The sequence below is a fragment of the Ostrinia nubilalis genome, chromosome 6, assembly GCF_963855985.1.
Source record: "Ostrinia nubilalis chromosome 6, ilOstNubi1.1, whole genome shotgun sequence".
NCBI lineage: Eukaryota > Metazoa > Arthropoda > Insecta > Lepidoptera > Crambidae > Ostrinia > Ostrinia nubilalis.
This window is the reverse complement of record NC_087093.1, coordinates 12,066,067-12,187,962: the sequence shown is the minus strand read 5'-3', so window position 1 is coordinate 12,187,962 and position 121,896 is coordinate 12,066,067. Positions and strand designations below refer to the sequence as shown.

At 38.5% G+C, this 121,896-nt stretch overlaps 2 protein-coding genes and 1 long non-coding RNA gene across 4 annotated transcripts; 2 read left to right on the top strand and 1 right to left on the bottom strand.

The window, feature by feature from the left end:
- Positions 1 to 19,020: 19,020 nt before the first annotated feature.
- Positions 19,021 to 40,011, bottom strand: LOC135072634 (phenoloxidase-activating enzyme 1-like). 2 transcript variants are annotated; one of them, XM_063966639.1, is made up of 13 exons: positions 39,846 to 40,011; positions 39,179 to 39,390; positions 38,555 to 38,708; positions 36,237 to 36,345; positions 33,928 to 34,109; positions 33,529 to 33,618; positions 32,992 to 33,327; positions 26,850 to 27,055; positions 26,122 to 26,296; positions 25,307 to 25,415; positions 24,163 to 24,350; positions 20,463 to 20,555; positions 19,021 to 19,387 (listed from the first exon to the last, which is right to left on the bottom strand). In XM_063966639.1, exons 1-13 carry the CDS (start codon positions 39,907 to 39,909, stop codon positions 19,074 to 19,076), a joined length of 2,232 nt encoding a protein of 743 aa, XP_063822709.1. In that variant the 5' UTR covers positions 39,910 to 40,011; the 3' UTR covers positions 19,021 to 19,073. The 2 variants fall into 2 exon arrangements, with proteins under 2 accessions (XP_063822709.1, XP_063822710.1); XM_063966640.1 differs by having other exon boundaries at positions 26,862 to 27,055.
- Positions 40,012 to 45,785: 5,774 nt separating this feature from the next.
- Positions 45,786 to 46,664, top strand: LOC135072972 (uncharacterized). The gene is made up of 2 exons (XR_010257550.1): positions 45,786 to 45,929; positions 46,412 to 46,664. It is a non-coding gene; the product is annotated as an uncharacterized LOC135072972 (long non-coding RNA).
- A 30,034-nt stretch (positions 46,665 to 76,698) lies between these two features.
- Positions 76,699 to 83,979, top strand: LOC135072748 (uncharacterized). The gene is made up of 4 exons (XM_063966786.1): positions 76,699 to 76,717; positions 77,057 to 77,068; positions 78,733 to 81,447; positions 81,506 to 83,979. Exons 1-4 carry the CDS (start codon positions 76,699 to 76,701, stop codon positions 83,425 to 83,427), a joined length of 4,668 nt encoding a protein of 1,555 aa, XP_063822856.1. The 3' UTR covers positions 83,428 to 83,979.
- Positions 83,980 to 121,896: the final 37,917 nt, after the last annotated feature.

The window sequence follows — 121,896 nt, the reverse complement described above, 5'->3', positions numbered from 1 at the left end:
AAATTGAAAACGGGCGAATTGAATTGTTGGGGCATTGTTCAATTCAATCTTTTCAGAGATACAGTGGCTTAAACGTGCTCGCAGTTTGTAAAACTTGTTTTATTTTTGTTTTATAAAGCTACTCGTGTTATTAATAATGATAACACTAATGACTTACAGTAGGTACTCAGGGTTATTCATTTTATTGTACAATGTAAGTAGGTATAATCAATTTGCATCAATATTATGTATCAGCAGTTTCTTAGAAGAGAACTTTGTCCGCTAATAAAGTAGTCCACATTACCAATTTTGATAACTAAGCCTAGGCGCAGACCATCGATTTTTCGTCGGCCGATAGTTTAGTCGGGCAGATGATCAGTATGGGCACCCATGTATTTGGCCGATTCTTCATACAAATTAAAATCGGGCTTAACTATCGGCCAACTAAAAATCGGTTGTCTGCGCCTAGTTTTAGTATGACGCGCAGAAAAGATTTTTGACCAACATCCACGTGGGAAAATCCGCAAGTAGTACCTATTAGTTTATCATTAACTAACATGTTATGCGTAAATTCCCAAACAAAATTCTAAACTTCCACATTCATCGAATACGACGAACCTTAATCTAATTAAAATAGTTCTATCGCAAACTGTTATCGACTCAACTCCAAAACACTCTGTCGACAATCTCAACAATGTTGCTGGCCACGATGGCATTACGAGAAATAGAGGCATTCCTGGAACTACATAATACAAGTTGAAAAGAGGAGGCTCGATATAATAACTAGCTAACCAATAAACATAAGTGAACCTAGAATAGCCCGCTCCATCGCCCCTTGGGTGACCTTGAGCCTTCTTATGAGGCCCATAGTAAGCGACCACGTCTCAGATCCGTATATCATCACTGGCAACACGCATTGGTCAAATACTTTCGACTTGAGACCGACTCGAGTGGCGACCACGGGCTGGAAGACGTAGCGTGGGCAGGCCTCCTACTAGGTGGACCGACGATCTGGTAAAGGTCGCGGGAAGAGCCTGGATGCGGGCAGCGCAGGACCGTTCGTTGTGGAAAACCTTGGGGGAGGCCTTTGTCCAGCAGTGGACGTCATTTGGCTGAAAAAGAAAAAGAAAGAAAAGAAGAACCTAGAATGGAGATTAGGGAATCAAAAGCGTCAGAGAGGTAGGCAAATGATATGAAAGGAGGCTTACACAATATTCCTGGTTGACGATAGCTGAAAAGATGAAGAAGTCAATAAATGTGCTACAAAGCTAAAACGTAGAACCTAAATCTGCTATAGGTTTTAGTGATCTGCCATTTGCTGAAATGAGATGATGATGACGATGACGAATGTGCTGTGGTAAAATATGCCCCCGATATTTTAATTTTTAGTTTGAGTCAGAGCATTATATGCTCCCGAAAAATTTTTGCTTATTACGTAGATTTTTTTAAAGACTTAAGCTGGCTGTTTCCTAACCAGTACCTATATATTTTACCTACTACTAGATAGTGTTTTTTAATGTTATCTAAAACTCCATCTTGGTAAATCTCACTGTGTTTTACCGCCACTGTGATACTCTCACCATTAGATGCTTACTTTATTCGCCATCTTAACACGACGATGGACATTTCCGATCGGAATATCACGAGCCCATAAGAATGTTGGTCTGGTCTGCTTATATCATAAATACGGGTAGTTACTATGAAGACAACATAAACTACCATTACAAAGTTACAAATGAACCCGTATTACAGCAAAGTTAAAGATTTTGTGAAATATTACAAACGAAACTAATAAAAAGACTGGTAGTTTTAACTTTAGCTCCTGTGCTCCAGTGGCGGATTTAAGACTGGCTTTGTAGCATAATTATGGTTAAGTTTGATCCGAGTGTTAACTTTTTTGATTGGCACCCGTTTAAAAAGTGTTTTCAGTTGAATGTTATTCATGGCAGTGTTAAATATTGTAAGTAAGATGTTAACAATTTATTTCTCGATATGAAATCTTCGATTTTTTTGTTAAAAGATCCTTGAGTAAGGGCTTTTCAGCGCGATTTTCACACGAGCTAACACACGCGATACAAGTATTTCGCGCTTAGAAAGTTAATTTACCACGACTAGTAGGTACCAAATAGATCTGTAAGCTTGTACTTATTTTTCAAAATTATTATTCAAAATGAGACATTTTTATTTTTTAAATTAGGTTTAGTTTAGGTTAATTAAGTAGTTATCTTTAAATATTATTATTGTATTATTTTATTTTGGCAAATAAAATTGAATTCCAAATGAGACATTTCATTTCAACAAATCTTGTCTCACTCATTACAATTTCAGATTTATAGCAGGTTTGATTTTGACATAAGGCTGCTGGTTTTAAGACCAAATAATTGTGTGATAAATATTATTGAATCACAAATCGCAACCAATCAAGGGCAAAGTTTTCTTGGGATTAATTCGAGTTTTGGGCATACTTCAGTCTGTTGTCTCAAACTTTCAATTTCAAGTCCACTTTGCAACAGTCTATTCTGCTCTACCCATTAATCTGACATAACAATTTTAAGCTCAAACTTAGATTGTGCTTGGAAAGTTAACGTCGTGATATTAAAGACCTAAAATCCGTTTAGGGGATGTTGGGGGAAAATAAATCAGACCCGGCGACGGCGGTTCGTCGAACCCGCTGGAACAATTGTGACGATGTAAATTTAATCGGGGGAGTCTAGGCTTTTGGGAAGAACGCCTATAAGTGAGATCAACTTAAAGTTGAAACTGAACGTTGTGTGCCTAATTGAGGTGGGATTATTAATTTCCCAAAGCAGTTAGTGCTTTGTTTCAAGCCTAAGATACAAAATAAAGAAAACCGAAATAAAATCTAGCACATAATACTTGTGACTCATCATAAGTTACGAGCTTTTTTTAAATACACGAGTTATTTATTTATAGAATTTCCTCTGAAAATAAGATCCACGCAGGGGAGAAAACTGCTGCCTACCCATGTTACATTTTTTTACCTGAGTGTACCCTTAAATAGTTGTGTTATTAATATTTTATTAATAGAATTTCCTCTGAAAATCAGTTTCACCGCAGCTGCGCAGGGGAGAAACATGCTGCTTACGTCGCTATTATTTTATTCGAGTGTACACCATATTATTAAAAAACAGGTAAGTATTTATAAAGCACCTACTTTGTGAATGTAAGCTCACAAAGCTAGTTATGTGATTTGGTCGAACTTTCCATTCAATTCAAAATGACCAATTTTTAAAAGAACCAACTGGATCTAAGAAACTTCAAGACAAATCTTTCCAATACTCACCCGGGTCCTTACTTTTAACATCTTGAGTCCTTTCGAACAAGTTACAGGGATTCACAACCGTTTGTCAGCCGAAGTGGTCGCGAACTTCTAGTACTTTTCTATTTTGTGCCTCTAGTTACCAACTTTTAGTACGTGCCCTTCACGCGTGAAGTGGCTACTTTCTTTTTAGTCTGCGAATTTCGGGTGATTTAGTTGCGGTGTTTTTGGAAGGGTTAACTTGGCATTTGAGAGGTTATTGCCCAGCTAATGACTGGAGTCATAGTCTAGGAGAATTACGGGTAAAAAACGAGCTGACGCGTTAGCTAGAGATTTTAATACCTACTTTTTGATTTTGAATACTTTGCCATTAAAAAGCGGAGTCGGAGAGCAGCGTCTACTTGAGATTAGGTATGACAGCCTTAATGAGCTAGTGGTTAAAGAATCGTCTCTTAAGATCTGTAGGTCCTGGTTTCAGTCCCCAGGCGAACTACACTTCAAAAATCAGTTTGATGTACGTACGGACTACCGTACATTAAACAAAACATTGGTAATCTCAAACAGCTGTAACACAGATTGTCATTATAAAACCGATCATGATAGACGTGTTAAAAAATGAAGTCTAAATAAGATGTAAGCCACCAAAAACACAAAACCATGTTAAATCCGAAATTTTCCAGCATGATGCAGCCAATAACGGGAGGTAACGGATGAGATCTGAGCCAATATTTGCATGCGGGATCAGCTCCGTGTGTCACCGTGGGTATTCTTCAAACCGTAAAACTTGGCAAGGTGGAAGCGATTTTCAGTGGTGGGGTTCTCACAAAAAGGAATCGTTTTGCAATATATGTACCTATTGACTTATACGGGGAGGCCTTTGTCCAGCAGTGGACGTCATTTCGATGTAACAACAAAAATATTTTAAAAGAAAGATACATTTATTGGCGATTTTTCTGATTGACAGCTAACATTTTAAGCTCCAGTTATTAATGTTACATCGAAATAGGATTTTTTTTGTGTGAAAAGCTTACGTGTTGGTACTTTACGAAATTTGTCAAAATGATTCTTCAAAAAATTGGCGACCCTTTTAAGTCTTAAAAAACACAACTTATATTTTCACTTCTTTAAAGTATGTCTTTTCCATAAGGCTTAGAAAGCATACAAAGCGTGAAAACATATTTTAAAAGCGCCACATTTTTAATGTATCAGCTTTTTAAATGATTTGGCCAACTTCGACGTCGTTATATTCTGGCACATTTTAAAATTGATGTGCAAAAAGCTGTAATACGTTTCGGCTTTCATTTAGTTGGATACGAATTCTGAAAGGGTCGGGTTTTCCATTTATACACGAGCCTCTAAGTTGAAAGCCTGCAAGCGCAGACGAGGTCTACATAGGATTTTGTACGGGAAAGAGCTATTTGCCGAAATTGGCTACAAACTGACTCTGGTGTTAGTAACCAGACCCCAGTGAAATATGAAGGAAACATCCTTAAGTTGTGATAATATATTAAAAAATAAGATTCAGGATGACAATTGACCAGAATTTGTGGTCAGTATACTGAGCACAAGTGACAGGCAGACCAGACAATACATTATTGGTACTTACAAAATTAGTACAGTCCCTACATATTACAAAGATGAAATATTACAGTGTATAAGGAACTTACTTATCTGTTAGATTACGACTTTTGACTACATAGGTCTCAAATAGTATGAGACCTATTTAATTGTATGATAGCTTTTTAAGAAATTGTATCACGAACCTGTGAAACTGACATTTTAAGGGTATTTAATTTTACGGTGATGACTAAGTAGGTACAATCTACTAACAATCCAAGGTTAGCTGTTTGAGAATGCCACATGGCATTAAGTTCGCCTTTTTGTACCGCTTTTTTGTGTGTGGATAAAGTTTTTAAATAAATAAACTAATGTTACCTATGTAGGTACCTCAGATCATATTTCCATTTCTATGATCTGAGGTAGGTACCCTATTGCCCTCAGTTTTGTAAAAACATTCTCAATAATATTGAAATTGTATTCAACACAATTTTATTTTTGTTGAATATATTTTATACGAGTAATCTAATGTATTAGGATTTACCCGAACCCTAGCCTTATCCAAATCACAATTCTAAGGAAATTCAATTTGTACACCTTTTGAGCTTTAAAAGCATTTCTATGTTACAAAATACAAAAAAGATAAAAATGTAAAAATACTTAGTTATTTGTATTTTTTAGCTCATTTAATTTTTACAGCATTGTTTATTTTTTTAGTTTGCAGGTAAAAAAGGTTAATGATCTCTGTAATTTAATAATCATTATTAGATTTTTTATCTAATTTAATAGAGGCTCTTTCTAATAAGTAATAAGTCACGTTGTATAGTCAGATCAAATGATTCTTTTAAAAAGCCTTATCTAATATAAAATCAAGAAAAGTAACTTTATAATCAATGCTAAGGCTTTATTTTAATTCCACGACATTTAGCCTACGTTATTACAGTTGACAGCACATCGTGCTTTACAGTTTGTTGCAAAATAGTTCCTATTGCAACTGCATAAGACGCCACAGTCACACATACCCTTAGTTTTATTGCATTTACTTAGTTTGTGAACTTTGAAAGTGTTAATCTAAATTTTAATTTTAGTATTACTAATTTATGCAGCTCTACATTTTTTTTTAATTATGAGATTAAATATTTTGTAAATTAATAAAACTGTTTAAATCTGCTTCCAAAATTAGCTCCTAGACCGCTATTATATTATTATCTGGTTAAGTGATAGCTAGGGTTTAGCGGTCAGCATAGTATCGCCAGGCCTGGCTCACTCCGCGCGGTACATCCGATAATTACCTACAGCGAAGCGCCCCGCCGGCGGGTATTATATCAGTCGAGTGTCACGCGCGGCGCGCGCGCCCGTCAGGACGCTGGCGTGCATTGTAGTACCTAATTATATGATCGAAGTATTATTTAAAAATTGACATAAAGAGAAAGAAATATTGTGCGGCGTTCGGGTGTTTAAATTCGAAAAGAAATCTACCGGATTTATCTTTTTTTTTTCTTCCCAAAGATGCTGAAAGGTATGTTGGCCATGTAGGTAATCAATAATTCTTAGGATAGTATAGGAACCTAACCTACCATGACTACTGCTCAGAATGCGTTCGTTCGTTTCAGCCAAATGACGTCCACTGCTGGACAAAGGCCTCTCCCAAGGTTTTCCATAATGAATGCGTACTTACATACATACGTACCTCATGACATATAAGTAGATTAATTATTTTTTCACTAGACAGCAACCCTAACAGCGTAAGAAGAGTTCAGAGACACGCGATAGAAAGAGACAAAACTTGTAGGTGAATAAAATTGTAGGTACGTAGTGCTGTGCGAGCTGAATTCCACTGTATCGCGTCGCAGCAAGACTCGCATTTATTTAAATCGTCTTGCGGAGTAATCCTTCTGTACCTGTACTATTACTTATTCTGTGGTATCGCCAGAGCCCTTAATCTTTGTAGGGCTTTGAAAGCGATTTTGATACTCAGATAATAGGAATACCCTTTCATTTGATTTTTATGGCTAAGTTTGCGGTCTAAACGTTAGGTATCTATACTTATAATAAATCTGTAGAGAGGTCAATTCTGTACATGAAATATATTTTCAAAATAACTATCAGGGGGTGATTAGTGATCGATACTGATGCCAAAAATGCAATCAGTAAAATTTTTGTCTGTCTGTCTGTCTGTCTGTCTGTCTGTATGTTCCTTATAGAAACAAAAACTACTCGACGGATTTTAACGAAACTTGGTACAATTATTTTTCATACTCCTGGGCAGGTTATAGGATACTTAAGAATGCCCACGGGAACGGGAATTAGCGGGAAAATCCTTTTGTATGAAAAAACTAAACCGCTTAAGTTAGACGCTTGAAATTTGGCTTGCAGGTACCTTAGTAAACTCAAAGCTTAGTTACAACAGGATATTGCAAAATTCCCACGGGAACGGGAGTTAGCTGGAAAAAACATTTGTATGAAAAACTCTAAACCGCGTAATATAGACGCTTGAAATTTGGCATGCAGGTACCTTAGTAAACTTAAAGCTTAGTTACAACAGGATATTGCAAAATTCCCACCGGAACGGGAGTTAGAGGGAAAAAAAATTGTATGAAAAAATCTAAACCGCGTAAGATACATAGATGAAGGGGGTAAAACGGGACCCACGCGTACGAAGTCGCGGGCGGCCGCTAGTTCATAATATAATTTGTTATTGTGAATAGATTTGGTTTCGAGGATGTCGACGATGGCCACTTAGAGTAGGTACAATTTAGCTAGATTTAAATATTATTAATTAAAATGGCTACTTACAAAACTAATTTACTACTCATCTTATTATTATGGATTGAACGCCTAAACTTTTGGTAACCGCAATGATTGACTCACTCACATCGATCGATGAAATAGATTGTATAAGTTGGTAAGGGACATGCAATTTTAATTAATGTTTGTTTACTAAGGAAAATCGAATAAAAGTGTTGTAAATCCTTTCATTTAGTTATTACTTATTTTTTAAATAAAGAGTTGAACATGCGGTAAAAATAACTAGGTAAATTTCAGAATGTGCTAGTAGTCTGGTTCGGATGTAGGTATGTACTTGTTTTATGGACGAGTTTCTAAGAGTGATTTACTTAGCCTGTTTATTTATTAAAACAAAATTATTAAACAAATATGCAGGTAAATGTAGTAAGTACGTTTAAAAAAACACAGTACGATACGTGACTGTCGAAAAAATTATCATCTCTGTTTATTTAAACCCTTATTGCACAAGAGTAGTACATAAAAGTGTATCTAACAGATCATAAGCCTATAATCAACATCGGAGGGTGACCCGGTGACTCACAGCCCTACTGAGGGGAGCGTGACGTCATCTGCTCTATCCCTCCGAGATGACATCATCCCTAAAAAGAGGTCCAGAAGCTTTATCAACTATTTCCTATTTAGAATGGGGTGCGGTACGGATATTGCGAATTACTCACATAATTATTGTGTTAAATACAAAATATCTTAGTTGAAATGGAACGCGAAAGTTTAAATCTTACAAATATCTTGTTTATACAATTACTATCTTTTTTTTTTCTTTTTTTTTTATGTGACAGGAGGCAAACGAGCAGACGGATCACCTGATGGTAAGTGATTACTGTCGCCCATAGACACCCGCAGACCCAGGGGCGTTACAAGTGTGTTGCCGGCCTTTAAGGTGAAGATACGCTCTCCTCTTGAAAGTGAAAGAGAACAATTTTAATTACAAATTGAGATAAGTTATTGTAGCAAGCAAACGCCGAATGCATAAACTGCATCTTCAATATTAAGATTTTTTAGTACCACTTAGTTTCAGTAACTTGATTGTTGAATAATAGAGGGTGTTAGGTAAGGGGGCGTCCATAAATTACGCGAGACAATTTTGGCTATTTTTCAACCCCCCCGCCCCCCTTGGTGAGATTTGGTGAGATTTTGCCTGACCCCCTCCCCCACCCCCTAATCTCACGTGATATTTAAAAAAAATCCGAAATTTAATAGTTTTGGAGTAATTTAACTGAGAAAGTTTTTTTTGTGTGCTTAGTGCGAGTTTGCATTTACCGTTGTTGCTAACGAGTGCATCAAAAAGATCTATAAAGTTAAAGATTTTAGTTCTTGAAAGTATCTGCTAGGGGCGCTGTACAATCATCATACATTTAATGCATGTCATTTTTTACGCGACTGATAAAAAAAAACTTGTTTTATAATTTTCTTAATTTCGTCATTTATTCTGCATTTTAGTATTCACACATGCAGACGGTAGCATTGTTAGTTTTATTTGTTTAGACGGTATAGAATAAAATGTAATTATCATCATAGAAAATATATTTTATTAGGGTCCCGTAGTCCTGACAAGGAACCCTTATAGTTTCGATATGTCTGTCTGTCCGAGGTTTTGCTTGGAAACTATTGGCACTAGACAAAACAGTATAATAAAATTTTGAAAAAACATTTTTTTAGGGTACCTCCCCTACATGTAAAGTGGGGATGAATTTTTTTTCATCTTCTACACCATCGTGTAGGATATCGTTGGATGACTTGGGGGTTTCAAAGACTATTTTTCGATTTAGGGGTCCGTTTGCAAACTATTAAACTTTAAAGTGCCAATTTTTGTTCGAGCAGGGCGTCCCCCCACTCTAAAAACTAGACTGTTGGCTTGAAAAATCTGGAAAAATTCATAATAATACTGCTTTTTATGAACTTTCAAGAAAACTATAACGGTTAGGGTGGGTCAGTTAGTTTAAGAGTAATAGTCATTTAACTCATGTATTATAAAATTTCATACCTAATAAAAATTCCTTGGAAGAAAATATTAAAAGCGACTTTAGATGAAGTTATTGTTTGCTTCTGAAATATATTTTGTTAACGACGGACAACTACGGAACCCTACACTGCGCGTGGCACGACACGCACTTGGCCAATTTTTTTACTTAAGATTTAAACCCAGTTTTCTGGCAAACTCTATTTCTCTATTTCTTGCGGAAAAAATTACGTGATATTTCCTGAGACCCCCCCTCTCCCCCACGTGAGATTTAGTGAGGTTTTTCTTGACCCCCTCCCCCCCCTAAAAGTCTCACGTAATTTATGGACGCCCCCTAAATGGGTATATGAGCCGACACTAGCCCATGTTAACATGGGCATATAAATGGTATGGTGAAGTCAGAAATTTGATATCAGCATTTTATTTTTTTTAATTTTCATACAAAATATTTTTTATGAAATCCGATTTGTATGAAAATTAAAATAATTAAAATGAAGATATCAATTTTCTGACTTCACCATACCATTTATATGACCATGTTAACATGGGCTAGTGTCGGCTCATATACCCATTTACCTAACACCCTGTATAGTAAAATATATTGATTTCAGTAAAAACACGATGTTATATCTACTAAACTAATTAGTAAAGGTGGATGCTTTTGACCTTATGATAATGCTGTTAAATCAATTTTATGACTTAATGATAATAAGACTATTTATTTAGTTAGGTACTTACGTTGTGAAGTTGAACAAGTAGCTAACCAGATTCATAGCAATGACGTCATAATATGACTGTTAATCCCGCAATTTCGGATATAATTTTGACAATTACAATAACAATAACGTAAATTTGATTTTAACAGAAGACTATTTGGACTCAATTGCTTGGACTCACAAACCGTGGTATAAAATGTAAATCGCGAACAATTCCGAGTGGAACATTAATTTCTTGTTTGGATCCCGCATCTCTGCCTTAACCAGAGTTAAATTATTATTGCAATTGTAAACGGTTACGACTGGCGATTAAAACTAACCGCTAAGCAGAGTCAAGTGTGACGAGGACAGCCAGTACACACCAAAAGCTTTGATATTGATCTTAAGTGGTAGGATCGAATTCAATGCGTCACGCATTGATTGATTGATTGTAATTGTTCTAATACGGTGTTAGAATTGAATTCATTTAAAAATATATCTCAGGTTACTTACTTTCTTGCAAATCGAAGATACCCGATGATGATTACCACGCACGCTGCAAGAGGCACTCTTGCTTTCCTCTTGATATACCCAGAAAGTGCACGTGTTTCGATGTACCTACCGCGGCGGCACGGGGCGTCTCGCAAAAACTATATACCGCCAAAACTTATTCTTCTACAGATTATGCATACAATACAACTATTAAATTATCATTTACCCTCAATTACATTTGTTACTATTAATTATTTCGTGATGTCGTTGCAGGTCAACTGTACAAGCAACGCTTTCCTGGCTGTTCTTGCCAGGCTGTGGCACCGCTGAGGAACCCCGAGGCAGAACATTGAAACACGCCTTTATAGCTAATAACAAACAACAATGCAACGTAAACCCACGTTATAATATAGCTTAAAGTCGTAATTCTATTGCTATAACGTAAGCTGATTGCAAACTAAGCGATTTTATTACAGTTTCCACTGTTATGATTTCACGAAGTTCTGTCTATGGATTGTTTGTTTTGTGTGACGAGTATTATACCAAAGCTTGCAAGAGATTCATGTCATAACCGACACTACAATGATCAACTAAGGCTGGATTGCACCATCTTCTGACGTCAAAAGTCTGTCAAACTCCATACAAAAAACACTAGTTATGGTTATATTAGTTACTGTAAAAGTAAGATGATGCAACTCAGCCTAAATATAGTTTAGTAAAATACTTTCGCGTACCTACAATAGATACATAGAGTAGGTACTGTAACTTAGCAGCGAATCTTACGTTGTAGCTAAGTATCCTCGATAAATTATTACCTATTATTTAAGGGGAATATCACTTAGATTCTTTTCCTTTCTTTCTTTTTATCGAACTTTACACGAACAAAGTCGGTGGCAATAGACATGATTACAAAAAATACAATCCTTTGATACATCCACATAGCACCGTATCGAACACACTGAAACCTATCAGGGATTCCCTAAAAGGGCATAAAATGTGTATTTTCCAAATGGATTTTTGAGTGCGCCCAACTTTGATGGGCAAATCTAAGTGTTCCCAACCAGTCAGGAAGGGCGGGTTTAACATTCTTTTTACTTTTATAGTTAGTGTCCATAAAATGGCGTATTTGAATTCCTTTATACGACCCTCTGTTAAAGTCTTCGTTTCCTAACGCCTTTAAATTTTGTAACGCAAAGTTTCCATTAACGAAATTTTGCTAATTTTTTTATGCAGGATTTTTGCAGCTTACTTTTTCGTTTAATTTGCATTTCATGCAGGTAGAATAAGATATAAAAGTTATTTCTGATATCAGAGCAAATTGCAAAAGTTGCTTGATAGTAGTTATATCGAATCAAAAAGTTTTATTGGATTATAGTGAAGCTTCTTTCTTAATTATTTCGAAGAGCATTAGTTTCTTTTTCTTATAATTGTATTTAGTTATTAATAAGATGTCAGGTTTAATGACTAATTACCTCATCAATAATTCGATTAATCTCGTTTTCTATCACCAGGCATAATATAGAATGAATATTTTTTTATATAAAAGAAATTAAACAACGTTAGGTATTTAAATCTGGCTTTTATGTTGCCATACTCTGTATTAGAATATTTGTTGTCTTCTGCTTCTAACAATTACTCCAACATATAAAACAGTCTGCTGACTACATTATTTCTTTAACTGTCCAATAAAGCGAATCTTTATACTGCAAAGGTTTTAGGAATCGATAACTTTCAATATCTTACATAGATGAGGTGACTAAGCTGTCAGTTTTTGTTGGAAAATCTACTACGTGTATTTGTTTTCCGCTTACGTTAGAAATCGTCACAGAGCACCTTAGATTCATCATTAGTTAAAGGCTGACCGACTGCCACTTAGAGTAGGCGCACACCGTTGATTTTTCGTCGGCCGATAGTTTAGTCGGGCTGTTGATCAGTATGGGATGGGAGTGCGCACACTACGCCGATTCGATTTGGCCGATTCTTCATACAATTTGAAATCGGGCACAACTATCAGCCAACTAAAAATCAACGGTGTGCGCCTACTCTTAAGCTTGCATTTTTCGACTACTTATGTTTCGTCGTCGTCGTCGAACAACGACGAAAATCGGTTGATAAAAAAGAACACGTCCGTAAACTGCGTTTAATCACATCCGCCGGTGTTTGATTCTGTAGCCTCGATATGTTTATGAATTTTGAAAAATAATAGTAAAGTCATTTAAAGGAGCTACTTTAGGGTAGTTTAATGCCTAAAAACGGACAGATTAGACGGATGAAGACATGCGACGTTGTTCGACGACGACGACGGTTTGTATACCTGCCATTTCTTGATTTTTTTCCGTTATTGAAGTCCCAAGTTTCGAAGTTTCAATAACTTACTAAAGTACCTACAGCAGTTAGTACATACCTGCATTTGGACTCTTCGTAGAGTTGCTCTAATTTGCCATGCCCTGGAGTTCGATTTCCAGTTCTTACCCGATAGCAATTGATGTTATGTAAATTTTACAGCATCAGCTGCCAAGTTCCATAACTTCCATGCATCGTACACCAACCGTGAGTCCCGGTGAATCTTTCTTCGACTTTACAGCTTGGTCACCCCACCTACCCCAGCTTTTACTATAAGGCTATCTGTCTACAGAATCGCTCCACGAAATGGCCTTATTAATTCCCCTTTATGTCTCTGAAAGCACACACGCCCGTAAACCGATTCTCGTTGAACTTTGTAGCGTTCTTTATGCTGCCATAAAGTAAGTGGTAAACTCAAACCCGAATGTGATGCGTTTTAATTGAAGCACCTGATGCAAGGGTGTGGTGGTGACTTAAATTTATATGGTGTAGTGCAATGTACATGGAAATTCCACTGCCATGGAGTAAAAATAGTAGACAATACTTAGACATGAGTGCTGTAAAAGAAATAAGCGTTTTTGCACACACAAATTATGTAATTTAACTCTATAAACATCATAGTTGGTACTCGTAATATAAAAATGCTCAATTAATGCTAATTAAAATTAACGAATTGGTTCCTCTTTTTTTCTCAATTTAAAAATAGAAGTTAACATTCGATTTTCAAAACACGCTCAGCATGGGAATTTCCAGCCAGTAGGTATGTTTTATTACAAAACGTTTTGAATATTTTTATAGCGTTTTTGCATAATTATTCTGGAGTGTTTTTCAATTTTCCACGGAGTTTTGCAAAAAAGGACCGATGTAAAAACCTACTAAAATATTTTTCGTGTTCTGTGACATGATAGATAACATCTTTTTGGTTACATTTAGTGACTTATTGAAATATAATAAGGTAATTTTGAATTTAAAGTCAATTTATGTTATGATCAGAGAAGGGCTTCGGACGTGTATTTACTGCAGTCTTTGATGTCCGATATTAAATAAACTCGTTTGTTTTGTGACCTTATAAACATGCAATAACCGGTAAGGGTTCGCCTGGAGCAAGGATTCCCGGTGTACGGACGACTGTACATCAAAATAATCAAAGCTGTGACATCATACTACCACTTAATGAGTGTGATTTTGCTTCGATAACAAATTAACTTGATTTGAGTCTAATAATGCAAATCTGTTTTTTTTATTAATCAGGTACAGTCGACAACACATAATTTTTGCAGCATTTTTGTTGCAAAATAGCGTGTATTATAACGAGATAAGACGCCACTGTGTTTAGGTTGGTGCTGTCGTCTGCAGTACCTATGAAGGTTTTTTAAGAATCCTTGAAATAGCTTTTAAGAAACTTTGAACTTTAAGCTTTAACAACGAAAAAACAACATTATGTACTATTATATTCTGTAGTATGAGTCAGTAATAGTTTTAGGCTTTATCAATACCTAAAATATTTAGGTACAGCCTCGAATGCTTAATAAAATGATACCCTATTCCATTAAAAATGTCTCCTCCCCGTCTGTGTTTAGCCTGAACCCTTCCATTTCCAATAACAAGCCCTTTGAAGGCTGTACTGAAGATATTAAATCAAATCATCGACCTTACCTTTTACGTCTCAGACTATAGATGTTTACATTGTTGCCACTCTTTATTTTCAGTTCATAAAATGTCATGCTTAATTTTGTTTCAGCCAAATAACGTCCACTGCTGGACAAAGATTTCCATAACGACCAAAGGCCTCCCCCAAAGATTTCTATAACGACCGGTCCTGCGCTGCCCGCATCCAGGCACTTCCCGCGACCTTCACTAGATCGTTCTTCTTCTTTTCGTGTCGACAACAAACCTACACAGCAGTGTTGCCAACTCGGATTTTGAAAAAGTCGTAGGACAGATTAGAAAATTACGTAGAAATGGTACAATTTCCATATAGAAAATACGTAGATCTACGTACTTTTTTTTCTGAGTGAAATGAAGAGAGTAGGGGTAGGTAAAAGTAATAAAACGACAATTTATATTACCCTAAAAGTAGTAAAAGTACACTTTTATTGTGTATCATTTTCAGACAAATTAAATTTATACATAATTATATTTGTTGGAAAGAAGGAAGGAAGTTGAAAAATATCGAAATACAACAACACCTTCGAAATCTTAGCACAATCTTAGTTCGAAATATTTTTATAGTGTCAGTCGTAGATAGAGAAGTGTCAGTGACATTTACAGGGGGGCGCTGTACAGCATTTTTTCTAGGGGAAATGTCAAAATAACATTAGTTCCGACTTTTGCCACATGCCAAATAACCGTGATCGGAACCATGATCGAACTTTTTCGCGAAAGTAAAGGAAACGATGCCCATTCAGCCTATTTTGCAAATTTGATAGAAAATACGTAGATTCTGGGACTAAAGTTCGTAGGTTTGCAAGGAAGGCATAAAATACGTAGATCTACGTAAAAATACGTAGAGTTGGCAACCCTGCTACACAGTGTCATCCCAAAACTCCGCCACAAGAGTGGCGTTGTCAGTAGCACTCATCAAATCCTGAGTGCAGTCGCTTGGGCACTCAGGGCACGACATCAGGTGCTTCATCGACTGGGGAACAAAACCTAAACTAGATCGTTGGTCTACAATGTCTACATAGTAGGGGGTCTGCCCACACTACGTCTTCCGTCCTGTGGTCGTCACAGAACTTTTCTGCCCCAACGGCCATCAGCTCTACTATCATAAACGATACATAGTGTTATGCTTAAAACAAGCGTGCTCGAGCAGCTCTAAATGAGTATGCAATTGCTCAAGTCCCATGCTTTCGTGCTAGAAATGAGCAAGAGCATCCGTAGAGTATTTGTTAGAAGTAAAGTTTTATAATTATTATAAAAAGAGGTCTTCCTTCCACCATTTCCTGAAAAGAAAAGCGATTAAATGTTTCGTAAATCAACTGATTATTTCTAGACAGCGATTCTCAACAATTTTAACTAATTAAAATTTTATCAAATTAAGTAACTATTACCTATTATTTAGACATGTCAAGGTAAGCACTATTTAACTTTTGTAGGCAGTAGTAAAAAGGTTATAGTCTATTTGTACAGACAAAAGCACAAGAGACTGTTTTTTTGCAAATTAGCACTAAGCACTAACGGCATAAAATATCGCGGTGTTTAGCTTGATGTCTGTATCACAAGAATATACCCTTTTTATACTCGTATTCACCTCAGTACTTTTGAGCATAAACGTTAAAGGTAGGTACGTTTGGAATGCCTATGTTTCAAAATAAATGCCTTGTAACCTATATCTTATTTAGGTACATTTTTTTTATCCACAACGAGGAAGCTCTTGGCCTGTATCTCACCTGATGGTAAGTGACGATTAGGCCGAAGGTGGAAGCGAGCTCCACCCGGAATCCTCCACCACGGAGGAACATCTTGGTGTGAAGTGTTAATTCCGGTGCTGTCCTAAGTTCTTTCATATTTTTTGTGGGTTTTGTTCCCTGGGGGCTACTCTTTCCAATGTTTGGGAACCAGTGTCCAGCGGGCCCGGTAGATGTAGATCATTACCGGTCCATTTGCAGCGCTCAATCCGGTTAAGCACTGACGGTAAATAATGATTGGTACTTCCGATTGCGGTCTGCGGATTCCTATGGAGAGCGAGTGGAAATAAGAATTTAAAATTGATTAATTTATAAGTATTAACTGTTTGTTTACGTATAAATATCAGTGTTGTGGCTTAATTTAATGTTTCGTAGGCTTTGGGAGTCTTTTAAGGGATAAATTGTTTTCTCAAGTTGTGACTTATAAATATTGTGTTTATAGTATGAATAATTGGATGAGTTAAATTGATCTCATAAAAAAACTGTAATTACAGTTTTTTTATGAGACTTACCTGTTATAAAAATCAACTTACCTATTTTTATTCACTGCCAATCACTGCCCATAGTGCCCATTTTCTAAGTCCTAAATTGATATAGTTAATTAAACGCAGTTATGAAGTATCATAAATGATCAATATACACTTATGAAACTAATAATACAACAATAAATTGACTCGGGGGCCTCCAGTAGCTTGCAGAAAAGTAAATAAGTACCTGGCAATAAGAAATTTTATTCTGAATTATAAGCGAACACCCTAATTTGATTCCGTTTGATTTATTCCCATGTCAATAGCCCGGCGACAGTCATTTATATCAATAAAGTGCGAGTCTGAAAAAACCTTTTAGCGAGAACGTATTCCGACGATCCCCAAAATGAATGAGTTCATTACAGTTTGGGAAACTTTGGCTTTGTTAGGAATGATTAGAAAGAACTCGGCGATGTTTGGGTACTTGTTTTGGAGTACGAAAATGAGAGATTGATTGGTTTCGTTATTGGAACTACATGAGGGCAACGTAACAAAGCAGGTTTTTGTGGAAACAAAAAGTACCTACTCAATTAAGTAGGTACTTGAACTTTAGACCTGGCAAAGTCGTTTTAAAATAAGCTTGAATGTCATACAGCAAGAAAGGACGCAAAAAGAACAAGGTGACTTGACTTTTTGGGGGAAAAGTGAAGGAGTTTTGTTTTATTATTGTAATAATGGTGGATTTATTAACCATTAAGTGTTCTCACTGTTCGTGAACGTACATGAGTGTAGACAAATGAAATAAAACAGTGCAACATAAATTTTCAAGTTCTCTCAAGAAGTCCGCGTCAGGTTTCATCTCATCTATCATTACCATTCATTGTTTAATTTTCATCAATTGAATCTTATACACTTGAATTTTATTAAACTTGACACTGGCTATGCTAACCGCACGAAGCCATAAGTGAACAAAAAAAAGAAATGACACAAAAAGAACAAGATTTGCACTCGCATTCACGAGTGCGAAATCCAAATAGTTTTTAATCTGAAAAAACTTATTGGAAATACCAGGAGGTGATAAATCAGATGGAGGCATTGGCAAATAGCAGGGGTGTCACCCACTCAGAGACGGCATAAATAATACTTAGACCATCGATAACCTGCGACAGCCGATCCTGATGCTGAAACATGGCCGATCGTTATCCATATTTCATCATTTGGACACTGCGTTTAGGAGGAATCTATTTTTCTGTTTTTATGCAAATTATGCATAAAATGTTATTCGAACTGCGAAATTTGCTTTTTAGGTTGAAGTCTGGGTAAACTTTGTGTTTTTTAAGTTATTTCTCATGAAGACTCGTTTATCCTATTAAAAATATTTTATGGTGCTAAAATCGCAATTATGAATGTATTCTCGTTACATCTTCTACATCTTTCCGCTGTTCACAACAAAAAAAAAACGATTTTATTGCTTTTAATATACTTTTTAAAAATTTTAATATTAGAACTTCCGCAAAGTAACAACGCCTGATACTATTAATTATATTTAGTATTTAACTAAAGCACTTTTTAAAGTTCTAGTTAAGTCCTTGATATTTCTGCATAGGTAATTATTATTTTACGATTTTAGTCACTGTTATTTTTAGATTGAATTGTTTGCTTCTATTATTATAAGGTGTTATTATGATATGCTTCATAATAAGTCGGGTTTTCCTCCTTTGACGGGAAAATCTAATGAGGTTATATTTCTGTATTTAATGATATCTGCCGTATGTGATTAATTCGAAGAATTTGATCCTTATTACGTGACACTATACCTAATTGAAGTAGGTATTAATATGTATAATGTCTACCTAGGACAATATTTAGTAACGCAAATTCAGTTACATACCTACAACCAAAATCGGCCCAGTCTCCTCTTAGATTTAAAAAAATACATTATTTACTATTTGGGTAACCCTAACAAAAATTTTGACCCAACATGGTTTCATCATTAGTGACATCCTTACCAAGCCTGAAAGAAAACACAGTGTAAATTCCAAAGATTTACTAAAGTTAAAAATTGAGCCTATGATCGAAGTCGTCTTATGAATTAGTGGATCTCATCGTGCTTAGTATCCAGTCTTTGTAGGCGGCTACAGAAGTGTACACTCCTGGCCACCCGTCTCTTCCACAACCGTATCCGAACGAGACAATTCCCACGGACTCCCAGTGACCCTGAGGTGTCCTCACCATGAGAGGACCGCCGGAGTCACCCCTGCAAGCGTCCTTCGCGAAGTTTCCTCCAGCACAAATTTGTTTGTCAATCAGGTTCGCCCCAAGGTTCTTGTATTTGTTGACGCACTCGTTCTTCTCAAATACTGGCAGTTGCAGCTTCAGTTTTACTGGACTGTTTGTACCTGAAAAGGTGCAAGTTTGATAAATACAGGGTGTAAAACGTATCCCGAAGACTGAAACTACGCATTCTGTACACCAAACCAAGTAACATTACAAAAAGGTTATTGGATAGGCTTTTTTACACCTGTTATTGCCTGTAAGTTTAACCGTACAATTTTAGGAAAGGTCAAAATCGAAACCTTTATCTCAATATCTTAAAATCAATTTAACAAATTGAGGATAAAAATCTATTTTTACTCCAATTGTGTTTTTCCTCTGACTCACACAATAATTCGAAATCTCGTTCACGAGGCCATTTAATATTACAATATTGAAATAATACAGACATTTCCTCTTAAATTATTCAAGAGAAAGGAATACCCTTTAAAAACCTGTAGGTATTTGTTTTTACATTCACTTCTTCGTAAGTGTTTAAAGTTTAAACACAAAAAGTCGATACAAAAAAGTTGTACATACTGAATCTACCAATATGTATAATAATTTTCTGGCCTTGGTACTATACAAAATAAGACTTTAATTTTATTGACATTTCAATGTGCTTTATAAATCTAACCATACACACACGTGTTGATAATTAGATCTTATAATAATCGACTTACTCATAACATGACTGACAGATAAGTTGTGATGATTTGTAATTAGCAGAAACTTACTTAAGGAAGATAAACATTAATCGTAATTTCTTAGTATGAATTCTTCAGCCACAATTATCTTTACTACATAAAATAACTTAAAAAAAACGAATTTTCTAAGGTGGGAATCGAACCCACGATCTTAGTTGCTGGGCGTCTCTGCTCTCTGAAGATTTAGTTCGAGATGCTACTTTTAACGCTAAAATGTTAATAAATATCTTTAATATTATAAATTGTTGCGTTTGGTAGTATTCGCAGTATTAAATGTAAGTAGGTACTTAATAATAAATCCTAAGTAAATCTAACATTCCCTACTGCTGCTTCGGAAATTACCATTCCAACACTCCACATATTGATTCCTGTACAACGCACATGATTCCATAATGACCCTGTATAACCCTGTGCAAGTTCACGGAATTCCAAGCGGACGGCGAATCAATATTACCTTGTAAGGTTTTTCCCCAGCCTGCGACGTATACCTCGTAGCCTGGGCTCAGTCGAGTACTCGCGCCTGGTAGACAGATCGGCTTCACATAGTCTGTAAGCAAATAAATCAGTTGAAAACCATGGAAAACTGATCCAGTAATCTATACTTCTATACTAATATTATAAAGCTGAAGAGTTTGTTTGCTTGAACGCGCTAATCTCAGGAACTACTGGTCCAATTTGAAAAATTATGTTGAATAGCCCATTTATCGAGGAAGGTTTTATTTAATACTAGCTTTCCGCCCGCGGCTTCGCCCGCGTGGAATTTTGTCTGTCACAGAAAAACTTTATCGCGCGCGTCCCTGTTTCAAAAACCGGGATAAAAACTATCCTATGTTCTTTCCCGGGACTCAAACTATCTCTATGCCAAATTTCATCAAAATCGGTTGCGAGGTTTAAGCGGGAAAGCGTAACAGACAGACAGACAGACAGAGTTACTTTCGCATTTATAATATTAGTTGGGATCACCCTACACCCAATTGGGGCGGAGTAGTAAAGTAAAAACAGGAAATATTATTCCAACTATTTTAACGCGTACGAAGTCGCGGGCACAGCTAATAAAAAATAAAAAGCTAAAACAGATCTATAAAGAAAAAAATCTGTTTCGCACAAAAAGTTGCTATCGTTCATTCATGTCAGTAAAAGGATGTCCACTGCTGGACAAAGGCCGTCCCCAAGGATTTCCATAACGACCGTGTCTGATTTAACCAAAATGTTTAAAAAAGCTTTTTTTATCTTTGTCATTGATCTCACTTTAAAAGATGTTCATAATAATGAGCTGCCTGATAATTCAGTTTATGATTAACAGTAACCCTGTTTATTACAGCCTCGACTTTAGCGATGCTTCGTAAGTTAGAAGAGCTTTTCTTGCGCCAGCTTTACATTTTTTTCTAAGTAACAGTAGGTATACAATACCAATCACAATTTATTTTGGTTTTGAGTCAGCGTAGTCATGCGTATTCAGTATCATCTCGGCCTTGTTTTTTATTTTAATTTGAAATCAGGGCCAACTAGCATGAGCGTGAATTCTAGGAAAACTATTAGTCTAAAGTCTAAACCATCATATTTATTTGACCTTGATTTTGATTATTTTCACGGTCAATTCTTATTTATAGCAATAACTTGGCAAATATGTATTTTTAAATGTGTTTTATAAAGACGTGAATATTTTTTTGCAGAGTTCGAATCCCTCGAGGAAAAGCAATAAATCATTCCGCATACTACATGTGACTGGGCCATGGCAAACTGCAAGTAGCCATGGAAATGTAAAATACCTATCTAGATGATATCTGCTATACCTATATGGCTATCCATCCTTATATGATATGGCTATTATTAAAAAGACAACATAAGTGGTTAACCTACACATCACTATTTGTTTTCACAGCAATTATTACAATACAATGTCGAGATCTGTTAAATATGTATGCATTTGGTAATAGGTTTTTCCAACTAACACACAAATTAAGTATGTGGTCCCTTTATGTGTGTGCAAATAAATATATGAATGCGGATGCGGGCGGCGCAGGACCGGTCGTTGGGGATATTCACGGGGGAGGCCTTTGTCCAGCAGTGGACGTCATTTGACTGAAATGAAATACATATATGAATATGAATATTATGAATATCATGATAAACATTGTGTCGGCCGTTTGGTGTAGTGGTTCAGAACGGACTACTATGCCGAGAGGTCCCGGGTTCGATTCCCAGCCGGGCAGAAATTGAAATGATGAATTTTTATTTCTGTTACGGGTCTGGGTGTTTTCTATGTATAATATGTATGTATTTACAAAAAAAAGTATTTAAGTATGTTTATATCCGTCGTCTAGTAAGTACTCATAGTACAATCTTTGCTTAGTTTGGGATTAGATGCGCAGTGTAAAATGTCCAAGGATATTTATTTATTGTATCCCGTAGGATTCGAATCTGCTACTGGCATGGTAGGCTCTTAGGTGCGCGAACTACCAAGCCTGTTTGTTGACATTTTGACGAGTAGGTACCTATCATCATTTCCAATAACCTAACCGGTTTTTTAGCTTTGCAACTCTACTTAATACTTGTGTTAATACAGACAAGTTAACACTTACAAGATTAACGCTAAAAAAATAACCTTGGACAAGTCTAAGGAAGGTGACTAACCGGTAACGGTCTGTACTTAGTAGAAATGGCTAAACAATTAACGACAAGTTAGTAGGTATTCCATTTTTCATTGTTTGATTAACTTAAAATAAGTCATGTTGGGTCCTATTTTGGAATAAACATTTACACTCAGTGTAATAATAATAGGCTGGTAGGTAGGTAAATAATAATAAAAAGAATTAAAAAAAATCGTGCATTAACTTGATTCGCGTTTATTTCTGTCCTGTTGAGTACCTAATATTAAGATGGTTCTTTGGTTCTTCGATCCAACTTATACAAAAGTAATACGGCACAAACCGTTTTTTAATTACTATCAATTTAATTTAAATTGCTTTTTAACAATAAAATTTTATTGCTTACTTTTATGACATGTTACTCGTTAAAAAGACTATTAAATTATTTATAATCACACTACTAGTGTTTGTTATTTGAACTCTTGAACTATTTGAAACTAATAATGGAAGAAAACAATAAATGGCTAAAAAATCTTAGTACTACCCAAGGTGACTAAAACACAAAAAAGTGTCACTACGTTGACGTACAGTGTTAATAAATTTATTATCTTTTTTATAATCCTCAGCAAGAGAGTCTTAAAACTGATTTAAGAGAGATGTTATTATTAAAATTGTCGTACCTAGACATTACGTTAAAAATGCAAGCAAAGCTACTGAAAATTTTAATGAAATTTCTTGAAAATTTCAGCTTAATAATGAAACTAAAGAGGTCTTTTTAATAATTTACGTGATTACAAGATATTAGACCATCCAAAGTTTTCACTAAGACATCTGCTTAAAACTTTGCCAATGCAATTGAGGCTAAATCGACGATTTGTTCATTCTCAGAACACTAATAGGTTATTATAATAAGTTTGCAAGAAAAGTTAGTTATTCATGCCGAACAAAAGGGGAATTAATGATAGTGAACCTTGTTACTTGAAAAAAGAGCCTATTTTTGTCCCACTGCAGATAAACAAAGGTTTCAACCAAAACCGTCACTTATCTAAATAAAGATGTAGCATTAAAACCTACAACAAGTGCCTATTTTGACTGAAGTTACTGTGAAAATTTACACTGGAATAAAAATACTTTACCTTATTTTCTAGTCGGAATACGTAATCTGCGATGAAAATACCGTAAATACCTTCATCAGTAGGTACGTAAATTATAAGTTAGGTTTTTTAATGTAACAGGAGGCAAACGAGCAGACGGATCACCAGATGGTAAGTGATTACCGTCGCCCATAGACACCCGCAGTCCCAGGTTACAGGTGCGTTGCCGGCCTTTAAGGTGAAGATACGCTCTCTTCTTGAAAGTTTGCAGGTCGTATCTGTCCGGAAACACCGTAGACGACAGTCCATTCCACTTAGGTATTATGATACATGTGTTTACTGTTTCTGTTTTGTCCCAAAATAGATGTCATGTCCCACATAGGTACCAAATATAAAGTCTCAGAATAAAAATACGTACGTAGAATGTACTAAATAAGTTTAAAACGTGTAAAAATAATAGATAATCACTTACAGGTATATCTGGCCCTTTGAGAAAGGCGAACGAGGCCGATGTCGTCTTTCTTATTTGTGTTTTGGTCGTTGTACCCACGGTTGGGGTATTTTTCTGCGACCGGGATCTCTTGCGGCGGATCTGCGCAGACGCCGTCGCTGCAATCCACCTCGCTCTGTGTGTCGTACTCGCCTAGACGGACGGTGACCCTGATAAAAAAACAAATATATTTTATTCAATTTTGAATTGATTTCACCATCTGTGGTGGTGACACTTTTCTTTTCTTTTTTCAGCCAAATGACGTCCACTGCTGGACAAAGGCCTCCCCCAAGGTTTTCCACAATGAACGGTCCTGAGCTGCCCGCATCCAGGCTCTTCCCGCGACCTTTACCAGATCGTCGGTCCACCTAGTAGGAGGCCTGCCCACGCTACGTCTTCCAGCCCGTGATCGCCACTCGAGAACTTTCCTGCCCCAACGGCCATCGTCTCTACGAGCTATGTGCCCCGCCCACTGCCACTTGATTTTAGCAATTCTGCGAGCTATGTCGGTTACTTTGGTTCTCCTGCGGATCTCCTCATTTCTGATTCGATCACGCAGGGAAACTCCGAGCATAGCCCGCTCCATCGCCCTTTGGGTGACACTTATGAACGTCAAATACAGTAAAAAAAAGGTAGCCCTTAAGGGGCACTTTACATGTCGTCTTATCTTTTGGGCCTACCAGCGCTTCGAGACATTCATATCATAGCGGCGTAAGGGGGGGGGGCAGTGGGGGCGGTCCGCCCCGGGTGCCAAGCATCAGGGGGATTGTCTTGAAGGCGCTGGATTGAGGCCGCTACCAAACGGTCATTATAGAAATAATTTCTTTTGACATAGATTTTACGGGTAAAGGGATTACCAGGTGTAAAATCACATTGATTGTGTAATTGTTCTGCTGCTGCTGCTGACTATAATCAATATTAATTAATATTGTACTATGCTATCAAGCTGATAGTGAAAATAATAAAATGAAATAATTTTGGCAGTCACAAAGTAATTTCTCCAATTTCTGTGTCCTTAAATTAGATCCAAGAACTAGATTGAGAATCTAATTTCTAGACTACAGGTAAAAAGAACAGTGTGTAATCTAACCGTTGAATTTCATCAGAAGTTGTGATAGGTACTTACAGTTTTCCGATTTCTCTTTCCACTGCACCTATGAGGCAGTGAGCAGCTGTAAGCACGTATCGATGGTTGATCAGCACTCCACCACACTGGTAGGTTATTCTTCCAGACTCTAAAACATAAACATAGTACTTAGGAAACTAACAATATTTACTAACTAAAACAAAAATAAATCACTTACAAATATACTCGTACTAGTTGTACAGTTGGCAAATCCATCTATACAAACTAAGTAGAAAGAAGGACTTAAGAGAAAGAAAGAAAGAAAGAAAGAAAATATGTTTTATTTAGTCCAAATATCCTTAGACATTGCTTTGGCTGTAAGTCGCGTGACAGTGTGAATCGACTCTAACATCGTAGATATTAATACTTTCTATCTATAAAAAGAAGCCTCCTCTCCTATAGATTTTAAGTTTGCAGCGCCCAACAGGGTCCTTAATGATCCCCAAATATATGTAACACCTAAATGTACTTAAGGAAGCAATAAACTCATTGAGTATTGATGATCTAAGCATAAATGCCTCCTTGATCTTAATTCGAATGATTTTGTCGCATGTTCTTCCATTTAAGAAACAAACTTTATAGGTCAAACTAAGTCACAAGTCACTACAAATTTTCTCTTTTTCGTCCGTATCGAGCGCATAAGGCGCGCGATCAGTGGCGAACCCAACTAAGTAGAGGGTTGCCCACCGCGGTGTTGAATCAAAGTCTAGCTCACGGCGGCTTACTCTAGTGGGCCATCGAGGTTTCTCTGTTTTAATAAATGGTGATTCTAACTGTTCTAGTATTTGGTAGCTTGGATATGGTTTTCAACTTACTTGTGCGGTATCCTAACAGTGCCATCCAAGGGAACTCGTCCAGTTCGGTGAACTGGCCTCCGTAAATCCTGTCTCCATTGGTGTCGACCCCGCACTCCCCAACGGGTGACGGGTTTGCATCATCAGCGTTAACCCCATCGTCCTGACGATTCGGAGCTGGCGTGGTCGGCACTGGCTATAAGGGGAAACATATTATTGATCTTTATAGAAATGAGCTGGTAGAGTCAGTGCATCTGCATTATCTGCATTTAAAGCAGATCATCTGTCAATCAAAAACAAGGAACTACTACTACAAGAGAAACACATCGGAATATCTTTTTTCTTCTTTAAATAATACCTGTAACTGTTACAACGAAATAAGCTGCCATAAACTTAACTGGATTTGCAGTCATTATGTAGTTTAATCAATCTGCATCAAATCACGTAACGTACCTACTAAAATTACGTAAAAAATATTGTTTTGTGTATGTGATGATAACAAAATTAAATGAGTTACCACTCCTGCTTATCATTAATTATATCTAGCGCAACTAGGGGATGTTGATGCTTATTATCCATCTTCATTTTCTCATCTTTGCCCAGCCTTTGATCATTGTCTTCGATAGTAATTAACCAAGATGACTGCCGATCATCACCTTATTATGTCTTCCACAGCTTGATCTTCTAGGAAAAGATAGGTAAGAAGATTATTAATAGAAGCTTTATAATGTATGTTAGTAAATACTTACTATAACTGGTACCTGCGAATCCTCTTCAGGCAGGGGTCCACAACATACTGCCGGCGTGGTGCGATTTAGGAAACCGCATTGAGACTTTCTCAAAAAGGTTACAACAAAGCTGGGCAGGGGTCGCCTCTCAAATGCACTTAGCAAATCTTGACATTCGTATAGAGAAATGCATTGGCTGGGTTGTCCTAAGGGCGTGGTGCAGCTTTCTGAAACAAAAGAAAAATGTTTGACATTTGTACCCGTTATTTTATATGATTTATCATAGAAAATTTATCTATCTATATCTACAGGGTGTTATGTAAATGGGTATATGAGCCGACACTAGCCCATGTTAACATGGGCATATAAATGGTATGGTGAAGTTAGAAATTTGATATCATCATTTTATTTTTTTAAATTTTGATACAAAATAAATTTTTTAAAATCCGATTTGTATGAAAACTAAAATAATTCAAATGAAGATATCCATTTTCTGACTTCACCATACCATTTATATGCCCATGTTAACATGGGCTAGTGTCGGCTCATATACCCATTTACCTAACACCCTGTATAAGCAAAAGGTTTTTTTCGAAACGAATTCTCAGAAACTACAAGTGCTAGGAGTCTGAAATTTTTGCATGGGGGTTACTTTTGGAACGTAGGTGCTCTCTATGACGGGATTTTACAAAATTCAACCCCTAAGGGTGTAAAACAGGATCCACGCGCACGAAGTCGCGGGCGGTGTCTAGTAAAATATAAAATTATTAAGAACCGTATCGCCGTAGCGTCGAATCATTTAATATTTCACTGATAAGGTATACATTAGTTTAATGTGCGTTGACTGGAAAGATGTTGATATCGATTGTGCTATTTTATAAATATAAACTAGTGAGTAAAATTAATATTTATGAAGTAGGTACCTAATGCAAATGATAACTTTTAGCATTATGGACCAGGATTAATCATTAATCAGAGATACATATATTTCATTTAGCAATGATAACAGGATAGCTAAAACGTTTATAAAACTCCTGAGAGTAATAGATTGTTTACAAACAGTTAGGTACCTAAGTAATCTATTAAATATACATTTTGATGAAACCAAATGATTGTCCTTTTGTTAATGAGAAAAAGTATTAAGAAAGTAAGATAACTAAGATTAAAATTAAATTAAAAGTATATTTTACAATATTACACAACACAAGTTACTACGCAGAGACAGAGAATTCGTTCAAATGGTTACCAAAATAAAACAATGCCATTTACAAAAACACGAAATCAAAATGGTATATTTTTTGGCTTATTCGAATTTGTAAAAACCAATCGGGATTTCCACTTCATGGCGACGACATGTTTATACAGTGTGGTCATCACTAAACGTGTTTTGAGTTAAAATCATTGAAACACTGCATTATTATGTTACTATAGGTCTAAAGGCTGCTATAGATAGATAGAGATAGATAGATAGGTCTAACACTTAAAACTCAGTCGGAGCCTGAGGTATGGAAGCGGCACAAGAGGGTGTTTTAGAGACGTCAAACGTCAGCGAGACTTCAGATATGCTTCAAAGAAGAACGGTCACGCTCCATACAAAAAAAAACCCAGACCCAACAGAAACGAGACATAGGTACCTCAGTTTTTTTGTCATGTCTTAATTAGTTAAATTATATATTTTTTATATTCGAAATCTATGTATAACACCAAAATATTACCCTTTGTTTTTGTTCAGGCGTTATACAAAAACTAATACAAATTGCCTATTTATCACCAAAATCGGTAAATGTATGTACCTAAATGCCTATTACAGCTGCTATGGAATTTATCTAGGTGACCTGGAGATACAGCCGGATTATACAGGGTGGTTATACATATGGAACGATAAGTGATCTCACTCGATTATTTCTAAACTATACAAGATATCGAAAAACTAGTTACTGATTCTGAAAGTGCTTCACGAGCTCTTTCAAATGGTACCAATAACAGGTTACAGATTATGGAAGCTGGTAACATTGAATTTTTGGATTTTGTAACTTCTCGTTTCCACCCTGTATAATCCGGCTGTATCTCCAGGTCACCTAGATACATTCCATAGCAGCTGTAATAGACATTTAAATACATACATTTACCAATATTGATGATAAATAGGCATTTTGTATTAGTTTTTGTATAGCGCCTGAACAAAAACAAAGGATAATATTTTGGTGTTATACATAGATTTCGAATATAAAAAATGTATAATTTAACTAATTAAGACATGACAAAAATATTTTGGTATGTCTCGTTTCTGTCGAGTCTGGGTTTTTTTTGTATGGGGCGTGACCGTTCTTCTTTGTTGCTTTGTTATGTCATAATATTTCAATGTTACTCCTGCCCGTGCCGCTTCTATACCTCAGGCATTGACTGAATTAAACGCTTATAGCTATTAAGTACCTATAGCTATTAAGTAGTTCCACAATTGCAATATTCATACGTCATCGTCGGAAACCTTGTACAAAAAGATGGCGAGGAAAGCATTAGGGCCAAACAAACTTCTAAAGGAGTTCCAAAGAGTTCTCTTGCCATAAATTGCTGACTAGTCGCAATACAGAGTACTGAATATAGCTTTTAATAGTTCTTCAGAGGTCTTCATCATTCGACTTCTAGTGCTATTCTAGTGCTACCTTACATACTATTATATCTTTTCTACTTCGTCTATATCGTATATTATTATTTTCTACTACGTCTGTATACAGGGTGTTAGGTAAATGGGTATATGAGCCGACACTAGCCTATGTTAACATGGGCATATAAATGGTATGGTGAAGTCAGAAATTTGATATCATGATTTTAATTTTTTTAATTTTCATACAAAATAAATTTTATAAATTCCGATTTGTATGAAAATTAAAATAATTAAAATGAAGATATCAATTTTCTGACTTCACCATACCATTTATATGCCCATGTTAACATGTGCTAGTGTCGGCTCATATACCCATTTACCTAACACCCTGTATACATTTAAAATTTATACGCGCACTATTATTATTATTTATGTATGTATATTTTATGCAGTATAGGTTAGTGTCCGTGACTCTCACTCGGCATGGGGCACACTGAAAACCAGCGTCGTGGCTTCCCTCACCGGGGGCCACGGCATATGCTGAGTGGGGTCCCATTGCGATGGGCATCGCTGTGCGACAGGGTGGCACTGCTTAGTTTATTCATTCATTCATTGTATGTTTTATGTCACCTCTGTCTTATTTGCTTTTTTTTTTTCATTTTACCTCTTTTGTCTTTTGTGATGTCCATGGCAATAAATGTTTCTTTCTTTCTTTCTTTCTATTATTATACTATCCAGAATATGACTCTCATAAAGCGATACGATTTAGTTAATGTAATTTTAATTAAAATTCAACGATTCAATTTCAGTTCTTATTTAACTGCTGTTTGTTGTTTCGCATTTAGCCAAATAGTTAACAAAATTATATATTTTATATCAAACAAAATTACTTATCTCCCAAAGACCCAATCTCAATTTATCATCGACTGACTGACTGATTGACTGACATAGTGATCTATCAACGCACAGCCCAAACCACTGGACGGATCGGGCTGAAATTTGGCATGCAGGTAGATGTTATGACGTAGGCATCCGCTAAGAAAGTATTTTACGAAACTCCACCCCTAAGGGGGTAAGACGGGATCGCTAACGCGAACGCTAGTTCAAAATAAAATGTCATTACGACAAAAGATATTACGACTTTTGAAATGGTTTCTCAATGCAATAAGGATAAAGTTAATGTTTTGTACGATAATACTGGATATACAGGTTTTGGCTTTATTAATATACAAGCGTTGTGTTCTTCACTTTTTGAGGCTAATTTGTTTATAAATGTGGCATTTTCCGTTCTTTTGATCATGCGTGTTATGTTGATGATTTTATTTGTATTACAACCGAGAATCGATAGCCTAGATAACCTCTGACGTCACATCTACCGCTGATGATCAATCAGTGATGAATATTGACATTTACAACTCAATAATAACAAGTTTTAATTAAGATAAAGTTCAGGAAATACTGATTGTTTATGAGAACGACGCAACTCAGAGTGTTTTATTTTTCTACTTTGTATTTTCGTGTGAAGTCTTTTTGTATAATTTATCAAAAATAAGAAGACTTAACTAACCTTTTTCTTTATTTTACGACTTATCTTAATTAAACACATTATTTTTTGAATCTGTTGTTCGGATTAACTCGTATGTAATAATTAACTTTAAGACAGGTACTTTTAATATCAACGATAAATGACTTCTTAGTAACAACCGGGTTTAACAAAAATGGTACATGAATTGCCTATTCATTTACATATACGTCCAGTTATTAAGTCAGTAAAAAAACTTACGTGTATGGGTGTACCCAAAAACTAGCGTTAGCACAAAAAACACAGTCCGGCAAAACATTTTACAAAAATAGTATATTATTATAGCGTTCACACATCACACACACACGGGTTAATTTGGATTTTTTCCTGTTTTTTACATAAACACGATCGTTGCGCGCGCGCCGGTTCTACTTACTGGCTCTTGGAGGTCAGCTTCGACATTTAATATGTCTTGTTTTTATGTACCGTCTGCAAAGCACGAGACGATTTTTATTTGGTCATATTCATAGTATACTATAACTAGCGGCCTGCCCCGGCTTTGCACAGGTAGTTGAAGGTATTAACAAAAAAAAATGTAAGCCTATTAGAAAAACGATTAATTGTCCAGTAATTTCGGAGAATACTCAAAACTCAATAGAAACATACAAAAATATAAATATTTCCTCTATACTATAAGTTTAATATTACTTTAAAAAATTATTAAAAAAAGATATTATGAGACTGTACTTGAAAGAGAATAACATACTAACTTTATTTTATTACAACCATAAATTTTTCTTATGATGTAAAAAGTAAAAAATAAATAAAAGGAAAATGATTTTGTTTTGCCTATAGTACAAGATAGACTTGATCATATGACTCAAGGAATTCCCGTGATCTTTTCAAAAAACTTTTGGTTTCTTATAATTATGGTTATTTAATTTGAGAATTCGCTATTCCGGTGTCTATCCCGTCCTATCTACGAGTACCTATATTAATCTAATTTAATAATGGTCAAGACAATAGTGACTCTGTAAGACACTCCGTCTTGAAGAAACAATTTTTCATTATTGTTATTATTTTGCGCTATTTTACCATCTTCTACTGCCGCATCCGTGGTCATTTCATTCATCCGTGGTAATCCGTGGTAAACGTGGTCGCCCCAAGCAAACTTGGCGGCGCACTGTGGCAGACAAGGCGAAGAAGATCGGCAAGACTTGGAGCGAGATCAAACACATAGCTCAAGACCGAACGCGATGGAGGACTGTTGTGGACGCCCTCTGCCCCATCTAGGGGACATAGGACCATAAGTCAAGACTGCCGCATCCAGCTTCCAGCTAGCTGGATGCCTGTTAGCTGGCTGGAGGGCGTTCTACACTAGGGGAGACCGAGGAGAGTGGTAATAGAAGAGAGTTGTGACATTTTCGATTTTTGGAAACCTATTTCTATTATGTATCAGCGTGCTCGCAACAGCGACTTGCACAAAAAGAACGGGCACTGATATGAGTTTAAGTTTAAAAAAATCGACAATGTGACAACTCTCCTCGGTCTACCCTACTTGCCTATTCGTGGTCTTCACCCAAGAACTTGTCGAATTTACAACTATTTTATTATTGTTTCAAACATTTACCTAAAACGTCTTACTTAGTTATGCCCATAAAACAAATCCTTGATCGACCACACGAACGTTGTCCTTTTATAGAAATAGGAACTGGTAATAAAGCATTCAAAAGGTATTTATAGCCACCATAAAATATTGTTCTTAGCGACAAGTGTCACATGGTGTATAGTGATGTGGAAAATTGCGACATTTATACATTTTAATTTTTTGTGATTATTGATGATTGATCAGTATTTTTCTTGACATGCTTGTCTTCCGGGGACGCCCAAGCGTTGCTTTTGGCATCGCGCATCCATTCGAGGAGGTAGCGACTCGAGTTTGCTATCCTTCAAAAGAGTGCACAATGCAGATAAATAACTTCTAACGTTTGATAAATGTGCGACGACCTTATAGTACCTACAGAAAAGTTACTCACCAGGTTCGTCTGAAAATCTGCTTTCGGCTTTCGGACAGAGGTTGGTAGCCTGCATAGTATCGATAATCCAATCATGGTATTTATGTACGGCCGTATACACAGCAGGTCTGCCTTCCACTCCACAGCCAATCCCGTAAGACACTACAGCTATGGCCTGCCATCTCCTGTCAGACCGTTGCCTCATGGCTGGACCCCCAGAGTCCCCTTGGCAAGTGTCAGACAACTTCTTCCCACCCAAGCAAACCTGACCATCGTTCAGAGATGGGAATGTCTTCGCACAGCGTTCGCGGTCTACTACTGGCAGTTTTACTTTAAGTTTGATAAGACTTAATGTGGCTAAAACAAAAGAAAAATGTAAATGTATATAACCTATCTTTGACTACTGCTACTCATAAAATACAATATAAACCTATAGATAAAAATGGAAGAATAAATTTGAAAACTATAGAATTTGATTCCTCTGACGATGTTAAACGATACTTAAAAACGTAATAAGTAAAATTTATATTTGCGTGATAAGAAGATTCGGTTCATTACATTTTTGTGTTTGTCCCCATCCAGCAGCTACAACTTGATCGTCAACATTCCACTGTCCCATTCGATCCAAACAAAGCGGCTGAACGAATTCTGAAAAAAAGTCATTTGTCAAAAGTCGTGTTTAAGGCTGAGTTGCACCACCTAACTTTGACCGTAACTTTAAAGATAACCGGTGTTTTTGTATGAAGTTTGACAGATTTTTGACGTTTGTCAAAGTTAAAGTATGATGGTGCAACTCAGCTTTAGTTTTTTTGTATCATCAACATTTCAGCCATAGGATGTCCACTGCTGAACATAGGCCTTCCCCAGTGATTTCCATAATGGCCTGTTAGCAGCGGGCAGCGGCCTACATTGGACAAGACAAAAAAGTTTAAAATAATGTGAAAAGGTATAACTTACCTGAGTATACTATACGTTTCACGAGCCTTATCAGACCAATATCATGTACGTGTTTAGTGCGGTTGTACTCTGTATGAGGGTGAACGGACAATACTTTGATATCTTGGGGTGGATCTGCACACACGTTTCCTGTACATTCTATGTTTTTACTGATGTCATTCTCACCTAGGCGTACAAAATCCCTGTTGCAAAAATAGAATTATTTTCATGCATCAGGAAGACCAGGGTTTACACAACTTTATGAAATTGTAAAATAATACCAAAGAACACCCGAATACGCTCTGTTCAATTGAAATCTCAGATCATAGAAGGGAAATGTATCGCATGCCGTGCATCTTACTTTAGTGCGACTGTGCCATTCTACATTTGAGAAGTAAGCGATTTAGCGCTGCTGCATGTATTAAATGCAAATATTTAAGTTCGGTTAGACGACAGAACTAATACAGCAACTTTAGTTTTCTTTCCAAAATGGAGCAAGAATTTTGCTTATTACGATAGCTTTTCTATTCTCTAACGCCCGTTTCCCATATTCAATCCTTGTCCAAATCCGGATTTCAAGTCTGTCAAATTGAATTCAGCTTTAGATTAAATATCCACAATATTCGATGCGTTTACGCTATAATATTGTTTAAATCAAGCGCGAAGCTCAAGACCGAACGCGATGGAGGACTGTTGTGGGCGCCCTCTGCCCCATCTAGGGGACATAGGACCTTAAGTCAAGTAAGTCATTGTTTAAAATATAGTCTTATACACAATATAAAAATATCGAAAACCGCAGATATTTTAACCCCAAGGGCTATATTTCACCGGGACACCATGGCGGCGCAACCAGTCGCCGGCTACCAACAAAATGTATGCAGCTTTGCGCAACCAAACGGACACCAGGTGAGTAACTCTCTATAGAGCTGTATACATTTTGTTGGTAGCCGGCGACTGGTTGCGCCGCCATGGTGCCCCGGTGAAATACAGGGTGTTACTTTGCATTCTTGCCATATTTACAGAGGTTACTATATTACTGATACTGAACACAAATCCGTAAAAAAATAATGCCCGAAAAAATTTTTTTTTAATCTTGAGTATTTTATTTTATCGACAATCTGTTAAACACACCACTAATTATCGTAACGCATGCACATCACTTGTTGGCGATGGCGATGGAGACTTTTTTACTTTTTATTGTATTTTTAAATATCTATTGCAATCTATTGTCTTTAAAATGTCTTTTTGACACTTGTAAAAAACTGAGAAATCCATCAATCACAAATCACGTTATAAATAATACAAAAATGTCTGAAGCGTATTCAAACAACGAATAATTTAATCAAAATGGTGCTTGGAGTGTCTGCAAGACGTCTTAGACGAAATGCTTGATGACGTACCCTTAGCGTTACACCAAATGCTCTACTACCAGCAGGATAGTGCTCCCCCACAATAAGGACGTCAAGTGCGCGAATAATACGTTTGGTGAACAGTGGATTGGACGAGGGGTCCAGTAGCTTGGCCACCACGATCCTCGGACCTGACACCAATGGATTTTTGGAGTGACTTGAAACGACTGGTATGCGCAGAAGAGATAAACAGTGTTATACGCGTTACACGAAAGGATTGTTTTAGTGAAACTGTGAGACAAAACGTTTGTGTTGCGAAAACTAAAGCGAAAAACCTACGCTTCGCAGTGCTAGCCTGTGCCTTGATCAGATGATCAGAACGGAGGCCACTTTGAACACTTGCTTCGCAGTATGTAAACTTTGTAAGTAGGAACTTTTTAATAAATAATTAATTGTGAATAAGGTCATTTGATACTTAATTTATTAATTTGTAAAAATATGGTATAAATTAATTAAAACCCTAATAATTATTACGTATTTTTGACGGTCCTAAGCCCGTAAAGTAGAAAGGGAAATCTGAAATCAACTGAAGAGTATTTTAAAATAATTATTATGACTGGATAAAAAGGCTGGTACCCAGAGCCATAAATCAACAGATTAATAAGAACTAGGCCACGCCCACTAGGTTTATTCCACTTGCACCTGTAGAACGTGCGAGACAAAATTGGTTTATTCCAATTTGTACTGAAAAACCAAATTGACTAAAATCTTAGTGTACTTTCTTTATGGGAGTCTCTTGTTTATCTTAAATAATAGGTATTGTTCCCTACTTTTATCTCTGTGAATATGGCAAGAATGCAAAGTAACACGGTGTATAGCCCCAAAAGTTATTGAAATTTGACAGATGACGGATGGATTTGGATTAGGATTGAATATAGAAATCCAGCATATTATAACTCTTGGTGAAATGTAAATACTTACAAAACTTCGTATTTCCTTCTCGCAATGCAATGCGCAGCTGTCAGCACGTATCGCTGGTTTATTATCGATCCTCCGCATAAGTACATCAGTTGATTGGTCGCCTCTAGTTCTTTAGAAAAAAATATAAAAAAAATATGGTACATTTTTTTCTAATTTTTTCCTAAAGTAGTCATGACTATGTCCACATTACGGCGCCCGCTTTTCGTTGAATTTTAGGACACGGTGTATATAAAAGCGAAAGGTCACTGACTGACTGATTCACTCACTCATCACAAAATCACGGAAACTACAAGCAGAGTAAATACAAATAAGTAGGTCATCTTCATAGAAACGCACCGAGCCACAGTGATTCGAGTAGAACAAGCTAGCTGGACAATATTATTTTTTTACTTTAATGGGTTTAATACACGCATTACTTACTTTTTTGTGCAATTTAAGATTAATTAGGCTTGTTATTATAATTATTATAGGTAGGTTTGAAAAAAAAAATTTTTTTAGTAATAAAATATTTATTTCCTAAAATCAAGAGAAACAGACTAAAAAGGAAAGAAGAAACTAACTTAACAGTATAATAATAATTGGTCTTATGATGTATTAGGTGTTAAAGTATGAAATTCCCGTTTTTTATGGAGAATTTAATGAAAATCAATTTTTCGATATAAACATTTTTGCGATTTAAGGAACAAAGAATCTCAGTTTTTTTTAATTTAGTGGGTAGACTGGGACAACATTAATGACTTGCCGAGTTGCTGTGGCCAGCAGACATTTGCGCTGCAGCTTCAGCAGCCAATATCAGTTCTCAAGTACTTCTTGAGGAAATGATGTCTAAAAGTCTTCTTCTTTTCGTCTTTTTGCTGGACTCGTCGAACTCCTTGAGTGGTCGTCCAGGTGTAGAATCTTTCGACGTGGAAGACTGAACTTTATGAACAGAAACATGTAACACTATGGCTTCGGGAATCCACTCAGTTTTGTTTTTCATGAAGCGTTCCCTGTTTTGCCGTATTTCGTCCATTGAAATGAAATTGAAATGCGACTGATGCTATTCTTCAACTCTCTCAGCGAATTTTCGTGATCCCAATACATCACATTTTGAGAATATAAATTAAAAAATCATGCTATTCTGGTCACTTTTCCAATGTTTTAATCATTAATCAAAAAACTTGATTTTTTATTAATCTGAAAAAATAAAATTGTTGTGCAAAAGTGTGCAAACTGAAACTGGTATATTTGAATACTAGAGGGTTACAGCTACAATATATATAAATTCCAGACTGGGGTCAAGTGGGGGCATACAACTTCTAGTCTTCCAAACATAAAATTTTGAGAAAAATATAAAGGTCAACATTTCGCCATACTTTTTAAAACTATGTGCATTATTATGCACCTTATTGTACAGAAAATAAAAAGTTCTTACCCTTATCTTCAAAATCCATCACACAAATATTTGGTCACCATAGTAAAAAATAATGTCAGGTGTTGTCGAAAGTCGAGCAAAATTAGGAATTAAAAATTACACTATCCTCATATCCTCACTTACCATGTTAATTACTCACGACTAGGTAATTAACAAAGTAAAAAATTGTGGAATCCTTAATGTCTGGGATGTTGTTTATCGTTTTTTATAAACGATAATCAGAAATTCAACAATGACTTTTGTCCAGCTAGCTTGTTCTACACGAATCACAGTGCGAGCGCGGTTTGTATGTGAGCGCGCCAATATAGGTGCGTATACGCATACTATGCGTACTCATTTGTATTTACTCTGCTACAAGTGCTAGGAGTCTCAAATTTTGTATGGGGGTTCCTTTTACAACTTAAGAAAACAATGCAAAATAAAAAGGGGGTTGGAAGTTTATATAAAAGTCCACTGTTTGACGTACCCTAGTAATTTTTACCTTTTCATCTCTTGTTGGAACAAATCCTCTAACAGTTGTATAAATATTGATCATCATTATCAGGTCATTCAGTCTCCACTGCTCCTCTCTAATTGAAATAGATGATGATGACGTCACGACGACGCCAACACATCAGACAAATACAAAAACAGCTATAGTCTGGTCTGCGAGCACGTAGAATTTTGTCCAATGACCCCAAGCTACCCACCCTTGCTGTCGCGCTCGCACACTCACTGCGGGCGTCCGTCGCACAGTCGCGACAGCAATATAATTACGCGCGAGCGATAAGGATGGGTAGCTTGGGGTCATTGGACAAAATTCTACGTGCTCACAGAGCGGGCGTATTCTCGTATTAATTCTATATTTAGTATAAAAATATAGAATTAATACGAGAAAACAAGAAAAGTAAGTAAGAGTACATACGGACACTATACCACAGCAAAGCTAGCCAAGGTAATTCCCCGGTTTTTGTTCTTTGTCCCCCATATATTTTATTAGTGAACACGCTAAAATCCAGGCCACATTTATCCTCCGAAGCTAACTTGGAATCTTCCAGGGAATCTGGATCAATATCTTGCTGCAAAAGTAACAAAATGGTTCCGGTCAAGTTAACTGCGCACCTGGCTCCGTGACGTCATATCGGCGTGTAAGGACGGGGCGAACGCGGGGAGGTGTGCAGTTGAAAGCGAGGTACCACAAAATGAGGTACAGTCGCATTCCAGCCAGGTGCGCAGTTAACTTGAGCGAGATGCACCTTAACGTGAACCGCTTGAGAAATACTGTCACTCGTTGGGAAAAAAAAACCCACCAAGTAACACTGTTACTGTTAGGGCATAAATCATCCCAACACACTGTAGCCAGTAACTGTGTGGGAAAAAGAAAAGCATTCCCAATCAGTATTTCAGTAACACTGTTTATCATTGCCATTAATGTATCTTAATCACTTCAAAATGGCTAATTTCCGCTAGCCAATAGAACTGTGTTTCACTTGTTATCCCAAAGAGAAATGTATGCATTGCATTCTATAATGTTAAATCAGTATCATACCAACAAGCGTTCTTTGTTAGACTCGAACTGCTCCTCTGTAGGTAAAGGACCACAGCACACTCTAGGGACTGTCACATCGCACCCGCACTTTGACTGTTTCATGAAATCCAAAGTGCGTTTCTCAACTTGCCCACCAGCTAATGCTTCTGTAAAGTATGAGCAATCTGACACCATTATGCATTTGCCTGGAGTGTCAAGAGGTGTGACACAATCTAAAAAAAAAAAAAATTACAGATTACGGATTTTGTTGAAACTTTACAGTATTATTGTTTGTAACCCAGATTAACATATAGGCTATAATTTATACCGATCTGTCACACTAAATTTCACGCGGGTGAAGCCGCGGGCAAAAGCTATAGTTAGCTTTTGGATATTTATCCACGATCAAAATGAACGAACAAAATGCATAGATTATTTTTTGACCTTCAAGCATCTAAAAAAAGTATAAATACTTAAACGTAGAAATTAATTGGAAGTGGATGAACTTTGTTGCAAGTATTATTAAAAAGTTCATACAATCCTTATTACTAAATCAAGCAAACCATTGATTGAAAAATCGCGTTTTTCTGATATTTAAGTCTCATTTTAACTAATCGTTGACTTAACGGCGACGGCTCATAAAATTGGCCCTAAGTTAAGAGATACAAAATAGTGCTAAAATACTTACCATTGTTTGTGGCTGCTTTGCATGAATAAACAAGTAAAAGTAAATTCAAAGCACTTTTCCACATCTTAGTTGTAGTAATTTCAAAAAATATCCCCAATATTGATAATTAATAAAATAGATATTACAAACACATGTTAATAACACAAACACCTACTCATAAACTGATGCAGATTGTTACTAAATAAACAGCGATGGATTCGTTACACCAATAATTTTGGAAGATATAATAAAAGAAGATGCAGCAGGGAAACTAAAATTAGTATAAAGTGGGATCACGTTGTTTAATTCACTCATTCTTTTCTCACAGCAAGGATACAAGCTCTAATCATTTCAAGTTCTATTTACGGTAAAATAATGACCGTTTTCACCATCAATCCTTAATTTTTAAGTGACCCCTATGATAACAAAATTGCTTTTATGAGTTATATTAAGTTAAACATATATTTTATTTACCACAGGGGGTCACTTGAAAACGGGCAAAAGTCTAAATATGGTCTCTTAAAATTATTCTACGATCGGATGACATCAGTCCATGTATTCGTTATTAATAACTTACGAGAAATTCTTACGCCCGTATTCACAAACGATGCCTGTCTAAGTGAACCAGAAAATGGAAAGCACAGCGTTGAATAGAGCTCTGTGATTGGTTCATGTGTCACCCAGTGCGTTAACACGCACTGTGAGACCTCATAGTAATGTTTGTGAATACGGGCATTATTGTCTATGATCCGATACTTAAATCTGGGTAATCCGTAAGGAGAGGACCTAGTGTTTCTATCTCCGCTGTGAGCTCTGTCTATAAAGGTCATCTTTAAAATATTTATATTCTTATATTCTTTTTGTTCATCATCCTTCCAGTTTCTTTAAATACCTTGTTGTTAAACCAGTTTTTTTTACAAATCAATTTTTTATAGCGTATCAGTTTTGCTTATTGAGATTGTTATCCTCCTTATCTATTATTACCACGGTAATCCACTGCTGGAAGTTATTTATTTAATTATTATAAGTTATAAATAGGCCTTACCCCAAGCAGCACCTCTTCGTAAGACTTCCCTAATTAAGTCGCTGCCAGTTATCTTCAAACGTGTTGTTGATGAAATTGGACATATCCAATTCTTGATGCATTTGACTCTAACAGATGCCAATTGATTGCAGATCATAAAGTCAGATACCAGAGCTGGGATCCCAGTGAGGTCCTTCTGAAACTCGAATAGAAACTATCCATCATTCCAACCATAGGACGTCCACTGCTGAACGTAGGCCTTCCCAATGGTTTCCATAATGACCGGTTGGTAGCAGCCTACATTCAGAGCCTAACATACACTACTTTCAAATATTAATTGATATACGAGTACAACTGATATCGACAAAAGATCGACCGAAATACCTGTTGAAAAATGAATGCCATGTTTTACTGACAGGTGACACAATAATGATAATTTTTAAAGGCGTTATGATACCTCAATTTTCAATAAATTATTTTTATTGGCTAATTTACTACTTGATGACGGCCAACGCTGTCTTTTGATTGACTCCTATCTTCTTTTTTATATTGATGACTACCTATGTTCTTTTTCTTCTGTCGCTAGTGGGGAATCAAATATTCGGATTATTTCAGGACGATCTCAGTTCTTAAAGGCATTTCTAAATGTATCTATCTAGATATCGATTGGTCTTAGTCTGAGAGGTCTCTGAGGTCGAGACTTGGTGCCACTAGTTACTTATTCATGATATCTGCAAGTGCTGTTTATTTTCGGTCGCGTTTGGAACTTCGAAACTTCGTGCTGGTGTTATTAATTGATTTTGACAGCTGCGAATCGAGTACGATGTTTGTAATGAATTTTGGACAGTTAGGTAAGTTTTACACATTGCACGCCAAAATTCGAGAAGATTTTGGGAACAAATATTTTTTTTTATATTCTGGAACAAGTAAAGAAGAAAATGTTAAAATTGTATTTAAATGCTCTTTCATAACCCCGAGAAATGAACGTGAGAACAGGTAAGCAATGCCTGCAACAAGGATTAGCAGAATAATAATCAAATCAGAGGTTTGAAATTAGGAGTAACATTCTTACTGCCTAATGCCGAAATAAATTGAATGCTGCTAACTTTTCGATTTGCCTCTTATGAATATCTAAACTTGGCAATAAACTCATTCCACAACACAGAGGCATTACAATTGAAGAAAAATAAAATCTATTCAGTAGGCTCAGTTTTCTCAACTTTAACTTAAACATGGGGAGACTTTTATGTAACGCAACAAAACGATTGTCTTTGCATCAGGGGACTGATCGGAGAGAACTAGAACATTTTAGTGGCTTTTGTAAATCTATCATAATTTTGCAGCGGGTACGAACTTCACAAAACTGTAGCATCGTCACATTGGATGCGTACTGCGGTCTTCGGTTAGGACAAATGAAGGCAGCACGCACCTGTCAGTTTGTGTTCTTTGCTCGTAGCCGCACTGTCAGATCGCACCAAATAAAATGTGTCGAGACCATTGACTTATTGACTTGAATTTTGTATTTGTTGTGACCGTCATTTCACCGATTAACCGCCTCTGTGGTCTAGTGGTAAGACCACCTACTTCAGACGCAGAGGTCCCGGGTTCGATTCCCAGTGGGGACTGATCTAATTTTTCTGTTATGTTTGGTTCAACAATGTTAACAGTATTGTTGTGTTCTTCCGGCAGTTAATAGGTAAGATAGCCAGTTTCTCTGTGGTTGAGGATTCCGGGTGAAGCTCACTTCGACCTTCGGCCTTATCATCACTTACCATCAGGTGAAATACAGGCTAAAAGCTACCACGTTGTGGTTAAAAAAAATCATAATACGTGTCTTAGAATCAGAACGGGCCTTTTGCATCTACCGCTTATATGGCAACAGGGGGTAATCCCAAAAGTCATAGAAATGCCCCTTCTCACCCGAACAAAGATATTCAATTAAGTCGTATTCGTATCATTTGCATAGGTGACAGAGACAATCAAATAAAGTGGGGCGCTATTCTACTCGCATAATTAAATTACCCGAAGTTAGAAGTGTATTAAGCTAAAAATTATGCGTTTGTTTTGGTGTTTCAGTTTATAAGAGCCGGAAACCTTGCCATTAAATTTTTACAGTGCAGTGAGAATCAGTAAATTGCATGGGATATTTTATTTCATATTTTAAAATTAAAAAATCAGATTTTTCAGACGTCATTAGGTTAATTGCGACTTTTTAAGCTATAGGCATCTGATCATAATTATTTCAGTCACAGGACGTCCACTTCTGAACATACAATGATTTTCAGATTGACCGGTAGGTCGCGGTCTACATCCAGCGCCTTCCTACTACTTTTATGAGGTCGTCTGTCCACCTTTGAGGCTGAGATCAAACATGGAATCATATTTCTTTATTTGTAGTAAAGCAAAACGTTATCAAGGAGAACATTTTCTCTCGTTTCAACGCGTTCGAGGCCCTGCTGCGAACAGTTCAACCAAAACTAAAATGATATACTGTTATTTTTTCCTGTATCGTGCATGGTTACGTATGCCTTGACGGAAACAAACATACTACTCGTATTTAAATCTGTCTGTCGGACTGTCTTTTACGTTTTAGCACCTAAGCGACTGAGCCAATTTTCATTCGTTTTGATATTATGGGTCCTACAAGAAGGAGGTTTATTGGACTAAGTAGAGGTCCTAGAACAACCGGTTTCGATCTATTGTGAGCCCGCTATAGAGTGTGAAGTGCTATTAATAGTCATTATCATCAGTTTGTTCAGTCTCTACTGCAGAAACATGACTCTAGAATTTACTAGAGGCAAATGGACATCGTAAAGGTAGCAGGGAAGCGCTAGCGCGCTACCAATCGATCAACATGGAAAGCATTGGGGGAGGCCTATGTTCAGCAGTGGACGTCCTTTGGCTGAAATGATGATGATGATGATGATGAAATTGAGGTTTTGATCTACTCTCTCCCCATGCCAGACGGAGTTGGTGTATTCGTTGTCCCTGACTCGCCTTCTATGACATTAAAGAATGGTTAAGTCCAAATCTGTTCTTCCAGAACCACAAGGATTGATGTCTGTCATAATCACTAGTTAAATGTGATAAATACTCTCAGTGCGGTAAATTAGAAACCGTATAATTTATTCCAAGGAAAATTTTACATACGATAAAAGAACTACATATCCCAATATTTCATAGAACAAAAGCGAACCTACAAAAAATAATGCTCGCCCATAATTGTGACAAAAGTTGATATAAAAATAGGCGGTAAATCACAACTGTGAATACATTCATTCATTTCCAGTGAGATAACAAATATTTGGAGGGGAAACTTCTATCGGAATCTAAAAATTACGGTAGTTTAAAAGTAGGCAGCATCTACATAAAATAGCAATTGTTTTGTGATATATGGGAACGCTTTGCGCTCACAGTTTGTGTTCACCATGAGATACATTTCTAATTTTATCATGTTGTGGTGAAAACACTCGTAGAGAGTGCCGTTTTGTTTTTGAAGATGGCAAAACTTGTCGCTACGATACTGGTCTTGATCAATGAGCATCTGAATGTGTTAGTTAAGCCTAAGTGAAAAATAAATGAAAGGAATAAGATTTGGGATAATAATAGAAAATTCATCTGTTTCACACAGATAGATAGATACTGGGCGAGTCAAAAAGTAGTTATTAGTGATGCAACCACAAAGTTAACAAAATACGAGTAGGGGTACTGCGTATGGATGCAAACTGTAATAAAATCTGTTTTGTTTCATTTTACATGAATATTGCGTGCTATACGACTGCCAATTGAGTGTTCGTGATGATATAGTCAGTAATGGTCCTCTTAATATAGTGTATCGTGTTCAAATTGACTACATAACAAAGATCCCTATCAGGCCATGTATAAAACATCTGAGGTGACAATCAAACGAGCTAACTCACTTTTAGTTTCATTGGCTAGTGCTTGTTCATGTGCAAGGCAATATTATGAATAATTTCTTTGGACTTTTGATTTGCCTTCACGTTTTAATATCGTTTGAAATATTTTCAGCTGGGGCTGTAAGTTACACGGCTAACTCAAATCTAGGCATTTTTTTCACTTTTGACATTTGACCGCAAACGCTGCACTGCAACGCTACTACCTAGTTTTCAAAAATGTATTTATTATGAAACGATCATGTCCCATTTTATTATCTAGAACATTGGTTTCATCTTTAAATATCCCTGTCTCATGAATTCAAGTCTTCTACCATTTGCGATAAGGGCTACATCAGTAGCTTAATAGTAGTTACAAAGAACATTTTCTTTAAAAAATTCCAAGTGATTTATACCTGATCGAGGCAATTATAGTCTCTCAGCATTAGAAGTTAATATTACAATCATAATTAGATGAATAATCATTTATTTTTCCTTCAGGTCTACTATGCCGTGGAATTCGCGGACTCCATAATCAGTTGCCCAGACTTCGACAATCCAAACATCAAGGCCGACATAGAACTAGGATTGCAGGCTGGAGAAGACGGTACACCAGATACTTTCGGCTTAGATGGAGTCCTCGACCTCATCATAGAACTTGATGACGACCATACTGCAAGTATTTTTTATACTAACCTTAAACACTCTACACACGAAGCTCGCCGACTAAACAAATGATTTCCCTGTTCAGCAGTGGACGTCTTTTGGCTGAAACTTATATTTCTTGAACTCTATCTAAGAATTCAAAGAATGAAAGCCTAAAGGTGTAATAAATCATTTTTCTTCTTAGTCAGGCACTTTTGTCAGAGTGGTCGTGGTTGCGCTGGCGAGGTACACGGTGGGGTGTTCGATGTCATCTCCGAGGGTAGCTCTCCTGGCGATGTGCTTCCATTTCTGACGGTTAAAGGCGTCGCGAGTACACTGAATCACTGAACTAAATCATCCTTAGCATTAACATGCATGATTAATACATTACAGATAGAATTAGAAGTGTGTAAGGAAACAGAAGTAGCATGCGAGCCAATGCTAGCAGCGCAGGTCGGCATGTGCGACAGCATGAAGGATTCTGATGCTCCATGGTTTCCTCTGTTCACGATGATGAATATATCTTCTTGTCCTATACCTGTGGTAAGTGTTGTGCATTAATAAGTCTACAAAAAATTTCAAATTTCATAACACAGACCTCCTTAATAATAAAAAGTTACACCCTAGTTGAACACTGTCTTAAAGTGACATTTCCATATTAAACGTCACTTTAAAACAGGGTTCAATCATGGTGTAACTTTTTATTAATAAGTGGGAGGGTTGGGAACCTGAAAAGAAAATTCTAAGCATTACATAGGTATTATACCTATACCTATTTCCTACCTAAACCGTCTAGCCAGCGTGGGGAGTGTAGGCTTCCTCCATTTGACTCTGGTTAATTAAGAGGGTCGTGCTCCTGCAATGTAGATTAAATGACCTGATGATTATGATGATGATGATATACCTATTTAAATAAATATAATTGTGTGAGTTATCACCTGGAACTGCTAATGATGAAGGTTTTACAACTCCTTTTGATGATATTTTTTATATTATTGTTTTAAGTCTTCAATGTCATGTTTCAGGGCCAATACCCAATCAAAAACCTGCATTTATCAGTGGAACAATTCAAAGGTTGTCTTAGCCGGGACTTCTGTGGATTTTACGCAGCTAAAATCAACATTTTGAAGAAATTGGATGTTGTAGCATGTTACATGGTATATTTGGAAGTTGTTGAAAAACAAGACGATTGACAGAAGATTAAGTTGTATTTATATATTTTGTTTATATTGTATACTTGACGACGGTGATCCTTTATTAAACAATTAAGCTTTAGTATGTGAAATGGTTTTATTCAACTATTCCTTTACAGTAGAATGAAAACAAAAATATAAAAATATGATAATTTGATTACAGTACTTAATTATTATCTCCTGAACGTGTGGATTGAGTGAGCGCTTACAAAAAATCATTTGGGTACAAAATCCTATAAATAAATATTTTACAACTAACTAATTAAACTAAATAATATTATGTACTCGTGTAATGAATGTAGGTAATAATGATGGAGCAAAATATAGATAATTAAGTATATAAATATGAAAATTCATACTTAGGGATTTGTTAATAAACAAAAATAAAGCGTGGGTAAAAGTTTATAAATATGGTACAATTAGTATGCTTTCATATTACCTACGTATTTTCATGTGCAAGACTTCTTTTATTAAAACAGCGAATTTGGTATTACAGCGGTTCACGGTCTGCATACAAATGGTTCCAACTAAAAGATTTGACTTAAGTTTTTGCCATAAATTCTCTTTAAACTTCATAAAGTTATAGAAACATACGTGCGAACTGCACAGGGTCAGCTGTATGCAAATGCAGACTGCATTATAATAATATTTGACTAGACTTTTAATATTAGTTTTTAAGCTAAGATTTATAAGATGAGGGGTTTCGGAATTTAATATCAAATTTTATACGGTAACGAATATTTATTTTACAAAAATAAAATGGCATTTTAAATCACCAAGCGCGCGTAAAGTCAAATCTGTGTAAAAAGTGTATCTAAGAAGTTTTTACACCTTGATATTGCTTCTAGCTCCAAAATCAATGAATTTTCCCGGAAAAATATTTTTTCCAAAAAATTCCAAAAAAAATGTTGTCAAGGGAAACTGTTTTAGATCGCAAAAATACATAAATGAAAATAGAAAACTTTTCGTTCTTTTTCTCCTTTAGGCAACCACATTATTTATTTATTTATTAGTAGGTAGGTACAGTTACAGTACATAGAATGCCACTTATTTATAAAGCCATATTTAAATTGGTATTATTAGGGCTGAATTAATTTAAATTCTAACATTTTTATGACATGCGTTACAAAGCGGGAGCGAATATCACAGTTAGGAATAATGACATAGTTCAAAGAGAACAAATTGCCATGCATATTATTATGAGCAAATATTTTATTCTTGTAATTGAATATTACCTGTACTATTACTTATTCTGTGATATTACTTTAAAAATCACTTCTGTAGAAATGCTTTACACTTGCAGTACCTACCTAGCCTTATATGCTTGAAAAACTTTTATTTTGTTGTAATTTGTGTATTGCCTGTTTATTTATTTTTACATTTAATTAATAAAATAATAATTGATCGTTTTAGGTTCAATTATTTAGTACGATTATGAAATTATAGAACTAGCGAAGTTATACAAAGCCGATGTCTTTTTAAGTGGACGACATTTTTACGAGTACTCGTATGTCGACGTTTTTTATTGCTTAATCTTAGAAACATCGTGTGTTCGTCCGTTACAGCCGAAAGACGTCCATTGCTGGACAAAGGCCTCCACCAAGGATTTCCACAAAGACCGATCCTGCGTCGCTCGCATCCAGGCGCCTACCGCGACCTTCACCAGATCCTCGTTTCACCTAGTGGGAGGCCTGCCCACGCTACGTTTTCTGGTTCGTGGTCGCCACTCAAGAACTTTCCTGCCCCAGCGGCCGTCAGCTCTACGAGCTATGTGCCCTGCCCACTGCCACTTGATTTTAGCGATTCTGCGGGCTATGTCAGTCACTCTGGTTCTCCTACGTAAGAAACATCGTATGTGATTGGTTCTATTTAGGCTGTGGCATAAGTAGGGTCCGCAAAACAATGCCGCTGACGTCTACCTGCATAAAGGAAATGCCTTAATTCCCAAAGATGTTCGCTCGAGCCAGCAAAATTGTTTCAGACTCGCTTTTGGCTTTGTTCATTTCGCTAAGAACTTTGCATGCCTTCATTTAAATTCACGTGTCTTTCGGTTTCTACGGAATGACCGAGAAATCGTTATTGTAATTTTAGGAATTATTCCTTTGATAGCATGAGCTAATGAAAATAATTTCAAAGGAAGGTATCAAAGTACACGCAAATAGATCCATCATTTTGTAAATGATTCTGTGCTGATTATATGGTCAAAAGTGAACGCAGAGTGTTTTTAACAGTCATTGACTCTATCCCCCTTATTACAAAAAGTTAAACTCTAGTTGAACATTTAAGTAGGCTGAGTTGGACCATCTTACTTTAACCGTAACTGTAACAATAACCGGTGCTTTTTGTATGGAGTTTGACAGACATTTAATTTTGACGTTTGTTAAAGTAAGATGGCACAACCCAGCCTTCCTAGGTTTAACTTTTTTGCAACAAGGCCCAGTTTTTATTATAATTCCAAAAGTTTGTTTCATCGCCTAAAAGATGAATACCTAAACGATGCAATAAATAGACGCCACACATCCAAAGGGCCATCCTCAAAAATTCCATCTCGTTAATTGAAACATGAAATCTTTTAGTTGTCCACTTCGGACGAGGGTGGGCAAATAGTCCACCAAATTGAGAAAGCGTGTCCACAGGAGACACTTGAATTTGACGAGAATCAGAACGGCTCTTGAAGAGAACTTAGGGGCGTGAGAATAGGGTTGTAAACTAGTTAAAGTGCCTAGTTTTAGTTTTAGCAATCACTTGGCTGAGAGTGTTTGCTCTGAAAAAGTATGAGGCGTGGGTAAAAACAAAAATTCAAAATTGTTCAAACTGGATCATAAAATTTTATGTGGGAGAGGTAGATTGTTTAGAATAATTATATGTCACTTTGAAACCTAAATCATGTTGATGATAATAATAATCGATATAGTTTAACATTAACACCAATAAATTATGGTGGAAGCTGTCGTCAGCGATATAATTAATTATAATGCAACGCTATGCAGAGCGATAATATGACGCTACGGGATGCGACTAGTATACCTTTAAGTAAGTACCTTTAAGTTAAAATTTGCATCTTCTTGGAAGACAGATTTATCATTTAGGGTAAAATTGTCGTGTCGAGTAACGGCATTTGGCTAGCGATATTTTTTCTCAAAAGTTTGCTATCGTTGCAAAATCTATTTGAAATGAACAACCAGATCCTAAATCTTTTTTTTTTTTTGCCTAACGTACCTACCTACCGTAGCACTCATGAAAACCGCAACCGATAGAAGCGTAACTTGTTTTGGTAAAAAAATGAAATTTTCAGTGCTCTCTACAAATCAGTTTTGGCAGCCCTGTTTGTTTATCGCGCAACTTTGATGTGTGAGCCGCCGCGCGAGCTTGAGTGTTAGTTGATTAAAAATTTGCCAGTATCCGCTTTTATCTTTCAGGTGTTTGGTTTTACAAGGCTTTATTCCTATTTTTTGGCATTTTAATGTTTACTTAATAAGTATCTACATAGGTACTATATTGTATTCTATTTAGCGTCAGTTCCGTCAATGGCTACTGAAAAAAAATAGATTTATGTAAGTTTTGAGAAAAGAGTAGGGACAGAAGGGTTAGTAGTAGTTTCGCACGATTTTCCTTCGCACGAATGTGCGAAACGTCCCCTTTCAATAATAATTTTTTTTAGTAAGCGTTTCGCCCGAATGTATTAAAAGTATTAAAATCGCGTGCGAAACTACTACTAACCCGACAGAGGGACAACATATTTCTATATTGTGCAGCGTTGACGTTGGTGTTAGTTTTATAACAAAGCTATATAATATATAGCCAAAAGTATGAAGACATTTAAATTAGACATACCTATTACAAAACCTAGATTTAGTCCTGAAATTTCAACAACAGTTCACCAATTTAGGTACGAGCTGAAGATAAAATAAAAATGAAAGAACGAAATAGGAGATAGATACAATGATATATGTAATTATGTACACTCTATAAAATACCCTTTCTCCCAACAAAAAAATCCTACAACCGCGATATTGGACATGACACCGGTTATCGAAATACGCGGCCAATATTGGTCCATTAACCCTCAAGGAGGCAGCAAACAGAAGAAGCGATAAAACGGTGAAAAAAGCGCACGCACGTCAAAATGACGATAACTAGAGGCTAGAGGGAGGTGTCGAGTGCCCTCAACCCGCAATAAAGTTGAGGGAATGTGCTAACAACACGCTTTCCGATATCAATATGTGGTTCAAACATCAGATTTGTTAAGGCAAAGAAGTAAGAAACAGGGATGTTATGGATATGAAGTTTCGGTTATGGATACGCTTACGGATATAGGAATAATATTATACCGGTTTCGGTTACGGATATTTTTTTATTTCGGATATTCGAAAGTTTCAGTTACGGTTACGGATATCTGTGCTTTAGAATGCAATTTTCAATAGTTTTCTTACACGATTTATTCTATGCACACTTCACATCGAATAAAAAGCAATAAAAAAAAAAATTGATACTAGATGGCATTATAATGGTAAATCAGGCTGTTATGCCTTTACATATAATGCTATATAAAAAACAATTTAAACTGTCTACATCCGAAACTATCCGAAACTTTTGAATCTGTTACGGTTACGGATATTTTTTTATTTCGGATATCCAAAAGTTTCGGTTACGGTTACGGATATCCATAACATCCCTGGACTAAGAAGGTGGGTTTTTGCCTTTGAAGTATCTCGGTGGTTGCAATGGCCGCAATTAATTTGATCATTATATGGCACTAGAAGTTGCCCTCGGTCTTGCTTATTAAAAATCCCTCATTTCAGCAATTTTATATTGTATCATTATACCAATGTATCCAGGGATAAGTTTCCTGAATTAATTGGTTTTTATTAAACAAAAAAAATAACACGGGATCGCAATTAAAATCAGGTGCGATGTCGGTCAAATAACTGCCTTGTCTTGCATAAAAAAATATACGGCCCAGAGTCTTAATAAAGGCTCTCAAGACTATTCAAAGAAACAGTTTCTGAAATAGCTCTGTAACTCAAAACAGAACAATGCAAAACTATCGTAAACCATACAAACTTAAACTAACAGATACAAACAAACCATAGCCAGACGAAATGACATCAAAATCTAATTTTCACTAACAACATTTTCTTCAAACGACGTGGAACCGACTAATTTGAATGTGCACAATAAAATGTGTCGTTACATTTTATAGATATACAGGGTTGCCTACGAAAAAAGTTAATGGTGCTTAAAGCTGCCCGCTGTCCTGTAATTACGAATTAAAAACTTCGTCCGCCGGACCCCGGTTTTTTCTCATTTATTTGCTTGTGAAGAAGATAATATTGCACCCTAAATCTATCTCTGACCAAAAAAATTTCAACCCTACTCACTCCACTTTGGGTTGAAACTGCAGTGGACGGGATTGCAATTACTTTTAACGTTATCTTCTCATACAGGACACGTTTGTGCTTGTGTCTATTCAAAGCGACAGAAAATTAACATTTACGAGAAAATCCTTTACAATGTAAAAATGTATTGGGCGGTATCAATTAGGTAAATTTGGGAGCACCTATTAAGAGATAATATGAAGTTGTGTGGAGTTCCATTGGACCGAAAATGGAAAGGTCCGTAATTTGAAAAATTAAAGGGCTATCTGGTCCTGTCCATTTGGAGCTGATAAAATGTGTTTTATTTGAAGTATAGTATATTTTTTTTTTGCAGAACAAGGCAGGTATTTGACCGCAATCGCATCTGACCTGATGAGATACCATTAATTTTAAATTAAAAATCCTAATTAAAAAAGGTTAGGCTTAACACCCAACCCTTCTATTTCAAAAAGTATTTTAATTTAACTTTCAGAAAGTGCTGAATCATTCGGATTTGCGTTTTTGGTAAAAATAGCTTTCTATAGCTATAATGCTATACGAGTATGACAGTGAAAATTGTGGCTCAACTTTTTCTTTAAATTGTATACATATTTCTGTTCTATAATAATCTTTCTTGCCAGTTAAGTATTTGGTTGAGGTGACATTGATGTAATTTTAATCCTAGCTACTAATACTTAGTAGCACTTTTTATTTCTTTGTAGCAAGGATTGAATAGTATTTTTTAACGCTCGCAATAACTTTTACGACTTGTTACATTCGCTCCAAATATTTACACTTCGGTGCATTCGCAGAATATTCTTTTCATTTGACAATAAAAAAAACCTCGTGTGGTCGTATAAAACGAATTAGAATAAGCTATAAAATGTCTCTGAGAAGCAGAGATTAGTGGGGGATCATGTTACAGCGTTACAATATTATTTTGTTGTTTTACGACGGGAAAATAATAACATTTACGAGGGTACAATAAAACTTGGGGCAATTGTTCCCACTCCGCTTGGCTCCATTCATAACGTCAGAGAAAGAATCCTTATCAACTTTAATTATAGACGTATAAAAGTAATACGCTATACGTTTTGTAATAACACATTGGTACATCAAAGAAGGGGATTAAAATGAGGTATAAATGTTGCGAAGGGTGGAAATTGAATTAGAGGCAAGTTGTCGGGTAGTGGAAGTAGAAGATTGTTGTTACAGGTGCAGTTTGCTTTTTAAGATGGTTTCAAGCTAGGTATTCTTAATATTAGGGACTTGATTATAATATCAAGATTCTTGTTCTTGAGTAGAGGTGGATCCCGATAAAAGAAGATTGACCGATTTTTTTCAAAATTAAATGATTTACCCATTTGATAACAATGACTAATTACGTTTTGTGCATAAAAGATGCTAAAATTATCTCAAACTATGTCGATTTTTTTAATTTATCACCTTTTCATGTTTTAGATAGGCCTACTTATTAAAGTTAGAATGGTGCAACAAATGTATGTATGAACATACCTTTAAAAAATTAAGATGTTCAAAATAGTTCTGTTAAGCAGAAAGTACAAAGTACAACTACGAGACTAGTTAAAGTCTAGACAAAGCAAGTTGTAAGGTTTACCGATTGCTCGCTCGAGAATCTTCCACAAGTTCTTTAGAGTTTCTAACCTGTAAATACCTGGAGTGGAGTCTCTGAGACCAGGTGTTGAAAAGTCTACGATTTCCTTTTTTTTGTCTAATTTTGGACAAAAAGAATCGTATTTTGAAACATTGACATGATAAATCTTAAACAAATCAAAGTAATATTTTAAAATGTTTAATAAGGCAGAGTAGGATACTGCTTTTGAACTAGAGATCCAAGGAGAGTTGATTTTATGGAGACAGGAGTTCTGATAGTGAAGGTAAGAAAAAATCTATCCACCACCATATCATACGCTTCAACTTTTTTACTTAACCAAACATGAAAACATGCTCATAAACTTTGCAGTTCTAAGAAAAATAAATGTATAAGGGTTATTAAAAATATTTTATTAAGACATGTTTTTTTTAAGTATTAAAAAAAATAATTAGGAATATAGTTTACATATAAAATATAAGTATTAGACGATATTATAAATGCGAAAAATTGTGTGGATGTCTGGATGTTTGTTACTCTTTCACGCAAAAACTACTGAACGGATTTTGATGAAACTGTACAGTATTATTGTTTACAACCCAGAATAACATATAGGCTATAATTTATGACGATCTGTGACAAACTAAATTTCACGCGGGTGAAGCCGCGGGCAAAAGCTACTTCTAAATAAAATAGGGAATTTTGTAGCGGTCTTATAGACCGGATCAACTACTTAGCTCAAACCTCCGGAATTTCCGCCGACCGTTGGAAGGTTGAAAATTTTCTAGCAATTAATTTAATTTTGTTAACAAAGGGAACGCTTAATGGCCGTACAATTAGCGCGGTAGCAGCAATCTTAGCAGCTAAGGCCCAATTCTGATGCTGTAAGGGAAACGGTATTCACTTCTCTTTCATTTTCTAACAAGCTATATAGTTGCTTTTTGTTGGTATGAAACTCCTTTTAATTATGGTCGGAGGAAACTATAGCGAGGTTTAAAGTTTGTGGCGCTGGTCTTAAAGACCATAGAAGTTATTTCTTCAACTGTTTTTTTTGGCGTTTGTATAGAACAACATAATTAATATTATTTTGTATACATTGTACAAATGTGAATATGTAATATTCCTTATTAGTTTTTAAACATTGTAAAGTTCCATATAAATAGGTTCATAAGTGTCTTTAAGACTCTATAACTTTAAAAGTGACAAGTTTTTAAGATAAAAATAGATTATAGCACTAACATTCTTCAATATTGTGTTCTTAAATAGCACTTTCCTCCGATCACCGCCTGTAAAATCGACTTTAATTCAATATCATAAAGGCCCTCGCTCACGACGCGACGCTTTAAAAATAAAAGGCGCCTTATCACGTCGTTCCACCTCAATCGTAATTCGCAAAACAAAGGGTGCATCCAGCTATTCGGGAGATCAATGGCTGCCGTGGGCGCGTATTTGCAGCTTACTGCGCTGTAAATTGTCCGATATCGGTCGCCCACGGCGCGGTGTGCGCGGGCCATTATCCCTGGAAGTATTCTTTGGACGTTTGGATTTATGCTACCTAAAACCATATTTTGCTACATTTTTAGCAATATTGTACTTATCCGATACCTGAGACCGGGGCTATATTTGAACATAATTCAACAATCTGGCAAAATCAGTCTTTTTATCATTTCAGCCAAAGGATATTCACTGCTGGACAAAAGTAAAGATTTTCACAGAAACCAGTTCTACGATGTCAGCATACAGATGCTTCCTGAGACCTTCACCAGATCGTCAGTCCACTGAGTGGGGAGGCTTTCCAACAATGCTTTTTCCGTTCTGCGGTCGCCACTCAAGAACTTTTCTACACCAACAGCCTTTTAATGTAATTTTAAATACACTCCTGAATACCTACTGTAATCCTCCGAACAAAAACAGCTCTATCAGTCTCATTTATTTATGTTTTCAATTAAAACGAGATAGGTATGATGTTAATACCTCATTCAAAAGTGAACTCAGCCATACATCGGATACCTTGATACCTTCGTTAATACTCTGGCGCGAGAGCTTCGATGGCTGACGGATTATCATAGAGCCGATCGGAAAACACTGGCTGGCGCACTTTCCGCGTTTAAATAGGAAAAGTTTTTAATGTTTTTAAATTTCGAACACGGTTTTTGATTTGTTTGATTTTAAATCTGACAGTTAATTTCTTCTTATTCTGTTTAATGGCATCAAAGTTCTTTTAGGTCTATTGATTTTTTCATGGATTATGTAGAGACACAGTTCTGTTCTTAATAAAGTGATATCTCCTTTAAACAACGTAATATATTCAATTAAAAATTAACTATAGTATAAAAACTGTTTGAATGAATAATTGGTTTTAAAAAATATGATTATTATAGCCCTTCTGGTTGTACGTGAGTTAGTACAAACTAAAGTCAAAATCCTAATGTCATACAATTCATACAAAGTGTCAGACTTATAGTCCGATACAGGCGTCCAAATTGAAACTGTTTAACGAAGCTCGGAACAATTTTTATTTTTAGATTCATTCATGTCTGAAAATATGACCTAAAACCTATTAGTAATTCTCCTAACCTGGAACAACTCCTAGTAGTAAAGCTTCGATCAACAATACCAACTTGGTATTGTAGAAGTATGAATGGAACCCGGGACTGACGGAGTCGCAACTTAGTAATCAACGAACCATAAACAATTTAATTTTGAAAACAAAAAACACGAGTAAAAATTTATGTTAAAGAGAAAGTTCAGTTCAAATAAACCGCACTTGGGTTTATTTACGATCCGAGATTGTTATGTCTTAATCTGCAAGTGCTAGTCATTTCTCAAACTTAATACTTCTGAAACAACAGAATTTTAAGCAAAAGTACGAGGGAAGTTATAAAAAATGTTCCCAGCTACTTTCAGACTTTATCCTTGCAAGTTTTAGTCGAATAAAATGGCAACAACAGTAAAGAAACTTCAATTCTTTGATCCTAAGTGTAGTTCGGGAACATCAGCCAGTCTTGTAATTGTTTGTGAAAATGATCTTTGCGACTTTTTCTATAAAGTTGTTTTATTTGACATAGTTTAAAAAGAGCTGTAGCACACTATCTAATAAGAACTTGTATTAGTAAAATTACTTAGTCCGAGTACACAAATCAGTGCCTAATACTATAGCTTATTTACTTAACACTACTTTAAACATGACTGTGATAAATTCATAAGATGAACTTGAAATGATTACTGATATTAAAATGACACAAAGTTCTTGTTTAAAACAGGATTATTTTAGTCCAGAGCATGTCAAACTGTCTTCGAAGAAAATAAAGAAAATAGGTTTACCAAAGCAGATCACATGACAAACCTTTATTAAATATTACACTATTCACTCTAATATATTCAAGTTTACACAGTTTAAACTTTGCCGTAACCACATTCCTAATTCAGTCCCCATTAGCCGTTAGCATCGCGTGTCCCTCTCCCGTCAGTCCCTGTCCTATCTGTTCTATTCCTGCCGTGTCAGTCCGTTGACCCTGGACGGCCACAAACAAAAGTCCACCTGATTAGGCTTCAGTCTGCTTATCAGATTCTACACCTGGATAGAGGTTGTCTGCCTTGGAAATAAAAATATACTTTATCGGACAACGCGTTATTTTACGGCCAGTGTTTGCTTGAAGGGTTTTTATTAGGTTTTTTATTGGGGATTCGAAATTTAAAATGTCCTTTTTATTTTAAGAGGCTTACGCATGAAAGTTTCATTTTTTTTTCAATTTGTGTCATTTCAGTTGAAACTGCCAGTTGGCAGGTGGCTTGTAGATAGGCACTGGCAACATTTTAATCAGCTTTTGCCTTACTTGTGCAAGGGTCTAAATCCATAAGAAATAATGCAATCCGTACAATAATATACAAAAATATTTTTTTTTTCAAGTGGTGAATGAAATATATCACTAACCAACAATACACCCTACCTGACGTGAAATTTCGGTATTAATTAAACACCGCTTTATAACATACTGCAGCAGACACAGAGCTTCACTGAAATCACGGTGCACTCGGCTTTTATAGCCCACGGCCAACGTTGGGCGAATACAGATTGTGTTGGTCGTAAAACGCCAACCTACGGACATTTGCCGTAAACTGATATTACTTCGTCGAGTTGCTGCAGGTTAAGTTAGATGTCAGGTTGAGTGACTTTTTTTGCATGCGATTAGCATCTGTTTGCATGCAAAGGGACTAAAGTGAATGTTTAGTTTAAAATAAGTTAGTTAAATAATAACAGCTTTATTTTGCTTAAGTAAATACTCGCTTCGATGGGTGCCTGGAATAGCCATAGCAGCAGTTTTCCGATTAAGTGATTTTAGTAAACTGCGGGTCTCTATACACCTTTTGAATTTTTTTCAGAATTTTATCTTTGAAACTGCCTGATTTACCAAAAGCACTATGGATATTGAATCGTTATTCCCATTCATCATTTAAAATTTGTTGACCGGAATAATTGTGCCATATACAATGTTAAAACTTTTATTTAAATCTTCTACAAGCAAACGGCTATTAGTTTACTGTATCCTTCAGATCAGCGCACGAGGCTGCACTACACTATTGCTGTTTGATTAATTTCACACTTTTTACCGGAATAAAACCACAATGGACTCTTACGGAACCGACTTTCAATGTATGAAGCGGCAATATGTATTTCTACCTTTTTTAAAGTATATTCTAAGCACTATAACCTTATGCACATTAAATGTTACTCCAGAAAAAATAACGCATCGTTTGATATACAAACCGTTTTGGCACGCCTCGTAGTTTAGAATTATTCAAAATTGACACTAAATCTCTTCTCCTGTAAAATTGTGTTTTGTCGATTGTGGCTTTATTCCCGGCACCCATCGGCTTATATTCTCTTATATTCACCACCACTATGGTGAGATATGAGTTTATGAAATTGTAGTCGCCACTGAAGGATCACTCACAAGCACAACTCTCTCTTAATTATTTGTTTGGAGGATTTTGCCTACACTTCCCAAACTGACCAGACAGGTTGAGGAGGCCTGATGTTTGCAGCAGATTTTTTTTAAAATTTAATCGAGTTTTGAGCGTTGTTTGGCTTAATATCTTAGACTTTTATTCCATGCTGAATAAAGTTACCTTTAAATAGATATAGTTAGATAGTATAGTTGATAGATGGACCGACGATCTGGTAAAGGTCGCGGGAAAAGCCTGGATGCGGGCAGCGCAGGACCGTGCATTGTGGAAAACCTTGGACCTCCTCCAAGGTTTTCCACAATGCACGGTCCTGCGTCCAGCAGTGGACGTCATTTGGCTGAAACGAACGAAAGTTACCTTTATTTCTATTTCCATTTCTATCTTGTCATGTACCGTAAGGCTGAAAATTAATAAAGTTATATCCGACTTTAATTTTCACCCTTTTCCCCATTGCCATTTCACATAAACTTTATTAGAAGGAGCAACATTTAAAGGGCACATGCTAAACTTCTAGGGACCTGATTAGTGTGATTCCATGTGCAAAGATCCGCGAGTGAGAAAAAATCCAAGCACAGTCGACGGCATATGACTATACCTACATTTTCGAAGCAAAATAGCTCTTATCACAACTACACAAGTTGCCAATGTTTACCTTGATGTGTATCCGTATGCGAAGATTATCCGTGAGTTTGAAAAAATCCAAGTACAATCAGTCTTTTGAAAGCGTTTCTGTGTATTTTCGTTGAGCTGCAAACTTTCGCAATACCCCGCTGAAGTTGGGAGAAGTTGGGACTGAGTGGGTATGCGATCATCCTACGCTATGTAAAGGTTAGGGTACACTGGTGACTGTTATTTGTTTAGGAATTTCTTAATGCACAACACAATTAAAAGTGCAAGTATAACACAAGTTTTAATACTTAATTTTAATGTAATAAATAATTGTTAATTGCCTGGCTTGGTGGTTCACTTACCCTCTCTTGACTTGAACACCAAACTACAAAGCGAGTTGAAGGTTCAGATTTTCTAGGTGCAAATGTTAGTGTCATAATCACCATCGAATTTTACTTTGCGTCATAGACTATATCAATATTTCTATCAAACGCAAATGCTTACACCTAAAATCGGAGCGAATTGCATCAAATCCACTCAAATGTGAACTCAGCTTTATTGTCGACTGGTGAAATATGTTGTCACTGCATAAACTTTATGACTTTAGTTTCGTTTCTTAAAATGAGCGAAGTTGCAGTATGAACTCAGTCTGTTGCTCAAATATTAGGAAATGAAGGGTTCATAAATATGTACTTCAAAAATGTTCAAATTGTTAAGAGCAAGGTCGCATCTTAATATTTATAAATTAAAGGTAGCTTGATCAAATGTTTCATACCTACAACACACAGAAATTGCCATTTAAAGGGAACAAATACAAAAATGAAAAATTGTATTTAGGGACTAATTGTCAAAAGCAGTGAATCAGCGGAATCGCAATAATTTTGTGAGTAATGTGATACTTGTGGTGATACTTTATTATCTTTACAAAAGTTAGTTTCTTCGCAAAATTACCCAGTTTAAATAATATTAATGTCAACTTTTCCCAACTGCAATCACATCAGTGCACAATAAAAGTTAAAAGGGTGTCACATTAATTCCACAATTACGTGAATTTATATCGAATCGGATCACGTTACGCAAATTTTATCGATACCAATTCTCAATAGTGCTTTGTAATATCGAGATAAAATACAATCGAATGCAAAGAATATAATTTTTCGATCTCCATAATTCGGCTTATATTTGCCCCTCCATTTGTCTTTGGAGTAGGCCCGCCTACGCGACGGCGTTTTATCTATATTATTAATATAAATTGTTTGTTTGTATGTATTTCTTCCAGTCAATCAAAATGATGATCAAATCAAATGATGCAACCCAGAGTTAGAGTTTACTACTTTAAGAGAATTACGTTTTAGGGAACTAAAATGTTTTTTATACATACTCGTAAACATACTCATGCATGATAAAATGAAATTATAAACGATTTCATATAGGTTAGGCCAATAGTTGGAATCACTGCCAAATTTTCCTCAGCACAAGATTTGAATTTATTTTAAACCATAATCGAGAAATGCCGGAGTATTTTCTTATACCTAGTCGTTATAATTTTGTGTTATTCAACGCGGAACCGTTCGCTATTGAATATTAACGTATCCCTGATTTATAGTGGAGCATTAACTTGGAAAGGGTGCTGCGTAATTTATTCCGGAGTGTGGAGTACAATGGTATTTTATTTTCATTTCGTAAATAGTTATACAAAACTGATGATTTTTTAGCTGGGATGTTTATGGAATACTATCTGATTTACTAAGTAATTTTGTACTAATGCAGCAAACGGTAGCAGCAAATAAGTTTTTAACATTGTGTAAACAAATTATGTTGCTGTAACGGTCTACTCGTATATTGACACTCTGACAAATGACGAAAATGCTTGTTTTAGTTCAGCAACTAGATCATGAATGAATAAACTGAAAGACTTAACAATAAAATTATCAGAAGTGACTGTAACAAAGTCGCTTATTTACAATAGCTCTAAGGGCATTTCTACGGGGACGACCGATCGACCTACTGGGGCGAAAAAAGTACCTTTAAAATTGAAGTACGGACTTGAAAAAAATCACACGTATTTATAGGACTCTTTACTTGATGGAGAGCATATTTAGAAGACCACCAGGTTTTACATCTCGCCTTGAAAAAATCCGAAAGTTCAAAAACGGGCGAAATTTGGCCTAAAATGGAGTGTCCGGTTCCCAGAATTTACTCGTTTTTGCTTCATAACTTTTGAAATAATAACTTCCCCATTATGAAACCCACATTCACAGAACAAGGGATAGTTAATAAAGCTATATAAATGAGTTTCTTTATTGCAAGTCCTTGGGTTTTAATACAGTAACACATTTAAATTTTGTCCGACGTATGTGCCTCAATTCCGTGATTTTTACTTTTGTGCTCCTATATCACTAACAACGCACAATACGAACACCCACGCCTGATTCCCATAAACAAGCAGTTGCACTCGAGTGGTCGAGCAGTATAAAAGAGGGATCAGTCGCTTTGAGGAGCATTTTTCAGAGGTTTGAAATCACTCAGAATTTTTGGTCACTGGTCATTTCTCAAACCGGTGTGCGATATTAATAATGTTCATGAAGTATTTCATGATATTACTGCTGAATTAATTAAGCATTTAACTGATATCTGCCATTACGTTTGGTAGAAATCGTTGTAATTTATAATATTTTCGAGTAATTTGATGAAATGTGATTTTTCCTCAATTCCGTGGATCTCAATTCCGCGGAATATGGGGCATCGAATTGAGAAAACACGTACACCGAATTGATATTAAATGAAAATAGATACTTTTATTGTGCTATAAATTGTTTGTGTAACTTAAAATAATAATGAAATCAATAGAGCATAATAATAGGGTGTCATTGGACCGTATCAGTCATTGGACAGAAGACAATAAAACTAATTTTTTGAGGTTTCATTAAAAAAAATACACTGCTATTGCTATCTTATTAAAATAATTCTTCCAGGTTCTTCAGGACCTTCACCAGATCGTCGGTCTACCTAGTGGGGGCCTGCTCACTGGTGCGTGGTTTCCACTCGACAACTTTTCAGTCCCAACAGACATTATCTGTACGAGCTATGTGCCCCGCCCACTGCTACTTGATTTATGCAATTTTACGGGCTATGCCGGTCACTTTGGTTCTCTTGCCGATATTCACATTTCTGATTCTTATTAGGCTCATAGTAAGCGACCAAGTTTTACATCCATACACCATCACTGGCAACACACACTGGTAGAAGACTTTTGTCTTAAGACGCTGCGGTATTTCAGACGTAATAGCGAAGCTTCCCGATTGATAAAATATAATAATTGTAGAATAATAGAATATTTCTTTATTATTGATTTTGAGTAGAATTTACACAAAACACCTATAGTTATGCAGAGCGTTGTCTCCTGGCACAGGCAATCATACGCCTAAAAGGAGGCTTCGTCTATTAGTATTTATGTAAGCCTTTATAAAGAAATAAAGAATTTTTGAATTTTTGAATTTTTTTTTTTGATGCTTATCTGAGTTGAATTCAGCGATAGACCTCTTTCTCAAAGTTGGACCTAACTATCTCGACTCTTGTCCCAGGTATACACAATTGTCAACAATTCGAGTGTAGTCTCCAACCTTCAGAGGAGTGGGTGCAACACGGACATTTGACATGATTTTTGTCTTGTCCGTGTTCATTTTGAGATCCACTTGTTGAAAGGCTCTACGGAGGCCATGACTCCGATATCATCCCCGATATCGCGACTCCTTGGTCTTCTGTATAATCTGCCGTAGCGTACCTGTGTGTGTACCATAATACTAAAGCCTTTTCGGAAACAAGTTTGTTCGGAAGACTGGAAGTCGTCGAGTCTGCGAGCGAGATGATTCGTAAGGACTCTCGAAAACAGCTTGTAAACACGCCTCATAAGTGAGATGAGTCTATAATGCTATCACCACACTTCTGTGCCATGCCGGAGGCGTTTTTTCTTCGAGAATGACGTAATTGAACTGCTTCTGTAGAGCCTTTAGTACCGGCGAAGCTCAGCTATAATGCCGTAACACCTGGTGCCTTGTTGTATTTCAGCTATTTGAGTGCCATTTTAATCGTGTACAAACTGACGTCCGATATAATATCTTCGGTATAGTGTCAGGTCAATCTAGCTCTTGGGTTTTGCAATATTTGTTTTATGTTTAAGGTTAAGAATAAATAAACAAAGAGTGTGTTATGTATTTATTTGTTTTATTTAAATAAAATTAAAATAATATATAAAAATTAAGAATTTATTGTAGTTCCTTATTAAAAAATTAAACATATTGATTAGGATTTTTGTTTTATTCCATTGGTATTTCAGACACATAAACCTAAAATAAACCATCTAACTAATAGACCAGCAATCAGATATCAAAACGTTTAAAGTATTTATTATATTAATTGTTGAAATACATTAGGTATTTCTTCATAATGTCATCAATTCTAAGTTTGCGGAGCGATTTTTATATTTGGAGATTCATTTCTCAATTCAGTGATTCATTTTCTCAATTCGGTGCTCTCTCAATTCGATGCTTAACATTTCTCATAAACCACTTCACAATATTTAGTGACAATGCTATTTTTACATTCAGAATGGAGTAACATTTATTTTTTTGTATTGAAACTACTTAAAAAACTTAATATAAATTTTAGCACCGAATTGAGAAAAAATACACCGTACAGTAGAAATGCCCCTAAGCGTCTGATGTCATGTTCACCAAGGCTCTGGCAGAGGTATGTGCGTTACTACTTACCTGCGTACATTATACGTTTGTTATCTCACTAACTTAAATAATGATAATGAGATTTTTTTTTAAATCTGTAAGTATGTCGGTAATGTATTTTATATCTTCACTCAATCTTGTCGTGTATTTTCAATGCCGTATAAAGACTATCACGAAAATAAATTACGAACCCAAAAAGAATCCGAGTGGAAACAAATTATACCTCAATTTCGAACCTCCTCGCTGAGTGCGCAAACGCCCGAGATTTCCAATCCCGCATCAATGAGTGTGATTTAAGTGTTTCCCGTATCATTTGTTTCTGGATGCCAATATCGAGTTATATTTTGTCAAATTGCGTCCCTACGCCCCTTTGGACCTCGTACGTGTGTTGCAGTGAGACGTGAGAACTGGTTTTTTGGTAAAATGTCTAGGATCTCTTGTATGCATTTTTTTTAAAGCAGCACTTTTATTTTAAAAATGACCTTGCCTAAAATGGCTTGATTGAAGAACTCTGCAAATGAAGATTATCAATTATTAATACATACCTAACCTTAACCTACCACAACACCGCAAAGTGATTTAAAAAAAATTATATATTTATTTATACCTTTGCACACAAAAGTGATGTACAGTAGCGGACTTAATGCCGGGTTGCATTATCTGCCAGTTAATTATATCAGTTGGAGCTCAGTTTTTTTCAATTAAATAAAAACATTTAGGTGTTAATTAACACCTAATGTTTTTAATTAATACAACTTTTAAATAGTCAAGGTATCAAACACAGGTGTAAATAATACCATGGAAAAGTTGTAAATAAGCCCATAAAGTCAATTTGAGTTGCCACAAATACAATCTTCTTGTAGCAACCCTTAGGTATTTTGAATACAAGAAAAAGTGATCAGATGAAATGCCGAATTTCACGACCTCGCCGCAACACAAGCAAATCGTTTTTAAAGATTGACGTTTATTTGTTTTCAGCTTTAGGCAAAATTGCTCATTCCTTGCCAAGTTTGAGTGCGTATGATTGTTTCTCGTACGTTATGCGACATACTTGGAGTACGTATAGCCGTGGGCGACGAAGAATGAGAGACATTTTTCTTTTATATTTTTAATTCTGTCAGTACCTAAAGGCTTGCTCTGAATGATTTTTATTTACATCGAAAACAAATAGCATTTATTAGTGTTTTGCACGAATGCATGAGTTTATTTAATTAAAAACATATAAAAAGTAAATAATTAACATCTTGGGCAGTACCGAACCTAACAAATTATTTGGTTTATTCTATCTTCATGATCGCCTAGAACAAGTCCACCCATAATTTATATCCTAGATAGATAATGCTATGAACAACGCGTACTGAGTGTACGTAGAGTTGCACAAAGAACCCTGCGTAGAAGAACTGCGTAGAAGACACCGTTTTCAATTAGCGAAAACCCAAATGTTTTATTTTTATTGTAAAGTTGAATTTTTTCCAAGTTTTTAGTATTTAATAACACATTTACATACTTCAAAATTGCATATTCCCCAAAATTTCATTTACAACATTGCAATTTCTCTTAGCTTCGCATGGCAACAAACATCACAAACAAAATTAAATCATACGAATGTTACCTAAATCATATTAAAACAAAGTAAAGCAAATCTACAAACGTTGTAAATTCATTTTTGATTGCGTGCTTACATGAAAAGAACCTCATATCCGGGGTTTTAACAAGCAGAGCTCATGTCGTCGACCATGCAAAACATCATTCATTACGCGCCCGCTGACAATAAATAGATTATGGGGCTAGGGATGTGCATGAAATAGATACATACCTACCATAAAACAACATCATTATTAAAAGAAAAAAAAAACAACTACACTGTAATCACCGAGAGAGTACTTACCTAATATCTCAGATCATAGAAAGAGAATAGATATGAAGTCGCGCGTAACTACAACGAGAACCAGTGTCCCCACATTTCCCCCACCACAGCTCCCACACACACATTCAACTGTGTAAAAACAAAGCGACTGAGAGTCTACGACAACATGTGCAACCGGCTTAAAAGTGCTGTGATTGGCCAGAAGGCGTGCCTTATGGCCAATCAATGGCCGCGTGACGTGACGCAGACTTTGAAAAAAGCAATTAGAGAGAAGAAAGATAAAATGGAGTCGATAAGATATCGATACTTTAAATCCTGGGGGCAAGGCTCGAAATTGGTTTAAAAAATGCTTGTATGAAAACCTTTTTATTATTATACGTTATTATTATGTTCTTTAACGATTTTTGCATAAAGGAGTCAGTTCCATTTTGTATGGACGAAAAACTCAGAATCAATTATTGGGACTAAATGAAGTTACCTTATATTAATTTACCCCAACCAAAGCTCAATGTCGTTATCGATGGAGTATAGAAGTTATAGACTGACAAAGTTTGTATGAAAAGTCATGGGCTTAACCCATGACTTTTAGGTACTTGCGATTTTTACCAGTATTTACAATATTGGTAATATAATTATTATTTACTTTAATAATAATAACAGGATCACTGTAATTATTATTAACTACTATCGCGCATTAACTTTTTAATTATGGCGAAATTCGTACCGCCTATGTTTATCAAAAATAATGCCTATATTAGGCTTTCAACTAGCTCTTATAGTAATTACATAGTTGACAGTTACTAATCCCTTCTACTATTGTTATTGTTTTTGTAAAAACTTAAAAATCGCAAGCAACTCATGATTTTTTCATTCAAAATTAGAAAATAGAAAATAATAATTTACTTCTATTTATCGATAATAGGAAACCGTATTAGAACACGAGCCCTGCACTATGTTACGACCGGCACATGCGGCCGTACTGTGTATTTTCACGCGTCAGTGGATATCGGAAGAAATAAAATACATTGCGCAGTAGTTACGCATGACATAAAGTGGTTGCTAACTAAATCGTCAATGTACAACGTGTTTGAATTTTTATCACCACTAATTTCGATATCGCAGTAAATGTCACGGCACTGAATTCGTTCGTAAAAATGTTTAGTTTTTTTTATTTATAAGCAAAATTGTGCCGGACGGTATGGGGTAGCAACCCTGTGCGGACCCTGAATACCGTACGCCGACACGGCGCGATGCGGGGTGCAGCGCGAGCGGGAGAGCGAGACGAAGGGGGCGGGGAGCGCAGAAATAATAACTCGGTTGTGGTTGAGACTGTGACTGGTTCCTCGGAGCAGTGGCGAGAGCTTGGTGTTGTAGCTTGTTGAGGAGAAAACGCGGAACTGACTGGGTCCGGATGGCACCCCGATATTTATTTACTTTCATTAGAGTGAGAAAACCTAGCTGCCTCTCGCTCTAATGAAACAGCAAATCTATTGCCCTCTCTCTCTAATTTAGACCCCCCCTGGGCGGCAATACCGTATAGAGAGCCTGTTTTTTATCTATTCGGTGACCTATTTTTTAACTATGACCTTGACCTAATTCTTATCGGATTCTAATTAGCTCTTCCACTATTCTTTGGAATCTATGTTATTTATTTTCAGACAAATTACTTCTTACTATTCGGTAGGTAAATAAAGGTACACAGGTACGGGGTTAATTACTAATTAAGCATTTGTACACAAAATAGGGCTCATTTGGCCACACTATTTTACATTAATTGCCTTTATGGCTAATTAAGACTATCATCAATTAAAAGTAAATAACTATAAAGATCTACACATAATTATCTTTCTAATTTACATATTATAAACACGATCTGTCAACTATTACTAGGTGAAATTACCAATTTAAGTATCATACATAAACAAAGGGCTATTAAACTATACATTTTTAACTGTTTTCTAAAATAAACTATACATTTTAACTGTTTTCTAAAATAAACTATAATTTGACTGTTTTCTAAAATAAACTATAATTTATACATCTCCAATATCACATACATCTATTAATTAATTAATTAATTAGAGACTTTACACATTACTAACTGAGAACCAACTAAGAGAAAGTGGACTGTATTACGAAATTATCAAAATTAAAACTATTTACTATTTAACTATATAAACGAAAATAAAAAACGATACAAAATTGAAACAAAACGAAAACTATTTTACAACTATTATGTTTCGGAGGCCGTCCGTCGTGCACATTCTCCCGCCGTGTAGCGCTGGTTGACTCGGCGCTACACCTCACTCGGTGTCACGACGGTCGATGTGGGCAGCACGACGAGCTTCTTGGTGGGGCGGCGCAGGACTCCGGTGCGGGTGGCGACGTCGGCGGCGCGCACGATGCCATCGCGCCCAGGGTAGACTTGGACGACGCGCCCCCGGGGCCACACGTTGCGTGGCAGGTTGGAGTCGGCGATGAGCACGAGGTCGCCGATGTTGAGCGGTGCTCCGCTCCCGTGCGGCTCCCGCCGGTGTTGGAGCTCCGGCAGGTACTCTCGGACCCAGCGGTCCCAGAACTCGTCGGCTAGCCGCTGAGCTCGCCTCCAGTGGTGGCGGCTGGCGACGTCTGCTTCGGTGAACGTCCCCGGCTGTTGGATGCGGCCCGACCCCCCGAGTAGGAAGTGGTTGGGGGTCAAGGCTTCGGCGTCGTCGGGGTCCACTGACACGTGGGTCAGTGGTCTGCTGTTGACTGTGTATTCTGCCTCGCAAAGCAGAGTGGCGAGCGTCTCTTCGTGGGGGTGACGCTCGCGTAGGACGGTACTGAGGGCGTCCTTGACGGACCGGACGAGGCGTTCCCACGCCCCGCCCATGAACGGTGCGCTCGGCGGTATGTAGCGCCATCTGATGAGGTGGTTGGCGGCCTCCTGCCGGCTCGCCTGGAGGGCGGCCCGCTGGAGCTCGACGTCGGCACCACGCAGGTTGGTGCCGTTGTCCGACCAGATCTCTGATGGTTGCCCTCGGCGCGCCATCATGCGGCGCAGCGCGAGGACGGCGGAGTCGGTGGAGAGTGAGGCCGCGACCTCCAGGTGCACGGCCCGGGTGGTGAGGCATGTGAACAGCGCCACATACCGCTTCTGGTGTTGTCGGCCCACGGTGACTGAGAGCGGCCCGAAATAATCGAGGCCGGTGTAGGTGAAGGGCCGCTGATGGTGAGCGAGGCGTCCCGTCGGGTGGTCGCCTGTCGGTGGTACTGCGGCCACCGCACGCCGAATTCTGCACTGCTGACAACTTTTGATCACGCTGCGCACGATGGGACGAGCTCGGATCACCCAGAAGCGTTGTCGGATTTCGTTCAGGACTGTCTCCACGCCGCCATGGTGTAATTTCTGGTGCGTCCATGCCACGTAGAGTTTGGTGTACTGGTGGTTTCCATCCAGCACAATCGGATGCTTCTGTTCTTCTGTGATGTTTTCTGCGGCCGTGATTCTCGATTTCAGCTTAATCACCGGCTCGCACGGATCGAAGGCCAGCGCGAGTGAGCGCAGCCGGCTGTCATTGGACACTGCTTCTGTCTTCTTTAAAGCTTCTAATTCGGCGCCGAACGCTTCCTGCTGCACGGCGCGCACCCACAGCTCCTCCGCCCACACGATGTGCTCGGCGGCCAACGGCGGTATGACGTCTTCTGTAAGGACGGCTCGGCGCGGCGTGGGCGGCGCGGTCGGCTTGGCGACACGGCGCCACGTCGGGTCGGCTTCGGTGTTTCGAGTTGTCCGCTTGTAACTGTTGACGTTGGCGCTCTGCGGGCGCGCCCGGCGCAGCGGGGCACGGAAGCGGTGTATCGCCTGGAGGACTCTCGCCGTGGCGCGTATCAGGCGCAGCCACGACGAGAATCTGTGTGGTGACGGTAATGCATCGGAGACTCTGGGCTCGACGATGCTCGATGCGACGGAGTGGGTCCTCTCTTCTCCGGTTGGGGCCGCCTGTTCTATTTTCTCGGCCGGCCAGCTGTCAGCAGGCTCATACAGGAACTTCGGTCCCGTGAACCACCGATGATGCTGCGTAAAGTTGACCGGCGCTCCTCTGGTGGCGTCGTCAGCCACATTCTGTTGGGTCGGCACCCACCGCCACTCCTTCGCCTGTGTGTCTTCCTCTATTTCTGCCACTCTGTGTGCGACGAAAGGCTTGAAAGAGCGGGGTCCCGCCCTCAGCCACGCGAGTACGGTTTTCGAGTCGCTCCAAAAGACTCTTCTGTCTGCCTTCAGCTGGTATTCGTCGGCGGCGGTGCGGGCCAGGCGGCAGCCCAGCACGGCGGCCTGCAGCTCGAGCCTTGGGATGGACGTCAGCTTGAGGGGCGCCACGCGCGCCCTGGCGGCGGCAAGCGTCACGTGCACTCTACCGTCTTCGTCTTCAGTGCGCCAGTAGACAGCAGCGGCGTAGGCCTTCTCGCTGGCGTCCACGAAGGTGTGCAGCTCGCGTCGGGTCGCCCGGCTGTAGCCAGGGTGACATCTTGGCAGGTTGACGTCTCGGAGCGCGGCCAGCTGCCGCACCCACTCACTCCAGCCCGTCGACAGCGGCGGCGGCAGGCGGACGTCCCAATCGACGCCTACGCGCCACGCCTCTTGTAGCAGCTGTTTCGCTACGATGGTGATGGGGGAGGCGAGGCCCAGCGGGTCGAACAGTGACATCACTGTCCGCAGAGCCTCCCTCTTCGTCGGAGTTTGCCCGCTGTCGACGTCAGGCACCCGGGCGAAGTTGAGATTAAATCCCAAGGTGTCGCAGGTCGGCCTCCAGGTGAGGCCCAGGACCTTCTCTTCGATGTCTTCAAGTGTGACGTCCCGAGTGGCGGCAGCTTCCGCCCGATGGACTTCTAGTATTTCGGATCGATTCGAGGCCCACTTGGCCAAATGAAAATTGGCATCCGCGTGCACTGTGCGCACGTCGGTGCTCACTCTAACTGCTTCTTCAACTGTTTCAAAACTCTGGAGATAATCATCCATGTAGTGATGACGCACGATGGCTTCGGCTGCGTCCGGATGGTCGGCCCGATGACGCTCGGCGTTGTGATTCTTGACAAACAACGCCGTGCACGGTGAGCAGGCTGCTCCGAAGATGACCGACTTCATCCGGTACTCTGTGGGCGGTCCCTCCCGCCGGTGTGAGCGCCACAAGAAGCGCAGCGCATCTCTATCTTTCTCGTGAACTTGTATTCGCAGGAACATCTCTTGTATGTCCGCGGCGACGGCGACGGCGTGCTGGCGAAAGCGCATCAGCACCCCCGGCAGCGACTGCAGGAGGTCCGGACCCGACAGCAGGTGGTCGTTCAGGCACGTACCCTTCGTGCGAGCGGCGGCGTCGAAGACTGGCCTCACCTTCCCGGGCTTGGCTGGATGGAGCACCGGGAAGTGAGGCAGGTACCAGATGCGCCCGGTGGTCGATGGTGCGGTGGCGGCTTCCTCTGCGTATCCTTTTTCTATCAGCTGTGTCATCTGCCGCTCGTACGCCGCCCCGAGCTCCGGCTGCTTGTCCAGCTTGCGCTCTGTGCTGTGTAGGCGCGTCAAGGCCTGGTCGTAATTGTTGGGCAGCTCGGGGTGGTCGGTGGCCCAAAGTAGGCCCGTTTCGTAGCCCGCTGTCGGCAGCTTGATGGTTTCACTCTCCAGGATGCGAAGCGCCCGCTCTTCGGGGTCGGCGCGCGTTTTCTTGGGCGTCACGCCCAACGATTCGATTGCGAAATGCTTCTTGATCATTTCTTCTATTCTATTGTCGCTCTCTTCATTGAGCCTGTATACGTGGTGGACTGTGTGCCCCAGGCTCCGGCTGCTTGAGCCGTGGAGCACCCACCCCAGGGGTGTGCGGGACGCCACCGGTTCTGTTGCGGCGCCACGTCGTACCTCGTTGGCCAGTAGGAGTTCCCAATTGTCCTGCCCGATCAGGATAGTGGGCCGCGCCTCCGCATACCGCACTCGCGTTTCGATATCTTGAAGATGTTGATATTTTGACAAGTCTCGGTCAATGTGCTGGGCCGCCAGTCGTAAGTTCTTGATAGTGCGGCCTCGCAGGGAGTGCTCTTCGTCCTGCCCTCGTAGCACAAGTTTCACTCGTCGCGAGTCGGTACGCGTGACTCGGGCCCCCGCTATAGCTTCTATGCTCAATGGGTCTATGGGTCCTGTAGCGCCCGCGCGCTTAGCCAGGTCTTCGTCTACGAGTGTGACTGTCGAGCCGTCGTCTAATAGTGCGAATGTGTCTATATTGGCCTTGGGGCCCACCACTGTCACTGGTAGAATTTTGAGGAAACTTACGGTTGACTTTCCAGATGAGTTTGCTGCTGTCACTGTTTCACTCCGGCTGGCTGGCACTTCGGGTCTCTTGAAGTGCAGTAATGGGTGGTGGGTCCTCTCACAGCCGTCCTCTCCACACTGACGGTCTTCACACTTATGCCCCCCTCTCCTGGGGTTCAGGCAACGGAAACATAGTCGATCCGCTTTCGCTATGCTCCATCGTTCACTGTTGTTCGCACGCACAAATTTTCTACACTTGTCGGCGCTATGGTTCGGTAAACTGCACACTGGACACTTTTCGCTTCTGTTGTCGCACTTTTCGCTGTCACTCCGACTGTTGTAGGCGCGCTGCGGCCGGTTGCGTGGCGCCGCGCGCTGCTGCTGCTCCTCGGCGCCGCCGACGAGCTCGGGGTCTGCGTACTTCCCGCACGCCTCCGCCTCCCTGGTCACGAAGCGGTGAAGGCGCACGAGGTCCGGCTCCTCTGGCGGCTGGTCCCGGCTGAAGTCGAACCACCGGTACCGCAGCGACGGCGTCAGCTTCTCTGTCACTTGCTTGACCACTTCCGGATTGTACATGTACTGCGGCTGCTGGAGTGCGCGGAGTGTAGCGACGCTGTTTTTTATTCGACTCGCGAACTGTATTATGTCCCGTGGCGCATCTGTAGGCTTCTGTACGTTGCGAAGTCGTTCGATCTCGGCGAGCGCAATCGTCTCCGGTCTGCCGAATCTTGTCTCGAGTTCGCCGATTATTTCCGCCGGGCTAGTGTTTACTATGAGTAAACTGCTAACCGCTTCCTTGGCTTTTCCTTTCAAAGCCCGTCGCAGGCGGGCTGTATTCTCGATTTCTGTGAAGTATCTCTCTGTTTCTTGATAGCCCGCTCTGAAGGCGAGCCAGTCGAGATGCGAGCCCCCGAAGGGCATCAGTTCTCCGATGAATCGCGGCGTGGCCCCATGTGGGCGCGCGGCCTGCGCGATGGCGGCCGCCAGCTCGTTAAGGTCGAATTGTCCCTCGGACCGATGATACCCCGTTGCTGCTGGCGGCGGCTTCGATGACGACGATTGCTTCAACTGTACGCTGTGCGGCGGCGCCACGCCCGATAGCGGCGCGGCGAGCTGCTGTGCGATCGATACGCCGGTCGGCAGCGCGTGTGGCGCGCCGGGTGGCGGCGGTGGTGCGTGTGACACGCCGGGCGGCGGTGCATGTGGCACGCCGGGCGGCGGTGCTACGCCTGTAGACTGTTGCGGTGCACTGAGCGGCGCGGCGGGCGGTGGCGGCGGCACTGTATTCAGCCACTCGGCCACTCGCGCCTGGCCCAGCGATTCACCCGATGCGACCGACTCGCCGTCCTGGCTGTCCTCCTCCAGGACGGCAAGCCTGGCCTCTTCCAGCTCCAGCTTGAGTCTGGCTATCTTCTGTTTGGCGCGCGCGATCCTTCGCGCACGGTCCGATTTCGTCGACGACGCTCTGGCTGCGTCGTCGTGCTGCTGTTGCGACGACGGTGCTGGCGGTGGTGGTGGCGCCTCCGACGGGGAGCCGGGCGGCTCGATATGCCGCACCGGTTCCGGCGCTGACGGCCTCGGGGCCGCCACTGACTGTGACGCGGTCGCGGGAGCGCTCTCCTCAGGGCGCTCCTGTGCCTCGATCGGCTCCGCGGGTCTGCCTCTACTCCGAGTCACCGGCATTTTACTACGCTCCCCTTGCTTCCGGTTATGAAGCCGATGAAATTTCCCACTCGCTTTTGCTGCCGAAGTGTCCAATCCGGCTCCGAATGGACCAATGTGCCGGACGGTATGGGGTAGCAACCCTGTGCGGACCCTGAATACCGTACGCCGACACGGCGCGATGCGGGGTGCAGCGCGAGCGGGAGAGCGAGACGAAGGGGGCGGGGAGCGCAGAAATAATAACTCGGTTGTGGTTGAGACTGTGACTGGTTCCTCGGAGCAGTGGCGAGAGCTTGGTGTTGTAGCTTGTTGAGGAGAAAACGCGGAACTGACTGGGTCCGGATAGCACCCCGATATTTATTTACTTTCATTAGAGTGAGAAAACCTAGCTGCCTCTCGCTCTAATGAAACAGCAAATCTATTGCCCTCTCTCTCTAATTTAGACCCCCCCTGGGCGGCAATACCGTATAGAGAGCCTGTTTTTTATCTATTCGGTGACCTATTTTTTAACTATGACCTTGACCTAATTCTTATCGGATTCTAATTAGCTCTTCCACTATTCTTTGGAATCTATGTTATTTATTTTCAGACAAATTACTTCTTACTATTCGGTAGGTAAATAAAGGTACACAGGTACGGGGTTAATTACTAATTAAGCATTTGTACACAAAATAGGGCTCATTTGGCCACACTATTTTACATTAATTGCCTTTATGGCTAATTAAGACTATCATCAATTAAAAGTAAATAACTATAAAGATCTACACATAATTATCTTTCTAATTTACATATTATAAACACGATCTGTCAACTATTACTAGGTGAAATTACCAATTTAAGTATCATACATAAACAAAGGGCTATTAAACTATACATTTTTAACTGTTTTCTAAAATAAACTATACATTTTAACTGTTTTCTAAAATAAACTATAATTTGACTGTTTTCTAAAATAAACTATAATTTATACATCTCCAATATCACATACATCTATTAATTAATTAATTAATTAGAGACTTTACACATTACTAACTGAGAACCAACTAAGAGAAAGTGGACTGTATTACGAAATTATCAAAATTAAAACTATTTACTATTTAACTATATAAACGAAAATAAAAAACGATACAAAATTGAAACAAAACGAAAACTATTTTACAACTATTATGTTTCGGAGGCCGTCCGTCGTGCACAAAAATACCAATGGATTTGCAATACTTACATGTGGTAAATGACTTCATTGTTCCTGTAGTTCTTCGTTTCACTTATGTTATTGCACGTTACGACGCATTATCCAACAATATCGGAGAACATTTCCTCAGTACGACTGAATCGCGACTAACCTGGCGTCGCGGGCGATGTTCGTTTCTGGGCATATCGCGGAGACACGCGCCACGCCCCCGTTTCACATCTATTCCCTTCTATGATCTGAGCCTAATATATTTTTTTTCTTCTTAGTTACAGCTTTCACTAATAAGCAATGTAAAATAGTTGAAGCAGCAAGAAAGCAAAATAGTTACTTACACATACACATTTTTTTCTGGACTGGACGACATATTTTTTCTAGTCATTTACCTAAGTTACTAATCTGAATTTATTAAATTACAATAATAAAATATTTATGATTTAAATAAAAAAGATTATCTCAATAGCTTTATAAATTACGTTGTTTTTTTTTAAGTTGTTCGCAAGTTGGATGTCGCTAAATTCCGGTACAGTTGAAACGGTAACCGATATTGTTTTTCCTGATTAAACATCCGTTCCGGATACGGCACATCACTACACGTGTCACAAAAAGTGCACAGCGAACAATTTTTTCGTGCCCTCGTTTCTTCCATAACACAATAATCAAAGGAACTCGAGGGGTGAATCAAACGTCTACATATATGCGAGAACCGATAAAGTATGATCCCATTGGGGTCACCTTGGGGTGGCGAATGGGGGTTTCTTAAACTGTCTTAGCGAAACTGATTCGGAGATTCATTTGAATGTGGAATAAGGTTGTCTTTTTTTCGATTTTTTTGAGTTGTTTGTAAATCATTAATAAAAAGAATTCAAAATGTGCATCATTATTTTTTTATTTATTATACTTTTTTAATTGCATCACGTGTAGATACGGCCTTAATAAAAAATATTTTCCTTTAAACTTCCGCGTATAAAATAATTAAATTACCTACTTGTTATTTAAGCTGTTATGAGAGTATCCAAAATATTTGCAAAGCTGAAAAGTTGTGTTAAAAATTCAGAAGCAAAAATCCATTCCAGTCTCGTTTACGTTTTAAAAACAGTCCTGAACGAATTTCCTCTAGCTTAAATTTTCGTAATTACAGTTAATTAGGAAACTTAAGTACGCATATAATGTTCCTACACGTTTAAATAAAATTCGGAAACCATTTCTCTTACTTCAGTCTTACAGTACCATTTTGATAGATGATTAGAATTACTCAGAAGAAGAATTACTATTATGAAATTATTTCTATCATCAAAAAATAATACCTAAAACTAGGCAAAATTGTTTTCAAATCAAAACTGAATAAATAAAAACTACATATAAAAAACTATATTTTATTTGTTATAATGGCAATCCCGCAAACTTGAGCGATTTTATGGCAACATTATTATCTGTTTTTTATTCAAACAAGACGCTTCTGGCACGCGTGATGTGCTTCGTCAACAGAGCGGAACAGGATCGCTCTCGTATCCCCACGCATGATAATTCATAAAAATTTAGGGAACCGCTAAGAAGCAGAAAGAGAAAACAAAAGACGAACTTTTGTTCGAAGTTCGAATTTTTTAATCTGTTGTGACATTAAAAACTTTTTGGTTGACTTCTTGGCGGGAAATTGAAACGTCATGTTTGTTTAGCAATATTTTTTTTTATTTACTAAAACCTGTGTTTAGTCGAAAATCAATAAGAAAATATTATTGGATGGTTATTAACTATTGTGTTCGTGAACGTGCATAAATAATGCAATAAGTATCACTTTATTATCTCAAGAAGTCTGCCAGAGGTTTAAATCGCATTCGAATGCATTATGAAAAGAAAGGTTTGGTTAATGTTTTATGTTATTTATTCTATTGTTTTCAGTGTCCTTCATAATTCCCAATCTAAGGCTCTGTTATTTTATTTAGTTAAAGTCAGACACAAATTCTATACTGAACCTCGTGCGTTTCTCCCTAACTCCACGCGTTCGGCACACACTTCGTCGGTTTAACTGTGAGCTTTAGCGAAAAAGTAATTTTTATATTAAGCCTTTGGGAAAACATAAAAGAGGTCTCGTCTTCGTGGAGAGCTGCATAAATTAGTTTCCCGGGATTGTTTGTTCGCGACTTTTTTATTTCGACGTTAACATTTATGAGTTTCTCAACGCGAATTTTGTTTACAGCTATTCCGAAAGGTATGTGTTATACATCTTTTTTAATTAACGAAGAATCGCGTGGTTTAATTAAGGGGTGGTGATGTTTTATTTTACGGTCATAAGTTTTCATTTTTTAAAACTGATGATTGAAATTTTGAGGTAATATTGTAATTGTTTACTGGCTTAAACTGTTTAAAGGTTGAATTAACTATCTCACGTTTACCAACACTTATTTACAGATCCAGTTGCATTGAAGTGTCATCTACTTCATCTATTGTTGGAGCAACTAATCACAACATTGATTAGGTATGTATGAACAGCTACAGATGATAAGGCTCAATTGGACTGAAAATCAATACAAAAATGAAATTATTTATTTTAAACTTGTCGTACCTACCTACATATTGATCTTAATATTGTTGTTAGCGACGTCAAGAATAGTCAAGATTAATGTTGGCAGCATCATGTAAAATAGTGCAAATTAGCTAATTAATCTGTTTCGTAATTAAGAAAATGAACATGAAATTTTCGCCAAAAAGGCAATACCGTAGCGAAAACCATCAGGCTCTCTCGCTTACTCACTCGGTAGGCCTCTTTCTTGCATTGTCTGATCTCTCACTTCCACAAAATAGCTTCTCTTTCACACTTTTCTGGAAAATCTGGAATGTTCAGGAAAAAATAGAGAAGAAACGAGACGGAAATATCGGACCTCTCGCTTCGAACATTCTAGAGCGCGAGATAGCAATATGTTTTGTCCTTGTCTTGCACGGATGGTCCGTTGCGCGAGGCAATACCGTAAAGAGAGCCGTTTTAGGTTTTTTGTCAATAACTTCGCCAATTTTGGGAATTTTGTGATGAAACTTTTTGTATAATGTAGATAATTTAATTACGCATCTGTAGAAAATAAGGAACCATTGTAAAACTACCTGCCAGTTGGAGAAAATTAGCAAAAACTGTGGATTTCCCGAAGACAGGGATAGCAATAGCATGTGAAAGCGGGACGGAGATAGCCGCTCCCCATAAATACGGAATGGACCGCTCCAGCTGGCATGTATTGTTTTGTTCAGTTCAGAGAACAAGTGCTCCAAGCAACAAGTGATCTGAAGAAGCAAGAACTGAGAAAAGGAAGCGAATAATAAACGCGAGAAGTCTCAGCAAGTGAAATAGTGGTTTTATTCCTGCAAGTAGCACCTACTACGCCTGACATAGTAAGGGCAAGCTCTCAACGGCAGTCATCATCGTCCGGTCAGCGCTCTCGAACACACACAAACGCATACAGTCCACTGCAGTCCACCACATTTTCCTGGTCCTTCGAGCCGGATCACCACATTTTCCTGGTCCTTCGAGCCGGATTACGGGAATAGCGAAGATGCCTGTCACCAGGTCGGAGAAGCTACGAGGTGCCGCCGCCGCGGCTAGCGCCGCCGCCGCAGGGAGAATTACGTCGCCGCCGGTTCATGGAGGAAGTACTCCGACGGAAACCACGGATACTTCATCAACGCTGACCCCGTATCCCGCCGGGGGCGCGTCCTCACCGCGCATCGCCAGGGACCACGCCGCGCCGGCTGTTAGCACCCGGGTTATGGGAGAGCCCGGCGTGCATTTGGGAAGAGGGGAACCAGCACCGCGCTCCTACACAGAGGAGATAACCGCCGACGTCACGAAGCCACACGAAGCACTAAGGGCCCGTATCGCGGAAGCAGAGAAGAGACGTGCCGCCGCCGCCGCCGCCGCCGCCGCCGCAGCCGCCGCCGCCGCCTCCACGCCCACCGCGGCCAATGTTGCCGTCGCCACCGTCGCCGCCGCCAACGCCGCCGCCGCGACTCCCGCGACTACGGTGACCACCGTGCCGACTGTTGAAGGACAGTACGCGCCACCCACGCCGCAAGTGCATGAACAAACGCCGCGACTGTCACGAGTGAATCAAGACACGCGCTCCGTCCGCTCGTCAAGAAGAAGGGCAGAAATAGAGGCCAAATTAAGAGTGGCCCGCCAGGAACTGGAAGTTGCCAAAGCGGAATTGGAGTTGGCCCAATTGGATTCCGACATGGAAGAGGATCCAGAAGAAGTGCAGTACAGGCAAATGCAGGTCAAAAATTGGTTGGACCACTCGAACACCATCGCCGAGAGGGTCCCGCCGGAACTACAACCAATACCGCCGCCGCCGCCCGCCGCGCCGCTGCCGCCGCCGCCACAAGTCCTACCGCTGCCGCCGCCACCGCCGCCGCAAGTGTTGCCGCCGCCGCCGCCGCAGCCGCTACCTACGGAAGGGAGAACAGACATTCAAGAGTTAGCCATGGCCATCACCAAGCTGTCACAGAGGGCAGAGGGTGGCCTCACAAGACAACTGGTCGACCTCCCAAGTTTCAATGGCGCATGTGAAGAATGGCTCGCGTTCAGAAGGTCATATGAAGACACCGCGCGCTCCTTCACGCCGGCACAGAATTTGGCGCGACTACGAAGGTGTCTCCAGGGGCACGCAAGGGAGGCAGTCAAGAGCCTCCTATTCACCGCCGAGAATCCGGAAGAGCTGATGAAGAGCCTGGAGGTCCGGTTCGGCAGACCTGGAGCCATAGCCCTGGCGGAGTTAAAGAAGATGGAAAGGCTGCCAAGGGTCAACGAGTCATCAGGGGAGATCTGCATGTTTGCCAGCCGAGTCCGCAATGCCGTGGCCACCATCAGGGCACTCGGCAAGACAGAATATTTGTGCGCACCAGGGGCCGTGGAGTGTCTTATTGAGAAGATGCCGCCGACCATGAAGTCTCGGTGGCTGATGTACCAACGTGAGCGCCGGGCAGAGGGAAAACCAGCGCTCGAACTCATGTATGACTTCATGGAAGTTGAAGCAGATATTAACAGTGATTACGCTCCCCCGGAAGTGTCCTGGGACCAGAAGAGAAATATGTTCAAGAGGCCGGTTCACCATGTCCAACAAACAGAAGGACGCCGTGAAGAACCAAAGACTGACGCGAAGAAGTGCCCAGAGTGCCGTGAAGACCACTGGCTGTACGAATGTAAGAAATATAAAGAAGCCAGTGTTGAAGATAAGTGGGAAATAGTGAAGAAGGCAAGAATGTGCTTCAAATGCCTGCGCTTCAAGCACTCAAGGAACACGTGTCGGGCACAACCATGCAAGAAGTGCATGAGGTGGCATCACATCAGTCTTCACTCAGAGAAGCCCGCAGCGGCGAAGACTCAAGAGAAGCCCGCCGAAGGAGTTGTATCGTCGGTACACACCACGAGCTGCGGAAAGGCCTACTTGAAGATGACGCCGGTGAACCTCTACGGGCCCAAAGGGACAGCAAAAGTGCTCGCGCTCCTGGACGAAGGGTCCACCGTCACGCTGCTGGACTCATCAGTGGCAAAGAAGATTGGGGCGCAAGGAAAGCCGGAAGCCATCACCATCGAGATGGTCGGGGGGAACGGTATGCAGAAGAGCAACTCCCAGAAAATCAACATGAAGATCAAGGGGGTCCATTGCAGAAATAAGCTCAACATGGAAGCAAGAACTATCGACAACTTGAAGCTGGCGAAACAAGGGGTCGAAGAAAGAATGCTTCAAAAGTGTAAACACTTACAGAAGATCAAGGACAAGCTGGTCTACGACAAGGAAGAACCACAACTACTGATCGGGCAAGATAACTGGGGGCTCATAGTCACACGGATACTACGCAAAGGGAAGGCCTCCGAACCAGTTGCCTCCTTGACCAGCTTGGGATGGGTCTTACACGGATGCGACGCCGGAGGAAGTGTCCCTGTCAAGTTCGTGCACCACAGCAGGTTGATGGAAGACGAAACAGAAGCCCTGGTCCGCCGGCACTTCGAGATAGAGTCGCTCGGGGTGCAAGCACGTCGGCCAAGTAATGACGCCGACAAAAGGGCACTCGACGTCCTAGAGAAGACCACGAAGAGGCTACCAAATGGACGGTTCGAGTCTGGGCTGCTGTGGAAAAGTGAAAGGGAAACTCTACCGAACAACTACCATCAGGCACACCAGCGTCTCATCAACATGGAGAAGAAATTAGACAAGGACCCAGCACTGAAGACTTCGTATGAAGAACAAATAGAAAATCTGCTGAAGAATGGATATGCAGAGAAAGCTCCAGAAACCACGACGCCAGGGAGAACATTCTACTTGCCTCACTTCGCGGTGATGCACCCGATAAAGAAGAAACCGAGGATAGTTCTCGACGCCGCCGCCAAGTTCAACGGGAAGAGCCTCAACGATGCGCTGCTGCCTGGGCCTGACTTATTGCAGTCGCTCTTCGGAGTGCTTCTCAGGTTCCGGGAAGGTCCAGTCGCCGTCGTCGCCGACATCAAGGAAATGTTCCTACGCATCCAAATGAGGGAAGAAGACCGGGACAGTCTGCGGTTCTTATGGCGCGGCAGCAAAAGGAACGGCAAACCGGAAGAATACCGCATGGCCTCAGTGATCTTCGGGGCAACGTCATCACCGTCTACGGCAATTTATTGAAGAAAGGACCTTCTGGACAGACTCCAGCACCGTCCTTCAATGGTTGAAAGCAGACCCGAGAAAATTCAAGACGTTCGTGGCCCATCGCCTCGCGGAAATTGAAGAGCTGACGCGAATTCAAGATTGGAGATGGGTGCCGACAAAGGAAAACCCCGCAGATGATGCCACAAGAGGCACTCCGAACGAGTTTGATGAAAACGCAAGATGGTTCAAAGGTCCCACCTTCTTATATGGAAACAAAGAAGATTGGCCGGCGAGACGCTTTGAAGTCAAAGAAGAACTCACCGGAGAAGAGAAGAATCCCCAAGTTGTTGCCACATTGAAGGTCATACCACAAGTCACTCCGGACCCGAAGAGATTCTCCGACTGGACTCGACTGCTACGCAGTACAGCGCGCATATTCCAGTTCATCGACCTGCTAAAAAGAGGAGTAGCGGAAAAAAGAAGTGTCCACATCGTCAGGCACCGAAGATGGAAGAAAACACCGAGTCACGTCCCCCGGGAGAAGAAAAAAGAAAAGGTCTTCTTAACGCTGGAAGATAAGTTCATACATAGGGCAGAAAAGGAGCTTATCAAGAGGAGCCAGCAGGAGAGCTTCTCCAAAGAACTTTGCTGCCTCGAAAAAGGGAGGCCACTGGAGAACTCGAGCCGACTAAAGAAGATTGACATATACCTGGATGGCCGCGGAATCCTAAAACTGAGGACGCGCACCAGGAAGATTGGTTCGGGAGAAGGACGAACCAACCCGATCATACTGGACGGGAAAAGTCAAATCCGCCGGCTCATCATAGGGTTCTATCACAAACGGTTCTACCATGGCAACTCCGCGACGATAATCAACGAAATAAGGCAGAAGTTCTGGGTACTCGGCTTGCGCAGCACCACAAGATGGATCACACATGGGTGTCAATGGTGCAGAGTCCACAAGGGAGAGCCTCAAATACCACCCACCGGAGACTTGCCGGCCGAACGATTGCAGCATCATCAACCACCCTTCACCTGCACGGCAGTAGATTACTTCGGCCCGATGCAAGTCACGATCGGGAGGAGAACTGAGAAGAGATGGGGAGCCCTGTTCACCTGCTTAACGACCCGGGCGATACACCTGGAGCTGGCTAATTCATTAAGCACCAGCTCCATGATCATGGCCCTGCGAAGAATGGCTGCACGAAGAGGGACGCCGAAGATAATCTTCAGCGACAACGGGACTAACTTCGTGGGGGCCAATAGAGAATTGCAAGAGGCCGCCTCAAGGGAAGGAATCACATGGCGATTCATCCCACCTGGATGTCCGAATATGGGAGGCGCCTGGGAAAGAATGGTCCGCTCGGTAAAGACATCATTAATGACCGTTCTTAAAGAAAAATCACCACCAGAAGAGGTCCTACACACGCTCCTCCTCGAAGTGGAGCATATCGTGAACTCGCGTCCCCTCACCCACATCAGTATGGATCCCGAGGACGAAGAAAGCCTAACGCCGAACCACTTCCTCATCGGAAGATCCTGTGGAGCAATGGCGCCGGGTGTATTTGAAGACCACGACCTCATCGGGAAGGCGAACTGGAGGACAGCGCAGCGCTTGACGGACCACTTCTGGCAAAGGTGGCTGAAGGAATACCTGCCAACTTTGATGCCGAGGAAAATAGCCGGCCGGGAGACCGAAGACCCTCAAGTCGGCGACGTCGTATTAATAGTCGACGCGACGCTACCAAGGAACACTTGGCCACGAGGGGAAGTGCTGCGAGTGTATCCTGGACCGGACGGCAGAGTAAGAATCCTCGACGTGCGAACACCCGGAGGAGTGCTGCGGCGACCGACGCGACGAGTGGTAGTCCTGGTTCCTGCCAAGACGTCGCATCCGGAGGAAGGAGTGCTTCGCACTGCGGGGGAGAATGTTAGCGACGTCAAGAATAGTCAAGATTAATGTTGGCAGCATCATGTAAAATAGTGCAAATTAGCTAATTAATCTGTTTCGTAATTAAGAAAATGAACATGAAATTTTCGCCAAAAAGGCAATACCGTAGCGAAAACCATCAGGCTCTCTCGCTTACTCACTCGGTAGGCCTCTTTCTTGCATTGTCTGATCTCTCACTTCCACAAAATAGCTTCTCTTTCACACTTTTCTGGAAAATCTGGAATGTTCAGGAAAAAATAGAGAAGAAACGAGACGGAAATATCGGACCTCTCGCTTCGAACATTCTAGAGCGCGAGATAGCAATATGTTTTGTCCTTGTCTTGCACGGATGGTCCGTTGCGCGAGGCAATACCGTAAAGAGAGCCGTTTTAGGTTTTTTGTCAATAACTTCGCCAATTTTGGGAATTTTGTGATGAAACTTTTTGTATAATGTAGATAATTTAATTACGCATCTGTAGAAAATAAGGAACCATTGTAAAACTACCTGCCAGTTGGAGAAAATTAGCAAAAACTGTGGATTTCCCGAAGACAGGGATAGCAATAGCATGTGAAAGCGGGACGGAGATAGCCGCTCTCCATAAATACGGAATGGACCGCTCCAGCTGGCATCAGCAGTCGCTTCGCATCGCTCGCACGGTACGGACGTGCGCTCCGCCTCGCCCGCCCGCTCGCATGCGCTGCGCTCCGAGTTCCTCGAGCTTATCGCCCTCGCTCTGCGAGTCTTGTTTCTGTGGTGTTTTGTCACAATTACGTGGCTTGCCCGCGGCTGCGCTTGGGATACCTAACGGTGATAACGAACAAGCGTAGTTAAACGCCTTTCTAAAGGCGGTTCGGTTCGATTGGGAGCGACCGACAGTGCCTTTTACAAGGCGCTGAAATTTCCTGCCGCCGCCGGTATATTAGGCTGTGAACCTTGGCCTCCTGGAAGGCACGTTTGAGAGGGTGAGGCGTTCCTCCTCGCCCTTGAGACACTCGGTTTCACAGTCTTCTCACTGCCGGGCGTGACCCCCCCTACCCCTCCCTACTTTCCATCCCTGAAGGAGCGTATCCCTGGTTGTTTTTACGACCGGGGCCCTCCTGAAGGACTGCTAGGAGTAGGTACTCACCCTACGTCGCGGCGTTGCTACGTTGCGGCGTAGTTACATTGGCTAGGGCACACTTTTCCGACACACCCCGCTCGGTTTACACCGACTGTGCGGGACTTACACACCGCTATAACCACCGAGTTTCTTGCCGGCTCTTCTCGGTGGTTGCGACTTGCGAACCGGTGTAGATTCACGCGTCGCGAATCTCAACTCCATGCCATGGACACGGAGGAACTCCTAAAGTTCCTCCGGGCCACTCACCCGGAGGTTCTCTCCGGGTTTAAAGCCCACATACGGGCAAAATCCCTCGCAAGCTCCGTCTATGAGGAGCCTGCTTCCCCGTCATGTCCCGAGGACGCCATGTGCGATCCTAACTCGGCCCCGCTACCAATCCCGCTCACGAACGAGCACTCTATTGTGATAGATCACCAATCCCATGCCCCCAGTAGGGACATGGAATGTGACTCTGTCTCAGACGCCGATGACGGTGGCTTCACCACCGTCAGTCGTCCGAAGAGGACCCGCAAATCCGCGGCCTCTCCCCCTCCTTCCCCCCCTGCGAAGGCGCTGAAGGCCAACTCGGGCCTATCCCAGCCCTCGCAATCCTCCCAGCCCTCCGGCTCGCAGTCGAGCACCGGCCGGACTGCCAGAGTCCCCCCAGTCTTTGTCCAGGACAAGGCGTCCTGGAACAAAATTTCCGGCGCGCTCAAGGAGCGCCACATCAATTTCTCGCACGCTAAGTCGTGCAATGTAGGCATTAAGGTGTCCTTGTCCACCTCGGACGAGCACCGAGCCCTAACTCGCTTCCTTGATGAAAACCGTATCGGTTATCATACCTTCCCCCGCGAGGAGGAAAGGGAGCTGCGGGTTGTTATCCGTGGCATTCCCAAGGAGCTAGACTCCGCCTCCATCTTGGCCGACCTTAAGGCCCAAAAATTCCCCGTCAAACAAGTTCATCGGCTGTACAGGACTCGTACACGTGAACCTTTTGACCTTGTCCAAGTAGTCTTGGACTATTCCGACGAAGCCAAATCTATTTTCAATTTGAAATCGGTTTGCTTTATCTCCGGGCTCAAAGTTGAGCCACCCCGAAAGCGCGGCGCTCCCGGCCAATGCCACCGCTGTCAACATTACGGGCACGCTGCCCGTAATTGTCACGCCCGTCCTAGGTGCGTCAAGTGCCTAGGCGATCACGGCACAGCCGACTGTGTCCGTGACAAGGCCACAGCCACCGAACCACCGAGCTGCATACTGTGTGGTAGCCAGGGTCATCCTGCGAATTATCGCGGTTGTCCCCGGGCTCCACGCACTCAGCCGCGTGCCCCCATCCCCTCTGCCCCCAGGCAGATCAATGCTACTCGCAACTTTGCGGTAGCAAGTGAGGCTCCTAGCCTCCGCCCCAACAGGCCCAATGCTTGGGCTAGGCCACTGGTCTACACCCAGGCTGCCAGCCTTACTCCCGCACCCGCCCAAACAGCTGTGGCCCCACCCGCGCCCCAGCAGGCTCCTCAACCCCACCCAGCCCCTAAGGCTACGCCAAAGGCACCTACCCATCAGGCGCCTAACCTAAGTTCCCCTGCCCCTAAGGCACCGGCCCACAAAGTCCCGGCCCCTCAAGCCAAGCCCCAGCCTTCACATTCACCTGCGGCTGACATTAAATTGGTCAGAGACTTCTTTGGCCAAATTAATGTCGGCGAGATGTTTGTGATCGCCGCAAAACTGCGCGCGACTAATGGCGAAGGCAACATCATGGATAGGTTATCTATCCTCGCCGAACACGTAGACTTTTGCTACGCTATCTCCTCTTTCCACGCTCCGTAATGGCTAATCCCACCGCTAGGATCAAACCCCGGTCAATCACCTTAGCTTTTTTCAACGCTAACGGTCTTAGACAGCAGAAGGACGAGGTTACTCAGTTCCTTACCGACCACCAGGTCGACATCTTTCTGGTTCAAGAGACCCTCTTAACACCCTCTATTCGCAATCCCAGGATAGCGAACTACAATATCATTAGACACGATAGGCCCACACGTGGCGGCGGCACGCTTATTTATTATAAGCGTTCTCTGCACTGTGCTTTAGTCGATCCCCCTTCTCTCTCTAACCTAGAAGTCTCACTCTGTCGGCTAGCCATGACTGGACACGAGCCCATCCTCATCGGCTCGGTTTACCTCTCCCCGAACAAGACTCCCTTAAGGAGCGACTTTCAGGCCCTCTTTGCTATGAATAGTGCAGTCATTCTTGGCGGCGACTTTAATAGCAAACACACTCATTGGGGTTGCGTAACATCCACTGCCAATGGCAACATGTTAAGCGAACTCTCTGAGGAACTCATCTTTGACATCTTAGTCCCTATGACGCCCACTCACTATCCTTACAATGTCGAGCATCGGCCCGACATTCTGGACATGGCAATTCTAAAGAATATAGGCCTCCGCCTACACTCTATAGAAACCATGCACGCGCTCACTTCTGACCATCGCCCGGTCGTACTACAACTAGGCTCTCCTGAGTCTACACCCACTATGAAGACAGTTGTGGACTGGGACAAACTCAAGGTAAAACTTGGGAACTGTCAGAGCCCACAACTGTCCTCAATCCCCGACGATATAGTTTCGCCTCACGAAACTATTCACGCGATCGATGCGCTCACTAGTCACATCTCGGTCGCCATCGGCGACTCGTCTAGGCAAGTGCCTGCGATGGCTAACCACCGTCTCAGGTTGCCGGACGATGCGCGAGAACTATTGAGGGCAAAGAACGCAGCCACTCGCGATTATGACGCTTATCCAACCGAGGAAAACAGAGTCCGCCTACGTTCCTTACAGCGCGCTGTCAAGGCTCGTATCGCGGAACTCCGTAACAATCAGTGGGATGATCTACTTAAAGAAATCTCGCCATCTCACCAAGCCTATTGGAAGTTGACGAGAGCCTTTAAGTCTGACACCGTAGCGTCCACGCCACCGCTTTTACGTCCCGATCAAACGCTTGCGTTTGACGACGACGCCAAAGCCGAATGTCTAGCCGACAGTCTAGAAGCACAGTGCTCCCCCAGTACCCTCCCAGTAGACTCTGCCCACCTCCGCATGGTGGACAGCGAAGTCGAACGTAGAGCCGCCCTCCCTCCGACCACAACCCTAGACCCGACCAACGTCGACGAGGTGCGAACGATAATCAAAGGTTTCCGTCCCAACAAAGCCCCCGGCCCGGACCGTATCTCTAATAGAGTCTTACGCGCCCTGCCCGCCCCCCTAGTATACCTCTTGGTTGCTATTTTCAACGCGGCCATGTCTCACTGCATCTTTCCCGACGCGTGGAAAGAGGCAGAAGTCATTGGCATCCCGAAGCCCGGTAAGAAACTGGCTGACCCCACAAGCTACAGACCCATCAGTCTCTTAAAGACCATGGGTAAGTTATACGAACGTATAATTGTCTCTCGATTAAGAGATTATGTTTTTTCTAATAATCTCTTAATAAATGAACAGTTTGGCTTCCGCGCCTCACATTCCTGCGTACAACAGGTGCACCGCTTAACGGAGCACATACTTAGCGGCCTCACTGCTAAGCCACCCGTAGGGACAGGAGTGCTTTTCTTCGACGTAGCGAAGGCATTCGATAAAGTCTGGCACAATGGCTTGATTTACAAGCTTTACGAACTCGGTGTGCCGGACAGTCTCGTGCACATCTTACGTGACTTTTTATCGAATCGCACCTTTCGTTACCGAGTAGATGGCTCCCTCTCCTCCCCCCGCCCCATAAGAGCCGGAGTCCCCCAGGGCTCCGTGCTCTCGCCCATCCTCTTTTCATTGTACGTCAATGACATCCCCAAATATCCGAATACGGATTTAGCCCTCTTTGCGGACGACACCGCACTCTACAAGTCCGGACGTAATCGCAATTACGTCATCTTGGCGCTCCAACGCGCAGTCACACAATTAGGCGAATGGTTCAGGAAGTGGCGTATCGAGGTAAATCCCGAAAAAAGTGCAGCAGTGTACTTTTCTAGGGCTTTGTCTGCGAAACGTCCTCCGGTTCGCACTCGTCCTAATGTCCCCACCCATCTCACCTTATTTGACCAAACTATTCCTTGGAAAAGTGAGGCCAAGTACTTAGGTGTCACTCTCGACCAGAGATTATCGTTCGCTCCGCACCTCAGACGCGTCTTGAGCCGTGCGAACCACTACATCCACCGACTCTACCACCTAGTTGGAAGGAAAAGTAAATTGTCACTTAGAAATAAGTTGACAATTTACAAAACCTGCATCCGTCCAGTGTTGACTTACGCCAGTCCGGTGTTTGCTCACACTTCCTGCACAGACCTTAAGAAATTCCAGACCCTCCAAAACAAATTCTTACGCCGAGCCGCGGATGCCCCGTGGTTCGTGCGTAATACGAATCTCCATAGAGATTTCGAGATCCCATCGATTGATCACTTTATGAAAGAAGCCTCTCGCCGCTACTTTGATAAAGCGATCAACCACAAGAACCCTCTTATCGTTAGCGCCGCCACGTATACACCCCAGAAAGATGTCGCTGCCCAATACCGACGACCTAGGCATGTCCTAGACGACCCGGACGATCCTATTACCGAATTTCTGAACACAGAGATCACTGCCTTAAGCACGCCAACTACTCCACAACACAGTAGCTCGTTACACCGTACTCGCCGGCGAGTACGAGGCCCTGCCTTCCATTTCGGACGGTACAGACATGTACCGGGCCGGTTCTCCCCTATCCGTCCCCCGGACACGGCCTGAGCCGAGGTCCGAGCCTACCGTGGCGCCCTCAGGCCGCGTCCGTAGTCCCCTCGATCGGGCCCACTAGAGTGAGCCCGCCGTAGGCTGGACTTTGGTCCAACACCGCGGTGGGCAACCCTCTAGTTGGGTTCGCCACTGATCGGGCGCCTTATGCGCTCGATACGGCCCGATCGCGAACGTCGGTCTGCGACCGACGCGGACGAGCCTGGGCTTCGCTTCGCGAAGCCCACACTCGGCCTCGTCGGCACGCGCACCGACGATCGCCAAACGGCTAGAGTACCTTCTGTACTCGCCACTCTGCCCGGTGAAGCTGGAAAAGCTCCTCAAGCTACCAGCGCGCGTCCCTTCAAAAAAAAAAAAAAAAAAAAAAAAACCAGCTGGCATGTATTGTTTTGTTCAGTTCAGAGAACAAGTGCTCCAAGCAACAAGTGATCTGAAGAAGCAAGAACTGAGAAAAGGAAGCGAATAATAAACGCGAGAAGTCTCAGCAAGTGAAATAGTGGTTTTATTCCTGCAAGTAGCACCTACTACGCCTGACATAGTAAGGGCAAGCTCTCAACGGCAGTCATCATCGTCCGGTCAGCGCTCTCGAACACACACAAACGCATACAGTCCACTGCAGTCCACCACATTTTCCTGGTCCTTCGAGCCGGATCACCACAATTGTATTCTCTAATTTGAAAGCTTAATTTTGACCATAAAATCACAAAGCCAATATAGGTAACTTGACAAACTTAATTTGTCATCTGTTATATTTACTACAATGTTTATTTTTATGTTAAAATCTAATTAGTGACATTAGTAACGGATATTATCCGTTCACATTTTCAGTCATAAGCAAATGGAAGGAAAAAGACCACCAATTTCCGCAACTTTCCATAATTAATTAAAAAGGTACTATCATTATGGGTTTTATGTTAATCTAATATGAGTGCGGGTTTCAAAAGGAAAATACAAAATTTCTGGCGGGCATACAAACAGCTAGAGTTTCGACTTTAATTTCATTACACGTGTTTCGCTCTGGAAGTTTTAATATGAATTACAAAATGTGGAATAGTGCGCACAGAAAAGCTTATTCGATTATTAACAACAAAAATAACCATTCAATTAATTTTTAGATACCTACATATTACTTAATGCACTATAGAAGACATTTAATGTGATTAAATACATATAAAAATTGTACAAATTGTATTGTATAAATAAAATATCGGTTGTTTGCTCTTGTTAATCATGTTCGTCATTTTTAAAATACGAAGTCTGTAAAGGTGTAATGCTGCTACATAATGACATACTTTTACAATGGACGGCGCATTATTTTTGTAAAATCGCACCTACCAAAACTACAATACCACAGTGTTTAAAATTATCACTCCACGGGATTTTTCGCAACAAAAATATTTTTTTAGTAAAAAAATGCAACATAATAGTTTAAATACCACAGTGTTTACCCTGGTGTGATCATCAGTTCATACTTCAGTGAAATTCATCAAAATATTCGCCGTATTCGAACCTCACCTGATTTCCCATTCACAAGGCGTCTCGCCGCACTACGGCTTCTTCTATTAGAGTTGCTGATTTGTTAGAAACACCACCGCGAACTACGGGCTCAACATCAAACAAGCCGAAGCCTGTTGCAGGAGTTTGACGAGGTAAGATAGAAAACGATGAAAGTGGAAGTATAGATTAGGTTAAAATACTTCAGCAATTTTGCTTACAAGATGTGACGGTGAGATAATTAACAATTGACGTCATCATCATCACCATCAGGTCATTCAATCTGCACTGCAGGAGGACGACGCATTCTAACGTAAAAGAGGATTTGGAATCCACTCTCCACGGGGCGGGGCTAGACGGGAATAAGTGACACGTAGTAAATACTTTTTTGGTACCAGTTAATTTCGTTTCCGAGGATTAAACTCTAGTATAGGCTAAAGAAGTTAATAAAATAGCTGATAAAATTCAAAAGTCTGCTATAAATTGATAGAAAATAGTCTGAATGAACTTAGTAGACTCCTGTTTAGCTCAATAAATAGCTGAAAATGAAAGAGATTTAAATAGAATCTCGTGGTGATTTGTTAGTTAAGTCGAGTGAAATTGAACACTGTTTTCGCATCAAATGAGAGCTAGTATCGCAGAGATTTATCGGGACCACAGGGCTCGGCCCTATTAATCTCTGGCGTGGACTCGTAGATCAAAATGTTTGGAATAGTAAGTAATGTTTGAAATTAATAAATATTCTGAAAGTATTTTTGAAATAAATAAAGCTACGTACTCGTAAGTCATTTCGATTCGTCTCAAAAGGGCTTTAGAAGAAGCGCGTTTGAAAATGACTTTGTTCTTTACAGAAAACATATTATATAGAGATGAAATTTCATACTTTAATTAAAAAATAAGAGCTTCTCACACAAATTCATTCCCTAAATCTCCCATAAACATTTGTTTAAGACTAAAGGTAGGTAACTTACGTCTTTTTCTGAAGGCCTATCAATATTAACCTAAAATTCATCACCAGTGTCACATGTAAAATTTTCAAGCAAAGCAGAATGAAAATACGTAATTACCTCAGAGTTTCAAGGGACAAACGTAGATTATTTTTCTTGTCATATTTCCCAAATCTCATGACGCATAGCAGCAATTAAGATGTTCTTACGACAATTAATTAGTATAATACGGCAATTTCGAACACAAATCTGTGTAAAGTTCACCGAGTGAGTTACGTTTGTTCTTAAAAGTTATCATCCTTCTAATTATAACGGCGATAAAATTAACAAACTTCGTTTTAATACTGAGTTATGCGGAGTTTAAAATGCTTTAATGGCTTAGAGACAATAAGTTTTTGTAAATGGATGAGAAGATTGGGAGGGATTCAAAGGGTTTTTTGTGGAAATTCGTAAAAAAATGTTTTGTATTGTCAGTGACGTACAATGGTGGGAGGAAATGAGAGTCTGGCGCTCGGCTCGGTTTAACTCGCACGTCCCTCCCAACCCCTCCCTTTAGAGTGCATATTGCGTATACGTGCATCGAACAATTGCCGTATACGTGCATCGAACAATTGCCCCGAAATGCGCAAGTTGTACTGTGTAGAGTTAGAACGGCGGAATTTATACATGATGGTAGGTCTAAAGTGATTTTGCCGTAGCAATCGAGAGGTACAGGTACCATAGCTCTTATTATGTTATTCACTGATTTTCAACGCAAATACAAAGTTATTGCGTCATGCTGAAGCTAAAAGGTACATTTTGGAAAATTTAATTTGAAACTTACAACAATTTTACTTCATTCCGATTTAAAATTATATTATTATTATCATGCACCTTTCTTGTACATAATATTATGCATAGTAATTTCTGTACAAATAACCAAAACTAAAATACGTGAATTTCGAGCAACAACTTTCAAGCAAATGCAAAAGCACCTAAGTAATGATTTTGAATAAATAACCAGTAACTTCAGAAAACAAAGCTGGAGTAATATTTATAAACAGAATTTAATAAAGTTAAGTGCGCACCTTGTCTTCGGTCACGTCTGCTTATTCGTCAAACGTCAGCGCACCATCGTACTACTTTACGACTATTCCAAGATAAAAACAATTTCGTGGAATTACCCATGTTAGAAGTATTTTTGATCCATTAGAAATCTGACTGGCATACGAAATTGTTCTAAACGTTTACGATGGACTAAGATTTAGTAGGTAATTGTGTAAAAATGCGTACGAATTGAGATTATTACGATTAAAAATACAAATTTAGAGCGCTTTCACATAAATAGGCGTTTTTGTCGCGCGACTTACTTAGCACTTTTAAAGTCGCTTTTAAATATAAATAATTAAATTATGACGCTGCTTAGAAGCGCTACAGTCGAGCGACAAAAACGCCTATTTATGTGTAAACGCTCTTTAAAGCTATATGGTTCTTGTAGATTCAAGTCCAGTAAGTACCTACATACTTATTACGTAAGCATTTTACTCTTTTTTTTTTTAAATAGGTAGGAGATTTTTACTAAGATACTTTAGAATTTTAGTTAAAAAGTCCTGTTATTTCTTCAAACCCATATTTATTTTTGAAAACCTGAAAAACTGAAATTCAACGGACATGTAAACCCAAAAGCCTTAAAAATAGTGCAAAGATATTATAATGCATGCAGCATCTGTGCAAACCAGCCACCAATCGCCACCGCAATCGAGGCAAGACTGAACAAGTGTACAGGTTGATAAATAACATAGCAAAGGAAAATGTGAATGCAAATGTACCCTGCTATCTAGAAGCTTGGCGACACCGTATCTATGTCTGCGATCGGCACATTAGAGCGCCTATGAAATACTAGTTTAAACGTGTAAAAAGTGCACATTTTTCACCTTTAACTAGATGTGATAGGATCTTAGTGCTATTTAGGGAAAGTGTTGTTTAGGAAATCAGTAATATTCTAAGATATTTATGTTGGAGTGTCAGATTTTATAAGTTGCCATATTAATTAAGCTTTTGACTGATGGATTAACGTGCCTTTAATCATCATTATTATATCAGTCTCTACCTAATAAGTAATCTAGATTAGTACTGAACTTATGATGCCATACTTAGTCACCTTTTGGAGGTACGGAGTGATGTAAGTATACTTAGAAAATTCGGATCACTGAAGCTATCGATGTTAATTAAAAGCTATTAATCTAATCAAACTGGGGACAACCACAAATTGAATTTACACCTACTTATATGTAGCTTGTTAAATTTTTATCTTAAAAAAACAAATTCAATAGACATTCTACAAATGAAAAATATTTAGAAGTAGCCTCATTAATAACACTTCCTAAACCACTTCAGCAACGAGGAAGCGAACTGAATCCAAACTTTTAATGCTTCCATTTATCAACGAAACCGCTAACACTCTGTAAAGCCCCAGAAAAATGTTCCTAAAGTCTAATTAAAGGCTTTCTTATCTACTGCAATTTGGTTAATTACACAGATAGGTGTCCAACTCTTTACGAGCTCTCGCCCGATAACCTTCTAATTGTCGAATAAAAAAGGATTACGACTAATCCTTGTTTAATAAAAATGTTAATCGTGAGATTTCCCGTCGAAATATGCAAATTTTATGGCACCCCCTTCGCGATTGACGACAGACAGGGTAGGAAGGAATGCTATTTGGTGCAACTTATGTATTTGGCGATACTAAACAATAGCTATTATGTTATACTATAATATTACAATAATATAGAAAGGAGTCTATTATCTCTTTGTATGTAGGTATTTTTTATTATTTTGTCAAAATAGCTCTATCGGATTTATAAGATTGAAAATGTATCCTGGAGTATCGAAGCTCAAAATAAAATATTGTTACTTTCTGTAGAAATCCAGCCGCTTTTTTCAATTACTATGGATAAGACTTGACGTTAAGACTAAACTTTTAATGATCACTGTTACAAAGCAAAATATAGAAGTGTGTTTTAGAAAATGAAAGTAACCAAAATTATAATTAATTCAAAACATCTTTGCTACCCTGCAAATTCAAAATTCAGCCAAAGCGGCAATGGAATGTAAAAAGTAAATTGGCTTTAGCAAAATTTTATCTAAAATGTTATTTTTTCAAACATCAACCTTAAGCCAAAGAACCCATATGCAAAACATTTAAGCGGGTCTAATTAGAAAAGTTGAATACCTGAAGGGTGCAGATAAAATAAATATCCGTGAAATATAAAGGTATTTATAATTAGGGTGCGTTCCTTGGGATTATACAGGGGTCTGCGGCGTAAGTGAACATGCTCCTAATTTTTAAAGCGTGGTGAAACGGGCTGAGTATGTGGTGTGCTAGTGATGTCAGTTTAATCGATATACTACCGATAACTACGATGTAAACTTAAGTGTTTTTTTTTTATGAAAAATATAATCGTATTTATTTATGGAGATTAACTGCAAGTCAACTAGATGATAATTTGGTCCTTTACGCCCATAAGAATTTGGATATGACATCATTGGTTTTCAGGGTTATACAGGAAATGTAGAATTTATTATCTATACACGATGAAAACAATGATTTTAGGAAATGAGTAATTTTGTCTCTAAAAATATAAAAATAATGCTTGCGAACGTGGAAAAACCTTTCAAACAGAAGCACTTTCAGAACAAACGTTTGTATTCATCTAAATTGAAATCAACTTCTTACTAAACATCAAGCACTATAAATAAACTTAAACAAGACACAATATCGCCCGTGGGGAATCCATTCGATATCAAGGTAGGTAAATAACTGCCGGCTTACATGAAAAGGAAATTTACTAACATCGATAAATCTTCCCGCAGACATAATCCAGCACTAGTCTCTTGCTGAATACGTAATTTATTTCAACAATTTGAATGCGCCAGGTCGGATTATTGTAAATAAGTATTACGGCAGACACCCAAATTAATCCTCTTTTTAACACAAAAAAGTTTCAACTCGAACATCTATGCAGACTTTTTGCTGACCGCAGTAATAAAGCGAAATTATTTATATCAATAAATGTTAGGAACTTCCCTCTCCAAATAGAATCTCCCTGAAATATTCCCGGAGTTTTAAAAGGTGTGTTTGACTTCACTAATAAGTATGCGGGCACTGTGCAAAGAGAGTCATATATTCGAGGGTCGACTTTTACATATGAAACAAGTTTTCTCATGAGCAAGCTTTTCTGGAAACGTCTAAATTGAAAACGCAATCAGCTCGGTAGAGTGGAAAACGGCTGTTTGGTGAACTAGCCGCAGCCCGCGGCGCTGCCTGGGTTGGATTCAATTGTTTTTAATTTGATAATTGCTTTTAATTACCTATTAAACTTCGAACTTTTAATTTATGTTACAAGAATTAATTTTGTTTTAACAAATGTTGATTAATCTTTCTTGCTAATTATCGCAAATGGTTGTGTAAAAATAATTTTACTTAAGTCTGTAAGTAAGTAAAATGACTACCCTTTTTCCTGAAACGAAGATTTAATGTAAAATGAACTAAGGCTAGGTATCTAATATTTAAAAAATATTTTATTCAATATTCATTTTAATCTAATTTCAGTATTTTTAGACTGAGCTTACAAATGATAGAGGGATTAAGCTTTTGGGTAGTGTGGGTTGATTAACAATTACTGCGATTAAAAATTGTTAAGCTTCAGAGGCTGTTTTGATCAAGGCCAGTACAGGTACCTAAGCTTTTTTAGACAGCTTTTAAGCTTTTTTTAGACCCAGGCTAAAATACTTACTCGTAGACAAGATACAGTAAAAAAAAGAAAAAAAGTTCCGAAAAGGTGTACGTACATTAATTGTAAATGATAGAATACAACAAACAAACACTTTTAAAACACCATCACGATAAACGGCTTCCAATCCGTTGAGTGCGACCTACACCGCGGTAAAAGCCATCGCGTTAATTGACTGCTCTAATAATTTAAATATATTACGACCAACGGCTATATTTCAGGCGGATTCTATAAATCAAAGGATTAGGAGCGAGCCGTATACGGCCAATAGAGATAATACATGTTTTATTCTGCATACGTTATAGAGCGATAACGACAATATAATCGCCTGGGGGGAAGGGCATCCGCGCGGCGGGGGGCTTTGCACAAAAAGTACTCGGCCATTTTAATTGGGACTCTATGCATGTGATGTCACGGAATCGAACTCTATCCTTGTCTTTATCTAGACCCTACTGATCGACAAAGACAAGTGAATGGGATACTGTCAGCGTGAGATGTACTACAGGTCAGCCGCGGGTCTGATCACGCTGGCCGAGCAGTACTAAGTGCGAGTTAAATACCCTTTGTGTCGACAATCTCTCCTGGTTGCCATTCATCGTCCGACGAGGGTCCTCTCATTATTCAGTCGAAATTCGATTATTTTCCCATTTAGAAAATATCCATATCGTCCCAGGCTTTCAGTGTAATTGAAAACGGTGCGCGTTTTGACCGCGATCGTAATTTATTTACGCTCGCATTTCTCGTGGTTGATAACCTAGTGGTTATAACTTACAAGTCGACAGTCCGGATTGAAAAAGCCAAAAAAAATTGACAATTATTGAGTAAAATTTTTTTTAAAATAAAACGGCAGAGTAGAGCAAGGGGTTCCTCTTTAGCAGCCTTTAGATATCCATTTTCTTTTTAATAAAGTAGGAAAATGTGTAGAGTAGTAAAAGTGTATTTAGGAGTCGGTATTAATTATCCTCACTTCTGTTGTGCTCGAATGACGAATGTGCAAAAACATTACAGTTAAATCAATCACGAGATCGAATTTACGTTTGTACTAAAAACTAATTTGTGCGGTGGTTCCTTACGTCTAATACATGGGGTAAATCACCCATCAGATATTCATGGCTATCTTAACTTCCTCCTTAAAAAATTACATACAAGCCCAATACATTGGACTACACATAACACAAACATGTTCCGTACTGCGTCTGTATCTTTCGCCACGTTCTCTTTGATACTCTTCTACTTTAATAAGCGCCGCCGTATATCAGCAGCATACGGAAGCAAATATCCTGTCCGAAAATGATTACTCGGCACGCGCAGTTAACCGACGTTATGGCCGGCTTATTTCCCATTCCGGGGGTATTAGTGCTGCCCACCAATTCCTGTAATTTATTAAGAGTTTCGCTTATTCCCCGCCTTTAGTGGCTTCGCATTTTCTCGCGAAAGAAACGGCTGGGTGAGGTCGAGTTGGATCGTGGACTGAGGGTTCCGTACTTTTTTTTATAAAGAACACCAAATAAGGACCTGATGTTTTACATCTCCCATGATGTTTTGCCATAAAAATGTATTGTTTAATGTGCTGACTGACAACTGTTCGTAAAAAATACCTATCATTTTTTAATGAAGCAGCTTGATTTCACATATTTACATTTTGGATTGTTCAATGGTTAGGAATAATTTTCAAAAAGAAATATCTGTCCACGTATTATAGAAACTTAATTATAATAAAACACTTAATTACCAAGACAATTTGCTGCACGCAAAATTAAATAAGGTTCCTAGCATGCTCTGCTCTTGGGTCTTGACTGCATAGAGAAACGGACACATACCTACTCATAAACGCAACGATCGACTACCATTTTTCCCCCACAACTGCGGGACCCTAATAATGATCAAAGAAGGCTGCGGGACGACTGATCCCTAATATTTCACTCATAATTGGTTTATTCTAAGCTCGGCCCGTATGTGGGTCTTTGATCCGGCACTGTATTAAGTTGTATGGGAGATGTATGGCCCACATTATTCGTTCAGATCTGAAACGGCGTCATTTGTACGAAGGTACTGAAGGTATCAGCCTAATAGGAAATATTGCGGCTTTTTTTGTTGTAAAATAGCACTTATTAAAAACCCCATAAGATGTAATAGAGTTTAGTTAGAGGTGCTGTCGTGGTACGTTATTATTTTTCTTGCTTATCCCTTTTATGTACTTTTGGGATTCGGTAAAATGTGACCGACGTTTGTGAAAGGAATTATGTTTGGCAGCTCTTTTGAGATTTGTTATTTTCGTTACATCTTATCAGAATTTAAGAGAGTTTCCTTTGACAAATTTTATAATGGTGTAGCGTTATAACACAAACATCGTTGTTTTTAATTTATTAATTTCTGATCGTAATTATCTTATTTAAAAATAAAGTTTTATTTCTTTGACTTTATCTTTAGTTACAATTCATAAGACTCATTTATTTTTGTAAGTGGGATTTTAAAAAGCACTATCCTATAAAGAAAAGTGGACTTATCGCCGTTGTAATACCAAGCAGTGTATCGTCATCTCACACTTTGTTGTTAGGTACGTACAAGTAGATTAATATAATTATGTTTTATGAGATCTTCTATGGGGTCCTCGATTCCTCATCCTCATCACCATCATCTGGTTATAGTCTCCTTGATTATTTTTTTTAAAACATAAGCATATCATTGTTCTTTCCCAAACACCCTGTATTCTCAGTCAGCAACTTTATCGGCTGTAACATAAAGTGCGCCGCAAAATAAACGTCACCGGCACATAAACGACAGCCTGACCGGAAATGGACGGGACAAAGGCGGCCGCATCCGGTCGCCGAGACGAAACAATCCCTCGCCTGGAGGAAATTAGCGTTCGTAAATATTAATATTTTTGCCAATGATATTATATTGTAATTAATACGGCATGGGGAGCTATTAATAGTACTGTCAGCAGTATTACATTTATTTTTGTAGCATATCGCACTTATTACAATAGATAAACTTACTACAGTGTTTAGTTGAATTGTTGTTACCGTAACTATTATAAAGTTAGCTAAATAAAATGATTAAGTTTATATCTTGACGTCTATCCACAAGGTGGACCGACGACCTCATAAAGATAGCAGGAACGCGCTGAACGCAGGCCGCTAAAAACCGGGCAAAAGGAAATTATTGGGGGAGGCATCTGTTCAGCAGTGGACGTCTTGGTTGAAATGATGATGATATTTTGAGACGGATGCTTTCCTTTTTGCAAAAATTAAAACTAATAATAACTCACACTAATGATGGAAAATTTCATTCTGGGAGTGGGTAGTCAATGCGAAAAAACGCTCAACGGTTGGAATGTGCAGGTGTCAAAATGTCCATACGGACCGGCTGTTAGTGTGGCAAAAAGTATGAACGTCAAAAAGTCCCAGTGTCAAAATGTACATTATTACCATGGTTACAATGGTTTAGTGACAAATAGTACACATCACAAAATACAAGTACAACAAAAGGTATGATAGATAAAATGATCAACTGATAGGTATATTGTGCTCATGATTAAATTAATAAAATTAAATGTCAAAATGTTCAATGTTCTTGTAGTCCAGTCAATAAAGAGTTTTTTTGCACATTTTTACCTTGATGCATTTAAACACGTGTTCACGTTAGCTTGTTCGAATAAACCCGAAGTCATTTTAACTTCAGATCATTTTAACCATTGCTCATTTCGACGTTCATACTTTTTGCCACACTAACAGCCGGTCCGTATGGACATTTTGACACCTGCACATTCCAACCGTTGAGCGTTTTTTCGCATTGACTACCCACTCCCAGAATGGAAAATCATTCTGAAAATTCATTTTATCGTACCATATAACAAAATTCAGCTCAAGATATTATCAACTTGGAAGGCGCGGTCGAACTTTTAAAATACGCGTTAAAATATCGCCGGCGTAACGACGTAGCGATACCCATTATCGCTTAATAGTGTCTGCAAACGACTTAATAGCAGATTAATGCGTCGATAGTTTTCATTAAGGGCTTATTTCGCGTTTTATCCAGCGCCATTGTGTCGGAAATGAAAGGCGGTTGATTGGAGGCATTTGCGGGAGGCACGGCCGTGTTCCGTTCTTTGTGTTATTGCACTGATTAATGTTTGCAGCGGTTTAGAAACTACACGGTTGGGTAGAGGTTGTGATGAAAGGTATTTCTGAAGAAGTATTTAATGTTTTAAGAGGTTTTAATAAGATCTGATGTAAAGGCGTGAAACAGACGTGATTCCTTCGGCTAGTGAGTTTTTCTATTATTATTAATATTTATTTATTTATTATTACATATTAATAAACGGATAATACCGCATTTCGCGTAAAATCACTGACTACCAGTTAGTTTAACACATTAAGCTTACATTTACCCAATGGCCTATAGAAATTCTGTGCTACGAAGCAATGTAAGACGCTGCATCGTTCACAAGTTACTTCGTGTAAGGTTCATTCATGCTTGCAAATTTCCAACTAGTTTATACAAAACATTCAATGATTTTTCAATTTGTCTGTACCATCTCTACGTTAAGTATCAATCGCAATGTCTGAATAGGAGACAATGTTATAATTGTTTAGGAAAATAAATTAAAGTTATTTTACAAAATTCTTTTACACATTTAAATAATTGTAGTCAATACAACTATTTAAAACAATGAACAAACTAAAAATACATGGCTTTGCAAGAACAATAAAGTTTCAGTTATCGCCTAACAATAGCAATACAAATAACTTTCATATTCGTTAAACTTATTCGCCATGTTCACATGGCTGCAAAATATTTGCTTGCTCTCCAAACAGTCTGGCCGAGGAATGTTTATCTACTTACAATTTATGTGTAAACAGAGAAAATAAAGTTTTGTGACTTTGGTTTGTTAAAAAAATATGGCTAAAAATCTAACGAATGAAATTGAAAAAAATGGCATTAAGTAAAGTTCTTTAAAACCGACTTCAAAAAAGGAGGAGGTTATATGTTCGACTTTATGTATTTTTTTTTTCTATGTATGTTCACCGATTACTCCGTCAATTGTGGACCGATTTTCAAAATTCTTTGTTTGTTCGAGGTGGTTCTGAGGTGGTCCCATTGTCACCAAGTTAGGATCTGATGATGGGATCCTAGGGAAATTGAGGGCAACCCTCAAATTTTATAGGCACGTACCTATATCGTTTTTCAAACTTTTTCTTAAGTTATTGAAGTATTTGCTCCTGGAAATCATCATTTCATATTGATGAGCTGATGATAGAAGGTAAAACTCCTTAATGCTTAGGAGTTGGAAGATAATTATTTTAAATAGATAAGTATAGTTTCTAAAGTTATTCAAGTGTTTACATCAGAATTCATCATCTCATCATGATGAACTGGTCATGGTAGGTACAACTCCTTAATGCTTAGGAGTTGGAGGATAATTCTTTAAATATTATAGTTACAAATAGACCAACAGTTGGATTCTTTCATGTTTTTAAGGTGGGCTGACGGTTTAAGGTCTTTTTAGGTTTCCTATATGGTAACCTGTATTTTGTAGGGAATATTATTTTACAGTAGACATGAAGAATATGGTCTCAATGTACTGCCTACCTTCAGTGGTAACATCAAGGTAATAATTAGTTAACTAAAAAGCAAGAAATAAGTAAAATTTTATAAAAAAAAATAAAACCGACTCCAAAAAACCTACACTGAAAAATAGAAAAATAATTACTAATTACCTACTTATTTATTAGGACGAATTAATATTTATGTAGGTATACCATGATTGATACTTTTGGAGTCGGTGCAGGCAAACTTTACATGTTTCATAATCTTGGCACCGACTCCAGAAGTATCACTCATGGTATACCTACATAAATATTAATTCGTCCTAATAAATAAGTAGGTAATTAGTAATTATTTTTCTATTTTTCAGTGTAGGTTTTTTGGAGTCGGTTTTTTTTTTTTTGATTTAAAGTATTTTTACAGAGGCAGGCATTTGACCGCAACCACACCTGATTTTAAGTGAGATTTAAGTGGTCTTTCAATGTTTTATACCTAGGGGAGACCGGGGTGAGTTGTAACAGTGCGCGATTTTTAGTTCATGTTTTGAGCTAACAAATGCGCGCTGTTGCGAGCTCGCTGACAGTTAATAGGTTTCCCCTCGTATGTGTCTAGTTTTTAAACTCATATATAAACCTGTACTAAAATTTTAATGAATAAACAATTAATAGAGGATTCACGTATTCATTATCCGACCCACATCAAAGCCTAATTGAACTAAAATTGGGGTATCAGATTTTCTTGCTGCATTCGCGTTTCCATGGCTAGTTGGCTTTGGCGGAAATAATTATTGCCCCAAGATAATGGGGCAAAAACCCTTGTTTAAACCTTAAGGCCTGCTGGGGACATTGGGCTGACCGGACTTCAAATCGTTTGTAATAAACGGCCAACTGATTTGCCCTATTGTAGTGCCAAATTGGGGACAGGGATTTGTGTGACGTGTGTACTAAACTTCTGTCCAAAACATGTCTTAGTTTCTACATGCTGCCAACATTGGGATAATTATGTAGGTAATTTGATAATTTTGAGACGAGGTCTTCACTTTTTTTTAGCATGGGGCAATATCATACAAAACATGGGTACAATATCATAAAATAGCGACTTTATAATTTAAGAAGCAAATAAAGATACTTGTACAATGGTTTTATAGTGGGCCACATAAGTACTTATTTAATATTAATTTTCTTTTTTCAATTAGTGAGAACCTTTAAATATTCAAAATAACAACCACAATTCTAGACGACTGACATTAAAATTAAAACCAAATTAATTTAAGTAAATTATTTAGTACAGCGTTTTCTTGTTTTGATGGAAGAAACAAATATCGCGCATCGAATTTGTGAAACAATTCGTTGTGAAAAAGGCTTCAAAAATCCACATGCACAAATATATCAGCTTGCACAAAAAAGCGCTCCCTAACACCCCATGCTTTGAGCTCTGAACTCCCTTTAATTTAAAACTGATTTGGCTATCTCCAGTTTCAATATACGCATAATTGGATTGCACCACAACAAAGGTCTGGACTCGAAGGGACTACCTGTCAAGCTTCCAGCCTCTAATTCACTTAATTTGCCTCTCAAATCTCATAGTGGAAAATGGACGTTGGTAATAATTGCGTTTGCCAAACACCACGCTTGCAACGTGGCTCGGGGTGAGTACAGCCAGTGAAGTAAGTTAGTTGCAAGATCGGAAACAATGGTGTTTTGTTTTATGGTGCATTTTTTCCAATTTAACAATCCTTTGAAAAAAGTTGGAGTATTATGGTAGGTATTCAACTTTAATATTTTTATGTAGATATTGTCATTGTATGTTAATTATAAATTATTATAGCTCGCTAGACTGGGAGTAAATAATGTAGGTAAGTATAAATTCAAATTAAAATTCTTTATTGCTTACTAAGTGACAATTTGTAATGGTGAAAATTGCATAGGTGTTTGCCTGTGTTCTGATCAAAGCTTCACATCTTTAGTATTTCTAGTTAAAATTTGTTTTCATATTGGAAAAAATACTTAAACCACTACAGAATAATTTGTTTAATTTACACAACATTTTGTTCCTCATAACCAGTGTTCGGCGGTCACTTTTGTTGTGTAAGCAGTAACCAAACATTTTTTTCAGTGTACCTAGATAGATATACTTAACATAATAGGTATATGACGTAGCTACAGACTTTTTAGAATAGAAATATCTCTACAATAAGTAAGGGCTTTATCCCGTTTTTTTGCAAGATCCTGTTTAGTTTATCTCGTTTGCAGGGTCCCTCAAAAAACCGATCCGTTTGATATTGGAATTCGAATTTGGTGGTAGGCCTTTCTCTTAGTCTGCCTGGCTAGCTACCACCATCTTCCTTAATCTATCGCCTGAAATATTATATGTCAATAGCACTATTGTATTTACAGTTATTTACAGTAGGAAGTAAGATTAGGTAAAATAAGGTAAGTTACATTGTGGTTGAGAATTCCGGGTGAAGCTCACTTCCACCTACGGTCAGATCAAATGTGATGCAAGCCAAGAGGAGGCAAAAACTTATATTGAATTAAAACCAAATATACAGCTTTTATATCCGTATCACAATAAAAATAAACAATCTCCTCGTTACACAAAACATTTATTGGTCAGTATCCAAACATTACGGACAGGAGAATATTATTTTCTACGCGATTGTCCAGATGTTATTACAGGGCTGGCAGTGAGTATCATGTTACATTGTGTTTGTTTCCTTGGGCGTGTATAATCGCGTACACAATTAATTATTAGTGTTATTTGGTAGTAAGAGGTTATAGAAACTGGCGGTGATGTTTCTTACGTCAGGTTTTATTATTATACTGCGTTTTATTATAATGCCATTATTTTACGTTGTGTAATGTTGTTTATTAATATTTATTTTTTCTTTTTATTAAAGTGTTTAATGAACGAGGAAGTCATTTTTAAGTACGTCTGATCTAAATAAAAAAATCTAGTGCAGTAAAATAGAAAAGCAGTGATCCTTAGATAACTAAAAATATTTTAGTAATTTATAAGTATTCTAGGATCCCCAAAATGGTATTAAACGTTTTTTCTTTCTTAAATCGATAAACTTTACTAAATATTCATCTTCTATAGAAGCGTGGGTTACTCTCACCCGCAGGATTAAGAATTTGAATGTAAATACAAACTTTTATTTCTATTAAACTTCAAAGCGTCGGGATGCTTCTAGTGCTGCTAATATTATTTATAGTCCTTAGTCTGGTTTGGAAAATAAAAGGATTTTCCAGTGGCTCTTGAGACGAAATATTGTGCAGCCAACTGTACGCAATAACAGGGCCTGGGTAGACCAATAATGTGAGCTACCGTCGTTTGTCACCTTAGATTTTTATACAGTTTAAATAATTTAAATAAAGGTAAAAAGTAATATTAGTACTATTTTCAACGAGTAGAGCGAATATGCCATTTCACTTATAACATGTTTTGAATCTTTTATGCGTGTCTGGTGAAAAAAAATCACGTTATTTCTTACAAAACCTGCATGTAAAATATAGGACGATAAAAGCATAGCCAAGATAAAAAACTACTCGCGTGAATACAGACTAAAATATTCTCGTAAAAGGTAAACTTCGAACCGTATTTGCGAGTTGCAATTTTATTCTCTATCTTAGTTGAATGTCATTTTATTTCAGAAAAGCAATAACAATGAAGTTATACCGAACCCTTTTGTGTATTGGGACTCATTTATTTCGAATAACATGTCCAAATCCACTTCAAACAGGCAAAAAAACTGAAAAGAACCCTCAAATAAAGAGGTCTTATCAAATAATTGTCTCTATATTTCGAGGGTTATTCGAAAACACGGGCCTAACCTTTGACTCTTAACAATGGCAATCAATGAAACATGAAATCCGACTAAGCAGATGCAATGATTCTTCTCTCTTAACCTCTCGTACGGGACTAAAATTATCCAAACCAAAATCGACCTTATCTCTTCTAATAAGAGAGCAAATTGCGGTGTCGAATCTTGCTTTTCTAACCTTCCAAATGCTGCGTTTTTGGCATTGTTAAGGCAAAGCCGGCCAATCAGTTCCATCAGCACTTGAGAAGCCAATGAAGCGCGACTAATGCCCTCTATGGGGGTTAAGACTACGCATTTGGTTGTGTCGTTTTGTCAATACACTCCTATCTGTTGCATTTGAGGGTTGAAGTAAGTTTTGGAGTCTGTTCGAGACAGTCTTTAAATAGTTGGCGCTGATAAGCTTTAGTAGTTGTGGTTGTTTACAATAACGCTATCGGGTATTTGATAATGTTTATTGTATTGCAATTTTAGTTTTTCTATACCATATCACAAACATAATATACAATTATACATATAGGTATATAAGGTACATTTCCGTTAAACAATAATAATATGTTTATAAGGAATCCATTGCTTAATTTATTACTTTACTTCAATGAAGGACGTGCCACGTGCCAGAAAACGCAGCGTGGGACATCCACCCACAAGGTGGACCGACGACCTCATAAAGCAGGAATCCAACCGATGTGGAAATGTCTATGTTCAGCAGTGGACGTGTCCTGTGGCTGAAATTTTGTTGATGTTTTCGCAATGTAGTCATTTTATAATTAAAAAGTTACTTAATATTTTACGAGAAAACTGCATGACAGGTTTACCGGTTCCAAAACAATCTCAACTTTATAAAATAGAAATTCTTTCACTGAAATCGGTTCCATAGGATTACTCCCCCAATATTACATTAAAACGAAACATTTCAATACATTTTAAAATTCACGAACAACGGATTATCGTATTTATGCTTGTATTGGAAACATGAGCTCTGATAATCATGGCATTTGATGTCGATGGCATCTCATGATGGAGGAATACTCAGTAAGTTCATTCACATTAAGTTTTATACAGGGTGTTAGGTAAATGGGTATATGAGCCGACACTAGCCCATGTTAACATGCTCATATAAATGGTATGGTGAAGTCAGAAATTTAATATCATAATTTTTTTTTAAATTTTCATACAAAATTAATTTTATAAAATCCGATTTGTATGAAAAATAAATTAATTAAAATGAAGATATCAATTTTCTGACTTCACCATACCATTTATATGACCATGTTAACATAGGCTAGTGTCGGCTCATATACCCATTTACCTAACACCCTGTAGACTAGTCTTAGAAATTATCAAACAGTATTCGTTTGTAAGGTAACGTAAATTAGTAACTTGAAAACATAATATTCAGTTACTATAATATCGTTTTACTCGACTCATTTGTATCGAGTATCATAAAATAATGACACCGATTAATTTCAGCTATGAAATTAAAACATAAAAATTTTGCCTACATGGATAAATAAGTTTAACGATAGATATATTCGTATATCCGTTTGTAGGTACTTTACGTCTGAAATGACTTCAAGTACCAGCCTTCAAATGTTGTGTAGAACCTAAGTAGCTCAGTTGGAAGAGTAGTCGCCCGGCAAGTGAATGGTCGTGGGTTCGATTCCCGCCTTAGGCAGTTACATTTTTTCAAGTTGTTTATTTAAAATTATGTAGAATCACTACTTGTAGAGAACCAACCAAATCTGCCTGTATTTTACTATCTATGCATCAAGTTTAACGACCTTCGACCTTTCTCGAAATAGGTACTAGCCCGATCTCTCAATACCTGCTAATATTGGAAAGGGTACGTTTTATTCCCAGAATTCTGAATTGCGTCTCGATAAATCCAGACCTGGAATTTTCATATGCAAAGTCCCTGTAAGAGGGTTGAATCTCTGGAATAATTACATTTGAGCTGAAAACTATTGTTATTGTTAAAACAAATGATTATGCGAATCATCTTTTGAATACAAACATTAATTATTTTAACATTTACATGCTATTATGTTATTGTTATTTTCAGGGATAAAGATCTTCTGAAAAGACACGAAGAGAGCAAGCGTGGGCCGTTTTCTTTTGTAAAGCCTTTTGAGGATCAAACTTACAATGACATCTGGTACGAGTGAACAAGATGATCCTCCTCAATTTATTATATTAATAAACAAGCTATGTCTGGTGGTGACCTATACATAAATATACCTCTTTAATTAGCTTGAATAATGAGTGGCAGACACTTCAACTATTTAACAAAAAACGAAGAAATAATTTACGTATCTATTCATTGACTTTGAATATAATGTCAAATCAACGAGGTTCCAAATATGATAGCAAAACCTTCAGGCTTTACGGTGCTTGAAGGTTTGCTACCATAATTATTGTTCTAAGTTGTTTTACTGCGTTTGTTTACGATACTAGAGTATGATGCACAAACGACGGTACATCAAGCTAAAAACGGTATGTATGTGTATTGTGTATGTTATGTCGTTGTAATAGACACTATTTTGCAAAAAAACTGTAGTCTTAACTGTAACTTATAAAGAAAAGCTTATAACTGCCGGGTGTAAGCAAGTGCCAAAGATTTGGGAAACCGACCGTTTCCTTTATTTTCTATACTTTTACACGATCATACCTTGCCTTAGAGCTCTTGATCCTTGGTCCTGTGCTTATTGACTCGCACCAGGGGAAGGGGAAATTACCTGGGGGATTAGTTTAGTGGTTTGTTGCCTAGTGACGTCACCGCGTGGTAATCCGATTACGGTAATTGCCGAAAATCTTACCGGAGCTTATGAGTATGCGAACATGTGTGAGACGGTGAAGCGTTTGTTGCTAATTAATTGTTTAATTTGTGGAAAGCAAGCAATATATTGTATAGCTCTTTGTCTTATTGTTCATTGTTATATATGTATAATTTTGGTGCCACTCATCGTGCCTAATATATTTTTTTATAAAATACTGCATTACTGTATTATTGTGCAGACATTCTCATACTCTGTCTTATGTCGATTGGCCCTAATTTTTACTATCATAGACTGAAAATAATGTTTAAAAAATCAAACTTTAATAAGCTTAATTAATGACGTAGAGGGATAAATATTGGTTCGGAATAAGGGGGCGTCCATAAATTACGTGAGACTTTTAGGGGAGGGAGGGGGTCAACAAAAACCTCACTAAATCTCACGTGGGGGAGAGGGGGGGTCTCAGGAAATATCACGTAATTTTTTCCGCAAGAAATAGAGAAATAGAGTTTGCCAGAAAACTGGGGTTAAACCTTAAGTAAAAAAATTGGCCAAGTGCGTGTCGTGCCACGCGCAGTGTAGGGTTCCGTAGTTTTCCGTCGTTAACAAAATATATTTCAGAAGCAAGCAATTACTTCATCTAAAGTCGCTTTTAATAAATAATATTTTCTTCTAAGGAATTTTTATTAGATATGAAATTTTATAATACATGAGTTAAATGACTATTACTCTTAAACTAACTGACTTACCCTAACCGTTATAGTTTTCTTGAAAGTTCATAAAAAGCAGTATTATTATGAATTTTTTCAGATTTTTCAAGCCAACAGTCTAGTTTTTAGAGTGGGGGGACGCCCTGCTCAAACAAAAATTGGCACTTTAAACTTTAATAGTTTGCAAACGGACCCCTAAATCGAAAAATAGTCTTTGAAACCCCCAAGTCATCCAACGATATCTGTACACGATGGTGTAGAAGATGAAAAAAAATTCATCCCCACTTTACATGTAGGGGAGCTACCTTAAAAATGTTTTTTCAAAATTTTATTCTACTGTTTTGTCTAGTGCCAATAGTTTCCAAGCAAAACCTCGGACAGACAGACATATCGAAACTATAAGGGTTACCTACGTGAGTGCGACAAACGTTACATCGAATTTTGTTTCTTCGAAAACCTTTCTGCGAAGTTACTATACTGCGACGCCTTGTTATATCGATGCCTTGTTACTGCGATGTAACGTTACATCGAAAAACTTTACTGCGAACGATTTTACTGCGAAGCTTTCTTTATTTGACTTAACAGATAGATAAAAAAATTAAATTACATACATCAAAAGAATACCTACCTAATATAATGCATTATGTATTTATTTATTTAAAACATACATGCACTATGTACACAAGGCGAACTTAATGTGATTCAGAACTCTCCTCCAGGTAACAGAATAAAGTGAATAAAGTGGGCGGTACAAAATTAAAGATAAAATAAGATTCTAAATGAGTTTTTCTCAAAAAAAATGTACGTAACGAAACGGTAGTAACGAAATAGTAAGGCCATAAGGCTTGTTATACATTGGCGAAATATTGTGAATGCTCTTCATTTATTCAATTCGAAATATTTGTAAGTATGCACCCAAATCGATGGCTCCTACGTATAAGGGCGAAACTGCCGCTTACGCCTTTTTCCAATTATTTAAGCAATGATTTCACTTTGCTCTAACCTATAACATCAGTAAGAAAAAAAAATTTTTTTTCTATTGGATACAAAATAAAATTTTAGGCAAATAGGCGTATGTGCAAAGCTACGCCACGTATAAAGCCCAATCATACGATTCGTCAATCTATACGAGTAGTTGCTTACATAAACATATATTTTTTATAATCCAAATCTTAAATAAAGCCATGAAAATATTTAGCAAATTGTTTTATTTATAAATTATGACACATTATATAGTTATTAAATTTTTAGCGTTAAGAGTCGCATCTTAAACTAATTTGAAAATTATAAATAACTTGAAAAAATCGAACTGCCTAAGGCATCGTGGGTTCAATTCCCGCCTTAGGCAATTCGATTTTTTCAAGTTATTTATATTTTTTAAAAATATGACACATTATGTTAAAAGACCTAACTAAATCTCGAGCACAGTATATGGGCGTATTTGCGTTAAAACGTAAAACGGTACATTAAACGATTTTTTCTAACTGATTTATTATTGATATAGCACATGATAACAATTAAAATAATTACATGCATAAATAAAGAGAGTAATCGCTTAAAATATTATATTTACGTTGTCATTTAAGTCTCTTTACGTTGAACAATATACATGAAATTATAGAAATATGCCGACGTAAAAGGGCAATGCGTAAAATCTCAAAATATATAAGAAAAATATAAAAATTGATAACAGCAGTAGCAAAAGCATTACATGTTAAGGCTAAATGTGAAATTTCATTAAATTCGTTTTAGTAGGTCAGAAGATATGACCCAAAAATATGGTTCTGGCCACTAAAATGGCTCTCCTGTAAAATTTACTTTTTTCACTTACGCCAGTATACGTAGGAGCCATCGAAATACGGGGTAACATTAAGGGGTTAGAAATAAAATAAGGGAGTAATCATTCATACTATTTTAATAAAATTATTTTTGTTCGATCATGTTTATCCATTTTGAGTCGTTCTCTGTAAGCTTTTTGCCTTTCGGCATTGGTTTTTGGCGGCATTCCTAAAAAAACAAAAGAAGTAATCACATAAAAACGTTAATTAACGATTTGATAATTTTTTGCTGGTGGCACTTCTGTAAAGCAGATAGTATCCAATCCTTTTGTTATTAACGCTCTATATTTTTTGAAATAAATTAAGTAGTGAATATTACTATGCTTAGTCAGGTAATAACAGTATACACTCAGCATTATGTTGTACTTTTTCGTAACGTAACGAAATTCGTAAAAAACGTAACGAAATATTAGACAAAATGAGATCAGAAACAAGTATTTTTTTGATAAAATTTGTTACAGCAAATATAAAAGCTTACTAAATGTTCGTACCACACGTATTACAAAAAATGGTTAAATGAAGACTTACCGTTCTATATAAAATCGCTGATTTTACTGCCTGTTACGAAAAAGTAATCCCACAAAACACACACGTTTTCACTAATTTTCGCGATAGATGTTATGGCGGAGACGTCAGGCCAACAGCCATTCAGAGTGCAGCTATTGTTGTCCGTGTAAAATAAATACGGAATTGTTCAGAAACCATGGGAAAGTAGAAATAAATCGTAACTAAAGAGTAAATAACGAAATAGTAAATGAGAGCGACTCATTTTGTTTTTTTGCTTTAAATTGCCAATTCATTATGACACCCCATAGAAAATCAATTTGATACAGAAACTGCGATTACTGTAGAACGATAATACAAAGAAATTTACAATAATTTAGTTACGTATCGCATTTTATGAAACAAAAATACATGAAAAAGCTAGGGTGGCAAACAGGTTTTTGTATGAAAGGTAAAAAAGGACTATTTTTAAAATATCTAAATATTTGGTAATAAGTAGGATTATAGTATAGATTATAATTCTTCGTTATCTTAAAGATTAATATTCATCCTTCAAAATTGTGTGTGTGTTTTTTTTGTGTGATGATTTATAAATATAAAACTTTTGAACTGTTTCAAAGCACACTTTTTTTTTCAAAATGTACATTTTTTTTTTAGAAATACTCAAATACATTAAATTTTATTTACTTATTACACATATTTAACAGTTGCATCATTGATTAAATAACATGAGAATATAAACATAAATATAAATAAATTATAAAATTTATGCCTACCTATTGATTTGCATTTTTATAATGATACTTACTACTCACTCGTTCATTAAAAATGACTATGTACATAATTTCGCAGTAAAATCGTTCGCAGTAAAGTTTTTCGATGTAACGTAACATCGCAGTAACAAGGCATCGATATAACAAGGCGTCGCAGTATAGTAACTTCGCAGAAAAGTTTTCGAAGAAACAAAATTCGATGTAACGTTTGTCGCACTCACGTAGGTAACCCAAACTATAAGGGTTCCTTGCCAGGACTACGGGACCCTAAAAAATTATATTTTCTATGATGATAATGATATTTTATTCTATACCGTCTAAACAAATAAAACTAACAATGCTACCGTCTGCATGTGTGAATACTAAAATGCAGAATAAATGACGAAATTAAAAAAAATATAAATCAAGATTTTTTTATTAAAATCGATTTTGCTAGATTATGTAGAAAGGAACAATAATTAGACTAGGTACTTCTGTAAAAAAAAATGAGACCCTAGCACTAACCGCTGTCTCTACACGTGTTTTTCTGGATCTATTCGTAATCAGTAGGCTTAGTACGACTTTATATCGATTGTCATCCGCTAGCGACTGCGTAAAAAATTACATGCATTAAATGTATGATGATTGTACAGTGTCCCTAGCAGATACTTTCAAGAACTAAAATCTTAAACTTTATAGATCTTTTTGATGCACTCGTTAGCGACAACGGCAAATGCAAACTCGCACTAAGCACACAAAAAAAACTTTCTCAGTTAAATTACTCCAAAACTATTAAATTTCGGATTTTTTTAAAATATCACGTGAGATTAGGGGGTGGGGGAGGGGGTCAGGCAAAATCTCACCAAATCTCACCAAGGGGGGCGGGGGGGTTGAAAAATAGCCAAAATTGTCTCACGTAATTTATGGACGCCCCCTAACTGAATTGGCAGTACATAATATTATCTCTTTGTACTTATAAAGAGTATTTAACAAAATAAAATATAAACTTTACTAAATTCATTTAGTTATTCCCATTGCATTGGCTTACAAACATATTCAATATTAAAATACGAACTCGTAAAGCCCCAAGTATTAAAAAGAGCAAGTACGCAGAATTTCGATTAGGACTACAAGTGAAAAGTAGATTAGAATCACAATAAATTTACTCCATGCTGTTTATTTCGAGATGTAGTTTTTAATCGCTTTTTTAATCTTGGCAGTCTATTCCATTCACGGTTTAATCCCGGGCAGATTGAAAACGCCTTTGTAGAGTTACCAAGCACAGAAAGAAACGTATTCCATTTTGTTTTGCAAAAAAACTATCGAGACCTTTTCTATTCCGAAGATTTCTTAGTTAATGCTGATGTTGCGTTGCTTTAAGCTACGGTTTCGTTGGTAAGAATGTGTTGAGAAGTACTTGAAAAAAAAACATATTTTCTAAATATTTTATTGTCCTTCAGTAATTTTAGATGGATTGGATATTCATCAAAATCATTTCATTTCTGGTTATTACTCAACTTCGAGTATAAAATGTCAGTATTGAATTTTGAAACGATTTTTCAGGCATATTTTCCAGCTCTAATAAAGTTTTTTTCACATGGATTGTTTTTTAAACTAACAATGAATTAATCATGGCACCCTCTAGGATCAAGATTACCTACTTAGCTCACGGCTATACTATTGTATCAACAAAAAAAAAACGAAAAAACTACATCAGCATCAGTACCTACCCAGGAAAAGAAACTAAACATAGATCGCCAACAGTTGCGAAATAAAATTTAATAATTATTTTTTATTCTATTTTGAGAACTAATTTCATTCCAGAACATGTAGCCTCCACAGAACTGCGGCTTTATACAAAGAGATCGGGTTGCAGACACCTGGCTGTCTAATTGCCAATCAGACGGTTGGCTACCCCTGACCGTTGGCATAAGAGGAACCGATCGAGATGTTCAATTGAACTTACACGAGTTAAATCGATGAGTTTCGCTTTCAGGTTTTATCTGTAAATTATTTTAAATTACAGTTACTGGTGATACGACCATGTTAATCTAAGCAATTTTCTTTAGTTGTAAAACTAATATTTTTAATGAGGCTAACTGTAAGTGTTTCAAGCATAATGTAGTTGGGTAGTTCACACCGTTATCCTTATAAATCCAAGACGCAAATTCTATCAAAGAACACAAAACTCAAACCCTGAAAACATGAATTTTATGTACCCAAATATTACTCGTAGTTAAGGTAATAAATTAACGATTACTGATACCATTGTCTTATACAAATATTATTTAATTTTCTGATAGGTAAAGGTACCTACTTAAATATGCTTAGGATAATGAATTGAAAAGAAATAAACGAATTAACCTTTTAAACAAAACTGAAATCATCAAGAAAATTTACTTTACCATCAGAATTCTAAATACAGAAAAATACATGCCTAATCTTGTCATTTCTACTAAATGGATCCCCGACTTTAGTGCTAAATAGTATTATTTAGCTAAGGGACCAGTTAGCAAGCAACTTTAACTAAAGCCTCCATCAAGGAGATTATTTACAATTAACTGTCTGTTTACATGAGAGTATTAATTAAGTTGTCGTTATGTAAATAAGCACTAGCATTAATTAAATAGAAGCAGAGGTGGGTTAGCATCTTAAATATTTATTCAAAAAGGTGATACTTGTGGTTGTAGATAGTTTGACGAATCAGTTTTTTTTCAGTTTTAAGCTGAGTTGTACCACCTCATTTTAACGGTGTTTTTGTTTGCCAGACTTTTGACGTTTGTTAAAGTTAAAGTAAGATGGTGCAATCCAACCTTGAATGGTTGGCTTTTAACTAAGAAAGTATGTAGACGTATTTGTTTAAAAATAGATAGTACTTTGGTAAAGCGCTTTTTAAAAGCTTATTTGTAGAAAATAAATGTCATAATTAGGCTACTAATGACTATAGCTGAATTAATCACCTGACTGACCGACTAGTTCCTTTCTTAGCTTACTAAAAGTCAGCAAACAAGAATACACCCAAAAATTGACTTAGACATTACACAATAAGTCAGATTTCGCATTTACCAGCCACACGTATCGCCTCGCTTCGATTAGCACGTCTTGTTTGAACTTAATTAAGAGCACACGTTGCCTCATAACTTTTAAAAAAAATAAAACCGACTTCAAATGCGTGAACACAAAAAAAAACTAAAAATTAAAAATATTGCGTATAAAAAGTTCATCCCCAATTTTCCACCCTTGGGGGTGAAATATTTTCTTCAAATTCGCATGAAACCACCCTTTTGATAATACCTATTCAACAAAAAAATAATCGTTCAAATTGATTTATAATCGGCGGAGATATTGCGTATAAAAAAGTTCATCCCCAATTTTCCACCCTAGGGGGTTGTTTTTTCTATTATTAAATTTAAATGGGACCACCCTTGAGGTATTATCTATACGCCGAAAAAAGATTTGTTCAAATCGGTTCATAATTGGCGGAGTTATCGCGTAACAAACATAGAAAAAAAAAAAAAAAAAAAACATACGGGTCGAATTGAGAACCTCCTCCTTTTTTTTTAAGTCGGTTGAAAATGAACGTCGCCCAAGATCAAAGCCGCGCTAATATTTACAGTCTGCTGAAAGAAGTCGTTGGCACCGAATGCTGTGCACCCCTGCATCAATTGGTTACTGACTAATAAGCATCAGGTATGGTTTACCTTTGATCGAACCTTTGGTAAGTGCAGAACTTCATTGAATTAACTACCAACAATGCACACACACAAAACACAAGCTTACAATACGCGTCAGTAGTAGGTATACTCGTATATTGGCAATTTCGTTTCGTACCTAAGACATAAACTTAAACAAAGACTAAACTATCTCAGTGATCGTAATTATTTCATTTTGTCACGAAAGACTATTTATTTACTAAGGCCATTGAAATTTCAGTGTCATTCTTATTCGGTTTTATTGGTTTGCATAACTAAATAATACGTATAGGCGCGATCTAATAAATAATAAACATCATAATTCAATAGATTAGGTCCTAAGACTATAATAGATTGAATTATTTCATCTTGCCTGCTACATATACATTTTAAGTAGTCTGAGTGCAAAGTAAACAGTTCTTCTACGATGCAATTTCGTAGCACTGATACCTTCCGTAGCAGCCGTCTACGGATTTTGCTACAGCGCATCGTAGCAGTATTGCCAATTAATTTAGTGGCTTATCTTTGATCCTCCGACCGTAGGTGTTCCAAACTATAAGTAGCAATAGACACAAGTTCAAGACACGACGTGAGTTGACGTGGGACCGACGGCATCACATCCTGTATTATGTTGACATAGGAGTCGGGGGTGTGTTTTGTTCTCGATAGATTCTCGCTTTAAATCTCGAATTCGAGTGAGTGTATGTGGTATACTATGTTTTATACTGGTTACCTAACGACCAAGGCATTTAGTAAGACTTCACTCCCTTTTTTTTCTTGGAGGCAAGTAACTATTCTTTTTATTATTTCTTTTTGCATTAGTTTCGCTCTTGGCAGAGTGGTTGTGGTCACGTTGTTCACATCGGTTGTAGAGGCGGATACAGCTCTCCATACATAAGTAACTATTACATTCTTCCTAATCCGATTGGTTACTCTCGTGGTAGTGTAAGAGATCACCACTGACCATTCTAACTCTTTTAATATCTGAATTCTCAAGTAGATCTCGGTTTATCAAGGCCGAACTAATATTGCCTTTCCAGGTATTTTACAAAATAAGCTTTATTACCTCAAAAACGAGGGTACCACTTCATAACGCAACTCGAAATCTTGCAATAAAGCGCGGAGACGGTCTATACAGCCGGCGGCCACAACTTCCAATAAGTAATTAAAATCCGTAGACGCGGAGATTACATCCCTACACACAAAAGGAGACAGTATTTGCACTACGCTCTAGTGCTCTTGCCTTCAGATTTCCTGTGCTCGTCAACTCGGAACTTTGAACAGTATTTTTTTACATTTGTTTTGTCTTCGGGGGAAATGTATTTAAAATACCATTGCAATTTTTGAGGATTATGATATTTATGTAGTTATTCAGTGTCTTATTGTTACGTTAATACACCTAGTTGTATGATAGCGCCGAAGGAAACTAAGTATGACGATTTTTTTAAGTTTTGAACTATCTGGCCCGTTGTCCTAGCTAGGTGAACGACAAACGCGGCAACACGACGTGATGCGACGCGACGCGATCTTTTTACTATATTTCTTCTTCAAGGGATTTTCCTAGACACGTTCTTAAGAATTTCGAAGCTAAACAAAAATAAATCCTAAAATTATCATGCAATTCTAACTAAGAAACCTTCGTCTACGTCTGCGCCAACAAAAGATTTGAATCTGAAATTGGAAACGAAATTTGCTCATCGCAAAGGATTACAGATATCTCGAGAAAACAAATGTTATTAAAGACTTCCCTTGTTTACCTGCAACTGTGGCGCATTTTTATGAGGAACAGTGTAAAGACCAGTGCAAAGAACAGTGCAAATAGATGGCACAAACATTAATCTGGTTTGAACAACAGCGGAGATGTAAGGGCGGCGGGCAAATATTTTGTTAGGGGACAAAACGCCGTATCTTTTCGCGGCAATTAGAGCGTGACATGATTTTTGGGTAAAGTTAATTTGCGAGTGGAATGGCGCGGTTTTTTTTATACTTATTATTTTACAGAAGTAACGAATTTAAAATACTGTATTTATTGCTGAGGATTGGAATTTCAAATCGGGATTCGTTATGACAAAGAAAACACTTTGTGCTGGTTTTTGATGCTTCGTTTATTATTTGTGAAGATACAATTTCGAAACCAAGTTTTTTTTATGTGACAGGAGGAAAACGAGCAGACGGATTACTTTGTTGTAAGTTACATATTAAAATTCTTCAGGCACTTAGATTTTCCACAAGAGTTGTTGCATAGCATGAAAAACTTTTATATAATGTTCTTGTCTGACAAAATATCGAGACACATTATTTTAATTTGAAAAGCTAGCTTCTTCCGCATCATCAATAAAAACTCAGTTGTAAAATAAAAAACATGCATAACACTATTTCATAACAAAACCATAAATACTTACCTATGGATTTTATATCCCTAATTTTGGACGTGATGTAATAATATTCAAATGTAAGCATCACAGTCTAAAATAAGTATTTGCCAATAACAGTACATAATATTACATTATTGCCTGCAAAATATCGAATTGTCGATTTGAAAGGATGCTGCAATTTATGGAATTTATTTTAAACTAACAAGATTTGTGTGAGGATTCGGTTATGAACAGTCTAGTGATTTTACAGCGGGCCGTTCACAGATCAAATACTTGTAGTATTAAAAAGGTCATAATTTAACATTTTGAGGATACAATAATACTATAATACATACCTATACTTACCTAGATATTGTAAAATAAGAAATCGTAAGATACTCTTAACTGCTATGATAAGCCATATCTGCAATAATTTTTTATTTGAGTAATATTAGTATTAAATTGTAAATTAAAAAAGATAAGTAAAAAATTATGAAATAATTTGTCGCGGAGAATAATTTTCGTAGATTCTTCTACAAGTCCATGCGGATGCGTAAATAATTCTTCATTAATCTATACTTATAATAAATCTGTAGAGAGGTCAATTCTGTACATGAAATATATTTTCAAAATAACTATCAGGGGGTGATTAGTGATCGATACTGATGCCAAAAATGCAATCAGTAAAATTTTTGTCTGTCTGTCTGTCTGTCTGTCTGTCTGTCTGTCTGTCTGTCTGTATGTTCCTTATAGAAACAAAAACTACTCGACGGATTTTAACGAAACTTGGTACAATTATTCTTCATACTCCTGGGCAGGTTATAGGATACTTAAGAATGCCCACGGGAACGGGAATTAGCGGGAAAATCCTTTTGTATGAAAAATCTAAACCGCTTAAGTTAGACGCTTGAAATTTGGCATGCAGGTACCTTAGTAAACTTAAAGCTTAGTTACAACAGGATATTGCAAAATTCCCACCGGAACGGGAGTTAGCGGGAAAAAAAATTGTATGAAAAAATCTAAACCGCGTAAGATACATAGATGAAGGGGGTAAAACGGGATCCACGCGTACGAAGTCGCGGGCGGCCGCTAGTGTTTAAATAAAGTTCGGGGGAGGCCTATGTTCAACAGTGGATGTCCTGTGGCTGAAATGATGATGATGATGAAAGTTAGGTACATTTCTAACTAAGCTTTATTATTCTTAAGATATTTTCAACTTAACCCCTTGAAAGAATCCAATGTACCTACATTATGACATTGGTCAAAGTAAACAATCAAGGTCAAAAATACCTTAAAATTTGATATGCCGTCGATGGTACGTTATGCCAGCTAACCGTTTATTTGTAATTGAAATTTTAACGCCAACGTCTGAAGTTTAACTAGATTTTGATGTCGTGTCGAATGGTTTGAGAATATAACAGCGCCATTCGGAACGCGGGGCGAATCAGAAAATGTCTTAATTTCCTGAGTTTCGTCGCGACTTCGTCTGGATTAGCGAAGCTGTTAGCGCACATCACGCAGCTGCGACTTGCGACTAATCGCAGAGGAGGTTCTAGTGGAGCTACCTTAAAATCGAAGTGTCCGGCTTCCGGAAGTGGACTAGATATAGTCCAGCCGTACTAAGATGCGCGCTGTGATAAAATCTTATCGATTAGACGTCGAATAATATAAATCGGTAAATATCGATATAAGCTTATCGCGGCATGCATCCCAATTCCTAGGCCTATTGGTTAATCAATTTATTATTGGTTCACTTTATTTGAATTCAGATGAATGAAACAAAAGATAAATAGCTACAGCTTTATAAAGTCTTGTAGGTTATTTATGAGTTTTTTTTATTAGGAATATAACAATACTTACAGTACACTTTAAATAAATAATAATGACATTTTATTTTAGCTCACCTTACTCTCTTGAATCACAATTTCTTCGCACTTTGTCCACTAATCGCATCTCCGTGGCATTTTCTCGCGCGGCCTCGGTTAAAGCCCCCAAATCGTTCTTATCCACTGATATAAATCTTTTAACACTCATTCGGGCTTCGCCCGGGCAGAGCCCGCTAACTCCAACAAGTGCAATTAGCCTTACTCACAATCTACGTTTATCTCAAATAAACCGCGAAACGAGGTGCATAGATTTAACTAAGCGCAGATTACTCGCTTTGAAATATTTCCTTTTCGTATTAAAATTTAAGGCGGTTGTTTATTGCCGAATTCAGCTTTTACTTTGGCAAAAGAAGGTTAAAAGGAATTTTGAGGATAAGGTGAGTTAATAAGTTTTTGTTAGACATATTTTTATACTCGTGATTAATGGTGCTTTAATAGTTGATGTTCACATTTTTTTCAGGTTTTTTACGCTATTCAGGTTTTAAAAGGTTAAAGATTTTTTATTCTATGATGTAAAAGCAGCTATGAAACCTTAAAAAATAGACTCAATTTCTGTTGGAGCGGTCACTATTTGTATAGAAAATAATATTATTGATTCAAACAAATACCTATCCACAGGAAAATTTAAACTTTTGTCTTTCTTAAAAGCTTAATTATACATCATTATTTTAAAGAAAAAAGAAAGTATTTTGAATTGCATGTGATTATAATTTTAATTAGTTACACTAAAACTTTATCTTTTCTACATATTGATCTCAGAAACTTGTTTGAATTAACTCTCTTGTTTTCTTTGTTCAGCAATAATTGTATTACAAGTTAAACTTGGGATTCATGACTTTGTAACTGAGATATCAGCTGTTTGAATAGCCACAGTAAATATATAAATAGTAAAGTCTTAACATTTTATTAATACTCAATAGTCACGAAAATCGCGAAGACTGTTTTTTTGGCTCTACAAAGCGGTCTTGACTACCCTTTTATTTTTTTACTTAAAAAAAGCATGCGTTCCAATGGATGGAAATACTATTAAAAACAGACATAGGTAAAAAATTAAGTATAACAATAGCGTTACGAATTTGTTGTACAATACAGATAAATGTAGGTATATTTGTTTCCATTGTGTGATAAGTCTAATAATCAGAATGATAAAAATAACACATAGTAGTATGTAATGTAGTAAGTATGTAAATCATTTAATCACGATATCAACATATTTCTTATTAAATTTCCTTAGCTATTTAAAAACAATTATTGCAACATCATATTCCTTCGCTACCGTGTGATACAGAGCGCTAAGTCCATTACTCAAAATTAATAATCCGCTAAATTAATTTAGACTCAAACTTTGTCTAATCTACTTGGATATAATGCCGAGTATACAGGCTGCGGTCGAGCCGAGTTGGGCTCATTGTTGGAATTTAATTAATAAATGACATGGCTTAGAAGTAGAGATCAAATAAATAATACGATTCGAGACTAAAACACAATTCAGCTCTATTTTATTAGCTTTCATTTAATGTATTAAATGCTTTAAGGC

Excerpts from the sequence above, each read along its gene's own strand:
- LOC135072634 (XM_063966639.1), bottom strand. The coding sequence starts at position 39,909 with ATGTGGAAAAGTGCTTTGAATTTACTTTTACTTGTTTATTCATGCAAA. Across the intron at positions 34,110-36,236 it reads AGAAGGAAATACGAAGTTTT|GGATTTTGTACGCCTAGGTG; the intron begins GTAAGTATTTAC and ends TTTTTGCAACAG. Across the intron at positions 33,619-33,927 it reads GAAACGTATAGTATACTCAG|AATTCGTTCAGCCGCTTTGT; the intron begins GTAAGTTATACC and ends ACTTTTTTTCAG.
- LOC135072748 (XM_063966786.1), top strand. Across the intron at positions 81,448-81,505 it reads CGGCAAACCGGAAGAATACC|AAAGGACCTTCTGGACAGAC; the intron begins GCATGGCCTCAG and ends AATTTATTGAAG.